We start from the raw sequence: 105,930 nt of genomic DNA on the forward strand, positions 1-105,930 counted from the left end.
AAAGCACTGCTTGATATCCCGTTTGCATTTAAAAGAGTTGATGCTATGCTTTATATTGTCAATTTCGAGACAGAATTTGAGTACCTTAAGAGGTCTTTCGAAACTTTAGAGGTACGAAACTTCATTTTGTCTATGTTCATTTGATATACAGACTGCCGGGAAGGTCCAGAATTAAGTGCCAATTTGTGCAATGTTTTTGATCGTCACGATTCTTCCTTGTTCACAGGCTGCCTGCAAAGAACTAAAGAGCAGCAAGATGTTCCTGAAGCTTCTAGAAGCTGTCCTTAAAACAGGAAACAGAATGAATGTAGGGACTAACAGAGGCGATGCTCATGCTTTCAAGCTCGACACACTCCTCAAGCTCGTGGACGTTAAGGGCACCGATGGGAAAACCACCTTACTGCACTTTGTTGTGCAGGAGATTGTAAGATCCGAAGGTTCAAGATTACATGGAGGCAACGAGGCAAATGAGCAGTTTGCCCTCCAAAATGAGGTTGAATTGAAGAAACTCGGCCTTCAGGTTGTCTCTGGACTCAGTGGGGAGCTGACAAACGTGAAGAAGGCCGCCACCATGGACTCTACCGTGTTGAGCAACGAGGTTGCAAAACTCACACAAGGGGTCGTAAAAGTTAAGGATGTCTTGGAGCAAAACAGCAACGATATGAACAGGAAATTTCTGGAGTCAATGAATGGATTCTTGGTAAAGGCGGAGATAGATATCAAGAAAATTCAGGAGCAGGAGAAGGGGACTTTCGCGATGGTGAAGGAGATAACAGAGTATTTCCACGGGGACTCAGCGAAGGAGGAGGCCCACCCACTGCGAATATTCATGGTGGTGAGGGACTTCCTCTCAACTCTTGATCGGGTGTGCAGGGAGGTGGGGAAGGTGAATGAGAGGACTATCTATGGCTCGGCCCGGCCGGTTTCAATGCCCGTGAATCTACATCCAACAACGGTGCCCATCTTTCCTGCGTTTTACGTGAAGAGACAAGAGGGTTCTCCATCGGACGATGAAGGTGGACGTTCCACTTCAGGCTTTGATTAGCTTATGTGTCTGACTCCGCATTGTTGTCTTTCCTTTTTGGTTGAATCAATGGCTGTTCTTATGAGGAAGCCTGTGACATGTGTGGCAGTAAATATATAGTTGGATCTATTTTGTAAATGTTACTTGTGAGGTCTACTAAATTAGAGAGGGAAGCTTGATTTTTGATAGGGGGTACTTTGGATAACATATTAAATCAATCTATTACAAACTAACTGAAAAATAATTATCCGATTAAATAGTGTACACTACGAGTGAGGCGTCCGCGCAAGTGCAGAAAGAGGTTCGTTTTTCTTGACCTAAAATCGATTAGGAGTACTCAGCCTTTCTTAAGTTACAAATTAGGAAGCCTGTAATTCCCATTTGCACTGAGATTCACCGGCGAGAATCGAATATTGAAATTTCTTCAGTTTTTACGTGAGAGAGTTATGTCACTGTACTGCGCACCTTTTATCAGAGTAACTGGATTCGATTTTGATTTCTTGTATCCTTTTTGTCGCCGATGAACCTTCCTTAACCCAAAAAAAGAAGGCATCTATATATATGCGAACTTGCGAAGGCAGCATCATCACATTCATAAAAAATAAAAATAAATAATCATCCGAAAAAAGGCAGTCTCATCACTGGCCACCAAAGCGCCCACTGAGGCCATTGATTTGATTTGTCTGCCATCTCCAATTCCGGCAATCGGTTCAATGGGCACCTCTCTAGAAGTCGGTTGGCCATTTTGGTCTCATTAAATCTCTTTTCCCCCCTTTTTCGTTAAAAAAAGAACAAGGACTGAAATTTAGTTTCATAAATCTAGTCATTTACATCAGTGTATTACGGTAATATCAAGTTTCGCGTAGTACTACGGAAGAAAAAACCCTTAAATCTGTGCGAGTATTCCTTATGGTGTTATCCTTTTTTTCCCCTTCATTTTACTCTCACTTAATTAATAATATTATGCTTTTGTTCCTATACATAACTAGCTGCTTTAACTGCGTGTTGCGTGAAATTATTATTTAACTATATATTTTATATTATTTTCTATATAGTTCATTAGACAATAATTCTATTATATTGTGTATCAAATAAATTAATATTATGGATTGATTAATGTTATATTATTTTTTTTCCAATTTTCATTGTTTAATAAATGTCAACGATGTAATAAATGAAAGTGATTAATTAATGTGATAGGGTATGTGAAGAGTGCCATAAGAATCTGAGAGTTTGAAGATTGGAGCGGTAATGTTAATTTTCCCTTTTCGTTTTGCCATTATATATTATATATAGATTAACACAACCAAATTCGTTCTTTTTTCTTTTATAAGTGACCAAACTAATTCTTGAAATGATCATATTCTTTGGTTGATGTCTCTTCACTCAAATGACACAAACGGTACAACTTTTTAAGAGGTTTTGCACCCTTTTCGCTAAATAAAATTCATTCATCACTTATATTTTATTTTGTTAGAAAATTATGACTTTTTAAGTATAAATGATAATTATAAGGAGAATAATAATTTTATTAGAAGGGCCAATCTAATATTAAAATTAGTATTTAATCAACATAGATGACAAAATAATAGGAAAATATATTTATTATTTTATAATTAAAATGTGATTAATTAGTGAAACTATGTTATTATGTCCTAAAAGGTATGACTATTCAAAGAGTTGTATTTTCTTCATATTCTATATAAATTCCAATTTTGCAAGAAATGTGATAAACCATTCAAACTTCCCCACCCTCTGAAATATCTCTCCTAATAGTTCATTGAGAAGTTTTAGCAGATCTTTGATCTTAATGCTTGAAAGGTATCTCATCTCGAATGAAATATCAATTTTATTCTAATTTATTAACTTTCACCGTGTCATTAATAGAGAATATTTGGGTATATCCACGGGTAATTGTTCACATGTTATCCTTCATAAGTTCTACTCTTTTTTTTTTTTTTTTCCAAATGATATCATAGGTTTGTCTTAATATTCGAAGATATCATTTGATTATGTCGTCTTTTTCCTTCTAACTGTTCTCCATATTCTCAATCCTTTTTTTTTTCTTAGGAGAAGTGATGGGACGTTCTCATTGATAAAAAAATCCAAATGTAAACGAACACTTATCCAAGATTAACCCTTAATGACACTATATATCAGAGCTCAAAAACTATACAACAGATAGCTCGAAAGCATGTGAGAAAAAAGAAAATTTTAATTGTGCCTCTAGACTGAATGGAAACAACTCTCATCCGCACCATGGTCAAAATTTGCTATAGCAACGAAGAGGCAGAATTGGACTTCTTCTAAAATATTTCGTGGTTTCTTTCATGCCAAATATGATATATATAACAAGTCAAAGCAGTTACAGGATGATGGAATCAAGCTTCCTACCTTTAAGCAAATAAACCCGATTAAACTCCGAACTCCAATTTGAACCTCTTTGTGAACCCCCACTCTTTTTAATATGCTCAATCAATAGCATGAGTGTTATGTACAAGAGAAAAATAAGTGATCCCAGTATTCTATTTCCGTTCCACAAAATTCACACTCCGGTGCATTAATGGGAGCACCCCAGCTCATCAACCTACTCTTCGTGTCGAGCATGTCTTTGATAGCCAATAAACAAACAAATGAAACTCGAGGAATATGTCAACCAAACCAGATCGTTTTCCACCATTGCACTCTAAACTCCTTAAGTTCCAAAGCATTTGAAGTAGAGAGTTTGCCAGTATCAGCAGCAAACCAGATAGCAACGTCTTGATGACGTAATTGCAAAGCAGCTGCAAGCTCCTTGACCTCAATTATATTTGGTTAAGCATGGGTAGTAAATTTGCTAAAACTTTGATGGAGCCTGAGCCCCGAGATGGCGGAGATGGTGGCGGTCGTGGTGGCTGGTGCGGTAGGAGAGAAACTTTCCGATGAACGCAGACAGAGAGCGAGAGAGAGAGAGCTTAATGCGGGAAAATGGGAACATACCCTTTCCAAATGGGGAAAGGCTCCTTATATGGCAAGCCGAGTCTGGTCATGTCCTCAGATCTTGGGCCTTTTTACCCCTATGGGTCGGTCCTCAATTTATTTATTTCTGGGCTTAGATCCAACTTACACACTCTTTGGGTCGCATCTGGATCATGCTTTTCGGCAGAATTGATTACAAGGTTCGTTCTAGCATGGTCGGGCTTCTTTTTTGTATCTTTGGAGGGCTCACCCTTTTTCTCTGTTACCTTTCTTGGAGCCTCTTCTCTTTGGGGTCAAAACAATTTCAATTAATTTGTGTGTTCTCATGTTAAAATGATCACGTTAAAACCTTCGCCAACAATCCCTTATACACTCGGGTCACTCGCGAAGCAAAACCTCCTATGGCTTCAGGAAAGATCGCACTTTTTACGTAAAAATATATACATAATGGCATCTTGATAAATAAGTTGTATGCTACTATTATATTCCTTCCTACTGCCACGCTTAACCCAAAAAAAACAATTAGTTTTCTTTCAATACCATTACATTCATTTTCATTTTTTTTCGATTTTCACATACCAACATAACTGAAGAAAATAAATCCTATTAGCATTTTATTAAAATATTGTGCGACGCATGCAATGCATCCGCATACCTACTAGCATATAAAAAAGGCAGCCAGATAAGTAAAACCATGATTACAATAAACAAACATGTACTCTAGACATATAAAGCGAATCAATATACTTTTAGAGAAACCATAATCTTATAATATGTATATGAAAAAGGCAGCCACATAAGTAAAACCATGGTTACAATAAACAAACATGTACTCTAGACATATAAAGCGAATCAATATACTTTTAGAGAAACCATAATCTTATAATATGTATAAGTACTTAGAAAAAAACATAGCGAATAGAAAGACGATGGATAAAATGAATTTGTTTGGTATTTATAGAGAATTTAGCACATTAAACTTGAAGCATATCACGCATTTCGGTTATCAAGGAATTTTTCAAAAACAATTTATTTTATTTTATTACATTCAAATAATCTAATATGGACAAATTTTTAACACTCGTTGAATATAACATAGGTAAAATATAGTATAAGTTCATTTAACTAAAAATGAAAGGTCAATTCACGTGGAGCTGAGGATTATTAAATGGAGTGATTCAAGCAATCCAAAACATCTTATCAAGAGCCGAAAATTCTCAAATGGAGATACCACAATTCCGCTCTTTCGCTTTTATATATTATATATAGATTAGTATATAGCATAATGTCTTTTATACATACATATATATATATATATATATCTATGTATGCGTATCCCTCCAATGTATAATATGTAACTTTTAACCTTTTTTAGCTAAATATATATTCTGAAGGGCATATAATCAGATTTCTCCATGCATTTATTTGGAAGATGCAAAAATATAAATTAATTTTCATATTGACCCCATAAAATAAATTTTATTTAATCAACCCGTGTAAAGCATGGGCAAACAGCTGGTAATAATGTAGACTAAAACATTCTTGATGCTATCTTTTAACTTTCAAATTTTCATTCTTGCCCATGTAATTCTGAAAGAGTTGATATCTTTTATGCTACCTTTCCTTTTGTCTTTCTTTTCCCCCCTCCGTTTGGGTTAGGGCTTCACCAAAGTTCCAGCAACCTCGCCCACGTGGTTGTTGGTGTTAACTTTACGGGTCGCAACAAAGATATTCTAGTGAGTCAAGTATTGTCCGTCAGAGATTATTCCTATACATTCTATTAGCGAGCAATATTATGTTAATCTAGTAGAAGTTAACCAATCGGCAAATAGATGCTAGATTTAAGAAAATTAAAGGCTAACTTGAATGTAAAATCGAAAATTTAATCAGTGACGACTTCCTTAACTAGAATTTTCCGTAGTACTTCATTGTTTTAATTACATCTCGGTATTCCTAATCTATTTGAGACCCAGGCTCTTCTTAAGGTTCTCTAAAATCACTAAATATATATATATATATATATTTGTACTAACTGATCCCCTATAATTCTATGGTTACCAAATTAATGTTAGTTCATTAAGTACCAGCGTTAATATCCACCTTTGGTCAAAACTTATGTCTATCTTACCCACAAATCAATCAATGGACACGAATCTTTCCCTGAAACAATCTACTTAGGCCAATCTTAAGCTATCCTTACCTCGAAAATTCTCCTCTTGAATTCATCTAGGTTATTAAATCAAACCAAATAGTAGCCAAGTAATTGAAAGTATTAAGCGTAGCCAAGTATAGAGGCAAATTGAAATAAAAATCAAATTAGATCAAGAGATAACAAATAAATCAATTACGTAAGTTCAATTGCAAGCATAGAGTAAGAGCATAGCTCATACGGGCTAAAGAATATATAGAAAAATTCATTATAAACATTGAGAACTAAGGGCGTTCACAAAGCATCGGCGAAATCTGCCGCAGAACCCTAAATTACCGAGTCTGATTTCTGCCCTTTTGGTTCTCCAATAAGCTCAGCCGCTCACTTCTGCTTGTACATCGTCAAGTCACGCCCCTTCAAATAGGTAAACAAAGCAGGGGCTCCTGTCCCCAGATCAAAAAACTGGAAATATATCGTTGTGTATTTTCTTTTTTCGGCGTGTACCTTGATATCCGGAAGTCCAACGGGCCCTGACAAATCTAATTCAAACCAAATCGGCCCATTAGGGGGTAAAATTCTCCCAATCATCGTTCTGCATTTTCAATTCCTAGAATCAAATAATGCTAGATATTTCAGATAATCTTTTTTTTTTCAAAATTGAATCTTTGAAATATTCCACCAATATATCCAGTTGATTCAAGTGAACACACCCAGATACTTCTAAAAGTAATTTAGGCGCCAAATCGATCGAGATAAATATTGCTCTTGATGAATAGACTAAAGCCCGACCCATCTTATAAGTAACCCTTATGCTCCCTCTGCACTCGACGATCTCAAACTATCGAGTACTCCCTTAACCGCAAGCATCAATCATGTTCATAGGAGTATTTGAACAATCACTTAGAACTTAGAAGAGCGATCAAAATACTTGACAACTTAGAAAGTAAAAGTACAACTAACAACAACCTAAACGGGAAAAAGACATTTTTGATTTTATAAATTTGACATTCAGTCACTTTTGGTCTTATAAGTTGTAAATGTGCCAAATTAGTCATATACATTTGCTCCATGAGACAAATTTGGTATATTATGTAACCGGATGGTAACGGATGTTGATGTGAACACTAACACTATTAAATGAGGCCACATGATAATTTCTTATTGGTTCGAATTCTAAAATTTAAAAGAAATAAAAAATTAAAAAATTAAAAAAATAAATTAAAAAACAGAAAATTAAGAAAAAAGCACCCCAGCCGCGAGAAGGGGCTGGGTCACTATTATTATTATTATTATTATTATTATTATTATTATTATTATTATTTTAAATTTTTGTTTTAAAATTAAATATTTTATTAATTTTTCATTATTATATTCTTGTGTTTTGAATTTTCTTTTAAATTTTAAAATTCAGGCCAATGAGAAATTTCCGCGTGGCTTTATTTGACGGTGTTAGTGTCAACATCAGAATTCGTTACCGTTCGGTTACGAAATGAACAAAAATTGCCTTACAGAGCAAATATATATGACTAATTCGGCACTTTTAAAATTTATAGGACCAAAAGTGATTGAATGTCAAACTTATACGACTAAAAATGTCTTTCCCCATAACCTAAACACTGTCAACACTTGATTATCTAAAGGCGCTAGCGTTAATTTACAGCACAAAAAGTACCAAGATTAAGTCAACTCTATGGAGTTAATAGCAGTGCTGGCTGGCGAAGGACCTCTACTAGGCGCTAAAAGCCTAGCTCTCTCTTTATTTTTTTCGAGTAAATAGGCAATTTCATCCATGACTTTCGCAGTTTACATCATTTAGTCCCTCACATTTTGGTTGCATCAATTTGATTCTCGACTTTTGAACTACTACATTAATTTGGTCATCGTTATATCAATTTAATCTCTGACTGGTGCAATTACATCAATTAGTGCGATTGTTGCATCAATTTGGTCCTTATGTGGTGTAGCTACATCGATCAGGTCCCAATACGATATCAGTTTGGTCCTCTGCCAAATCAATAAGGTCATGTCATTAAGTATGAATGCTGACGGTGATAAATGCTAGAAATTGTAACATCAATTTGGTTCTCTAAAGGAGTGCTGAGAAGAGGATGTGGAGAGTTTCCCTCTCTCAACTTGGAGCCAAGACTGTGGATTGAGGGCATTGAGCTGTGTCTCTTTATAGGATTCAAAGGGAAAGAATGTCCTCGTGTGGCATAAGAGGCGGAACAACTCCTATATCTCCACAATAAACACAGTGGGGTTTCTCTTAATACAAGCAATCAATCAAAACAACCCCCGAAATGGAGAAAAATTCCCCTCCCTCCACACCAAATTAGAAAAAAAAAATCTATTGAAATTTACACTCTTAGCTGCTTCTATCCGATGAAATGATCCAACCCCAGATAATTAGGGCTTAACTATCCTCCCTAACCTTACAAAAATCGAACTTTACGCAGAAATATGCAGCAATTCCAAGCGATTGAGGGGTGCACGAACGAAATTGAACCTACAGGGAGCTGAAGGATTAGCAACAGAGCAAGAAATGGCCCAATACGCACCAACAGTTTGCGCGAGATCTCTACCAAACCCACATTATACCTCCTGAATCTACTCAAGATAGTTCAAAAATGAGAACACAGAAAGAGAGAGTGACAAATACGGCGAAGAGAGGAGTTGAGTTGAAACCCAGTTTACTTTGAGGATGCAGAGAACAAATCGGAGAGGGGAGCTGAGGATTCTGTGCTTGCACAGAGGCGTGGCGAGATCAGAGTGCACGACACAGATGCAGAGAGAGAGAGAGAAAGAGGGAAGGCCGAGGAAGAAGATGAAACGTCTTGAAACGAGTAGGAAAAAAGAGAGGGAAAGGATGATATTAGCGACATTAGGATGTAACTGATGTAATGAACATAATTTAATTTTGGGTTACATCAATTTGCCCATACATTACATCAGTTCAGTTCCTGAACTATTTAATGGGACAGTAATGCCGTCTGTCCCTTTACCCCAAGGATCAGATTGATGTAACTTAGGATTGATCTGATGTCACACCAAAACTCAGGGACTTGTGGTGCACCAGTCATGGATTAAATTGATGTAACGAGGACTAAATTGATATAGCAGTTCAAAAGTCGAGGAACAAATTGATATAACCAAAACCTGAGAGACGAAATTGATGTAAATCTAGAAAGTCAGGGACAAAATTGCTTATTTATTCTTATTATGTTAAGAAGCGATGGGCCTCACGTTGGCCACCAACCACATGTTCAATGTCGATGGAGGCCTCCAAGATCTCCGCCGACTTAGATTAAAAGGTGGTAAGAACACGGCCTCCCCGGAATGGCAAAATTGGAGGAAAAAGGAAAATCGAAGAGGCATCATCAGATCCAAGGCATTGGAGGCATAGCCAACAAACCATCTTATGGTCATAGTCGTTGGAGATCCTTGAGGTAAATGGCGATCTTAGCCAACTTTATAACTTATAAAATCACATACTTCCCAACTTTTTTCCAAATTTAGCACGTGTTTTAAAAATTTTCTATAAAATCACAACGTTTCATATTTGATCCAAATTTGGCATGCCGTCCGCCTTCATTAAAGTTTTCTATTAAATGATGACGTCGCACGCCCAAATCAACGCAACATCATCACAGTTGCCAAGAAATTTCAAAAAACTAAAAGCAATTATAAAAATAAAATAAAAATAAGCAAACCCCATGGTCGGTGGTTGGGGCTTTTTTTTTTGTTGAATAAAAGGCTAGGTCGGGTTATTAGCCCGCTGTGGCTGCCCCAACTAAGGGAACCTGATCGCCATGGAATATTCCTTTCGCCATAACTCGCTGAGACTTAGCCCAACTTGGTCACCGCAACCTCACAAACATACTAGTGAGTTAAGTTCAAGGCCCACTAGATCAAGCATTATGAGCCGACCACCGCCATTCCATAATACACTCACATAGTGGCGAGCTCTACGTCCTCAGTGAGGTTCGAACTCATGATGTTCAAGTGGAACGTTTGGGGCTTAACTACTAGACTATCGTGCTGGTGGTGGTGGTTGGGGCATGTTGGCCAACCGTCAAAGCCACCGAGCAGGGGTTGCCACTCCCCAAAGACGGAAGTTAGGTAGGTGACAAACCCATTGTCGTTGGCTAAGGTTCGGAGATCGGGGCTGAGGAAGCCTTTAATTGAAGCCAGATCCAGCGGGGCCACAATCTAGTCTTAATTGGAGGCTTTCCCAGCCTCGATTGCCACCTTGTCCATCGGTTTTCGAGTCTCCCGGCCAAGGCGTCAATGTGCATGGTTGTAGGCAACTCCATTGCCATTTGCTAGGTGCTTAATCGGGCTTGGGAAAGCCTCCAATAAAGGCTTGATAGCAGCCTCGCGAGATTTGGCCTTAATTAGAGGCTTTTTGGCCCCAATCGGGACCCTAGCCAGCGGAGTCGTAGGCCACCCTGTTGCCGTCGCTCGGGAACGACATCCCTAGCTGGGTGGCTATGGTGGGTGCCCAACCACTAGATTATAGTTTCTTACCTTTTCTCTCTCTGTTTTTTTTAATTATTATTTTTATTTTATTTTCAATTTTTTAAAGAACTGTGATGATATGGCGTTGATTTGGATAAGCCATGTCATCGTTTAATGGAAACCCTTAACGGAGGCAAATAGCGTGCTAAATTTAGAGCAAATATGAAATGTTGTGATTTTACATAAAATTTTGAAAGTACGTACTAAATTTGATAAAAGTTGGAAAGTTCTTAATCTTGTGAGTTATTTACCCCTTAGTATATTTCTTTTTATTAATATTATTAGAGAAGAAGCCGCTAAATCATCAATAATGATGGTGGGTTGTATGTTCCTAGCTAGATATATAAAATTAACTTGCAAGTTATATTAAGTTGGACGACGTGTGACCGAAGGTATCATTTTTTTTAAAGAGATCGAGTAGATAACAAAATCAAGAGAAGTTGATAGGTTATTGCTCTCGTTAATATGAGTTTTGGATCGTCGATTACCTCTTAGGGTTCAGTTGATCTCGACCAGGACGGTGATAGTAGGTTGAAGTGAAGTGAGACCTCCTACAACCCCGAGCGAGATTGACCATACTCACTTTTTTTTTCCTTCTCTCGTTTACAGAAGTTGCTGGAGTCTGCGAATTTCACTTTAATCTCATTTGCAACGAATTGCCGCCTCCACGTTCACCTCCAACTAGATAAGTACTTTCAATTTTTGTGGTGAAAGTGCATATAAAAGAAACTCTTGAGGACTAAATGTGAAGTTTATATAAAATTATTTTTGATTTGGTAAACCAAAAGAAAAAAAAGAATGGATCAGATTTAACTTTAGTGATCCAACGTTATTAAAATTTGTACTTCTATTATATTATTCTTTTTTTTTTCGGTATGTATCCTGTATCAAGAAGTCTAATAGGCACAGCTAATTCAATTCAAATCAGGTCCACTAGGAATAAAGCTATTCTAGCGCGGATTTTCTCCATTCACAAGATTTGAACTAGAGACCTTATATATAATATATAAGAAGAACAAATGCCAAACCGTTTGAATCAACTGATACATGTTTATTCTATTATATTGTTTTCAAGGTATAAATTATTGTAAAATTCGCCTAGACGTAATTCAAATGAGATAGAAAATCTGTACCAATGTGGAGTTGAGAGATTTTGGATAAAGGATGTTAGAAGCAATATGTGACATTTGTAAATGAATTCCTTCGTCCGCACTATAATATATACACATATATGCATATATATTATATGCATGACTATAAGAAACTGCTATGTTTTTTTCTTTTTCTTTTTTCCTTCTTTCAGTGTGTATCAGCCCGTTGTGATATCTAGAAGCCAGATAGACCTTCAACACTCCATAGTTAAGTTGAGTCGACTCATTAATTGGTAAAACTCTTTTGATTGTGAATTTTTCTTTCAATTAATAAGATTCAAGTTTTCAGATGAAAGACTTGAAGGGAACTTCATTCAATCGATGTTATTTTTTGTCAGTTTCCCTTTCCTAGGGTTGAATGTTGACCTGGCTTTATGAATTCTACCAGTCTATGCGTGAACATGACCGAAACTTCGTAGTTACTTCTGGGAAAACATGAACGCATTACAGAATGCCATTCTTTCCGTGGGATAAGCTAAAATAATCAAACAATGAATCTATTTTTAATTGAGTTTGGAGTGCTGATTCTGAATTTTTAGGCACAATTTCTCGTGCTTAATGGGATTTATGTAACTAGTCAATAGGTACACGTGACAATGCATATATAGTGGAACCAAATGATAATTTCAAAATAGTCAAGTCGATTATAAGATTTGAAAGATGATAATGACTTTTAGAATTTCTCATACTTTATGGGATTTATGTAACTAGATCAATAGGCACACGTGACAATGCATAGTAGAATCAAATGATAGTTTCAAAATAGTCAAGTCGATTATAAGATTTGAAAGATCATAATGACGTTTACAATTTCCAGATGGTATCTATGAAAATGAAATGATCGATGGAGGAATCCATCAACCAAGAATATGAAAGACATTTCTCCACTCGTATCAATCTTTGAATATGCGATTAAAGCTTTGGTTTCGAGAGAAGATCATGAAATAATAGTCAAACGGGAAAAGGAAGTACCCGATAGAGAAAAAAAACAAAAGAAATTATGAAATCGACGAAACATGTGTTTCAGAAATAGGTTGGTCCGAGAAATCCAAGAAGGAGAATTCTATGGTGCCTGTAAGTAATACTTAACTTCAAATAACTAATTATTTGCTTTTTGCATATTTTACTTGAATTAAAATAATTTAAGTAAAAATTTATATTGCATGGTACATTTATATATCATAGTATTTTCAGAATAATGCACGAATAGCCTCTAAAAAAAAAGTATATACTACCCGATGGATTTCATGGAAAGAGAGTTCTCCAATTATAAATATACATACATATATATATATATATGTGCAAATATATATGCTTACAAGTAAGAGTACAACGTCTCGTTACCATTAGTAACCAAATGATTTCCAGTTATTAGGATTAAACTTATGTTCGGAGGCTCCCAAAATTGAGTCCTTTCCGGAATCCAATAAAATCGTGATACACAGCAAATTATCAGATAATTGTATACAAAATGCTTACAATATGTAACAAGAAACGTTTTCTAACTAGAGACAGTTATTTTCCAATGGAAAAAGACGCCTACCAAGTAGCAAGAATCTTGATTTTAAATAAGATGGTGCATTTTAATCAGGAAAAAAAAGGATGGTGCATTATATTATAATTAAAATGTTATAAACGACCAACGTGGATGGTTCAAGTGATTCGAAAATTATTCTCCTTAAATAAGGTCTTGGGTTCGAGTCGTGTGAATAGAGAAAATTCATGATGGGATAAATTTATTTTTTAGTGGGCCGACTTAGATCAAACTCGATTAGTTAAGATCTGTTGAGCTTCTGAATATCAATGTGTATACTGAAAAATCTGGTACAATGAAAGAGAAATTCTAAATAACTAATAAAGAGGTACAGCTAGTCCTACTAAGTTTCGAACATGTGATCTTTAAGTCAATAGGCGAGGGCGTGCGCCACTACGCTACACCATTTTTTTTATATAAATTTATTATTTTTTAAATTTAAAAGTCATATTTTAGGGGTGCTCTTGATGTTAGCAATACCCTTTCAGTTATTTACTGCAGTGAAAAGTCAATCATCATGGGAGTTGAAGATTAGCCAAAAAATTAAGGGAGTCGAAGAAGCTTAGGTAACAACGACTACTAAAAAACTAGTAATTAGCGAGGGCCAAATCCCTCACTAATCCCCGCTAATAAGGTTTAGCGAAGTATTTTCATCCCTCACTAATTATGGCCTCGCTAAACCCTGTGAGGGATTAGCAAGGAAAATTCCCTTTGCTAGCGAGGTCTGTTTCCCTCGTTAATCCCTCGCTATTAGCAAGGGAATCGCGAGGTCCGTTCCCTCGCTAAAAATGATATAAAATAAAATAAAATAAAATGCCTCTTTTGCTCTGCGAGGGATTAGCGAAGGATTATCCGTCGCTAAAGCCGGAATGCGAAAGTATTAGTGAGATATTTAACCTTGCTAATCCCTCTCTGATTCCAATAAGAAAACCAAAACAATTCGACCGCCTTCGTTCCCTGCCTTTTCTTTGTCATTTGGGGGTTTTGAACCCGATACCTCTCCAACCCGTTCCCCCATTACCGCCTCTCATCCTGTTTATGTCAATCTCCTTAACCGTTGAAGTATATCGAACATCACTTATCATGTTTCTATACTTAATTATATTTATATTACGTATAGTATTTTACAGAAATATTAATATGATGTATTTTTTATTCCCTAAATATCGAAATTTGCTCCTGTTACAATCCAAACATACAAACATCAACATTAACACAATATCCACTCACAAACCACCCGCACAAATATGCGACTTACTATTATCCACATACATAACCAACTCTACCGTTCGATAAACAAACCAAACATACAAAACAACCACATATAGAAACTATTATCCACTTAACACATATTGAAAAGAAACCGACTACTCATCATCATCTGAATAATCCTCGTCCTGCCCCTCGCCATGGGCACTATTGCTGCAAGGTTGCTTACCCCCAGAACTATCAGGAATGGATTTTCCCGTCTATTGATGCTCCACTATTGCTGCAAGGTTGCTTACCCCCATGCAACAGGTAATCAATTTCAGAAGCTTTTGATGCTCCTCAAATTTTGAATCCAAAGTGCTCAATTTAGTGGTCACTTCTTGGTAATGTTTGTTGCTCATCCCTGTCATGCCAGATAGTACACAATCAGTAAGTAGTAAGCTACTTGAATCGCGACGATACCAGTTAATATCATGTGCACGACCCTTCTTACTTGTCCCGACGATCTCTACCCAAAGCTTGGAAGCGTCCTCATTAGAAAGTTTAGGGCCTACAGATTGGGGCGCCTGAGTGAACTTCTCTAGTTAAGATAATGAAAAAAAAAAAAGATATCCACATATGATTAAGTATTAAAAGGCAAGTGCTTTCAATCTTTATTAGAACTTACCACATTCTCTTATGCATAAGGGCTAACCAAAGTTCCATCCTTCTATTGATGGTTTTTCTCATTGACCTTCAATAGAGTGACCTATCTTCCTACTTTCTTCCACTGCAAAAAAAGAAGAAGATGAATTCATGAACAATGCTTGATTAAACCATATATTGAATTATTAAAAATGTTAATAACTACAAGTCAAGTTCCATAAAAAAGATCATTTCAATGATGATGACAAGCATCGTGACTTACCATTCTATAAGCAAGGTATCCATCGAGTTTGATCCTTCGGTATGGAGAGATGCTCCAGCATTCGAATTTCTATTCGCCTTAGAAATCTTCGAAAAGTCTTGCTTCTCCCAATGTGCATGGAGCTCTGCCAAATGAGCATCCTCGAGGAAATCAAGTGGCTTACCTTGCGCCCGATGCTTGTAATATATATCCAATAATCTCTCACTCGCCTTTGACTTGAAGGCTGTCCTCATATAATTCTCCCATCCCGGATTTCAAAAACACAATTTCTGCATAATGAAATAGTTAGTACAATAGTATATATATATTTGTCAATGAAATGCAAACGATATATGTATATAAAGTCATCACTATCACCTTTCACTCTTGGAATAGCATCAAACGGCCTGCCTTAAGGATTTGACCGAATGAATAGATCGGACGGTCGGGCTGATAGAATTGGTTGACATGACCATGTAAAACGGTCACAACCTGTTCCGCACCATTGTGCGAATCAATAAACCTGCATGGATAAAATTAGTAATTACCTTAATGACATTTATAATAACCAATGCATATAATTCACATTTATATTTACTGAACGTATAAAGGAAATCTACCACGTACCCGTCCGCATAATCGAGCATGAGATAGAGCCATCCATTATACTCCCCTGGCTCTTCTAGCAACTGGTTTGTCGGGAAGGAAGGGACCTGCTGATTTGGCCATGGAGTACCACCCTTACTATATGCCTTGAGCGTCTGCTCTCGTGGAGAACTATGTACAGGTGACTTCGTTCAAGGCCGGCCTTGCCCTGGTGAAGGAAATGTATTCTGATGCATTTCGGGAACATACAAAATAAAATTCAAGCAAATTAGTACATTAATGTTATTAAAAAGCTTGTATCAAGCAGATATTGCTGCAAGAAAGGTTTATAGAAACGTCAAATCACCTGTGAATCATCATAGTAGGCCTGAGACTGACGACCTTCATGATGTGGGATGGAATCAAGGGGCATCATGTGGCGTGAATAAGGTTGCATCCATGCCTCTAACTCAGTATGTTGAATTAGACCCATCGGAGATGTATCTCCATGTCAGAGTTGCTCCGACTGCGTTTAACTGTGTGGCCTACGGAAAATATGCTCAAGTTCTAGTACGTTCATGGGGCCATCCTGCCGATGGTTCCCACTCGGAACTCGAGTCGTGCCCTTCTTCTTACCTCGACCACATTGTTCAGACATCTGCATTGCAACAAATTCAAACAAATGATTAGTCATATTCGACTAAAACAAGAGTATAATTGATAATATTGCATAAAATAAAATAATACGAAAAATCATTCAATTACCGAATATATTTGTAGAAATTATGATATCAAAAAGCACTCATCAATTTCAATGAGAACGAGTTCAATCATCATCATCATCATCAGCATCATCATATTGGGCAGTATCATCATTATCAGCATCATTACCCCAATCGAAACCATCCAATCTATCTTCATCATCCGCATCACTACAAACATACTCATCACGATTATTGATATCAACCAATGTATGATCAATATCATCTGAAGTTATTGGACAAACGTGCAGATGGTCTTCGTTCTGATAAGCAACTTCTAACGTCTTGAGAATTTCTACTTTGACACCAAGTTTCATTTTAATAACAATTTGCCATTGAGATCTATTTCTATCTTGAGTCGGGTACGACACATAATAATCTTGTCTTACATGCTGGGCGCTAACGAAGGGATCATCTCCCCCAATCCTATCACCATGCTTTACTTCCACAATCCTTGTGTCATCATCTTTACGAGTCCTAATACCTGATGTAGGGTTGAATCATTGTCCTTAAAAACGAACGTCCGTCTAGCTAGGTAATCCAATATAGTCAAGTACTACGATCTCCTTTAAAATACCATAATAATCAATTGTAACTCCATCACCACTATCTCCTGTAACCCAAATACCACTATTCCACATCGCATTTCCCTGGCAATATCCATCTATCTGGAACTTGTACCCATTCACGAAGTACGTGGTATATTTTCTTACGTGCAATCCATGGCCAAGTAAGATTCTGTAGTACTTGATCCTTAATCCCATTATTAGGATTATGCATCTATCATGACAAAATTATCATAAAATTTCTTCCCACATAACCATGCGTATAATATCCCACTATAGGAAGTTGTACTTATGAATGTCTTGAACCATTTGTCAAAATAATCCTTAATCACAGATGTCAGCACCCAATTTTGGTTCACCGGCTCCAGAGAGGCAAAATTGTCATTTTGCCACCCGTGAGGAAAGTATTTCTGATTAATTACTTGAGTATTCACGACTTTTTGGAAATAGCAAATTTTCTTAATTTAACTCCAATTTTATGATTTTTTCAAAAAGAATACCATTTGGGACGTTTTCGAATTTCGTGTACATCGACGTCAATTTTCAAAATCCGGAACAAAATTCGAGATTGAAAATAATTTTATCACGTAAAATCGATCGACGAATTTTTCTAAGCACGATGGCGGTCTCGAATTATTTTTCCGACGCCAAATCAAGAAAACGGAATTTTTAATTTGTACTCGCGTCGAATTCGAAAAAAACAATTCGGTCAGGGCTGCTGACCGCTGCCCGACTTCCGGCCCGGCTGCACTGTTCTTCTTCCTCCAAGCTCCTAGGGCAGCAAAAAAAAAAAAAACCAGAAAAGGGAAAATAGGAAAAAAACCGAATGGATGGGGGGGAACGAAAAACCCTAGCCGCAATTCGGAAAGGGATGGAACGAAAAACCCTAGACTCTCTCGCTCGCTTTCACTCTGGGACGCTCCCGAAAAATCCAAAAAAAAAAGGCAGCGATTTCGCGGCGATTTCCGGAAACTCTCGGACGCCGGCTTGCAACAAAAAGGCCCGGAACTCTCAGCTCTCCCGAACCCCCAGCTCACTCGCAACCCTCGGCTCCCACACCGAAATTTCCCTTAGCTCTTTCTCGCCCATCTCCCGATCCCGCAGCTCCCATTCCCCCTCAGCTCCCACGAACCGAGACTCCTCAGCTCACGACTCTCTCGGAGCTCGCAATTTTCGCCAAAAAAAAGCAGCTCGAACTCTAAAAAAAATCGGAGCTCGCCCATCTCCCACAGCTCAGCCGACTCTCTCTCCGGACGATCCCCGTACCCTCCAGCTGCACTCCGTGATCTTTCGGGGTCGGCTGCAACCGCACCGCCACCGGGACCACGCCTCTTCTCCTTGGTTCCTCTTTCGACTCTAATCGGGTCGGTTTCCACTTTTGGGTCGTGCAGGGAACGCCCGGGAACGGCCTGGGCCATCCGCGCCGTCCAGCGGCCCAGCTCGCATTCAGCAGCGGCCCGGCCCAGTCCACCGACGGCCCAATCCAGCAGTGGCCCATTTGGCCCAGCAGCCATCCGGCCCAGTTCAAACTCTAGCGGCCCATTCGGCCCAGTCCGAATTCCAGCGGCCCAATCCAGCTCAGACCGGCCTGGTCCAACTCGCCCAGCAGATTTTTGACTTTTTTTTTATTTTTTTTATTTACAGAATCACCCCTCAACTTCCCGAACTAGGTAAATCCTCTACTTAGTGGCATGTTTAGGGCTCCATTTCTGAATGTTTGCTTGGATGAATATAATGCGAAATGAGTGTTATTGGGCTGTGTAGGTGATCGGATTTGTGTCGAACTCGATTTTACGAACTTTTCATTTTGTTTCATTTCAGTATAGAGGATGCATTTTTATTTTTTTCAGATCTGCCCCGGATTTTAAAATTATTTTGAGTTAAGTCTCGGCCATTTTTAATATTTCTTAGTCAGTCCTTGAATTTTTCAGAATTTTCCAAACATCCCAAGGAACTTTTCAAGTTGTTTCAGTTTAGTCCCAGAACCATTTTTCCCCCTTTTTCATATCTGCCCCAAATTTTAAAATTCCTTTCAGTCAAGTCCCAGTCATTTTAATATTTTCCAATCAGTCCTTGGATTTTCCAGAATTTTCTAACCGTTCCTAGGAACTTTTCAAGTCGTTTCAGTTGAGTCCCGGGACTGTTTTTGCCTTTTTCAGATCTGTCCCGAATTTTAAAATTATTTTCAGTCAAGTCCCGATCATTTTAATATCTCCAGATCAGTCCTCGAAATTTTCAGAATTTTCTAAATCAGTTCCGGAACTTTTCGCGTAAGATGAGCGGAACTTAATTAAGCGGTAATTAAATAAAATGGCAAGCCTAGACAAGCTAGAACACCGATAGGGCATGCGAGATATAGGCTCGCATGTAACAGAACCCCCGAATTCGGAATCTTGGGTTTCGCAGACCATATGCCTTAGCAATTAGGTGTACTCCGTACCCCTAGACCTGGGTAACATGCCGGCCCTCGACCTTCGGGTCATAAAATGGCAAGTGGCGACTCCTTCTCACGTGCGTCCGTCGCGCGTCCCCGGGAAGGTGGATACTCCCAAGCCGCGTTGCATTTAGGCGCGCGCATGCGTGCCCCGACGAGATGAAAATTCGGGTGCGCACAGCTTGGCGACTCCACTGGGGACACTTAGAGGGTTCGGACTCGTTCCCGCTTGCTTTGTTTGCTTGTTTATTTATCGCTTTCCGCAATTTTTCGCTTATTTACTTTACGCATTTTTATTTCCCGTGCACGCATTGCATATCATACTAGCTTATAGGTACCTATGGGTCGCGTCCCACGACCGGTAATAGGAGCATAGGTTAGATAGGGGTTCGAAGTAGGGGTACGGCGCGCAGTTCGACTGCCGCTTAGGCTTTGAAAAGAATCCCGCTCGGTTTCAAGGAATTGACACCCTTGAGTCGGGAGCCCCCATCCTTACATAGCACGGTCCCTGTAGCACTAAAACCATGCATTCTGCAGGAGCTCCATGCCATCCTCCAACCCGGTTTCGACGAACAGTCCATCGAGTTGGCCTGTGTGCCACTTGAGTCTTTTCTGTTTTAAGAGCGATGTACCTTGTAATTTTGTACTAAGCCGTGGGCATTTACTTTTTTCGCATACATGCATCATCTGTTTTACAAAATTAGGGTGTCATTCATATGGACGAGTGCTAAGTCGATCTTCCTTTCGTCTTGGTAAGAGACGCCTCACTCGGCCTCTTGCTTGCACCTCGATAAAGCCCGCTAATCTACGAGGACCTCACCGACTCGCCACAGGATGCATGCCACACATCTCCCAGGACACCCTTTCCTTCGAGCACAGCCACTATGATCGACCTCACCAATACTAGGACCGATCATTGAGAGATTGCTGAGAAATGAGGAATTCGTTGACCAACCACAAATTCAGAAGGAGCCCGCACGAGCGAACGCCGTCCTGGAGAGGTCTAGGAAGAGGGCTCGTAAAGACCAACACGCGCGCTCTATGATAAATGTCTCCGCAAGGCCCTCGCTTAGAACCGGTGCTTTCTAATGCCGCGGTTGCTCAAACTTCAAGTGTGGTGGAAGATCGGCTTAGGGCTTTATGTTACAAAATTTACATTGTACTTTGAACTTTTTGGGTCAATGTGAATGACAGCATTAGTTTTGGAAAACTCACGCATCGCATGCATCCTACTCATTTACTGTTTTGCATAACAACTAACATCTCACCATACAAAGTGGGTAAAAACCTCCTTCGCAGGTAGACTAACCGCGACCTTCACCCTCCTTCCACGGCAAGGCTAGCTTCTCTCTAAACCCATGCAACCAAGCGTCATCGCGTGATCGCACACGTCTCTTCGCGCAACTGAGCACATCCACCAGTACAACCGAGTGTGTCCTTCCGCGTCGTGCGAGCATGCCTCCACCTTATCTAGGCACACACCCCCGGCACGCTTGCACGACGCCTACCAGGCTAGTTCGACCCCCTATGCCCTTGCGTGAAAGTTGCGAACATAGTTTGCTCCTTCATCTTTCCCCTTTTCCCATTGCAGGAAATAACCGACAAGAAGGCAACCTGAATCCCAAACGACCACAATTGAGATAAGAAACACTTCTCTGCTACCTCCTTGGACTCCAAACACCGAAGACCGACCCTCCCTCCATGAAAGATCACAGGCGACAGCTCCAACGAATATAGCATGTCTCAGCCCACCCACCACCGGGCTTCCAGCACGATCACGCTGCCGATCGAAGAATGGGCCCAACCCACCCTCCGCTATGGCCAACGACTTGCTACCGGGGCAACACACACTCTCATTCAAATGCTCTTTTACATTTATTCGCATTTCCAAACAAGCTCTCGGCATGAATAAACTATTCAAGGGGCACTTGAACAGTCTCAAAGATGCCCTATTGGTTCTATCGGACCTGTCCGACTCGCATGTCCCAATAGGACTCGGCTCCTCGAGCTCTCCCTAGGACGGCCGCACAGACCAACCCGCAATCGGGGAAAGTACGACAATGCGGTTCCCAGTCACAGTCTAACCACTTCAGCGTGGCGATGACCGGACTCCCGAAATTGAGTGTCCCCCACGCACGGCCCCCCATGGGTCGCGCACTGGATGAGGGAACTTCCCATGGGTCCACATTACATTTCTTACCACATATTTCACCGTATAATCACCTAACACATCATCTTCTTTGTCATCCTTCACAGGGGCACGCCGACTACAGGCGAAAAGTGATACGCGGGTTCACACCTCCACGAGAACTCTTATCGGGTCTCTCTCCCTATACTTCAACAGGAAAGAGGCTTGATGTGGAAGTACCCCCTTTGTAACGAAGCCGAAGACAAAAATGACTGAGTGAGCCACATGCTGTCAACCCAACCATCTCAACCGATAGCAAGCATGGCCTCGAAGCAAAGCACGTCCGTCGACTTCAAGAGCACCTATCCTCCTAGGGGCACCCTCCACGGGAGCGACAAGACACGGTCAGGAACGGCGTCCAACGTTGACCCCCCGCATTCAATTTTCATGTCGAGGCAACCTCGGTCACCTGCACCCCAGGACAAATCTTGTTTTCTTTTTAGACAATAGGGGAAATCATTTGTAAAGTTTGCAAGGACGAGCAGCGCGAAGTTCGGCTTCTGAATATTTTGAAGCCAAATCTCCATGAAGGGCCGACCCTCACGAAATAGGGCAAGGCACACCAAAGCGACCACGCAATGCAAAGTCGAGGAGTTTCCAATAAATACACGGGGGACAAAACAAACCCCAGCTGCAAGAAAAAGACAAAAAAAAAACAAAAAACAGAGCGAAAAGAAGCGGGGAAAACCCGCCAATGAAGAGAGAGAGAAAAGACGCGGAAAAAATCCGCCAATTAACAAAACAAAGCACCGCCGAGATATAAAACTCCAGCACCGCCAATTCAAAGAAGAAATCAACAAACCCCGACAAAAAGGGGAGCAGCAGACGCAACTCCTCGACGGAGACAGAAAACAATGCACTCGGAGGTCGAATCCTTCGAACCCTTCGCCCTTGCAAACTCGAGAGACAAAATAATCGAGCCCGCTAGGTCGAAAACCCTCGGGGCGACCTAGGCAAAAGCTAGGGCAAGGAGAGGCGCGACTGAAAATCCCGAGGCGGGCAGTCGTGGCAAAAGGAGAGCTAATCCCCTTTAGGTTGAGAGGTACGGTCCCGAGGTGGGTAACCGTAGTAAAAGGAGAGTAAAAAGAGAGATAAACAAAACAATCACCCTAGGCTCTCGCACACTGCGCAGACCAAGGATACCCAAGGGAAATAGCCAGGTTATCTACTCTAACACGATTCCCGATCGGTTCTCTTGCACGACTCAACTGTCCAAGGAGGATTCTTCCTCAAGCACAGCAGGCGACCAAGCACGCAATTCAATCAGTTCATGACAACCAACACCAACCGGAGGATGGAAGAGAAAGGGGGGTACATCTCACTGATGGCGTGAATCCGTGTATCCTTTTAGCTTGGGGCAACGTGCTCCCCATGCTTTCTTTTTTCTCTCGGCTCATAAATGACTCTAAGTGGGTCATAGCCACCCTACAATCGACTACCACAAAGCCAAAATCCAAGACACTCATCTCCAGGAGTCAAGTCATAACACTTTGGAAATGAATAGACTGAGGTCTAACCAAATTTGCACAGAAATCCCCACGCGGGTCACAAGCGCAGCCGCCCTACGGTACCTTGACGAGAAGGGTCCCAAGCCGACGGGCGCGTCGAATAATCGACAGAGCCGCTAGGGCAATATTAAGAATGTCTCGATATGCTCGTACATGGCCAATAGGAGCCTTGGAGGCCTCGCATTGAGGCCTTCGAAAATGGGATCTCATTCGTATCCCCAAAGCAAAAACTCTCCACAGGTCGCCCAAGCGACCCGAAACTGAGGAACATGCGTCGCGAACACATCCTTTTACCTGTGCTTATAAATTGCTAGTAATCCCATGACTTACTAATGATGCCAGAATCACAGGTACAACAAACGCAAGAACTACGGCAGACTCTGATCCCCGGTCCAAGAGGGTACGTAGGCGCTCTCAGAGCTCGAGTCCCGCATCGCTAGATGCCGGTCCCTAGCAAATGAACAACCGCCCAACCAGCAACGAGCAACCGCCTCGCAAGCAAAAATCCCATAGGCGAGACCAGGACATTCCCAGCAAGCAATCGCTTCAGCGGCGAGACCAGCTGCCAGCAAGAGTAACAAACAATCGATCCAACAACAGGGTCGGCTTTTGGCGGATCAGACGCACAACCGCCCAAGGGGCAAAGCGGGCCTCCAACAAAGCACAACCACCTCGGCGGCAATGCAAGCCATGCCTACCATTACACTATCCTAACAAAGCCACGACCCAATGCCAAGCGCCCCTCTTCGGCGCCCCGCGCCATTCCCTAACACTAGTCGCTGCTTCTACATTCCCTGCATTTTCGCAACATGCCCACCTTTACTGCTTTCTGGACTTCGTGTCCATCTTTACTGCTTTTCGGACTTCGCGTCCATCTTTACTGCTTTTGGGACTTCGCGTCTAGGATTTCGTGTCCATTTTACTGCTTTTCGGACTTCGCGTCCAGGACTTCGTGTCCATCTTTACCGCTTTTCGGGACTACGCGTCCAGGACTTCGTGTCCGTCTTTACCGCTTTTCGGGACTACGCGTCCAGGACTTCGTGTCCCTCTTTACCGCTTTTCGGACTTCGCGTCCATTTTTACTGCTTTTCGGACTTCGCGTCCAGGACTTCGTGTCCATCTTTATCGCTTTTCGGACTTCGTGTCCAGGACTTCGTGTCCATCTTTACCGCTTTTCGGACTTCGCGTCCAGGACTTCGTGTCCATCTTTACCGCTTTTCGGACTTCGCGTCCAGGACTTCGTGTCCGCATCTTTACTGCATTTTGGACTTCGTGTCCACATTCATTGAATTCCGGACTTCGTGTTCGTGTCTACTGCATTCCGGACTTCGTGTCCTCATTTACTACTTTCTGGACTTCGTGTCTGCATTCACTGTATGCCGGACTTCGCGTCCGCATCTACTACATTTTGGACTTCGTGTCCACATTCATTGCATTCCGGACTTCGTGTCCGTGTCTACTGCATTCCGGACTTCGTGTCCTCATTTACTGCTTTCCGGACTTCGTGTCCGCATTCACTGCATTTTGGACTTCGTGTCCGCATATACTGCATTTCGGACTTCGTGTCCGCATTTACAACATTTCGGACTTCGTGTCCGCATTCATTGTTTTTTGGACTTCGTGTCCGCACTCACTGTTTTTCTGACTTCGTGTCTGTATCTACTGCATTTCGGACTTCGTGTTTTCATTTACTACTTTCCAGACTTCGTGTCTGCATTCACTGCATTCCGAACTTCGTGTCCGCATCTACTACATTTCGGACTCCGTGTCCGCATTCACTGCTTTTCGGACTTCGTGTCCTCATTTACTGCTTTTCAGACTTCGTGTCTGCATTCACTGCATTCCGGACTTCGTGTCCGCATCTACTGCATTTCGGACTTCGTGTCCGCATTCACTGTTCTTCGGACTTCGTGTCCTCATTTACTGCTTTCCAGACTTCGTGTCTGCATTTACTGCATTCCAGATTTCGTGTCCGTATCTACTGCTTTTCGGACTTCGTGTCCGCATATACTGCATTTCGGACTTCGTGTCCGCATTTACAACATTTCGGACTTCGTGTCCGCATTCATTGTTTTTTGGACTTCGTGTCCGCACTCACTGTTTTTCTGACTTCGTATCTGTATCTACTGCATTTCGGACTTCGCGTCTTCATTTACTACTTTCCAGACTTCGTGTCTGCATTCACTGCATTCCGAAGTTCGTGTCCGCATCTACTACATTTCGGACTCCGTGTTCGCATTCACTGCTTTTCGGACTTCGTGTCCTCATTTACTGCTTTCCAGACTTCGTGTCTTCATTCACTGCATTCCGGACTTCGTGTCCGCATCTACTGCATTTCGGACTTCGTGTCCGCATTCACTGTTCTTCGGACTTCGTGTCCTCATTTACTGCTTTCCAGACTTCGTGTCTGCATTTACTGCATTCCAGACTTCGTGTCCGTATCTACTGCTTTTCGGACTTCGTATCCTCATTTACTGCTTTCCAGACTTCGTGTCTACATTCACTACATTCTGGACTTCGTGTCCGCATTTACTGCATTTTGGACTTCGTATCCACATTCATTGCATTCCGGACTTCGTGTGCGTGTCTACTGCATTCCGGACTTCGTGTCCTCATTTACTGCTTTCTGGACTTCGTGTCCGCATTCACTACATTCCGAACTTCGCGTCCGCATCTACTACATTTTGGACTTCGTGTCCACATTCATTGCATTCCAGACTTCGTGTCCGTGTCTACTGCATTCCGGACTTCGTGTCCGTGCCTACTGCATTCCGGACTTCGTGTCCTCATTTACTGCTTTTCGGATTTCGTGTCCGCATTCACTGCATTTTGGACTTCGTGTCCGCACTTACTGCATTTCGGACTTCGTGTCCGCATTCATTGTTTTTTGGACTTCGTGTCCGCACTCACTGTTTTTCTGACTTCGTGTCTGTATCTACTGCATTTCGGACTTCGTGTCTTCATTTACTACTTTCTAGACTTCGTGTCTACATTCACTGCATTTCGAACTTCGTGTCAGCATCTACTACATTTCGGACTCCGTGTGCGCATTCATTGCTTTTCGGACTTCGTGTCCTCATTTACTGCTTTCCAGACTTCGTGTCTGCATTCACTGCATTCCAAACTTCGTGTCCGCATTCACTGTTTTTCGGACTTCGTGTCCTCATTTACTGCTTTCCAGACTTCGTGTCTGCATTTACTGCATTCCAGACTTCGTGTCCGTATCTACTGCTTTTCGGACTTCGTGTCCTCATTTACTGCTTTCCAGACTTCGTGTCTGCATTCACTGCATTCTGGACTTCGTGTCCGCATCTACTGCATTTCGGTCTTCGTGTCCGCTTTCACTGTTCTTTGAACTTCGTGTCCTCATTTACTGCTTCCCGGACTTCGTGTCCGCATTTACTGCATTTCGGACTTCGTGTCCGCATTCACTGTTCTTTGGACTTCGTGTCCACATCATCTGCATTTCGGACTTCGTGTCCGCATTCACTGTTCTTCGGACTTCGTGTCCTCATTTATTGCATTCCGGATCTCGTGTCCACATCTACTGCTTTCCGGACTTCGTGTCCGCATTTACTATTTTTGGACTTCGTGTCATCACTTACTACATTCCGGACTTTGTGTCCGCATCCTCTACATTTTGGACTTCGTGTCCTCATCTACCACTTTCGGATTTCGTGTCTTCGTTTACTACTTTCTGGACTTCATATCCGCGTCTACTCCGTTTCGGACTTCGTGTCCTCATTTACTGCTTTTAGGACTACGTGTCCACACCTACTTCGTTTCGGGCTTCATATCTTCATTTACTACGTTTCAGATTTCGTTCCCGCATTTACTGCATTTTGGACTTCGTGTCTACTTTTACTGCTTTTCGGACTTCGTGTCCATATCGCTTTCTGGACTTCTTGTCCACATTTAATGTCTTTCAAGTATGCGTCCACATTTACTAACTTATGGTCTTTACTATTTTGCAACCGGCCAGATGATCGCCAGGACCAAACGATGTGCTTTTCATAGTCTTTGGCTGCATCCTCTATCCGAGCACGCAACCAAAGAGGGGCAAGCTGTCAGCACCCAATTTTGGTTCACCGGCTCCAGAGAGACAAAATTGTCATTTTGCCACCCGTGAGGGAAGTATTTCTGATTAATTACTTGAGTATTCACGACTTTTTGGAAATAGCAAATTTTCTTAATTTAACTCCAATTTTATGATTTTTTCAAAAAGAATACCATTTGGGACGTTTTCGAATTTCGTGTACATCGACGTCAATTTTCAAAATCCGGGACAAAATTCGAGATTGAAAATAATTTTATCACGTAAAATCGATCGACGAATTTTTCTAAGCACGATGGCGGTCTCGAATTATTTTTCCGACGTCCAATCAAGAAAACGGAATTTTTAATTTGTACGCGCCTCGAATTCGAAAAAAAAAAAATTCGGTCAGGGCTGCTGACCGCTGCCCGACTTCCTGCCCGGCTGCACTGTTCTTCTTCCTCCAAGCTCCTAGGGCAGCCAAAAAAAAACCAGAAAAGGGAAAATCGGAAAAAAACCGAATGGATGGGGGGGAACGAAAAACCCTAGCCGCAATTCGGAAAGGGATGGAACGAAAAACCCTAGACTCTCTCGCTCGCTTTCACTCTGGGACGCTCCCGAAAAGTCCAAAAAAAAAAGGTAGCGATTTCGCGGCGATTCCCGGAAACTCTCGGACGCCGGCTCGCAACAAAAAGGCCCGGAACTCTCAGCTCTCCCGAACCCCCAGCTCACCCGCAACCCTCGGCTCCCACACCGAAATTTCCCTCAGCTCTTTCTCGCCCATCTCCCGATCCCGCAGCTCCCATTCCCCCTCAGCTCCCACGAACCGAGACTCCTCAGCTCACGACTCTCTCGGAGCTCGCAATTTTCTCCAAAAAAAACGCAGCTCGAACTCTAAAAAAAATCGGAGCTCGCCCATCTCCCACAGCTCAGCCGACTCTCTCTCCGGACGATCCCCGTACCCTCCAACTGCACTCCGTGATCTTTCGGGGTCGGCTGCAACCGCATCGCCACCGGGACCACGCCTCTTCTCCTTGGTTCCTCTTTCGACTCTAATCGGGTCGGTTTCCACTTTTGGGTCGTGCAGGGAACGCCCGGGAACGGCCTGGGCCATCCGCGCCGTCCAGCGGCCCAGCTCGCATTCAGTAGCGGCCCGGCCCAGTCCACCGACGGCCCAATCCAGCAGTGGCCCATTCGGCTCAGCAGCCATCCGGCCCAGTTCAAACTCTAGCGGCCCATTCGGCCCAGTCCGAATTCCAGCGGCCCAATCCAGCTCAGACCGGCCCGGTCCAACTCGCCCAGCAGATCTTTGACTTTTTTATTTTTTTTTTACAGAATCACCCCTCAACTTCCCGAACTAGGTAAATCCTCTACTTAGTGGCATGTTTAGGGCTCCATTTCTGAATGTTTGCTTGGATGAATATGATGCGAAATGAGTGTTATTGGGCTGTGTAGGTGATCGGATTTGTGTCGAACTCGATTTTACGAACTTTTCATTTTGTTTCATTTCAGTATAGAGGATGCATTTTTATTTTTTTCAGATCTGCCCGAATTTTAAAATTATTTTCAGTTAAGTCTCGGCCATTTTTGATATTTCTTAGTCAGTCCTTGAATTTTTCAGAATTTTCCAAACATCCCAAGGAACTTTTCAAGTTGTTTCAGTTTAGTCCCAGAACCATTTTTCCCCCTTTTTTCATATCTGCCCCAAATTTTAAAATTCCTTTCAGTCAAGTCCCAGTCATTTTAATATTTTCCAATCAGTCCTTGGATTTTCCAGAATTTTCTAACCGTTCCTAGGAACTTTTCAAGTCGTTTCAGTTGAGTCCCGGGGCTGTTTTTGCCTTTTTCAGATCTGTCCCAAATTTTAAAATTATTTTCAGTCAAGTCCCGATCATTTTAATATCCCCAGATCAGTCCTCGAAATTTTTAGAATTTTCTAAATCAGTTCCGGAACTTTTTTGTCGTTTCAGTTCAGTCCTTGGGGAATTTTTTTTTTCACTTTTCGGATCAGCCTGAACTTTCAAATTCGTTCCAAAGGAGTCCTGGGTCATTTTCAGTAATTTTTACAAAGTCTTGAATTTTTCCAAAATTTTTAAATCAGTTCCTGAACTTTTCGAAATTTTCAAATCAGTCCCTATTCTTTTAAAATTATTCAAATCAGTCTCTGGAGCATTTATTAATTTTTTAAAATCAGCCCTAAATTTCAAAATTCATTTCAAACATACTCTGGGCTATTTCATTATTTCTAGCACATCCTCCGAATTTTTCAGAATTTAAAATCACCCCGGTAAACTTTTCAATTTGTTTCAATTTTGTCCCTGCAACATTTATTCATTTTAAAACCAGCTCTGAATTTCAAAAAATTAATTTTAAATAAACCCCAGCCCATTTTATACTTTCCCGAACATTCTCCAAATTTTATAGAATTTAGAAAAATCATTCTCCAAAATATTTGATTTGTTTCAGTTTAGTCCTTGAGACATTTTTCCGTTACTTTATCAGTCTTTATTATTCTACATTATGTTGTTCGATCTTTATGCAAATTTTTCGAGATGACTGGAAATTAGAGTTTATCGGGCGATCTATTATTGATCGTTTCGACGGCTTGAAACCCAAAAAAATAAAATAAAGCATTCAGCAGTTTTTAATTAAACTTAATGATTTCACCAATCGGGTAAACGGGACGTTCATTTGACTAATTAATTCACTCGACCTTAATAATTTTGCACGAATTGGTAATTAATCTGAAATACGCGTCGATAAATTGCAAATACGTGTTGACGCCTTCTTTTCAAAATTCGCAAATTTCATACTAAAATCTGAGACTCGTGATCCGATGTGACATGGACGTCTGGGAAGAACTTGCATGTTTTGACTCGAGGCCTCATAATTTTAGGTAACTCAAGTCGGGGAGTGGAAGTTCTTTTTTAGATCACTTCCGGATAGATTGACCGTTTCTTTGACTTTTTGGGGTTCTCGCATAACCCTAGAAGAATCAGGGAATCAGTCAACGCCGGTCACAGGCCGAGGTGGCCCGCATTGCGCAGTCTCTCTCTTTTCAAAAATAAATTTTCTATACAAAGGCAAAAAAGGCGTATTTACAATTTATTGTTATCTATGCATGATCTTGGGTAGTTAGATCGGGAATAACGGTTTAAGATACCAACATTTGACTTAATCGCATACTCGGCCTAATAGAAAACAGAATGGGGATAGCGGGCTAGGCACTAGGCTGTAGGATTCTCGTGTCAAAATCCACATTCTATAATAACCTATCATAATCAAAGTATCACGATACATAACATTTTAAAATCAACCCACACATTCGAGACTTGATCACGGACACACACAGTCTGTCAGGTCCGGTAAATGATGCTGAATGCTACATGCCATTCCCTTCTTGCTTTTTGCTTGTTTTAGGGTAGGATTTATATGCCAAGATACCTCGGTTAATAATCAATTAATCCACGTAAATTTGGTGATAACAAAACCCCATTGATTGTTTATTTGAGCTTGCTTGTTACATCTTTTGCACTTGATTGTTATGCGGATCGAGCCCGATCCTTTAGGACTTGATTCACATTGGGTCCAACGCCCATAACCGTCGATCACGGGGTCTAATGCCCTTATACACCGAGTGCACACTTTAATTTCAATTTCAGTCTTTTCAAACCACACGGTGAGCACGAGTGGAATAATAACCGAATGCGAACCAACCGGGATTCAATTGTTATAATTTGTATTTCATTTATTTGAGAGAACAATGTGAGGATTTATGTTGTATGTTTATTCATGTAAGAATCCCAGTCGGAGAGCAGACGGTCGGAGTGTTTCTTCGAATTTACGGTGTCAAAACGCGTAAGATGAGCGGAACTTAATTAAGCGGTAATTAAATAAAATGGCAAGCCTAGACAAGCTAGAGTACCGATAGGGCATGCGAGATATAGGCTCGCATGTAACAGAACCCCCGAATTCGGAACCTTGGGTTTCGCAGACCATATGCCTTAGCAATTAGGTGTACTCCGTACCCCTAGACCTGGGTAACTTGCCGGCCCTCGACCTTCGGGTCATAAAATGGCAAGTGGCGACTCCTTCTCACGTGCGTCCGTCGCACGTCCCCGGGAAGGTAGATACTCCCAAGCCACGTTGCATTTAGGCGCGCGCATGCGTGCCCCGACGAGATGAAAATTCGGGTGCGCACAACAGAGTAGCCATCATTTGGAGCAACGTTGAAAAAATTAATGAAGTAACTACATTTTCAATATCAACCTTTAAGAGATTAGACATGATCGTAGTGTGATAAAGTAAAAAGGTTCTACTCGTCTGATAGTTTAGTTTTTCTTACTCAATGAAGGGCTTCAATTCAGGGTAATTCATCAGCAGAGTATGTTATGCGGCATTTTAGTCCGCATCATTCAAGTATTCCTCACCAATATAACCTAAAGACTGACCGGGTTGGTTGAAGACACCATACAGTGGTTGCGCGTTACTTGATGAACCTCCATCATCGTTGCGTGGCAAACGTGTTCTCCATGTTCGAACATCGTCTTCAAAGTAGTATGAGCAAAAATTGCTTGTCTCAATGCCCAAATAAGCCACGCATATTGAGCTTTCAACCCGATATTTCTGCTTAATGGTACATTTTAGTTTCCTAAGGTACTTGTGAGCATGCTCATCACCATAACTAATTATAACATAGCTAAATTAGAATTGGATGTTGAAGGAAATCCTTTAAAATGGCGGTTACCTCTCGAAGGGATACATCCACCTATACTGTACGGGGCTCGCATATCATGCCTCCTCTATCAAATGCATCGGCAAGAGTTCCATAACTTTGAAGAAGGTAGGGGGGAAAATCTCTCGAGTTTGCATAGGATAATAGGGATGTTCCGCTCCATAACGTCCAAGTCTTTATGCCTTAAGGTCGTGAAACATGAATCTCGAAAGAACTTGCTGAGCTTCGCCAAAGGCTTCCATATGTAGTCCGAAAGATCTATAAAGGTGATGGACATCAGCTGTTCCATGAACACATGATAGCCATGGCACTTCCATCCTTGGAAAGTGCAATGCTCGACGTTAACTGATTTGGCCAAGTTCGAGGAGTATCCATCTGGCATCCGGAGATTCATAACCCATTCATATATGGCTCTTCATTGATTTCGTGAGAACATATATTGGGCCTTCAGCTTCTTGATCTGTCCATCCGGCATCTATACCGAATTTAGTTCAGCGCGTCTACAAATTTCCTCCATATCCATACGGGCCATAACGTTGTCCTTCGTTTTATCCTTGATGTCCATGACGTTTTGTAGATATTGTCGAACACATTCTTCTCAATATACATGACATCTAAATTATGACGAATGCAATGATCTTTCCAATACGGTAACTCCCAAAATATACTATGCTTTACCGAATTGTGATTTCTCCCTTAATCATTTGGATTGACTTGTGCCCCCTCTTCGGTAACCTTCTTCACATTTTCGTTAAGCCAGTATAAGATTTCTTCATCCCTAGGCTTAGGAGGCGGTGGGTCTTTCTCCTTATGCCCAGCCCAGTAGTTCCCACTGTTTCTTCGGTATGAATGCGATTCAGGCAAAAAAATTATGTCACAATCGAACCAACAGTACTTACGACCATTCCTGAGGTAGAAGGCTTTGCTATGACTCATACAGTGAGGGCAAGTCAATTTTCCCTGGGTTACCCAACCAGAAAACATTCCGTAAGTCGAGAAATCATTTACGGTCCACATCAAAGCTGTTGTCGTGATGAAATTTTGCTTTGTGGAAGCATCATAAGTAAGCACCATAATTTTGCTTCAACTCATCGATCAATGGCTACAAGTAAACATCTATCATTATCTTTGGATTTTTTAGATCGGGGATGATACATGTCAATAGCATATATTCTACTGTCATACACATCTTTGGGGGCAAGTTGTACGGAGTCAAAATAATAGGCCAACAGGAGTACGACTCTTTCTCTCTAGTAAATGGAGAGAACCCGTCCACGCACCAACCCAGACGGACGTTATGAGGCTCACACGCCTAATCTTTGTGCACTCCATCGAAGTGCTTCCAAGCTTTTCCATCGGACGGATGACACATAACATTTTCTGGTCGATGATTCTGGTAGTGCCATCTCATTTTCGAAGCTGACCTCGTTGAAGCGTACAGCCTTTTCAATCTCGAGATGAAAGGAAAACAATGCATTTCCGGAGCCGGCTCATTTCGTAGTAAGCTGAGAAGGTCATCCACGCAGGCCTACGAGATATTATAGTCACATTTCGCGCTAAGATATCTCGCAGCAATTGAAAGGGTAGAATTGCCGCTTGCAATCATGCCATATAGGGTAGTTATAATTCTCTAAAACTTGGTAAAATTTCATAGCCTCCAGATTAGGATCTTCACCATGCGTGTGATGGCCATAATCCTCTCCCGTCGCATCATAGATCATGTCTCTATACCTATTTAATGGATTGTGAAGATCCTTAGGTGCAGGAGGATTTGGTACGAATTCGACAGAAGATGACTCCGTAACATTAGGCCACTCTTCCCCATGATTAGTTTGGTACCAATAATTTGGCTTGAAACCGTTCTTACACAGATCAAGCTGAACTTCGTGTGGATACATGAAACGTCCTTTATTTTGGCACTTTAAACATGGCAAACAATTTTTCTTAGATTGTTCTCCACAACAAACTGCTCGATGCGCCTAATAAATTCTCTCACCCTATCCATGAAGGTTTTCTTATTACCTCCTCTATTAGGACTAGTCCTATCATACATCCACACATGATCTATTGGAATATTCATTTATAAATATAAAAAAGTAGGAACATATATAATTTGAGAATATATATGGTTGTAAAGCAAAAACAAAAAAAGTGCATCAATTCAAGAATGATAGTGTCTTTATTAGTCCGTAGCAATCAACAAGGCATAACCAAATCCACAATGGGAAGGCTATAACCCTTCCCCAAAGCCCATCCTCCTTCTCCACAATTATTTAATTCATAAAGGTGACTAACCTAGGGTCATCAACAATCAGTTCGCTTTGCATTTTAAATATATATCGAAATTTGAGCATACCTCTACCACCTCGCGAGCTCAATATCGAAGAACGCTGGTAAGCTTAATATTGGAGAACGCTCCAAAATGCAATCCACGAACCTACAATATTACAAGTTTAATTTGTTAAGTAATTATGAAATATTTGTAAATAAAATTGTCGTCAGAAAATTTAAAAGTAAAATAATGATATTTTTTTGTGTCCACAAATAAAATTATACAATTATTTCATAAATTTGCTTTTAGTAAAATACGTCAAAATCCATTAATTATTTTAATAAGTATACATCATTATTATATATATATGAAATTACTATTTAATGAAAATACATTATAATATACAAATTATATTATAAAATTCCATCTAATATTGTAAGCTTATAATAATTGCATTACAATTTGGGTATAATATCAATATAATTAATATAAAAGAAAAATTAGTTAAAAATTATATTTTGGTTTTTCATACATATTTTAACTAATAAATTTTGAAAGTATACATAAAAAAAAAAGAAAAAAAAATACAAACAGAGTATCTGTATAAATATATATACATATATATGGATGTACCCTGTGATTTATATCCGGTTATATATATCACTAGAGCAATCGAGATCGGGGAGGTCTACTCTAGGAAGTAGCTCGGGGAGAACGGCCAAATCAGATCTAGTCCTAAGTGGACAATCGCCGGTGCCTTGCGGTGCCGGAGCTGTACGGGGTCAACTCTGCCTTCTAGAGGCCAGTGTCTCTGTCATGCATGCGGGGGCAGAGGGCAGTAGCTAGAGCTTAGGAGAGTCACGGTTTGTGGAAGGGGGCAAGGGGCAGTAGCTAAGGGATCGGGAGACGGTCACGGCGGCGACATGTGCAACTGGGGCAGGGGTAGCAGCTCGCGGCAGTAGGGCAGGCGGTGGTCCAGATGGCGTCTGTGCAGCGGGGCCGCAGGGGCAGCTAGGGGCAAAGCTGCTAGACAGCAGCTCGCTGGGCAGCTGAGCTAGGGACGCGCGTCTAGAAGGCAGCAATAGGGAAATGACAGCACACAGCTCGCGCATTGTGGCTAGATCGGGAGCGGCTGCATAGTGCACTCCGTGGAGAAGCTACAAAGCTCTCCGAGCTCGGACAAGAAGTACGGATCGAGAAGCTAGCTTAGAGAGAGAGAAGGACGACAGCAGGGGAAGAACACCGGCGTCGATCGTAGCTACTACATGCACGGTGGATCGAAGGATCGGAGACAGAGAGAGAGAGCTAGGGGATCGATCGACAAGTTTAGAGAGAGAGAGAGAGAGAGAGCTGAGGATCGGGGAAGAAGGGACATGTCTTGGGGGGGCTGTTGTTGCGCAGCTAGCTAACGGTCAATGGTGGACCGCTCAACCTTTTTATTTTAAGTTAGCGAGGGATTAGTCCTTGCTAATCCTCGCTAACGTTAAACTATTTTTTTTTAAATATTAGGGGTTTAGCGAGGAATTAGCCCTATGGTAAACATTTTTTTTAAATATCAGGGGATTAGCAAGGGATCCTATCCTTCACTGAGGATCCCTCGCTAATCCCCCACTAATCCGCCGGAACTTTCACTATCAATCTTCGCTAAACACTGATTTTTTTAGTAGTGAACTTATCAACCTTAAATTTTTCGGTCCAATTATAATTTTATATAGGGTGCATGAAACACTTAATTTCTTCCAAAGAAAGAATTTTATTTGTCCTTGACAATAGGACAAGCACTGTATGAGAAGATTAACCTCTCTTGGTCAAACTGATTAGCTAGCAAATTCAAATGGAAATATCATAAAATAAAAATCCATTTAGATCAATAAAGTTGAGGTCCGCCGAGTTTGACACTTTTCCGTGAAGACCGGAACTATTATATACTAAAAAATGAGGTTAAAATATTCCGTACGGAAACACTGCACTCCAAGGAGTCTCTCTGGCTTGCTTGTCCCCTGCATACATATATTAATTAAAGCCAGATTAAGCATCAAGACAGAGTAAAACAGCTTCTTCACGGAGGGAGAGACCAAGAGATGTGTTCGGAGGATAAGGGAAGAGCATACAAAGGCCATGTGCTTGCCTTCCCTTATCCGAGCCAAGGTCACATCAATCCCATGCTCCAATTTTCGAAGCGCTTAGCCTCCAAAGGCCTCAGGGCAACCCTCGCCATAACCAAGTTCATCTCCACCTCCATGAACCCCCGTCCCTCTGCCTTGGTCCACCTTGACACAATCTCCGACGGACATGACGAGGGTGGCTTCTCTCAAGCTGAGAGCATCCACTCCTACCTCTCCCGACTAGAATCGGCAGGCTCAGAGACCCTCTCTGACCTTATTCTCAAGTACAAAGAAACGGACCACCCGGTCGACTGCATCATCTATGACTCCTTCCTCCCGTGGGCCCTTGATGTGGCCAAAAAGTTTGATCTCTTGGGAGCGGTCTTCTTCACTCAGAGTTGCACAGTGGATTATATATACTACCTTATTCATCATGGGCTCTTGAAGCTTCCCATTCCAAGTTTTCCTGTTACAATTCCAGGATTGCCCTCGCTCGAGTTAAGGGACATGCCCTCCTTCATTTATGTGGCAGGTTCATACCCAGCTTACTTCGAGATGGTGCTGCATCAGTTCTTGAATGCAGATAAGGCCGACCAGGTTCTTGTCAATACTTTCTACAAGTTGGAAGCGGAGGTAAGCTAACCTTATAGAATGATTTTGGCATATAACATATATATATATATATGTGTGTGTGTGTGTGTGTATATATCTATATGCATACTATACACATCATATCTGGATTATAACTATAACCCCCTGTATATATTTTGTCCGCACTATACGAGACTTTATATGGACCATTAATTATTGAGTTTCATGCATCATATACCAACTTTTTTTAATTATTGGAGAAAAAGGTGAATTAAAACATTGCATAATAAGAGAACATATTCGAGTATATGAGTTCTCGAAGGGAGAATTAAGGACATACATGTGGTGCCCATAGGAAATGTGAAACTGACTGTAAGTGGTGGCTAAAGAAGAGATGAATTGATAAAACCTGATCACAACTGCTCTCTTTATATATATATATATTATTTCTTTTTTTTTTTGTGGTATCACAACTTCTTTTTGATTTAATGGTTTAAAATTCTTAGAAATTACTTATAATGAAAAAATTGAATGTGAGACGAATTATTCATCTTTCTTTAGATACACATATACTTTCATGCGTACACCTGTTTCCCGTGTGAGATATTTCTTACCCGCCAAGTTGGAATATTAGATTTTGACTTTTCAATATTTGAATCCAGAAACCATTTTGACCAAAATATCCGAGTTAAATTTTAGTGGCTATTTAAATGAAGATTACGGGTAGTTATTGTGATTGTGGCCCCCGTGGGTAGTTATTGAGATTGTAAGGTTAATAGTAGTCGGCTTGACTGGATTCGTTGAGGCTCATGGGGCTTCGTATACCTGGATTCATACCGAAAAAAAGTTATTAGTAGTCTTTACGAGAATTTTACCCCTTAAGAAGTTTACTCAGCTCGAATTGAATTAATTGGAGTTTATTGAGATTCTGAATAGCAGAATGCACACCTGAAGATTAATGGTGCATTTGGTTTTAGAGTTAAATTAATTTTGATTTTGATTGTGGAAAATGACAAATGAAATGAGATTATAAATTTGACTTGGGAAACGTGTGTTTTTGTTGTGTACTGTGTTGAATTAAAGTTAAAGTTAAAGTTAAAATTTTTTACTTGGAAAATATGTATTTTTGTTGTGTAGTGTGTTGAGTTAAATTTAAAATTAAAATTTTTGTGATTTTAACTGGAAAAATAAACAGGCCTTAAGAGTCTTTAATATTTGTGAGAAGCATAAGGCCTTTTTTTTTAAAAAAAAATTCATACTTGGACTTGTCAGGTGGCTTTGGTAATTCTTTTTTATTTTTTTATTTTTCCAAAAAGCCTAAGATATGGGTAATTCCTCTGGCAAGTAAAATACGAGGATAATAGATATATTAAATTGGGATTTTTAACCGTTTTTTCAAATTTATCGTATTTTTTAAAAATTGTCTAATATATCCCATGATTTACATTTTTCTCCAAATTTATCCTATCGTTATATCTCCTTCAACGTTTAACGGTCTTTCTACTATACAAATTTTATTCGGGATAGATTTGAGGAAAAAAATTAAAATCATATAATAGATTTGAGAAAAAAATTAAAATCATGGGATAGATTTGAAACCTCCTAACGTTTCATTAACGAAATATATAACGCCGGATAGATTTGAAGCAAAATGCAAACCATGTGATATGTTTGACAATTTTAAAAGTATAAGATACATTTGACAAAACGTATAAACCATAGGCTCTATGAGGTAAAAATCCTATTAAATATTGTAAAGCTCATCGTCTTTCCTCACAATATTATAGCCTATGAGTTCGATATGGATGGAACAAAGTAGGCAAATTGAAGTCTTTGGGGCTTCGATCGTTATCCCTGGTGACCAGGCGTGGGATGCCAAAGCCAAGCCACCAATGCAGCGGCCTAATCCGATGGCTGCTGGAGCCTTTTCGTCACATTTCATGGATTATTTTAAAACAATTAAAGATTGTTGCAGAAATACGTGTCACAAGTTTGATGGATCGACTTATTGGCATGGAGTCAAAAGTGAGTCACATGTGTTACTATGTTTGGTCATATTTCAATATGCAGTCTCTTTCCTAATCTCCCGGACGTTGTCTTTTTCTCATATGCAACCAATATGGAATCTTCTGTATGTGTGTATTTGTACTTATTTACCTCTAATAGATACGTACCTGTGTGGTTACGGACCTCAGGTGGTGGATACGATGTCGAAAGCTTGCCCACTGATGACGATTGGACCTACAATCCCATCAATTTACTTGGACAAACGGGTGGAAGATGACAGCGATTACGGGCTCCACCTCTTCGACCTCGACTCGTCAGATATCACCACGTGGCTCGAGACTCAACCTCCAAGGTCCGTTGTCTATGTGTCCTTCGGCAGCATGGCGACCCTCAGCAATGAACAGATGGAGGAGCTCGCGTGGGGGCTCCATGGCAGTGGCCAACCCTTCCTCTGGGTCGTTAAGGCTTCCGAGGATTCCAAGGTTTTCCATTACTTTTCTTCTATGTATGTTGATTATATTATGGTTTTTACCAATTCTTCGACTTCATGCTGGAATAATCAATGATATTAAGGGTACATACGTGACATGTCAAGACAAGATTTTGGAATCACTATTAAAATTAAGACGAATACGTAGAACACTCCGAACTTAATTTTTGTTTGAACAGAAAGCAGTAAATCGTAATCATAGTCGTAAAGAGTTGGCTTCAGCGGGCATCAAAGTAGATGCACATAGACGAAATGGTAAACTCATACTTTGGTTTGAACGATTCATACTGGTTATGGGCTTGTACCCTTGCACATATTGAACATACGAGTAACTTTTCAAAGTGGTAATAATATTACCGCTGGTCCTCTCACTCATTTTAATCTCATGACTTTGCACTAGATCCCTGAGAAATTCAAGCGAGAGATCACAGCAGAGAGAGCGTTGTTGGTCCGGTGGAGCCGCCAGCTTGAAGTTTTGTCAAGTGACAGGATAGGGTGCTTCTTCAGCCACTGCGGGTGGAACTCAACGATTGAGGCACTGAGCATTGGGCTTCCGATGGTGGCAATGCCACAATGGACAGACCAGACCACGGATGCAAAGTTGGTGGAGGACGTCTGGGAGGTTGGAGTTAGGGTTAGGGTTGGAGAAGACGGGATCGTGAAGAGGGAGGAGATTGAACGTTGCGTAAGGGAAGTGATGGAGAGTGAGAGAGGGAAGGTGATGGCTGAGAATGCTACAAAGTGGAAGGAGTTGGCCGTGGAAGCCGTGAGTGAAGGGGGGACTACAGATAACAACATTAACGCTTTCGTTACCGAGATCGTCCTCAAAAGAAGTTAGCTATATGTAATTGCCATATGTTGCGTGGTGAAATAAGGAGTAACGAAGGAAATAAGTCAAATATATACAGATATATAAACATATATGTGTGTGGTTACCTATTCTGAATCTTATGTATCTTTCTCAGTTTTTTTTTTTTGGTAGGCTAATCGGAGCGGCAGCTCAGCAAATGCGAAACAGCAAAACTAAAAGGAAATAACATCCCTAACCAAAAAAAAAAAAAGGAAATAACATCAAGCAAAAGCGGGGTAATGTAGCCCCAATAGTGTCGCCGAAGAGCAACGAAGTGATTCCGGTCGGAGGTTCGGTAAAAAAGTGAGACCCAAGCGGCAATTGCATTGCCATATGAGCCATCCAATCAGGGTAGACATTCCCCTCCCTGTAGGTATGATGGACCTCGACACTCCAATTCTGGTTATGTAAAATACGAATGGCATGAACAAGACGAGCCACATGTGGAGCCCTATTGTTGTCCGACGTATGAAGTCCATGGACTGTTTTTGAATCCACCTCTAAAATGATCTTCTTGTAACCCAACTCCCAAATATGGCTTAAACCAATAAAAACCCCCATAATTCAGCAACTATAGCCGACGTGAATGCGATCTCTATATTGTGAGACTACTTCATAAATGGATTCATCTTCAAAATTTAGTTTAAGTCCCACTAGTAAAGATCTAACCCTAGATCTTTTTGTTCAGAGCCGACGCCCTGTGCCGCTACGCTATTTTAAACTTTTGACCCTCAAATCCAGTAGTATAAATGTGTGCTCCTTTGTACATTTTGGTTCTCTCCCATGCTTTTTTTTCTTGAAAGCTTCAATGTGATTTTTGTTCCACAAATTTTTCTTTCCTTACCTTACCGGTTTATTAGGCTTAAAAGATCTATACACTTTAGCCACCTAAAAAAAAAGATCTATATGCTTTTGGTTGAAATATTTCCCTCTTTTTGTAACTGATGAATTTCTTTTTCTTTTTTATGAGAAGTTACTCGTTCTCCTAGTTTGTTATGAGAATCACATCTATAACGCACTTGGAACAACTCTTGTTTAAGTGAGGGAGCTTTTTGGTGGCTTTTTCACCCGAAGTTTACTGCAGGCCTTTCGAAAAGCATACTCCACTGCTTGGATTCTTCCCCAAGACCATTAACGATCTTCAACTCATTGAGTAATAGGCTTTTTTTGCTACTTGGCTTAGGGATCTAGCAGCTTAGCAAAAAATAACTCCAATATGAACATATATAATGCCACGTTCAAATTATAATTATCAGCTTGAAATTCACAAGAATAGTTACCAGAACTGCATATATCAAATTTGTGGTTTTATCATAAGGATTGCATTGCTTCCAGATTCATCAGACTCATAATCTTCTGACTCAAAGAACATCAGAAACTTCTTTCTTTTCTAGACTCAAGCAAACACACGTGTATATGCTTGATAACCATTATACGTATTTACAGAGTCATAATTAATTGATTAAGCCGCATGATTTTCTTATTATCGTCATATCGAGAACCAAGAAAATTATGATAGGTATATTCTTTTTGGAAGCCGTGATATTATGTGATACTCAAATATGAGATATCCTGACTGGCCTATATTTATATATATAAGATATCCTATAATGTCTCTAGCCACTTTATTTGGGATTGTTAGATCTAAATAATAGTGAAGTGGATGATTCATGAATTAACAAATCCAATGTTTAAAACGTAATTAGTTTCTGAGAAGGACTAAAATTAAACAAGGAAAAAAGTCCAGGTCTTAAAAGATATTTTTGAATAGTTTAAGGGCTGGACGGGTGGTACAGCATGCGGTTTGGTAGAATTGTCCACGTTGAGCACATTCCCTCACGCAAGATAGACAATTTGGTGATTAGGTCTTACTTGCATGAATGGGTGAGCCGCAAAAGTGTGCAATAAGTTTAAAATCATGAAAATCAGAAGATCATAAATGTAATTATAGAGACAAAAACTGAAACTCGTTCATTGAGTAAAATTAATGTGTTAATATAGTTGCTTTAATTTTGCATGATGTAGGCTCCCACATATTGATGAGTGAAAATAAATATGCAATCTTATTCATCACAAAAGCAAATGCATAAATTTTACTTAGAAAATTGAGAAAGGAGTGCATTAACGTGGCAATTCTCATGGGATCAAGAGATTTCAACTCCTATTCTTGTTAGTGAAATTGCATGAGTTATTAGTCTTTTATACCCGATTAATTCATTTAATATGCTAACATACTTTATTCATAAACTTCATTCTTTTTGGAGTAAACTGTCATTTTAGTACATGAAGTTGCTCGTTGCCATCATTATGATACACCAAGAAAATTTTCCACCAAAATGGTACACGAAGTTCAATTTTGTCTATCAAAATGGCCCCGCGTCGAGTTACCGTGATAGAAATCCTACATGGACTGCTACGTGGCTTAATGGCGTCAAACAATTAATAAAAAAATTCATCGAACCAAAACGACACATTTTTTTTTTAAAAACAATTATTTAAAAATATGAAAGACAGAGCTTTGGTGTGGGGGAGCTCCGGTGGGACTCCCTCGCCGGCGACCTCCACCCTCGGTGAAGTCGCCGGAGGTCTCGATCCCTCCAGTGACCTCGCCTGAGGGGAGGTCCTGGCTAGGGCTAGCTCTCCCCCTCTTCCTCTCCTTTTTATAAAAAATAAAATAAAATAATTTTTTTTAAAAATGTGATACGCTGTTATTTTGGCTCAATGGGATTATTTTATTAATTTTCTTGACACCGTTAAGCCATATAGCAGTCCACGTAGGAATTCCCTCACAGAAATTTGACTGCGGGGCATTTGGATAGATAGAATTAAATTTCATGTACCGTTTTGGTGGAAAATTATTTTGGTGTACCAAAATGACGGCAACAAACAACTTCATTTACCAAAATGATACTCTTCTTTTTATCTTATATGCTATCTGCGTAAAATTTAAAATTTTTCCTAGCTCTAATAGTCCATTGTTTACTTTTCATTTAAAGGATATAGAATTTTCCATTTAGTATTTCATTATTTTCATATCATATTGTTTTTTTTTTATAAGTTTGAAATTCAATATTATTGATTTTTCTATATTTTTTCAATCGTATTAATTAAAGCATAGTTTTATTTCTTGGAAGTCAATTCCATTATATATAGATATAAATTATATAATTAATAATTAAATTATTAATTACATTTTTTGAAGACATTTATTGCAAAGTGTAGTTAGTTTTACTATTTATAAATATCATTGGTACTAGAACCGGACTTGACCGGCCGATTCGACCGGTTGAACCAAGAATTGACACCATGTCCGGTCCGATCTGCCTAAAGACCCAAGTTGTAGAGTTGAGCCGTCACACCCATTGACCGGCCGGTTCTATGTGTTTTATTGGTTTCCAATTTAGTTCTTCTAATGTAAAAATTGCTAAGTTGTGTAAGGATTTGAACCCATGACCCATTGTTTCTCATACCAGCATGCTGCCAACCAAGCCACCACTACCTTCTTGTTATTTTAACTCTTCTTTTAAGTACTTATTAAAATTCAATATTTATTTTGGAATAAGAAATATTAAATATAGACATTCTCTTACACTATCCTTATATTTATTTAAAATGATCATACTTCTATCTTAATTATCATAATTTTTTTAATAATATTAATACTTATTTCATTTTAATTAAATGTGCGGTCCAACGCATCGAACTCCCGGTTGAAACCATAAACCCATGAACCAATACCCCTTCCAGTTCATCATCTAGTCCGGTTCTGATAACACTAATAAATATAGATATAGATATAAATACATTTATTTAATTAAACATGGGATACTTAATGGAACATTTAATAACATTTATTGAACTTAAGTGAGTTTTATCAAAAGATTGTGTAATGTAGTAGCGCGCGCCCTCGCTTTCGATACTACTGGAACTACTCGTTTTTTATTAGTTATCTAGAATTTTTCTTTCATTCTATTAGGCCTTGGCACCTTGGGTCTCCTTTGTAACCAGAAAAAAAGAAAAGAAAAGAAAGAAATTTGAGTTCTACTAGATATAGAGAATACATACATTGTCTATGCAAAATGGCCAAGTTTCGCCCATAAGAATTGATTATGAAATAATATTGGAAAAGCAATTTAATATTGTCAAAGAAGTTAAGCAAATCTATATGTAATAGATTGTGCTATCTTTGTATTCACTATCCTAGAAAATATTAAAACAACATCTTAACTTACTATCGAAGATCCGGCGAGTATCGTTTTAAGTTTTGGAGCCACTACCCAAACTGCATCTAACAATACCCCAGCAATTATTTTGGGTTCTTAAATTTATATAAACAACTCAATAATAACGAAAACTAAAGGAAGCATTAATATTTGACTAATCGATGCTCAGCTCCTTAATTATCTGAAAACTAAAATAGCTCATTACTACCAACGCAAAGAAGGAAATGAAACTAATATTTGGCATTAGGCCCTTTTCTTCTTATTCCCCGATCCACCTTCCTCCGCTACATCCATTACCGAACTGAAGTGTAGAAATAGTTTCCTAAATTATGGGTTAGTCATTGACACCCTGACTATAAATAGAGTCCAATTTATAGAAGATTACTAATTTTTTTGGGGTAAGTTAATGTAATTTTTCGGTTAGTAGATTACTATTTTTTAATCATGTGCATTACATGGGTTATTATTTACATATAGTAATTATTCATAATTTTTAAAGATGAATTTATTTCTTATGAACGGTAAGAATTTTCAACAATTAATTTCTAATTTTGAAGAATAATTTTTAATATCTTAGACTTTGGATTGATTTTAAACGGTTTAATAACGATTTTTATAATAGTCTTTTTGCGAGTTTCTCATTTAAAATACATAACTTAAATCTTTTGATAATTTTTTGACTAAAAATACTTTTAGCAACTTATACTTTAATTCAATATGAGGAATTGTATATATGATATGAAAATTTTGTTGTATTGATATAATTATTTATATTTTATTAATTGTAATATTTATTTTTTAGTATATTTATAGCTTTTATTAAACGGGTTTATTACTTAGTGTAGTTTATTTTACTATGTATAGTCGAAGGGGAGATGGAGCAAAGAGAGACGAGAGAAATGGGAAGAGGGAGAAGATTTTTATTTCTTTCTAAAAATAAAAGTAGTGGCCACAACTTAATAGACTAACAGGCCCCGCATTTAAGTTGGCAATTTGCTATTGGCATTTTCTCACCAAATGAGTTTTTGTGCTGGTGAGGTAGGACCATATAAGATTTTATTAACAATAGAAGAAAAACCATTTAATAGTCTTATATATTGATTCAACAAGTAATTCTACTATATAATAGTCTTTTTTTACCTACGCGTTGCAGCAGTTCTTTATATATATATATATATATATCTATGTATGTTCTTATTATAATTGTTGCATTTTGAAACATCAATCTTCCTTTTAAAAATATTTTCAATTCACAATTATAATTTTTAAATGGAAATCTTCAATATTTTTTCTTGAAAATAAGGGTAAGTTAATTATTATAACAATGCGGTCAAATAAGTTTTTATAAAAATACTTTTTAAATTAATTATTTATATAAATTTATCACTTACATTAATTAAGTTTAGTAATTAGAATAAAATTGTGTTTTGTCATCTTTCTAAGATACTGTTTTGGCATCCTTTATTTTTAGTTTTATTTTTATTTTATTTATGAGATTAAACTTATAGTGATATGTTATAAATTTTCTTTTATAGGATTGCAATTGTTTTAAAAATTCTATATATGATCAATCAATTTTTTTCATGATGTTTATATTATTGTGTTGTATATGTTTGTTTTAGCACATTTATATCAAAAAACTTTTTATAATTATTATTTTGGCTCATTTGTAGCAGAATAAAATATTTTAAATGATTAATTTCAAGTTTTATAAAATAATCAATTGATAAAATTAGACTAATTTTGAATGTTTCAATAAATACAACTAACATCTTCCAATTAGTGTGCAATTGTATATTTATTTAACCGCTTGCATATTAGATAGGTTTACTCTATCTATATATATATATAGGAACTAGATTATAGATTTTTTAAATATAGAATTATTTGACATATTTATTTTCAAATATATAATTTTTTTTATAATCATAAATTTCTATATTATGATGATTTTAATCTTATAATAGAATTAAGGTTAATAGTTTTATCTTTTTAAAATTAATTTAATAAGTTTCATTAATGATGAATAATTTATAATAAGAGGAGTCAATTTTACTTATATAATATATGGACTATATTTATATATCTTATGCGTTGCACGGGTATGTTTCAAATTTTGAACTTGTTATGGATTGGGCCCCAAGAAGTCCATCGCAAGCCTAGGTGACTTAAGCGCTACACTGCACGGTGTGTATAGCCTAAAGGTAAATAATGCTTAGGAAAGAAGTATATTGGATACACTTCCCTGAATTATCAATTTATAAGATATGCATGGTATATCGAATATTTCTCAAATAGATAAGTCAATATATCTTTTTCGGTGAACTAACCCAATATATCCTTAGTTTGTTAAAAAAATCCAGGTATGTGTTATTATTTTTCCGGTTACGCACATAGACTCTCATACAAGGCTCTTGTTGACTTGAGCGCTGGAGAGGGAGATTGAGACACCACCCATGGTCTCCCCCTATGCAAGTGTATGTGGTTCGTGGAAGGTGAATTCGTCATCAACGAGAAGGAAATGGATAGCTCGTGATCTACTATGTACGGATTTTTGAGGTCCATAACAGTAACTAATTGCTTATAATAACTTGAAATCTTTCACTGATTTTACCTTATTAAAATAGATTAATGAATAACATCAAATAAAAGAATAATCATAAGATTATCATATTTTCAAATTTGTATACGTTACTATGATTAGCAATATCTAGAAAGAAATGAAAAACACATATAGCATTAAGAAATAAAATATTTTCATGAATTTTGAGTCTTTCAAAGTCATCTATTTTGTATTTTCGAAGTTGATTCTCTCAATTTTGCAATTTTTTTGTTACATGTTGTCATTTCGTAAAATTTTCAATACAAAAGCAACGAATTCTGCAAACCCAATTTTATTGAGTTTTGCTCTAGAGGATTTTGGTTATTCTCTATCATCCGATTTGAGGAGAGACTCAATTGTGTACTCAAGTTTGGAGAGTGAGTTTGGGCTTTGGAAGTTTAAAGGCTTTGCTCCCAATTTTATTGAAATTTTATGTGCTCAAATTTGGTTGAAAGCTGGATTCATTCTCCTTAGGTGCTGTTTGGGGTCTGGAAAGTCAGTTTAGAGAGGTGTTGCTGGTAATATTTGTTTGAAGTGCAATTTTGTTTCAGATTAGTGTTATATTTCGTGGCATCCTTGTACCTGAAATTTCATATCGGTTTGGATATTGATCTATATATATATGTACGTATATATAAAGAAATGAAATTGTCCAAAACAAAATAAATTAATTCCTCGTATTACCAACCTTTGGATATTTTTCCTCGGTAATTGTTGTGTTTATTAGTTTCTCGCAACTAAATTTTTAAAGTACTAAATATTATTAGCTCATGATATTGAGGTTTTCAGGTAGTGGGAGAAAATATACAGGATATTAGAAGCTCATGGATTGGAAGTCATTATAAAGGAAGTGATCAATATTTTAGTAGTGATTTCCAGAAGCAATTGTGTTTACTTTAGATTATTAGAAGGAATTGAAGTCTCTATAATTATTTAGAAGAATCTGAGGTCTCCATTATTATTATCGGGATTGCAGATTATGAGTGGTTATGGAGGGCGAATTATGGAGAGTTGTCATATAAGTTTTTATAATAATCCTCCTTAACCCACCTCGCCATAACGACCCATAACTTGTAAAGTTTGTGTTTTTCAGAACTATCTAATATGCAACTATTTTGATGATTTTTCGGATCATAAACAAAGCAAAAGACGAATGGAGAAAATTTTTTGGATTACACAATAATAATGTTCAGGTTGTGTAAATAGTAAACATAAAAGGAAGAGTTGTTACGTGCTTCTGTTAAGGACCCAATTTGACATATTTACCATTGTGTGTCCTTTTTTCTTTTCTTTTTTCAAAATTTTCAATTATGCATCTTTGTGATATGTCTTATTCCAAAAAAAAAAAGAAGCCCTTTTATTATTATCCATTGCCAATAAAGTTAATAAACGGATTTTTTTAATCTTTTCCCCATAGAGAAATTGAATAGAAAGAGCTGCTTTTTTTACCACTATAATTTGTAGCTAATTTTAGCTTTTATTATGAAAAGATTGTAAATCTATTTAAATTAGTCGACATAACGCATGCCAAAATTGCAGCATTTTTATATATTAATAATAAATGAAATTTGGGATTTATTTCTTCACGGTCATATTCGCCTTTTTTACACGATAGAATAAGTCATGTACTCCTCTCGTGATTGTTGGTATCCTCAATTTCATGTGTCTATATTTTATGTATATATCTCAACCTCCTGATACCACATGATTATTATTGCCAAATACCCAATTATGCATGTCACAACATGTACATGCTTTGCATATATGAATTCTGTAAACTACATGTTAAAATAAAACGTAAATGTTTATAGAGGAAATGGGGTTTATTGCATGGGATTCATCGTCGGTTAGGAACCAGAGGCTCCTAGGGTCATTTCTTGCGGGATGCTAGGCTCATGGGTATATCATCTTAACTATGTGCAAGTTGCACGTGCGAAATAACTAGTTTTTAAGTATATTTTACCGTCATTCTTCTTGGTGATTTTTCCTTTTCATATTCATTCCAATTTTAATTTGAAAATTCATTTGTGAATATTTGATTATAACCGTTACTAATATTGGGTATCAATTGATATTTATTAGATCCTGTTAAATATTTTATCTATCCTTTTGTTGTTTTAATTTTATTTTACTTATAATAATTAAGGAACTTAGCTTTATTTAATTAGATTTATTGCACTCAAGTTTATTTCACTATATAATATATAGTACTAATGTTTTGACCTGCTTGTGTTGCACGAGTTTGTTTCAATTGAATTATTTGTGATTATTAAAAACAAATTTACATTTTAAGTATAACAAAAAAATTGAACTATAACTAAATTTTTTGAATTAAAAACCTAATATATTACACTAATTTTAAATAATTTAATGCAAGTTTTCCACTAATTCTTCCATTTAATTGAATTGTATATTTATTTAATCATTAAGATTATTCAGATTCACTACAAATATGAAGTGTAAAGATACAAATTTGATTTTGTAAATATTTTTTTACAAATAATATATTGTCAAATCCTTGCTTTTATTAATTAAATTTTTACCTTTTATGTGATCCTCATTCGTAGAATTAGAATCTTGTGTTAATTTTTTTTGGAAGTCCTATGTACAGGTAACTAAATATTTTATTCAACACAGGTTGAATATTTTCAATATAATACAAATATATATTGAAATGGCCATGTTTAGATATATATAAATTTTATTTTGCACAGTTTTTGAAATATTGCAATAAAAATTTCTTATTTTCACATGATAAATTTTATTTTTTTAATGTGCTAGTAAATTTATAATATTAGTGTCCTTTTGATAATTTATACATATAATTAAGTAATTATATTCGAATAAAATATATTTTATATCTATTTTAATATTTACTTATTAAATTATTTATTGTTTAAAAAATTAAATATAATTGTTACATTTATAGGTAGTGTTTATTGCAAAAGTTAGTCAACTTTACACGTCTGAAATATATTTAGTTAGAATTTTAACTTTCGAAATTAAAAAATATTTTTTCTATTTAACAATTGCATTAATTCAAGGATATTTATTGAGTAGCATTTATTGCTACTCAAGTAATTTTTACTTATACATAGATAGATATTAGATAAACTAGGTGATAGTCCCGTGTTGGGCGGTAAATTTTTTTGTTGAATATTTAACATATATGATGTACAAATAGATACAGATATATAAAAAAGAAACTATATCATAAAAATCATATATTTTTATCAAGGAAACATAATAAATAGTACAAATTGTGAAAGAACTAACTATCATGATGGCAAATAAATATGTAATCAAGCCATATGATTATATGTAAAGATCATATGTATAGAGAGTCAATAATCCTATAATGTTAACCCAAGGGTTGGTAATTGTAGCTAGAGGACTTATCTCATACATTTTCTAAGAATTCATTGTGTAGTTGTAAGAATTAATCAGGTGAAACTCAAATTCTCCTTGTTATAGAAAAATATATTATAAATTTATAATTTACATTGGTGTAATAGAAAATGAGGAATCTAGAGCATAGGAAAAATCGTCGTGTAATAAAGATGATGTAGAAAGAAGAATTCTCATTTTGTATTTATAGGGTATTTGGTACATTAAATTTGAAAAAAAATATCACTTATATCAAGGAGTCCTTTCAAAATATCAAGAAATTTTTTAATTTTATGGATAGATAATTATATATATTATTACATATAAATAATATGTATGAATAATCAAAATATGTCGAATATGATGCAAAAAATCGTAAAATTAATTGAATTGAAGTTGAAAGGTCAACTCAACATAGAGCTGATGTTTATTAAATAGATTGATTCGAGAAAGTGATGATAATTTACCAGGAGTTAAGGGTTTTCAAATGAATGTCCACATGCCGCGATTCGGCTTTCATATATTATATATTGATGTTCGTGCTACGCACTGATTTAATGAAATCCCTTTCCTATTAATTGTTGAAAATATTTTTCTTATTAAATATTTTTAATTATTACTCTTTGTTTTTAATTTCTTTTTAATTGTATGTATTAAGAGATATAGCTGCATTTAATTGCATTTATTGAATTCAAGTTAATTTTCCCACATACTACTCTTTTTCTACCCATGCATTGCACGGGTTCCAATTTTTATGCATCTTAATTGTTACATTTTGAAACATCAATCTTGTTATTAAAAATATTTTTAATACCAATTTGTAACTTTTAAAAAGTAATCTTCAATTTTTTTATTAAAATTAGATTAAATTTAATTATTACAATAATGTGGTCAAATAAGCTTTTATAATAATAATAAGGAGTTTTTATCTAAAATAACCCATGGTTTACCCGTTTTATCAAATCTATCATATGTTTTTTTTTGTCAAATTTATCCTATGGTTTACTTTTTGCATCAAATCTATCCCGGCGTTATCTTTTCTATCAACATTTAACGGTCGTGCTGACGTGGCACGTGGAGAGATAGTGGGCTACACTTGCCACGTGGGCGCCACGCCAGCACGGAAGTTAGATGTCGACGGAAAAGATAACGCCGTGATAGATTTGATGCAAAAAGTAAACCATGGAATAGATTTGACAAAAAAAACATATGATAGATTTGACAAAACGAGTAAATCATGGGCCATTTTTGGTAAATTTCCATAATAATAATAATATGAAAGTTAATTATTAATATAGATTTTTCACTTACACTAATTAAGTTTAGTAATTGCAATAAAAATTTATTTTGTCCTCTTTCTAAGATAGTGTTTTATCATCTTTATTTTTAAGTTTTATTTTTATTTTATTTATGAGATCATGTTCATAACGATATGTTATAAATTTTTCTTTTGTAGGACCACAACTGTTTTAAAAATTCTATATATGATCAATTAAATTTTTTTGTGGTGTTTATATTATTTTGTATTGTATATGTTTGTTTTAGCACATTTATGTAATTATCTTCTTATTAAAAATATTTTCAATTAGCAATTGTAATTTTTAAATAGCAATCTTCAATATTTTTTGTTAAAAATTAGAGTAAGTTAATTATTATAATAATGTGGTCAAATAAATTTTATTTTTACATATTCGTAAATTTTTATACTATAATGATTTTAATCTTATAATAGAAATTAAGTTAATAGGTTATCTTTTTAAACAATTAATTTAATAATGTTGTTTCATTAATGTTGGACTATTTATTACAACAACAGTCAATTTTACTTATATAGTATATGGAGAATAATATAGATATAGACTAGTTTAATACTTGTCTGTTGCACTGGTATATTCTCACACACTTACATATTACATACAAAAGAAAATATTGAGTTTTGAAATCAGTGGCATTTCACTAGACAAAAGTGAAATGATTTAATATTTTGATATTTTGCCAAGAGATTTAATCTTTTATTTATCCTACCATAAGTAATTTGATTTTTCTCCAAAAATATTAAGGAAAAAACTTAAAAGGAATACTTACATCTAATTCTTTTCCTTTTCGCCCAAAATTATTGAATTAGATTTATAAAATATTTTTTTTTTCATGAGAGATTTTGTTAAGTTTTATATGTATCATTCTTTTAAAAGAATACAAAACCACAAATTTTTATATTTATTTGGAATTAACTTATTTTTTGTAATTTCATTTTATACAAATGAAATCATGGATTTTTTCGCACTATCTTGAAATTTGAATGGGATCTATCAAATGTCTCGATAAATTTACCAGCTATTCGATTTATATTTGGTTTTCCTTTGTTTCCCCGTACTTCATCTATGAGAAAACTTTATGAATATTAATTTTTTGCTTATTTTGTCAACATATTATTTTGTTTCTTTTGGATATATTATTTACATAATATTAATTATCTTATCTTATAATATTTATATAGATTATAATTATGAAATTAAATATGTATTATCATACTCATGAAGTCTCAAAAGCAATCAAATGTGTTGACATGTTCCATACTCTGTTTTTTTACATAATTCACCCAAAGACAATTATTTTATTATGTATTACTAAATGTATTTATTAATTATGAAGTGCTTTACTTTTATGCTTTTTTTATACACTTTATTTTTATGCTTTGATTAATTACTAAGTACTTTATTATTGTTACAATAACTAGGCTGCATTAATTAACTCTCAAGATAGTTTTCACACACACATATATATAGCTTTTACTTTCAAGAACGAGCTTTTTGTATTTCGTAATATTTAATATTAATATAGCTTTTACTTTCAAGAGCGAGCTTTTTGTATTTCGTAATACTTAATATTAATATAGCTTTTTACCCAAAAAACTATTAATATAGCGACTGCAAAAACTTTAAATTTTTCTAAAAATTTCTCTATATTTTTGACAAACTAATGATTTATTTGTACAATAAAAAATTCTGTCGAAAATTTTAAAAATATTTTTAGAAAATATATGCTCATGACTAATAAATGTTCAGGCATATGAAGCGTCGTTGAAGGGTGATTGCTGGGGATTTATAATTTTAATTCTGTGAATTTCTCTTACTCATATACATATGAATTTAGTACGGGAGAATGGAATGAAAGGGAAAGAAGAAGAAAAAAGTTCGATAGTATAGATTGTAGTATTGAGAGAAAAACTATAGTATCGATCAAGTTGTTCGAGGCATTGCTCTCATAATTTTGTGAAATTGAGCAGTTAAAGCCGTTAAGATTACTTCCCTCAGCAAAAGGAGGTTCATATGCCCAATACATGAAAATAAAGATCTAAATAAACGAGTACAAGTATTCTCACTGGTGATAATCAAATCTTAAACTTCTTGGTTGCTAGGCAAAGGGGAATGCCACCCCACAATGCCCTTTTCTTGAATTTTATTTTTACTAATGAAATGGCAATCAGTGATTGATTCATATATTAATTACTTGTGACAGTAATCAACAAATTCACTTATAAAATAGTTAATATATATACACAAGTACTCAACTACGTACACTCTGAGAACTCCCTCTGGCTTGCTTGCAACCAGCACAGATATGTATATATATATATATATATACACACACACACACACACACACACACAATATATTAAGGCCGACCTGAGCATCAAAGATAGAGTAAAACTGATCGGTTGAGAGAACAGAGGGAGAGATGGGTTTGGAGATTGAAAAGGGAAGACCATACAAAGGCCATGTCGTGTTGGTTCCTTATCCCAGACAAGGCCACATCAATCCCATGCTCCAATTCTCCAAGCGCTTAGCCTCCAAAGGCCTCAGGGCCACCCTTGCCATCACCAAGTTCGTCTCATCCACCTCCATTAACCGCCATCCATCTGCCTCCATCCACCTCGATACCATCTCCGATGGACGCGATGAGGGCCGCCAAGCTGAGAGCATCAAATCCTACCTCTCCCAACTCGAATCATCTGGTTCAGAAACCCTCTCCAACCTCATCCTCAAGTACAAAGAAACCGACCACCCGGTTGATTGCATTGTCTATGACTCCTTCCTACCGTGGGCCCTCAATGTGGCCAGGAAGTTCGGTCTCCTGGGAGCAGTCTTTTTCTCTCAATCTTGCACTGTGGACTACATATACTGCCTTGTTCATCATGGGATCTTGAAGCTCCCAATACCAACTTTGCTTGTTTCGATTCCGGGATTGCCCTCACTCGAGTTAAGGGACATGCCATCCTTCATTTATGTGGCGGGATCAGACCCAGAATACTTCGAGATGATGCTGCATCAGTTCTTGAATGTGGATAAGGCTGATTGGGTTCTCATTAATACTTTCTACAAGTTGGAAGCTGAGGTGAGCAAAGCCAACCTCTTAACAGGATAAATTTGGCCTCTACTTCATGCCCAATGGAGTGTGCATAATATTTGGAACCTATTGTATAATACAGATCCTAATTCTTAGTAACTCAATTACATTTGAACTAAATCATATGGATCTTAATGAGTTTTTACTTGCATTAGTATTAGTAAATTGCAAGAATTTTGTGAATTTTATTTAGATTTTTAGTAAATTACTTGAGTGCATCGTGTCAATATACTATAGAATTTTCCAAAAGATAAATGTTAATGGTTAGATGTAAAATGTTAATGGTTAGATGTTAGATGAATGTTTTTCTTTTTTTTATTTTTTTCCTTCTTTTTGTAGTTTTGTACAGGCCTACACTTCCTACGTCCGATTTTTCTTCGGGCCATGTACCATTTTCACCAAAATTTGGGAGTTTGATCTTTTCTTAATTTAATGTTTTTTGAGTGACCATTCACAGCGATCATTGGTAGCTATTGTGATTCTGGGTAGTTATTTTCGGAATTATAGGGGTTAATAGTTGTCAATAGTTGTAAGAAACTTGAGGATCACTTTTATTATTATTATTATTATTATTATTATTATTAAGATATAACTCGGATCTTAGGGAAGTTGATTATTGAATTTTTGCAATAAGTTTGAGTCCAGATATTACTCTAGCGAGTAAAAAAGAGGATTTACCTTATATTAGTAATAAATCATTATATGTAGCTCTTCTTCTTTTTGGGGTTTGAACATTATCTCTGGTGGCCGGGAAGTTTGATGCCAAAACCAAGCCACCAGTGACCTGGTCATCAGAGGCCGTCCGCAGTGGCCTAATCCTATGGCTGTTGTGGCTTTTTTTTTTAATCACAGTTTGATTTGTAAATTAATATATATATAATAGGATTTCCTAATAGTTTTAAAAGTATCAGTTTATTAATCAAACTGTGTGATATATACATGCTTGAAAATTTTTACTAATCTAATTTACACAATATATAACTATATGTTTCACTTTTATTACATTTCATTTGATTTTCATAACTTTACACAATCTTGGGCATGTTAGACAGAACCACATGCTGGTAGAACTGCTAGAATTAAGGAGGGATGTTCATATTGTATTTTATGAACATGAAATTACTGCATAAACATTAGCGTGTTAATATATCATAATACAACAAAGAAAAAATTATATATCTTTTTTTATAGGTTAAAAAATTATATATCTTAATTTAACATAAGTTGGATTTATCTACTAAACAAAAATTACGTTATCGCTTGATGTCACATTTTTTAGTACGTAGCAATATAATTAGGACGATATACATTGAAAGCATAGATAAAACAACTTCAAGAGTATGATCCAATAAATAATAAAGATGAAAAGGATATGAATGAACGTATCGTGCAAGATTACGGGAAAATTTTCCAAGAAAAAGTGGAAGGATCGAAAGAAAAGAATGGACACATGTCAAGCTCTTCCTAGTATGAACCATCTTTCATTTAATCTAATAAGATTTTGAAACAATTAACAATTTGTTTAAGAAATACATGTCATCAGAAGTTTGTTGGATCGATTTATTGGCATGGAGTAAAAATTGAGTCACACGTTACTATTTCTGGTCATATTTCAATTCAGTCACTTTCATTTGCTTCCGGACGTTTTCTTATTTTGTTAACAAAGCCATGAAAGACCAGCCATTTTCACCTAGAATAAAAAAAGAGGGAGAGAGAATAGCCTTTGAATGGAGTACATCCAACATATGATAGCAGTAATGAATGATGTTTAAATTATATACGTATATATTGGATTTTCTTGTCATTATGACGACATATGTATGACCTAAATTTATATGAAACATAATGACAGTTAATCTATTTAATATATGCTGCAAATTATATGATTCTTTGTGACGAAAAAACAAACATATGATTTTTTTTTGTAAGGATATTGATCATGGGCCAGGAAAAGGAATAGAAGATTAGGAAATAAAAAGGCATGTAAAGTCTCATTAGTGAGAATTGAACATGAATTTTTTTAATTTTAGGTGAGAGTGTCTATCACTATATTCTCTTTCTAAATTAATTTGACATATGTTTCAAATGGAGACAGGAATTATCGCTTTTTTTTAATTGCAATTCTCCTTTATTTGCACAAATTGTTGAACGATTTATTGGCTACACACCATATAAGAAATTTGGGATTTATCTTTTAGAAACATTGGAAACAGTTTTATCAAACGTGCAAGGATGTTGCGCAGTAGAAATATGTATGGCAAAGTAGACATTAAAAAGAAGAAGAAAAAGAAAAAAGCGAATGCTGGGTCGAATTTTTTTCGGTGACTGGGTTTAATTCTTTTTTTGGTAAATAAAAGTGTACGGAAAAGCTCACAAATCAAGGGATGGATTGTCTCTTCTTTCAACAAATGCACTTAATATGTATGACTAACCAGACATTCATTGAAATAAAATGGATATTGTGTGTAATTTTTTTTCTTTTTGGAGAACAAATTTGTGGAAACATTACTTTCGTAATTTTAGGAATTAGAAAATTTAATATTACTCTCCCTTTCAATAAGTGTGTTATATTCTCACTTTTATGGGGTTGACGCTTCTCAAAAATCAACTAATTACAGTTTGTTGGTGATATTTATTGTAATTAAAAAAAAAAGATAGGAAAAGACATCAACGGGTTGCCCTCAGTTGAGTTTCATGCTAGCTTATGTACTTAGTTTCCTTTAATGGATTCCTGTCTTACTCAATAAGATCAACTGTATAATGCGTGGTTATGGACCTTAGGTGGTGGATACGATGTCGAAAGTGTACCCATTGATGACGGTTGGACCCACAATCCCATCAATTTACTTGGACAAACGGGTGGAAAATGACAGCAATTACGGGCTCGACCTATTTGATCTCGACTCATCAAATATCACCTCATGGCTTGAGACTCACTCTCCAAGGTCCGTCGTCTTTGTGTCCTTTGGTAGCATGGCGACACTCAGCACTGAACAGACGGAGGAGCTTGCGTGGGGTCTCCACGACAGTGGCCACCCCTTCCTCTGGGTTGTTAGGGCTTCCGAGAACTCCAAGGTTTTCTACATATCTTTGCTTATATGCTGATTATCATTGAAATTATGTGGATTCATTCATGCGGGAATGTTAACATCAACCACGTTAATGATACAATATTATCCATGCATACATGTTACATGTCTAGACAAGATTTTGGAATAACAAAGTACATTAGAATGAGCATATGGAGGATACTGAACTTAAATTTCATTAAATCAAAAGCGACCATTCATCATCATAAACATATAAGTTTGGCTTTAGCGAGCATCAAAGGAGATGCACATCATTTTAATGGTTCATTCTCTTTTAATGGATCTCTATCCTTAGATATATTTCTGCTGAGAGAGAACAATAGCACACAATGATATGATCGCCTCACTCATTTTAATCTCATGACTTATCTTAGATCTCTGAGAAATTCAAGCTAGCGATCACAGCAGAGCGAGCATTGTTGGTGCAGTGGAGCCACCAGCTGGAAGTTTTGTCAAGTGACCGGATAGGGTGCTTCTTCAGTCACTGCGGGTGGAACTCGACAATTGAGGCACTGAGCATGGGGATCCCAATGGTGGCGATGCCGCAGTGGACCGACCAACCCACAGATGCAAAGTTGGTGGAGGACGTATGGGTGGTCGGAGTTAGGGTTAGGGTTGGAGAAGACGGGATCGTGAAGAGGGAGGAGATTGAGCATTGCGTAAGGGAAGTGATGGAGAGCGAGAGAGGGAAGGTGATGGCTGTGAATGCTACAAAGTGGAAGGACTTGGCTGTGGAAGCTGTGAGTGAAGAGGGGACTTCAGATAACAACATTAACGATTTCGTTTCCAAGATCCTTCTCAAAAGAAAATCCATATAAATTTGGGGTGCAATAAGGAGAGACAAGGGAAATAAATCACATATAGGTATATATATATATATATATATATATATATATTATATATAGTGTGTGATTCAATATTATATCTGCAGTACAATTTGTGGGTTGTATTAGACCATTAACACTATTTTAATAAGATTTATGAAATGAAATTTGATGGTACAGTACATCAGAAGAGTCATTAAAGAGTGTACCCCTTCCATTATTTAGCTTCCTATTTGCTTATACATACAAGGCCTATGGTTTTGGCCAAGAAAAAATTAGCATATGTGTCTCCCTCATATCTTTCCTTTTTTTTTTTTTCCATGGCCTCCCTCGTATTGGAAAAAAAGTGTATTGTTTAATTTTTCCATCGTGCATACTGATAGATAAACAAATAATGAACAAGAATTTGTGGCAGCTGATGGTTACAACATCAGACTTACAAATTATTTAATTGAGCCCGAGTTTTCATGTTCTTCTGTAATCCCACTTTTTGTCTTATGCTGTTAGTTAGACTTAATTAGTTTTCCACCAACTTTATTGGACATAATAATTCATGTTCAACGTACGTAAAGGAAATCTTACAATTTTGAATTGGGCTAACCGTCAGTGGGACCAGTCCAAACAGGTTATTGATACACACCGGACTCAGCATACTCAGAAAATTAATTCCTAAGCCTATATAATATGGACGTAAGCAACCTCGTATTGATTCCATTTCTTTTCTTCTATATAATAAAGGGAAAGTCTATGATGCAATTGGTTGCTGTACAATCAAAGTAAATAATAACCAACATGGGTTGGGTTGGTCAAGTAGTTCTACCTTGTTCCGCTTAAATAAAATATTAGTTCGAGTCCTTATAAATACAGAAAATTCACGCTGAGAAAGTTTTATCTCTTAGTGGGCTGACCTGGTTTGATTGGATTAGTTGGGACCCAATTGAACTCCCGAATATCAGGGTTCACGCTGAAAAAATAAATAAATTATATCAATCGGTAGTTTATTACTTAAATTTTTAGTAAATTACTAATAATGAATATAAAGTACACAAATTTATAAGTAATATACACCAATTTATAAATTATTTGCACAAATTTAAGAAAATTTACTCAACTTTTAGTAAAATACCTAATTTTTACTTAAATTTTTAATAATTTATTTAATTATACGGTGCAACATAACCATTTTTGTTGATTGCACCGTACAATCACTCTATAATAAGGGGTGGTGAAGGGCCTACAGCTAATGGCTTGGAATCACTAAAACAATGGGTTCTTGAAAATGAACTTGGATTAGCTTGTTGTCCTTCGGAGCGCTATGTTTGCAAGCTAATTAAGTTTTATATGCTTTGAGTTTTTTTTTATTATTATTATGATGAGGGGTTTCTTGGCTCTGCACGATTAGTCTCTACAGCCACATAAACGCCGTACAAGATTATGGGACGAGTCATTTCAGTCACAAAACCCATGTAGGTGGCCTAATAGATTGTATTGTCCTCTTGCATGATTTTATAGTGACTTGAACTTAGGTCTTGCTCAAGGAAGTCATGCTCTTAGTCTATTATAAAAAATAGGCCAACCTCTTTTCTCGGTTACCAGAGAAACCTATAGGCCTAATATAAGGAAATCGAACCTAATAAAAAATAGAGATAGATCAATCATGAGAATCGAGCTCGAAACTTCTAAACTATCAAGTGGGGATCTGAATAATACTAGTCGTGACCCAATTTGGTCTTTCTCATATATAGTCGTAGGTACTACAATAATGGTGTCTCAATACATTGTAAGCTATACAAGGCAAGAGTATCCTAGAGATACTGAAATATATTCTAATACACTCTCTCAATCTATTGGGGGCGCAGACACTAACAAATTGCGACAATGAGATAGGAAAAAGGACCCCGATAAATTCTTAGTTAGAATGCCGGTTAACTGATTTGCCGTTGGTACATATCGTACTAGAAGGACCCCACGTTGAAGCCGCTCCTGAACAAAGTGTTAGTCAACCGCTATATGCTTAGACCGTTGATGTTAAATCGGATTAGTCATGAGATACGTGGCATTTATGTTGTCACAGCAATTAATGATGGGGCTCAGAGAGTGACGATCAATGTCTTGAATTAATTGACGGAGCCAGAGCGTCTCTGCAACAACGTAAGCTAATGCACGATATTCCGCTTCGATATAACTCTTAGACACAATGGGCTATTTCTTAGAATGCCAGGAAATGAGATTAGGCTCGATGAACACCGCATATCCCGTTGTTGATCGCCTCTGTTCGAACAACCAACCCAATCAGCATCAGCGTAGGCTGTAATATGTAGATATGAGGACCGACATAGTGTTAGTCCATGTGATATAGTTCCTCAAAGATACCGCATAATTCTCTTGGTAGCCTGCAAATGAGTTGTCTTGGTGCATGCATAAACTGGCTAATTAGATTAATAGCAAAGCAAATGTTAGGTCAAGTGATTGTTATGTACTGTAAAGCACCAACCACACTCCTATATTCAGTAGAATCATATAATAACTCGTCATCGGTCAATGATAGATTACTATGTGATGGTAGTGGTGTTTTAATTGCAGCTGAGTTATCAAGGCCATATTTAGCCAGGACATTGGATATGTATTTTTTCTAGGACAAGAAAAGCGTATCAGAGAACGCTTGACCTAAACCCCAATGAAGAAATGTAGTGGTCCTAGATCTTTCATGGTAAACTTATCAGAAAGAATCTTGACAAAGCAATCTAGGAGTAAGGTTGAGCTGCCAGTGAAGATGATATCATCAACATAGAGTAATAATAGGATACTGTGTTGGCCATTTCTATGTATGAAAAGAGAAGAATCAATAGGATTGGAGATGAACCGAAGGGAACGAAGAAATAAGCAAAAGCGGGTGAACCATGCCCTAGGAGCCTCTTTTGAGCCATACAAAGACTTATGAAGGCGGCAAATGTGGTTAGGCAATAAAAGGTGAACGAATCCAAGAGGCTAACGCATGTAGACCTCCTTCTGCAAGTGGCCATGTAAAAACACATTTTTTACTTCGAGTTGACGAATATACTAAGAGGATGAATATGCAAGAGCAATGATTAAACAAATGGTAGATGGCTTTACCATATGACTAAAAGTCTCATGATAGTCAATACTTGTCTGTTGACGGGATCCTTGAGAAACTAGACAGACCTTATAATGATTGATACTACCTTTTGCCCGATACTTAAGTCGTAACTTCCAAGTGCTACCTACCACATTAGCCCTAGAAGGTGGAGGTACCAAACTCCATGTTCCATTTTGGATGAGAGTATTAAACTCTTCGGCCATTGCATTTCGGAATTTTTGGATCTTTGATTGCCTTCGAGTAACATGTAGATTCCGTGACAGTGGCAGGAAAGGCAAGAAAAGAATACTTTGGATTCGTTTTGACTATATCGGATTTTCCACCTATGATCACAAGATGTTGGTTTTGGACCATCTACGTTGTAGTGGGCAGATCAGGAGATTGGGCGGACTTAGATGGGAGATGGGAGGACGAGCTGGGCTGTGTGGAGGAGACTGATAGGCTAGACTGTGTGGAGGAGACTGATGGGCTAGATGGAGACTGAGGGGTTGGACTGTGTGGAGAAGGTAGAGGGGTTATACTGTGTTGGTCAGATCGGCCGGACTAGGCAAGGAAGCGACATAATACGAATTGGGTTGATGTGATGATGTTGGGCTGGACCCAAGGATGGGCAGAGGCTATAACCGAAAGAGGGCCTGATCTGGATCAGCGGCAGGAATAGGCATCGGGAAGGACTTGAACAGACCAGAAGAATTTTCTTGAGGCATAGAAACATTACCTTTTACCAAAGGAAAATGTGACTCATCAAATCGGACATGATGAGACATAAACACGTTGGTAGTCACATAAAGACACCAATAATCCTTGTGCTTGCTCACATAGCCAATAAAAACATAAGGTTTGGATCGAGGTGCAAGTTTATTCAAGGCATAAGGTGTGAGATTGGGATAACAAACACACCCAAACGTGCGTAGAAATCCACAATCCGGTGTTTTGACAAATAATTTTTCACATGGAGAAATGTTTTGTAAAATCGGAGGAAGTCTATTGATTGTAAAAACTGCTATGAGCGAAGCATCAACCCAAAACCTTTGTGGGAGATGACTATGAGCAAGAAAAGTGCGAATTGTATCAAGGACATGATGATGATTTCTTTTTGCTACACTATTTTGTTGCGGAGTACGAGGGCACGATATGGGAAAGGTAATTCCTGACTTGTTGAATAAATCCCGATATTTAGAATTATTAAATTCTAAACCACCATGACATTGAAAGATCTTGATTTTCTTATTTAGTAGATTTTCCATTTTGTTTTGAAAAATTTGGAAATTATCAAAAACTTTCCATTCGAATTTCATGGGAAGTAGCCGAGTGAATAGGGAAAAATCGTCAACAAATATAACATAATATTTAAATCCCAAATGAGATGCAGTTAGAGAATAACAAACATCCACATGAATTAACTCCAAAGGAAATTGTGCAACATAGTCCACAAAAGTAAAAGGTAATCCGGATGATTTACCTAACTTACATGAGACAGAAAAATCATTATTGAAGGAAATTGCAGGAATTAATTTCTAGGCTTCAAGACTTCGAAGACTAACTTATTAGTGTGCCCAAAACGCTGATGGATGTGTGGTGACATGGCGAGCCCGCGGCCAAGACAAGGGAACATGATAGAGAGACCCTTAGAGGGGCAGCTGAGAAGTGTCATTCCCGAGATATAACCTTTTTTAAAAAATGAGGGAACATTTTACTTTGAGGGGCTAAAGGAGTATTTATCAAAGGGGTATAGTGCAGTAGCGTTACTCTCTCCTGATAATCTGGAGATTGCAGGTTTGATACTTAGTGGAAATACCTATAACCCGTTTATTAAATATTGAGATTTTAATTTCATTGTACTAGTTGCATGGATCTCCCTTGTAATCGAAAAAAATGGAACATTTTGGGTACACACTGTAAAAAGAGGGAACATTTTTTTTTTGCCAACGCATAAGAGAGAAAAAAAGTACCAACAATATATTGGTTGAGTAATAAACAACATCAACTTGTATAAAAGAGATCTACAAGTTTAAATCTTGGAAATCGTACTATTGGGATGAAAGTAATCTTATATTCTCCGTTTCTTCGAAATTATGAGAAGGGGTAATATTTTCTATGATTTTTCACCAAGAAAAGAGGGGGAAAGTGTTTTTGAATAAAAAAGAGAAAAAGGTTTCAAATGAATCCTCGAACTAGCTAGCGATACTGACGAATATAATTTCGCTGCAGGTTCTTATTCAAATTCGATGGTATAGGTCCCGCTATTTTGTTTTAGGAACTAATAGTTTATAGAATAGGAGATCTAGCCGAGAAAGACTTCGTAGGAGAATTCTGCACATGGAAAAATGATTATATGGGCAGATAAAAATAAGCTAAAACAAAGAGCAAATTTCAAAAAAAAATACAAAACGAACTATGACCCATTTTCTATTTATTACAAATTTAGAGAAATTTCAGAAATTTATACACAAAATTTTAAAATCGTACTGTTTGTAGCTGAAAGCTTATTCCATTAATTTTCCATTATTTGTATGTATTTCTAATTATTGAAAACAATATTTTCAAAAAGTCAAAAGATTACAAAAAAATTAAACTATAAAACGGGATGGTGGGGCCAATGCGACGAGGAGATTGCCGGCGGTCTATGATACCCGGACACCTTGCCCGGCTGGTGGTGGACAAAGTTGGTAAAAAATGTCAAATTGTCAAATTGTCAAATCGGCATATTACGATTACTATAATTTATACAGATCATTTGTCTATATTATCAAGAAACATGGACGTGGAAGGAGAGGTTTTTCCTTCCCCGGCATCGCAATTCAAGAAAAGTCGGGCATTTATGTTTGGGAATATCGCAACCTATCTACCTTGCTGACCCCAATCAGGTCCCCCTTCTGAAAGTTACGTATAACTAATTTGAGGCGGAATCATCGTACACGGACACAAGAAAAATATGTCTTTCCTTTCTGGCTGAGTATGTTTACAAATCACAGATATAAGACTGTATTTCAAACATGAAAAATATAGAAAATAATCTATTTAATCCACCATATATATATATATATATATAATACAGTACACAGACGCATTCTTTATGTTTTTGTTCGAAAATAAAATAAATAACCTAATTACTTTTCATACGGTCTTTAATTATATATGCTGTGGAAGTAATTATTACTTGTTTAAAACATGACTTGGCATCTTGATTATAACAACTCATCCTTAAAATTTACAAAATTATGCACTTCATTTCGTAAGAACCAATTATTTCTTTAGCAGATGACTTACATTAAATTGAAAAGTACGAGCATATAGCTAGCAGGTCAGTGCCACTGCCATCTTCATATTTTCGAGACATATGGCAATCTTCTGCAGATGCTCCACAATAGAATACCAAGAAAAACCTTTTTAAATGTATAGCCTTTTAAACTGTTAGATTAGAATAGGGCTTTGTCGCACCAATATGTATCCATCCAATCCCAGTTTCAAAATTCTTTAGAGCCACCAGAGCACTTTTGGTATGATTACCCACTTCATGCGTTACCGGAGGTTTATGGAGCCCAGGGAATCAGTCGGGTGAAGCACGAGCACCCCAGGTTGAAAAAAAAAAAGAAGGTATATTGAACAATTAGTGTATACGTATACTTACGCATTGTCTTGAGATAAGTATATATTGATTTCTGAAGGAATAGATTTTCAGCTACTATTAACAGTCCAAATTTGATGAAAGGGACTTTTACTAATGGAACTTTTTTCAGTACCTTCAAATAGTCCATACCAACATTTTTTTAAAAATCTTTTTAACAAATTGTTTCTATCGGTATAGATATGTCTTATCTTTAAATGCTATATCGGGTTTGTGTATGTATATATGATTACCCAGAGAAATAAAGCATGTAAAAGTATATAAATTTACATACTTTGGAGTAATATGAGGGAGAATACGAAAGTCTTTCGTACTCAAAAAATTCATAAATTTTATATTATTTTAATATTTTATTTATTATATTATGTATTTTATTTAATTTTTAACGAATAAAATAAGAAAAACAAAAAAATTCACCAAAGCATACTAGTTTATTTTATTGGGCGATTTAATACAGTAACATTATTTTATTCACAGCATAAATATATTATTTGATTCGTAATACTGTTCCGTTACTTTTTCTTTTTTGCACCATCACCCATTACCTTCCCATCAAAAATAAAAAGATAAATAATACTAATAATAGATTATAAATCTGAGACAAGATCGAAAGTTTACGATTTTTCAGACCATTTACCATAGTATTTATTCGTCCTTTGTTATAACCCATAAAAATGAAATAATTTTAAAAGTTCTTGAATATTACAACGAGAAACTTCATTATTAAATTAGTAAGATTAAAAAAAGAAAATATAAAATGCATGATCTGCGACAAAGCACAGATAGTAATATACTAATATACTAGGGCATTCTATCCGCGCCGGGTCGTGGGTCGGAAAAAAATTTCATCAAACTTTTGACTTATCATAATAGTTCATGTAAAGACTAATGTAGAATATTACTTAAATTAATATATTTCACGATTGAAAAGTAAGCCAATCTTGTTTGAACCTAGATTATTAGATCTAGTAGACTTTTGAAAATCAAGTGATCCACATATAAAAAGTCACAAATAAAAAGAGGCTAATTAAATTGCTAACGACTTGATATGGGTTAAACGTGAGATGTTTTTAAGTGAGTCGACCTTTGTTATCCTTAGTAGGGCCTCATGTGTGAGTCTTTCGATTGAAAAGAATTTACAACCGGGAGAAGTTTATCCCTTAGTGGGTCAATGACCTCATTCGAGTCTAGATTAATCTGATCTAGTGGACATTCGAATATCAAGTGTGCACACGAAAAAAGATAGTTATATACCTAAATTTAATAAAAATCTCAAAATGTTGAAAAGATTTATGTGAGTCGGCACTTGTTAACCTAGGCAATGCCACAAGGACAAGTCTTGTTATTGGAAAGAATTTATGATTGAGAGGGGTTTATCTTTTTAGTGGGTGAACGACCTCGCTCGAGTCTAGATTGATTATACCTAGTGGATTTCCAAATATCAAATGTGCACAAAGGAAAAAAATATATATATACATAAAAATAGTAAAATTTAAAAATGTTGATTTTTATTTTTCATAAAGAGGGGTAGGTCTGTTATGAAAAAGAGGTTATTCTTATCGAAAAGAATTTACAATCGGGAGAGGTTAATTCCTTAGTGAGTGGACGATCTCGCTGGAGCCTCAATTAATCGGACCTAATGGATTTTTGAATATCAAGTGAGTATACTGACAAAAATATTTATAGACCTAAATTTAGTAAAAATAATAAAAAATATTGAATTATTTTTAAAACAGAAAGGGAGGGGGGAGGTGCCTGAGGGTTGGAAAACCCACCCGTTCGCCCCTCCTTAGTCCTACCAACACGATAATGATAAGGATAATGATATATATATATATATATATATATATATACACACACACATATATATGGCAGTCGTGGGCCAGTGGCATGGGTGTGCGCAGCATACACGTATATGTCCTATTAAATACACATGTAAAATTTAGACTAAGTACGCATAGGACAGAATGGATGATGATCGCTCAGGATCTCATTTTGCTGACATGTGCGCAAACGTCAAACATTTTGTATTTTCTAATTTGGCATTATCTGTTTTCTAATAGCATATACTTCAACCGCAAAATCCGCTTTTCTAAAGGGACAAGCAAGTTAGAGCTTGTTCAGATCAAACTCTTGTGTTTGGCTCCTTTCTCCCTTGTGAAGCTTTTCCGACACGCCATTACTACCTAGGTTTAAATTAATAACTAGTCGTACCGTCCACGTATTGCATGCACATTTGGATCAAAGTAAGGCATTCTGCAGGTTGAACGATAGTTAAGTAAGATGAATGTCAGCTCATAATGAGAATTTTGGACCATTTTTTATCTGAATTAGTAGACTACCTCATTTTAAGAATATATATATATTTTTTAATAAAGAGGATATCTGGACTTCATCCGACTAATCATACCATCTACGTGAACATTCTACAAGTCCACGGGTGCAGGTTGTCCAATTGAAGTATTTTTCTACATAATTTTCAGGGAGACTCGAATCTAAAATTTCTCCAAAAAAGAATAATTTTTATTTAAGTACTTTTTTATGTTGTTTATATATAATTGCTTGATTGCAATGGTCCATATTTTTATCCTTATTTTCTAGAATTAGATTTCATTAAATTAGTCAGTCTTTTTTTTTTTTTTGAACTAGAGGAAATTGCATGTCCGTATATTAAAAATGCGGACTATGAGGGCAAACATATTAAAGAGAGAGACTCGAAAAGTTATTAATTGATAAGGAACTGAGGAATGGCTCGAAATACTTACGAACCGAGTCCTGGTTGAGAGAAGTCCAAGTTATATTTATATACCCTCCATCCAATTCTTAATTACGGCTTGAGATAATTGAAATTAAGAAGAATATGACTTCTTCAAAAATTTTCCCATATTATCTATTTCCCTCTTCGTAGTTGCAAACTGCCAAGCGCGTGAGATTAGGAGTGGAGGCGGCTTCCCTAGATTTTCCAACTCATGAGAAAAAAATGGTATAATATCTTTGTTGAGAGTTGAAATAGAGAATCTCAATTCCAAAAAAATAAAGAAAAAGGTTTAGGTATATAAAACCGTTAAATCCTATCATTTATTGGCTTCAACTTTTAAGTAAAAAATATTTCCATCTATTTGTAACTTTAGTATAAAATTTAAGACAGTATGAGAGCATATTCTGAATGCTAGTTCACTCGTACGATTCCAAAACCATGATGAGCTGCAAAGTTTGCGCCTCATGTTAGACATAACTATATGTAAGGCCTGCACATATGCGCAGGCTTGAAGTGCTGAGATTAAGAAAAGATTATTGACTGGTATTAGAAATGAAATATAGCCAACAAAGAATATATTTCTTGGATCTCTACGGGCTAAAATAGAAAAGAGGAAGTAATAAATCACTAACCTCACAAATTATTACTTTCAAATGAAACTAACACGACAACTATGTCAATAAGTAAATCAACATTTGTACGAAAATTGTAAATCCTGTGTATGTGTTCACAATATCTAGTAATTAGGGAGGATGTGTCATAAAATTAATTTAAAATATAAACTTCCATATTGAAAAACTTTTATTTCAGTTCTTTGTGTTGTTGGTGTAAGATCTACATTCCCAGAATAACCAAACTATATTGTAAATACCTAGAAATTATAAGGTGTTGTAATAAAGTTTCTTAGATAGCTAAAAGACCCACAACCTTATTGTTCCTATCAGGCTCCATTGCTTGGAGTTCTAGTTCAAAACATTCTCAATTATCTTTGTAGTTTTACTGAATTCATTCTAAGCAAGCGGACATCTATATTGATAGTGATTAAAAAGGATACAAAGGTATAGCTTTAATTCCACAAACAAATAAATTTTCAGTATCTACCACATTTGGACAAATATTTCCAATTCTTGCATAACGGGAAGTACTGACGTGACTCCAAGATTTGAATTTTGTAGTTTCCCTTGATCATAATGAACGCTTCCTACTCAAAAGTTGAAATTCTAATGCGTTTCTATTGCGACAGATTCATATGCCGTAACCACTTCATTACATTGTGCCTTCATCAATGCCCACCAAATATGAAAATATCATCTTCAACCTCATTGTAGGCAAAAGAGAGTAGCCTGAGGATGAAAAAAAGTTCTCAATCTTGTGCTCACCCACACCAATCCTTGAGCCAACTTCCTATCCCTCTCCACAATACCCCATTATTTTCCTTTTGTGTGATATTTTGCTTTCTTATAATAAATACATATAATTGAGTATGGATGTAAGTATAAATATAGCCTTCCATCCTTTCAACTTCCATAGCGATGTGGCAGTATAATTTCGCACTATTTGTTCCATCTCTATTGATAATGACATGAATAGTCACGTAACAAATATCCTCCCATATCCTATGTGGTATAACTCTATATTTCGCTCCAGCTTTTATATATGTATAGATATCCAACACCTTAAAATGAATAATCCCAAATGATCACAGCATTAATGCGAAATGATTTAATTCCACGAGTTAAAGACAATGAGATATAGAGAAAGTGAATGTTGTATATTGACTCACCGTCGCCTAATAACTTATAGAGGCTTAAGGTTCGATTATCGTGGTGTGATTACGTGTGACCCTCTATTAGATTCTCTATTTCTTTTTACTAGACCCATGGATCTCTATTGTAATTTAAAAAAAAAAGACCTTAAGAATTTTTAGTCATAAGAGAAGCTATGCATATTCACTTAGTAAAAAGATGGAAGAATGAAAATGAAGGAGCACTGTGATTTTTTTTTATTCGGGAGGGGAGCTGAGATTTTTTCTTTTCGGTGTGGACTGAGTATTCGAAAATCTTATGGACTCTGAAGATTCACTTTGAGCGAGGTAAGCCCACTAAGGATCGAGGTAAATTATTGCTCTCTTAATGTAGATTTTCTTCATTCACAATATTTAAATTTAAGATCTTATTTAAAAGAAATAAATATTAAAGTATTTGAATCAATTCACGTCGGTAGATACTGAGAATTTACTAGTGAGAACCACACCCAAAGCCTCTAAGGTGCGGACAAGCCTGACATCTAGTAAAATATATTGAACTCATGTAACATGAACGGCACCAAGTCAAGCCATCTGAAATTTTCAACTGGCATTCTTGGCTCCATTCACCACTGTTTTTCGTCAGCAGCTTTTCATTTATATATATATATATATATATTACTGGAAAAAATAAATTCCAACAAACGTTCCCTCCCTAACGGTCATTCAGTTCTGTGTTTTCAGGACAATAATCTCTTCCCATTGGTATATATATATATATCATTACCAGTTCTCACTTATTGTCTGCACACAAACAAAAGAAAGAGAAGAGGAAAGGAAAGGAAAAGAGAGAGAAGAACATGGACAGAGATGGAACGTCACATATTAATGAGGAAAAGGCACACATTCTAGTAGTGACATATCCCATACAGGGCCACATCAACCCACTCCTCCAATTCTCTAAGCGCTTAGCTTCAAAAGGGCCAAAGGTCACTCTCATCATCCCTTCCACCACCATCAGATTCCCCGCGAATGCCAGCACGAGCTTGATCTCGGTTGCATACATCCCCGACGGGCACGAGGAGGGAGAGATCCTAAGTGTCGATGAAGAACTCAAGCAATTTCGAGCTGTCGTCTCTCGAACCTTAGGAGATTTTATTCAGGAACAGGTCGAGTCCAAATTCCCACCCACGGTCCTAGTATACGATGCGGTCATGGTATGGGCCTTGGACATAGCCCGTGAGCAAGGGTTGCATGGGGCCCCATTCTTCACCCAGTCATGTGTGGTTAACGCCATATACCATTTGGTGCATCATGGCCTGGTTAAGATTCCGGTGCTGGGACCATTCAGTTTGATCCCATCAGCACCCCTGCTTGAAGTGAGTGAACTCCCATCGTTGGTTACCAACACTGAATTATACCCGGTATTGATGTCGATGGTCATCGGCCAGTTCTCAAACTTGAAGGGAGCCAAGTGGATTCTGGTCAATACTTTCTTTGAGCTCGAAGAGCAGGTAAGCATCATTGTCAGACTGCGATAATAACTTTTTCTTCTACAAATTTAGGTAGCGTTTTATGACTTCAGTTAAATGCTGATCTTAAAAATTCAAAACGGAAATGAATTATGATTCATTGTTAAACACACACAAAAGAAAAAGACTTAATCTTATATTAACTAAATTGAAAACCCACGCATTGTGCGGGCGCTCTTGTTGATTAAATAAATAATTATTTTTAACTTTTATTTTGAAATATTGTTTATGTGAATATTGAATTAATTATGTCTATATATGGATTTGCATTATTTGTTCTTGTCAATATGAATTATTGTTGCTTTGGTTGTCACTCTTTTCTCCTTAAAAAAAATGATTTTGTCAAATTTAAAGATTTATAAATGTCACAAATCATATATGAGATTAGTTACTGTCTTACCTATCTAATTTCTTTAGACTTTATTAATGTTTTTCTATTGAATAATATGAGTAACAATTGATACTGAAGAAGATATATTAAAAATTGAATATAAATAAAAATTCTAATTGTATAAATGATAGAATGCAAAACATCATTAAAGTAATAAAAAATATTTAACTACGGCAAATCTAAGATATATAAGAACAATATTTAAGAGTTTAAGAAATTAAAGTCATATAAGAATATATAAATATACATCCAAACAAAATGTCATAATATGTAATGTGAGAGAAACTAATAAGGAATATATATTATTTACAAGATATATCCCTTTAAATAAATATATATTTGTTATATATAGATATTGTTATATTATTAGGCCACTTATTTTGATTTAGAATATTATATATTAGAAAATTTCTAATATATATGTTATGAATATATTATATGAAATTACGTAATTACGGAAAAGAAATCATAGAATATGCAGGAAGTGATAATATAAGATGCAATATGATATAGTCCTAATATAAATTCATTGCCCTGGAATTTTTCAAGTTATTTAGCCAATATATATGTATATGTCTAATGGACATATTACGTGAGAGGTATCATATATAGGACATACTAGTATCTTCATAATATTACTAATTACACCAAAGCAAAGAATTAATGAAAATAAATTGAAGAATAATTGGACAACAAATCCTAAATGATAAAAATCATTTGTTTCTATATAAGACATTACCTTTCCAATAGCTGTTCAGTTTCTGGAATTTGTAGATTGGTGTACACTTTGGTGCCCGTAAAAGTTGAAAGAGTGTATTGCCCTACATCTTTTCAATGAAGAGGTAACTTCAAAGAAAGAACACGAAGGATATAATAATTTATCTAAATTAGTTTGTTGAACATATTTTTACATCCCTAAAATATCAATTCTTAACATAAAATGTAGCATGAATATAAATCATTGATTAATTTTTAAAAAATTAAGTAAAAATAACACTCAAAGAGTAATAGCTCAATATTTATTTTGTAGGTAAGGCCAGCTGCAATTTTAACATTTTCATTGTCTCCAGTAGCGTAATGTTTTCTAATCATATATTTAGGAAAAATACATATATAAGATATAATGAAAATAAAGCAAATTCAACTGTAAAAATACCAGCAAAAGTGTTGATTTACCTTAGCCTTTAATGGGTGATACTTCAAGGCTGAACATAATTTTACATCCCTAAAATATCATTTTTTAACATGAAATTTTAAAAATTGTATCATGAATATAAATCACTGATAAATTTTAAAAAATTAAGTAAAAATAAAACTCAAAGAGTAATAGCTTAATATCTATTTTGTGGGTAAGACCAGCTGTAGTTTTAACTTTTTCATTGTCTTCAGTAGCGCAAAGTTTTCTAATCACATATGTAGGAAAAAGACATATGTAAGATATAATGAAAACAAAGCAAATTCAAACTGTAAAAACACCCACACTTAGCATTTATTGGATGATACTTCAAGGCTTTGTTGACGGCGTATAAACATAGAAGAGATCGGAGTTACCTTTGCTCACTCACGCTATGTTCCAGATTGTTGTTCTTCTATAAAAGATCCACGCACTATTATGTATGCATATATATAATGTAAACTGTATGCGTACATTACAATATATTTATCATAATCTATATACATGTAAACGGGATCTACATCTATATTATAAACTACATGTATATTTATCTATATTATAAGCCTTTGTTGGGTATATTCCATTATATATAATATATATTTAGCGATGTATATTTTATGTTAGGTTATATATGGATATAACCTTTATATTTTACTATATACTAGTCAACCGGCCACATGCACTGCACATGGTATGCATTTTCATGAGTAGTTCATATCTATATTTTTTTAAAAAATAATAATAATTTGAAAATATGATACATAGATAGATAAAAATAATCAATTTGATAAGAATTAAGTACAACTTAGTTTGAAGTAATTTTTTTTAAGTTCAACATTTATGAGAATGTGCAAATATATCTTTCTTGAATATTAAATGAATATGTACAAGGTATACAAATTCTTCAGAGTAAAGTTTTCCGAGAATCCTAGTCGGGAGAAACATAATGCAAGAAAACTTCAAAACTTACTGCAAGGTACAAGATAACTGAGCAATCCTAAATCTATCAACTAAGCATGTTCGCCAAGCCAAAAGAAAAAAAAAATGTTTTACATAATTATTCAGCACAGCAAAGAACCACATAATTTATAGAAAAAAAAATACCCAAAAAAAAAAAAAGAACCACATAGGAGGCTAAGACAAATGGAACATTTATCCACAAGCAGACATCTCTTCTTAATTTTGTCTTTCACTCAACAGTCCGTCCCTTTCCAAACAAAAATCAAAAAGCATTAAACAATCTTGAAAACAGTCACTGGGAAGATGGCAAATTAATAGATTTCCATAATCTCAAGTACTAAGGACGTATTATATAGTTGTAGCTGCAATCATGACTCGCAATACCTCTACCAATCACAACTAAGATACAAGTCCATAAACATGCTTAGTCTTTATTTTCTGCTAAAGAAAATGAAGTCCAAGAAACAATTTTTCTAAAAACTGTATATCATCCTTCAACATGTCAGAAATCCGGAAGAATGCTGCTAGTTATTTATTAACATAAACAATCAACAATCAAGGGCATTATTTGTTGAATTCCATTTCAAAGCCAGTGAGGAACCATTATTATGCCTTTGGTCTTCGGTACCCACTCAAAACATTCCTTTATCCTTCACTGTATCATATAACAAGCTAGAAATTATCAAAGATAATTCATTTAGAAGAAATTGGTGAGCGACAGAAGTCATGGCAACTGCGAAACTAACAAAAAAATGCTGCGGGCCAAGAACAATAGCCATCCCATCTATGCATTCAATGTTTCAGATCTTGAAGACGGAAAAGAAAATCTCTCTGTCACTAAATGTTCGAGATAAAAAACGCCAACCTCATCAACCTTGTGAAACCATCGTACCACAACCATCTTGCTGCCTCGTGAATCCTCACACATATCTTCTATGTAAGCAAAAAAGCGTTTATTGTCCTCAGATAGAACATACACAAAGTCATGAACCTGGAATCAAAATTTACAAAAAAATGAGAACCCTCAACAAATTAGAGATTTCAAGAAAGAAACCAGAAAATAGCCGGAAAATAACATATATTAACAAGTGGAGACTATTACAGCACAAATAATAGAGATGATGGCAGACAACTTACAGAGATTCTTTAGAATGATGCATAATGCGTACGCATTTTTCTGCATGTCCATGGTAAGCCTAACCAAACCCTTCAGATGAATTGCCCAGCTTCAATGACTGAGAATCTCACAAAGTTAACTGAAAATGATGAAAAGGTAGAAACAATTTAAGGAAAAAGAGAATAGGGATGACCAACAACTATCTTAATAATATCAAGAGATGCAGATAACAAACAGTCAAACAGAGATTCAGACATACCATGCAGCTGTTGGCATTCAAATTGGACTGCAATCTACCATCTACACAGCGATCTTGAGATTGACGGCATAACAAAAGGCGCAAACAGTGTCAAATTTTTCCCAACCAAAACTACCACATACTTTCAGACAACATCATGCATTCCAAAACACAAGCATTGAACAAGAATAGCATACCTAAGAATGTCCACACTTGGCAGGTAAAAAGGCTTGAAATTAACGTTTAAAAGGAACAGAGAAGTATAATTAAGATATCAATGGAGGATCATCCATAAAGAGATAATTATAAATCTGGCCATGAAAGGTCATAACCTAGAGTTTTGAGGGCATTACGCTCCGATGCCCTCAATCAGCTCTTCATAATTGGAATAGAATTTCTGCAGGCCAAATCACTGTTAGTTTTTAATAAAATGACCAACAGAAATATTTAAAGAGGCTTAATGGTCTCTCACGATCAGAGCTGGGCAGCGTGCACGAGGAAAAATGTGCAACAGCTGCCCTTTGAACATTGGCTTACCACTTTTCAGGGTGCAAAAAGTACGTGAAGGTTGGAATTAGGTGAAGGGCCTGCATATATACAAGGCAAGAGAATCAAGCCAGTATTATTGCAGTTACAATAGTGCCCAAAGGCATTGGGGTGGGGGAGGGGAGGTGGGTGGCGCAAAAGGAAGAGCGGAACACAGCAGGCAAATAATTCTACTTTTCCAAAGGGAATTACTCACTTAAACATGTTAAGAAGAAGGAACATTCCTTTCATGGAATCACCACAAAGCTATTGCTACAGTTTCTGTGCTAGAATGTAGGCACTGGAACTATGAAGGGGAATTATGTAGGTACACTATGGAGCAAATAAAAAAATGCCATGTGAACAGCAAGATTAATCTAAATAGAAAGAAGAAAAAAAAAAAGAGAGAGAGAAAGTCTCCCTTGTCCGTATTTCATTGTGATTAAGTATATGCAGGGGTTAAGTATAGGAGTTGCATGGTGAGAGCCAACCAACACAAGTCACAAAATGAAGTGTTAACTACCTGGCAATTGCCATATGTAATAGAAAGATGGGAGATGGAGCGGTGGCAGTGAGTCAGAGTGATGGGCAACGACTATTGGAGAAATTAAGGATAGGGATTGATATGATTTAGAAGATTATAGAGAATTTTTTACCATAAATCGTTTACCTACCTCGGAATTACAAAAATCATTTCCATTTGAAAAACTCCTTGGAAAAATCCCGGATTATGACTTTCTTCATGTGTTCGAATGCTCATGCTTTCCTAATCTTATTGCCTATACGATACACAAATTGGAACCTCAGTCTAAACATGGTTTCCTCATTGGATATGCGAGTGAGTATAAGGGTATCGGTATCTTGAGCCACTGTCAAATCGACTCAACACCTCTTGCCATGTTCGCTTCCATGAGTCTTTGTTTTCTTATAAAACTATAATTCAATCATTCAACACACAAACCCACCACTCTCGAACCTTTCCAATTTTATCATTATTTCATCTTCCGTCTTCTCAAGCTGTCACCGTTTCTGGGCTGCCTTCAATTGTTGGGCCTTCCACTCTATGTCAAAATCCATCTCCCGACCCCGGGCTTGCACAATCACAGCCCCTCCTTCCTAGACCATCTACCAGACCAACTCAATTGCCTCCTGTGTCTATTCTCCCGTATGACCAGTCATCTTCCCAGACCAATCTTTCTCCAGTCGAGTCTGAAAATCACAGCTCGTCCACGTCTTCCTTGCCTTCCCCCTCTCTACATTCCAATTCCACTGATTCCTCTCACCATTGTTCTCCATTGGCTGAGACTAGTAACACTTCTTCCTCTAATGATGGATCATTGTATCCACCTGTTCCCCATCACCCTATGGTGACTATGTCAAAATTAGCAATTCACAAATCCATCCAAAAATTGTCGTTACTCGCTACTTCTCCGATGATCTTAACCGAACCCACATCCTACTCTCAGGTGGTGAAGGATCTGAAGTGGCATTAGGCCATGGCTGAAGAGTTTAACGCTCTTCTTTAGAACCACACATAGAGCTTAGTTCCTCGACATCCTAATATGAATGTGGTTGGAAGCACTTAGAAATACATAATTAAGTATCGAGCTGATGGTTCTATTGATCGTTATAAAGCTCATCTTGTTGCTCAAGGGTTTACTCAATAATCTGGCATAGATTTTCATGAAACTTTCAGTCCAGTTGTCAAACCCTCCACAATTCGACTTGTTCTATCCATTGCTAACTCCTCGTCATGGCCCATTCGTCAGTTAGACGTGAAGAATACATTTCTTCATGGTCACCTCCATGAGGAGGTCTACATACATCAACCCCCAGGGTTCGTCCATCCTTAGTTTCCTAGATCTTATCCATCCATATTCTTAATTCTCTCCAATAACAACGTTTGAGGCGATGAGGAGTGGCGAGATAGCGTAAGGCCATTGTGGGCATGCAATAAAAGACTAAAGGATCCCTAGGTGAAAAGGCATAAGTGATGCCCTTTTATTGTGAAAACACATAATGCAGTGTCTCTTCTTGTGAAAGCACCTAAACGAGGTGTCTCTTCTTGTGAAAACACTTAAACGAGGTTCACATTTTTTATTAGAGGTATAGATGTATGTATTCCGTGAGCTATATGTGGATATAATTTATATAATCTACTATATAATTAAATAAGAAAATATCATGAATATATTCAATCTGAATAATTTAAATGAGAATATTTTGTTGATAAAAGAATATAAAAATTTCTTAATACATAAATGATAGCGTGACAAAGCGAGAGAGCTCAATTTCTTAGTTTTGATTATGTAGCGGCGTGAAAATTGAGCTCGTGCTTTGTTTTCATATATATATATATATATATATTAAAATAAAACACTTTTTTCCCACAAAAAGAAAATTAAAGCTTTTAGATTAAAATTACAGATCATTAAGTAGGCTCTCAGGACAGCGCACACACACAGAGAGAGAGAGAGAGAGAGAGGCTATGGTGTTTCATTGCTGGCCACCACATGAAGCTGTCATCTATTAGTTATCTCACTTTAGAGAGAAAAGAAAATTTTAGTATTATGGCTCATCAAAAGAAAAGAAAGAAAAAAATTCTTATCGAAAATAAAAATCTTTATTTCACCGAAAAAGAAAAAAGAAAGTTGTTCTCGATAGATTTTAGATTAATGATCAATTAACTGGTTCTTGATGAATCTTATAGGCGGTAAAGTGGATGAGGACCCAATATCCAATCATGACTATTGGGCCAACAATCCCATCAATCTACTTGGATCAGAGACTGGAAGATGACAAAGATTATGGGCTCAGCCTCTTCAAGCCCGAAGTGGAAGCATCCATGAAGTGGCTTGACTCCAAGGAAGCAGCTTCAGTCATCTATGTATCTTTTGGGAGCTTAGCTTCTCTGGGAGAAGAGCAAATGGAGGAGCTAGCCTGGGGACTCAAAAACAGCAAAATCCATTTCCTATGGGTGGTCAGGGAATCGGAGAAGAAGAAACTCCCGGCTGGCTTCCTAGATGAAATTGCGCCATCGGACATGGGTTTGGTCGTGGGCTGGTGCTCACAACTTGAAGTACTAGCCCATAAAGCGGTAGGGTGCTTCGTGACTCACTGCGGGTGGAACTCGACACTGGAAGCCTTGTGCTTGGGAGTGCCATTGGTGGCAATGGCTCAGTGGACGGACCAGCCCACGAATGCGAAGTTCATCGAGGACGTGTGGAAGGTTGGGCTCAGGGTCAAGACCGGTGAGAAGGGCACTGCAAGTAGGGAAGCAATTGAGGCCTGTGTTAGGGAGATGATGGAAGGGGAGAAAGGCAAAGAGATCAGGAGGAATTCTTTGAAGTGGAGAGAGTTGGCCAAACGAGCAGTCGGTGAAGGAGGGAGTTCGGATAAGAACATCGCTGAGCTTGTTGCTGAACTTGTATGACATTGACATGTCCATGGCACAAAACACAAGGATTGCATGGATCAATGGATCTTGTATGTGACACACATGACAATTATTCATGGGTTCTGTTCTAAATTAGTACTCATTCCGAACCCATTAGGTGCTCTGATAGGCCCTAGATGTACTATCCGCCGAATAAGAAATTTCATTTGAAGCTGAATTCCGAGTTTTAGGCATCAAAGTACTCAGCACACAGCAAAAGAACTTTCTCTCCTCATTATGTGTGTATCAGTTATGAAACATACCTTGATGCTGTCCCTCTTTTGTTTTTTGGATGAATTTGAAGCTGTTCCTCTGTTTTACCTTTCTCCATGTTTGTACCTGTTGTAGCGATAAATCGATTTGTTAAGTCTTCTTTCAAATAAATCGGTCTGTTATTTAACTTGGCCTAATTGTTTTACCTTTGGTTATCTTGAATACATGATGAACGAATAAAACTTTGAATGGGACTCTATTCATAGGAGAAATAATTGGGCTTTAATTCTATAGTGAAATTTTACATTAGTTACTTTCTTCTATGATGAACATGACAAAGAATGATGAAAATGGCTGATGATGTTTTAAGGCTTGCTTAGGATAGTCAGTTTGGGTATGATGCCGCAATGCCGCAAAGAACATGTAACGGACCAGTATGCTTGGTGACCAAGCCGTGATGATCTCTTGTACGTCCATGTACGTGTGCGTATGTGATGTTTATTTACTCTAGGATAGATGTGTGTTGATACGATGTGATTGACTCTTAGCCGGGGGGATTAGGAGGTCCATGTGTCAAGGCTAGGTGATAAATCTTGATAAATTCGGCCGAAACACCGATGCTTTGTCTTGGTCATAATGGATTTAGGCCCACAAGTGATTAATTTGAGGTTCATTGCTCTCGGGTCTTTGGGATTATGGGTGAAAATTAATTGATTGGTACCTGTGCTCGTGGGTTTAACTTTTTTCAGTGTGAGTCCCGATATTCGGAAAGCCTAATTGGGCATCAACTAATTCAGTCGAATCGGATCAGTCCACTAAGGGGTAAAACTCTCCCACCGTTGATTTTTTCCATTCACAAGACTCGAACTCGAGATCTCACTTGAGGGGATAAGTGTCGAATCACTTGAATCAACCCAGGATGGTTAATTTGTTGCCTTAATCTCATGAATGGAGTCAAAAGACTAGGGAAGGTCTCGGAACAATGTGTTAATAAATGCAGTTTTTTTTCTTTTTTAATTTCCCTCACAAGTTTCTTTACTTTCAAAAAATTCTTCAAGCTTATATAATCTTTCACTTTTATCCCTTTAATCTTTTTCAATATATTTGATTACCGTCGTCATATATTTTTCTCTTCCCTTTCCAAGCACATGCATCCTAAAAATTAATTTCGACAAAGAGCATATGTTGTAAAAAAGTTAAATTATAATTGTTTTCAATATTAATTTCAAAAAAAGAGCACATCTTAGAATTTCAAGGTTCATATGAACAAATATTTAAAAAAAAAAAAGTTGCACGTGAAAATATTAAGGAATGGTTATCCTTAAGAGTAACTGGGTAGGATATAATTTGGCAAAATCTAACAAACTGAAACTGTTGTTGATATGTAAAACCCATAGAGCCCATCTAGTAAGGAACATCAATTAATGCAGTCTATCTTAGGTACGCTCTTGAATCTATTCCCGACTTCATAATGAGCAACTCTTCGTTTATATCATTTTTTGGGTAGAATCGTTTATATCATTTATAAGCTTAAGGAAAATCAATCCCAACAACCGGTCTGTCTCAACAGCCTTTCCAAGGACAATTATTACTTCATGATTTCATGAAGATCAGTAATCCCTTCCCATCGGATATATAACAATCAACGCTTCTAATCTCCACACACAAATGTTCAACTCGAAAGAAAAGAGAGGAGAAAAGGAAAGGAAGAGGGAAAGAACATATGGATAGAAGAGAAGGAACATCACATAATGATAAGGGAAAGGCTCATGTTCTAGTGGTAACATATCCCTTACAAGGACACATCAACCCACTCCTCCAATTCTCCAAGCGCTTAGCTTCAAAGGGCCCCAAGGTTACTCTCATCCTCCCTTCCTCCACCATTAAATTCCCCCCGGGTGCCACCCCAAGTTCGATCTCCGTCGCACACATCCCTGATGGGTACAAGGAGGGCGAGACCTTGACCGTCGATGAACACCTACAACGGTTCCAAACAGTCGTCTCCCGAAACTTATCAGAGTTCATTCGTGAACAGGTCGAGTCTGACTTCCCGCCCAAGGTCCTAGTGTATGACTCGATCCTGGTTTGGGCCTTGGACATAGCCCGTGAACATGGGCTGCTTGGGGTTCCATTCTTCACCCAGTCATGTGTGGTTAATGCCATATACTACCTAGTGAATCATGGCCAGCTCGAGATTCCGCCGCGGGGCCCATTCAATTCGATGCCTTCAGCACCTCCCCTCGAAGTTAGTGATCTGCCTTCAATGATTACTGACATCGAATCATATCCGATATTGTTATCGCTGGTCATTAACCAATTCTCAAATTTGGAGAGAGCCAAGTGGATTCTAGTCAATACTTTCTTTGAGCTCGAAGAAGAGGTATGTATCAATGCCGAACTATGATAATAATAACCTCCCTTTTTATAAATATTTAGCGAGTGTTTGATAATCTCAATTAAGTGTTGAGATAAAATTCTAAAAGTCTAAATCAATTAAGTTTGTATGAGATAACTTATTAAGTTAAGTACAAATAAGCACTTTTTTAAGTGAGTAAATAAACATTTAATCATTCGGTATGTACACACCTACTTCTTTTGGGGGGTTAGCTCACCTAGTGTGTGTTTTTTGCTTATTTGCATTGTTACCCCTCAATTTCATATAATGCATAAGGGTCCCATGATGCACAGAGAGGGTGATAGAGAGGGGAGACTGCGAGGACAACTGAGAGTGAGGGGAGACAGGAAGGGACCCAAGTTTTGAAACGGGGGGCCGAGCTCCTTGCAGGGCAAATGGGATGGTAATATTTTGGAGTTAGGGAAGAGTATGAATTTAAAGAATTTCAACAAAAATTAAACAATAATATCAAAATCTCTGTAATATCAAAATTTTAGGAGGGTAACTGTTTCATCAACCCCCTCAATCGACCCCCTGGGCTTATCACCAGCCACTGCAACCCATGCGAGGTGGCTGACAATGACAGTTGTCAATGAGTTTCATGCTTCGTGACGTATCCCTTTGAAAATTCAACAATACGTGCTATTGAAAAAGAAAATTCATAGGTGCATGCACCCAAAATGCATGTATGGTACATACAAGTATTAACTTGAAAAATTTTAAGGAAAATACTTATAACTCAAGTAAATTATGTACAAAGTAACCAAATTACTTGAGATCTAGTAATTCATTTGAAGAAATACAAGTATTGTACTGGCATATGTTGCATGCATATATTATCAACCAAGTGCATCATAGACCAACCCACTGCTTTTAGCTATTTCGCTTCTTTAAAGAGATAATAACAGAGATAAAATTTACTCTTACAGAAGATGAAAGCTCATTATTTTACAGAAAAATGGGAAAAAAATGAAAACCTTAGCTGCTTTAGTTACTATGGAAATCATCCCATACCAATGATCAATCAATTGGTTCTTGACAATTTTTACAGGTAGTAAAGTGGATGAGGACCCAATGTCCAATCATGACTATTGGGCCAAGCATCCCATCAATCTACTTGGATCGCAGACTGGAAGATGACAAAGAGTATGGGCTCAGCCTCTTCAAGTCCGAAATGGAATCTTGCATGAAGTGGCTTGACACCAAGGAGGCCAATTCTGTCATCTACATATCCTTTGGGAGCTTAGCTTCTCTTGGAGAAGAGCAAATGGAGGAACTAGCCTGGGGCCTCAAGAACAGCAACATCTATTTCCTATGGGTGGTCAGAGAGTCGGAGAAGAAGAATCTCCCGGCTGGCTTCCTAGATGACATCGCAACGTCAGAGATGGGCTTGGTCGTGGCTTGGTGCTCACAGCTCGAAGTACTAGCACATAAAGCAATCGGGTGCTTTGTCACGCACTGTGGGTGGAACTCGACGCTGGAGGCCTTGTGCCTCGGAATGCCGTTGGTGGGGATGCCTCAGTGGACGGACCAGCCCACGAATGCTAAGTTCATCGAGGACGTGTGGAAGGTTGGGCTTAGGGTCAGGACTGGTGAGAAGGGCATTGCAGGTAGGGAAGCGATTGAGGCATGTGTTAGGGAGATGATAGAAGGGGAGAAGGGCAAAGAGGTCAGGAGGAATTCTTTGATGTGGAGAGAGTTGGCCAAACGGGCAGTCGATGAAGGAGGGAGTTCGGATAAGAACATCGACGAATTTGTTGCTGAACTCATATGACTTTGATCACACGATCATAACACGGAATACAACTGTCAAACCAGTGCATGTATGAAGTAATCGTGTGATATAACATTAAATTAAGGGGTACCCACTATATGTATGAAGTATTCATGTGACGTAACATTAAATTAAGGGGCTCCATTTTTAGAATTCTTCTTGAAATTACGACATGCCTATCATTCGGAATTGATCAGGTGTTGTAACAGGCCAAGATGCATATCAGCAGAAGAAGGAATTTTACTAGAAACTGAATTCCCGAAAAGGCATCGAAGCCCGCGGTACATGTATGTACCTACTACATTGTTTTCAGAGTAATGAGTGTTCTCTCACCATACATATTACTAAAGAACTGCTGTTTGCAACCTGCTTTTCTCATTGATGGAACATAAATTGATTCTCCCCTCCATGTACCTCTCTCCATATATAACTCCTTCGGAGATTGATAGAGATTTCCGACACAGACAATGGCCCCTTTCTTGGTCTCGTCTTGTAGAAGCTCTGCAACTAGTAGTTCCGTTTTTACGGATTCTAACCCCTTTTTAGGACAAGGAACTCTGGAAACCTCTCGAACCTCCATAGAGAAGATGGCTTCCTTTTGAACTCGCAGCTTGGTTCGAAGATCCGATCCTAAAAAACCGAAAAGACTACAAACGGCAGATGAGCAATATGTACCTTCCAGTCCCCCTTCCTTTTACATGGGAATCCCTTTCAATTATCTTGTTAATTCTCTCAAACTCTCACTCTCTTAGGGTGTGTTTGTTTTCACAACAAAGTTTAACTCAACTCAACTCAACTCAACTCCACTTATCTTCAATTCAACACCACAATCATTACTTTTTTTATTTTTTAAATATTTTTAACCATTTAATTCAATTTTTAATATTAAATTCTCTCAACTATTCATTACTTTTTCACAATTCAACAACACAATCATTACTTAATCATTATTTTCTCTTAATTATTTATTACTTTTTCACACTTTTTCTCATAATTCAACGATACAATCATTACAAACCAATTAAAACCAAAACTCAACTCAACTCAACTCTCAATCCAAAAGTGTTTCTCTCAATCACTCACACACATGTCTGCAGCACAAAGAATCTGTAGTTCAAAAAACTGAACAGAGGGAGAGGAGAAAGAAATTAGTTCATTCAAACCTCTATAGAACAAAGTCTGTGGAGTACAAGAACAAAATGACACAAACTCTCTAACAAACTGATAAAACGTGCAAATATATATGCAGAAAACTATCCCATATCCCATGAAATAAACAAACAAAGTAATTGTAAAGATAACTGCACCCTAAGGACTGAATTGCAAATTAACACAACATAACAAACAAAGACTAAATGACACAAATAACAACAGCTCTGAGACAATATCCAACACACCCCTCCTATGATCAGATGTTGTTGCAAATTTTAATCTTCTCCCTTAACAGCTCAAACATTCCAATCTGAAAGGACTTGGTGAAGATATCTGCAAACTGGTCTTCTGTTCTGCAATGCACCAGCTTCATTTCTCCACTTTGCTTGATTGTTCACGAACACATCAATGCTTTCTTCTTCCACAATATGAATAACATTGCATGCTCTAGGAGTCTCCTTCAGTCCATAGACCTTTTTCTCCTATTTGTTCACACAGCCATCAAGAACGAGTTTTGTCTTGGGATCTATAATGGTCAACTCCTCCTTCATTTTATCTATCCTTCTTAGATCGGCTTTGGCTTCTTCACATCCTGCAGATTCTAAAACAGCAACTTTGCAACTCTAACATTTGTCTACAAGGGACCTTCTCCCTTTAACAGATTAATCATCATCCACCTTAGACTTCATCTTCAATGGATCCAAAGAAAAAAACTTATTCTTCATTGGAATCTCAAGTAACTTCTGACCCTTTGAATCAGAAATCAAACACTTTTTCTCCTCAAACATCACCTTGTATCCTTTCTCTACAAGTTAACCAACACTCGACAAACTTTGGGTAATCTTAGGAACATATAAAACCTCAGATATCAATTTTGTACCAACACAATTCTCTATTTGGACAGTTCCTTTACCCTTCACTGCCAAGTACTCTCTATTCCCAATTCTTACTCTTGCTGTTACTGATCTATCAAGCTCCCTAAAGAGCTTCTCATCACTTTTCATGTGGTTAATACAATCACTATCAACAAGCCAACAATCATCTAAAACACGTGAGCTAAAACAAGAAGCAACAAAGAATTGTTCTACCACTTCTTCAACTGCAGTTTGTGCCTCACCTTGCTGCCAAGTCTCCTCCTCCTTGCAGATGATCTCAGCATGCCCTAACTTTTGACACTTCCTGCATCTCATGTCAGGCTTCCTCCAACACTTATAGTGTGGATGATTTCTCTTTCCACAATGCTGACAACGAGGATGATTTCCCCCTTTGTTGTTGTTCGATCTTCCTACTGCAACAATCTCAAAAACACGACCATATTCTTTCAACTTCTTTCCTTTTCCACCAAAACTTTGCTGCTTGCAAAGCTCCTTCAACCACTCCTTGTTTAGCAATTCCTTTTCTTCTCATAATACTTCTATGCTCTTGAGCATGCAAAGCACTAAGTACTTCAGTAAGTTTGATGTCTGAAAGTTCCTTAGAGTTCTCCAATGAAGCAATAGTTGCCTCGAACCTTTCTGGTACAGAAACCAGAATCTTTTGCACCAGCCTATCATCCTTGATATCAGTTCCTAACACTCTAATCTTGTTAGCAATCTCCACAAGCCTATCAGCAAACTCCTTCACAGTCTCTCTCTCTTCCATCTAAAGCCTTTCAAATTCTCTCAACAAATTTAACACTTCATACCTCGAATCTTCTCATCTTCTTCATATTCTTCCTTCAAGCAATCCCAAAGCCTCATGATTCTGGTGAAGATGGTGGGTGACACAGCAGCATAAAGACACGATTTTGCCTTTGCCTTCGTGGTCTTCTTCTCCTTGTGTAGCTTGATCTAAACCATGGTTGAATTGTTAGGACGGTGAGCCACCTCATAGTCTTCTTCCACTGCTTCCCACAAATCACAACCTTCCATAAAAGCTGTTATCTTCACAGCCCATGCTTGATAATTCTCCCCAACGAACACAGGTGGCAAATAATCCACTCGAACTTGCCTCCATCTTGCCTTGAACTTTTATGGATGCAGTCAAAACACTCGATCAACCTCACAAGTCTCTCACCCACAGAGGTCCCTTAAGATCAAGGGTGCTCTGATACCACTGTTAATTCTCTCAAACTCTCACTCTTTTAGTGTTTCTCTCAATTACTCACACACGTCTGCAGCACAAAGAATCTACAGAATCTGCAGTTCAAAAAACTGAACAAAGGGAGAGGAGAAAGAAATTAGTTCATTCAAACCTCTGTAGAACAGAGTCTATGGAGTACAAGAACAAAATGACTCAAACTCACTAACAAACTGCACAAACATGCAAATATATATGCAAAAAACTACCTCTACACAACTGACCCATATCCCTTGAAATAAGCTAACAAAGTAACTTTAAAGATAACTGCACTCTAAGGACTAAATTGCAAATTAACACAACACAACATAACAAACAAAGACTAAGGGCATGTTTGGTTAGCAGGACTAGAATAGACAGGGAATAGAATAGACAGGGATTAGAATAGATAGGGAATTGAATGAAAATTCTGATGAAATTCACTTTGTTTGGTTGGACGGAATAGAAAAATAGTGAAAATCGGGAATAGATCATAAATAAAATAAAAAGACATATATACCCCCAACTATAAAATCGATCACTGTTCATCTTCTTCGTTGAAGAAGATGAACAGTGCCCATCGGTCTCGATCGCTACAGGGAACCTCAAGCCGTCTCAGGAAGGCCTCGACAGCTCCATCGGAGCCTCTTTTGAATCGGCCGATGAAGCTTCCTTCATCGAGATGGACCCGAGGTTACCTCCATCCAAAAGATTCTACCAGAGATCAAGCTCCCATGATTTCAAGTTCGATTACCCAACATCACAGGCTCCTCTTACGCTCGTTCATGCAGATGAGCTCTTTTCAGGCGGTTATGTCTTGCCCATTTTTGCAGATCCATTGAAAATCGCTACGGGGAGTTGGCTCTGGAAACTCGGGTCTCGATCTCAGCAATGGAAGGGTTTGAAGGGCTGGGGCTGCGAGCCATGGGTTCGTGCTTTGATTCGTCGAGACCCCTGGCTTGCGAGCCATGGGTTCGTGCAGTTGCTCGTGCGAAGGTTCGTCAAGGACGGGCGGCGGTGCGTCGTCGAGGACGGGCGGCAGTTCGTCGGGGGTTTCTGAGGAAGAAAAGCTCGATGCATTTCGTTGTAATAACTCAAGAAAGTTGAGGGCATTTTTGGTTTTTCACGCTAATTCCGGATGCTGAATGCCCAATCCGGACATCCTTGGGAGGCACACGAATTCCGTATATAAGCCGGATAGATCTCCCGATCCGGAATAGCTATTCCGCACTCCCGTGAACCAAACGTCGGATTACCTATTCCGTGCGGAATAGTTAATCCGTTCCTGATCGATTCCCGCGAACCAAACATGCCCTAAATGACACAAATAACAACAGCTCTGAGACAACATACAACACTTCTCCAACAGTACAACTTTCGTCCTCTTATTTCCTGCAAGGGTGATCGCAAATACATTGTTTCATGAAATATACGCCCTGCATTTGGTATTCACTTCTGAAGCACAAAATAATTTTATTGTTAAGATGACGATAAAACTTCTTCTTTTTTTCCTTTTCTTTTCTTAAATTTGAATCATCTACGAATCATATAAATAGCTAGCAGAATATGGTCTGCCTCTATGCAAGAAACTTAGAAAAACAACCAAGCAGCCAATGAAAATCGGCATTCCGAACAAGAGGAACTGGAAAAGCATAATACTTTTGGCTCAGAAAGCATCGAAATCAGAAAGTTTAAATTGGGAATGGTTTATCACAGGCTCAAAAAAGAAACGCATATCAAGGAAGATTGGAGGTATCTTTCCACCAACCCTGCTTCGAACATGGATACCAAAAACTCATGACATGAATGTATGAGTGAAGAGAACAAACAATCCGACGTTGGCTCATTGGTTTGTTGCATTCAGATGGGCATTGGGTAGTCGTGTGGGTGGGTTAACCATGTATAACACATGGCAAAGTTTGGGTTTCACGGTTCTTCCACGTGTGCCACATCATCACTTTCGTTAGTTTTTAACAGTTTTGTCATGACGTACAACATTTGATAGAGGTTCAAATGTTGTGCCATATTGTAAAATTTATAAGGTTGTGTCAGATTTGACAAAACCGCCAGAGATTATGCCACACAAAGTACTTTTCCCCTTTAAGTTAAACTAGGTTGCGCAGATTGAAATTAACCTTTTTTAATTTACTAATATTACAACATGTGAAAGATCATGCCTTGAAGTAGCTGCTGTATCCATTTTTCTTCGATTACTGGAGAGGTCCGTGCTCCACTAGGTAATATGTGAAATAGGAACACAAGAGAACGGAGTCCCTTTAGTGAAGATTGAGCAGAAACCTTTTTGTTCCAAGTCGATGACTTGTATCATTACCTTAAGCTCCCTTCTTCGAGCTGACACATCTTGATTTAATTCTCATATGGTGTATAGATCTAACAAAAGTTACATTGAAAAGAAAAAATGGCTAGATCAGACTGGGACAAACATAATATAAAATTAAAAAAAAAATGCAGTTCAATCTTTTGAAGTTTTTGAACGTGCATCTTGGATATTCACCACTTTACCTGCAACTTGTCATTTTAAGGACATTATATTATTACTTATGCTCTTGGGAACAATAATATTCTGTTCCCCAAAGCGGAAGTAATAATATATACCCAGTGGGAATATCAAATTATCAGCTCTCAGTTGATATTCTCTGCACACAAATATTCAAGTTCAATCAATAGGAAGAGAAGAGGTAAAGAAAGAAAAGGAAAGGAGAAGGGAAGAACATATGGATAGAGAAGGAACATCACAAAATGATCAGGAAAAGGCTCACATTCTAGTGGTAACATATCCGGTGCAGGGTCACATCAACCCGCTCCTCCAATTCTCAAAGCACTTAGCTTCGAAGGGCCTCAAGGTCACTCTCATCATCCCTTCCTCCACCACCAGATTCTCCGCCGAAGCCACGCCAAGCTCGATCTCAGTGGCGTACATCCCTGACCGGTATGAGGAGGATGACCCTACACTGAGCGTCGATGAAAAACTGAAGCGGTTTGATGCTGTTGTCCCCCAAACCTTAGCAGAGTTCATCAGGGAACAGATAGACTCCAAGTTCCCACCAAAGGTCCTGGTGTACGATTCAGCCATGGTTTGGGCCTTGGATGTAGCCCGCGAGCATGGGCTGCACGGGGCCCCATTCTTCACCCACTCATGCATGGTTAGTGCCATATACTACCTGGTGCATCATGGCCGGCTTGCAACTCCGGTGCAGGGCCCATTCAGCTTGATTCCATCGGCACCTCCACTAGAAGCAAGTGATCTCCCTTCAGGGGTTACTACTGAATACGAACCATCCCCGAAATTGATGTCAATGGTCATTAACCAGTTCTTGAACTTGGACAGAGCCAAGTGGATCCTGGTCAATACTTTCTTCGAGCTCGAAGAAGAGGTAAGCACATCAATATCTGACTACGATAATAGCCTTCCATCTATAAATCTAGACTTTTGAAAAAACCACATTCCTCCTGTGTTTTGGACTTTAGGAGTGCTCGGCTCTCATAAGGAATTCTCCTTGGGGCCAGCCTATTTTGAATGGGACGTTTTGGTATATTTCAGATTCACGCATGGGCTATGCTTTTGGATGAAAATATGAGCTGTCAGATCTTAGCGATGTTGTCTCTTTGAAGAGACAGAAGATTAAAAGCAAAAATTACTGCTATCAAGAATAAAGCTTTGTGATTACTAGGAAAATTAGTCATGCCATATGATATGATCAATTGTTTTATGGATATATTGTTTTTTTTTTTTGGGTAAAAGGTAGTAAAGTGGATGAGGATTCAATGTCCAATCATGACTATTGGGCCAACCATCCCATCATCCTACTTGGATGGGAGACTGGAAGATGACAAAGAGTATGGACTCAGCATCTTCCAGCCCGAAATGGAATCTTGCATGGAGTGGCTTGACTCCAAGGAGACCAATTCAGTCATCTACGTATCCTTTGGGAGCTTAGCTTCTCTTGGAGAAGAGCAAATGGAGGAACTATCATGGGGGCTCAAGAACAGCAACATTCGTTTCCTGTGGGTGGTGAGAGAATCGGAGAAAATGAAGCTCCCTCCTGGCTTCTTAGATGAGATCACAACATCGGACATGGGATTGGTCGTGGCTTGGTGCTCACAGCCTCAAGTGCTATCCCATAGAGCAGTCAGTTGCTTCTTGACGCACTGCGGGTGGAACTCGACACTGGAGGGCCTGAGCCTGGGGCTGCCATTGGTGGCGATGTCTCAGAGGATGGACCAGCCAACAAATGCCAAATTCATCGAGGACGTGTGGAAGGTCGGGCTTCGGGTCAGGACCAGCGAGAAGGGCATTGCAAGTAGGGAAGCGATTAAGGCCTGTGTTAGGGAGGTGATGGTAGGGAAAAAAGGCAAAGAGATCAGGAAGAATTGTTTGAGGTGGAAAGAGTTGGCCAAACAGGCAGTGGGCGATGGAGGAAGTTCGGATAAGAACATCAATGAGCTTGTTACTCAACTCATTGACACAGTCACTGGTGCAGAGTATGTCAAACCGGTGCAGAGTATCAAATGATAATGGGACATAAACATGATATCAAGGGGCTCCATTATAATAAATCCTCTCTAGATAACTTCATGATGCTCATTCGGATCCAATCAGTTGCTCTAATAGGCCAAGATGCATATCAGCAGAAGAAGTAATTTTATTTGAAACTGAATCCCAAGTATTAGGCATCGGAGCACACCATACATGTATGATGTATGTACGTACTACATTGTTGTTGAAGTAATAAGTGTTCTCTCGCTCTATGTATAACAAAGAACTGCTCTTTGCGGTGTATTTTTCTCGCTAATAGAACATTACTTGATTCTGTCCCTCTGAGGACCTTTCTCCATATATAGTTCCCTTGGGGACCGATAGAGATTTCCGAGATGGACAGCGGCCCCTCTCTTGGTCTCGTCTTCAGATGGTTGTATAGAAGATCTGCAGCAGCAAATTCTGTTTTTACGGATTCTGACCCGTTTTTAGAACAAGGAACTCTGGAATCCCCTTGAACCTCCACAATGGCTTTCTTTTGAACTCGCAGCTTGGTTCAAAGATCCGATGTTTAAAAAACGAAAAGACCTGCAAACAATTAATAAGCGATAAGTACCTCCTCCTCCTTTCTTTTTCTACATGATCCCTTTCAAGTGTCTTCCTTCTCCAGCAATACAACTTCCGTCCTCTTATTTCCTGCAAATAATTGCAAATACTTCGTTACATGGAAGATACATGCTCTGCATTGATATTCAGTTTTTGAGCATGAAATTCAGAAAGCGTCGTACTTTTGGCCACAGAACCATAGGTTCCACGAGAAAGCTTTGAAATCAGAAAGTTTAAATCGGGATAGTTTATTTGAGGCTCGGAAAAGAAACACGTACCAGGGAAGCTTAAATGTATCTTTCCACCAGCCCTGCTTTGAACAGTTAGAGACTATCTTGTCCAATCGAACTATAATTTCTGAAAAGGTAGGCCTCACCACCGGCTCTGCATCCCAACATTCCTCGATCAACCTACATAGTTAGGTTCATAGCGAACAATTATACTGATATTAAACGGCAAACCAATCTAATGAATTTCTAATTGATCTTCATCTTAAGTCCCCACTTGAAAAACAAAGCGAGGACTAACAAACAAAAGGAATAATGCAGTGGATATCTTACTCTTTTAAATCGGGAGGGTAACCTTTCGATTTGACCTTGAGTGGCGGCCTTTTTCCGTCTAGACATATCAGTCGGGCAGCCTCTTCAGGAGACTTGGGATGGAAAGGCTGAACTCCTTCAAACATCTGCTTTTATTGCAAAATATTCATCAACATCCATGAGCTTTCTTTCGTAAACTCTGCTTCTCTGGAAACAACTTTCACAAAAAAAAACTACCCAAAGAACTTTGTGATAACTAATCCTTTATTGACTGTGCCATCATAGATTAAAATTCAATAATTGACACAAACCTCATACAGAATGAGACCGAAAGAGAATGCATCTACGCTTCTATCAAAAATTTCATCCCTGAAAATCTCGGGTGCGACGTATAAACCTGCAGTTAAAAATGATGCCAGCATTAGTATCTCATACAACCGTATCCAAGTGCCTATAACACCATAGCAAATATTCGAACTTACTTTGGAGTTCAGTATGAGCCTCGGGATGTGCTAGCTTAGCTTTATCAGGTGAGATCTTCGACAATCGTATCAAACCAAACCCAGATACTTTTAGTTGACCACCACTATCCAGCAAAATATTTCTGGCACCTTACCAAAATTTCAGATATTAAAGGAATCTGTTGATCCTTATAATACAAAACCAGAGGTTCAAAACTCTCTTTGCTTTGATAGAAACTCTCGTATTGTAAGTTGTCTTACTTTGGCTTTAAGTCACAGTGGATGATTGGGTCGGGCTTGCATTCGTGAAGATAGTTCATTCCCCTGCAACCAAATAGACAAACTAAAAACTCAGTGGAAGCTCGTGTATGAATCGAACATCAAAGGAGCAGAGAGAATTCTAAATGTAAAAAAAAGTTTACGAGATAAAAGAAACGAGTATTAGGTGTACCGTGCGATATCAAGAGCAAATCTTAGAGCTTTAGATGGAGAGAGACGCCCTTTCTTTTGAATGTACGTTCCCAGGTCTCCCTAAAATATAATACATTGCGGATTTAGGTCCTTTGTCATTGACTACAAGAGCAAATTATACATGAGAATGATAAGGATAATATTAATCAACTTATTATTACTTTCGGGTGATACTCTGCAACTATCATCATAGGAATGTTCTGCGTGACAGCTCCAACGAACTGAACCACGTTGGGATGCCGAACCTTCTCCAGTAGCTCTAACTCATGTTTGAATGCAATTCTGATCACAAAAATATGCCGATTATTTCTGATGTGAACACAACAAACTTAGTTTGAGATCGTAGAAGCGTAGTCTGAACTTTTAAAGGGCCATCCTCATCGTTTTATCTTTGAAATTGGGAGGATTATATTCAGGCTTACATGCTCTCAGGATCTGAATAACTTTCTTTGTCGAGTATCTTAACAGCAACCTTTGTACCGTTCCATTTAGCCACTTGATAGTTCCCCTGCCAAAAGGCTCATTAAAAATTGAGAACGAAGTCAATTAATAATCACAATATTATCGCAATAATCTTCTCCGGAAGTTTTGGAAAACAAGCAATCAGAGAAGTAGCTCAAAAGTATCGGTTCTCGTAGCTGGAGAAGCTCTTACCCTTGAAATGCCATCAGCCTTTCGAACTGCTATTTCCAGTGGATTAAGCTCATACTCCGGAACTTCTCGAGGATTTGCAACCGTCATTGGTGTTCTCCTTGTTTTCTAGAATCATAACAACTCTCAGAATAGGTTGTGCTTTTGTTTTCGAAAGAATATCATCATAAATGAATTTCATCCACGTCCTACCGGAACTTTGGCGCCACGAGCTTTCAAGATGTTATATACTTCCATGTTTCCATAGTACTTTGCGTCAGCAGCTGCCTGTCACAGAGTGAACTCTTACTTAACACAGAAACGAGCCGACAACAATTGAAAAGGTTTCCTTCAAAAGATGAGGAAAGTTTACCGTGCTTCCCCACCGGTCACGGGCGTCGATATTAGCCCTTCGAGTCAACAAGAGCTTGACTACCTCAATGTGGCCTTCACAGGCTGCAATGTGCAATGCGGTTCTCCCATCCAAGTCGATGCTGTTGACGTCAATTCCCTCATTCAGCAAGTCCTCCACTCCCCTGACATCCCCTCTGCAAGCCATGAACAGCAGCTGCATCGTTGAGTCAAGGTTCTCGGGCACTGTGAGCTCATCATCCCTGTCGAGGCTCCTCCTTATCGGGTCGAGGGACGACTGCCTTCCGAAGCTGAACCTCAGATTGTTGCGCCTCGGGTCTAGAGATGATTGTCGTGTAAATTGCCTGCAAAAGTGTCTTTTGAGAAAGAAGAAATTTGAAAATCAAGCTCCTAACATGTCATGCAAAAATAATAGCACGAGGAAATCGGATGGAATAGAATTGTCTTGTCGGGCAGCTCCATCCAAGCACAGCAGACAGGCTCATGACACGAAGAATCAGAACAAACCCAGAACAACATTAGCATTTCAATGGACAATGAACAAGTATGCAAGACAAACCTACTGAGGCTCCTCCGGAGGGAGCCGGTGGAGAACTGACGGGATATGCCTCGCTTCAACTGTGAAGCAATTTCCATCCTTGGCATAGGCTTGGGTCAGAATCTCTGAGGCCAAAGGAGGAACAGTCTGATATCAATCGAAATGTCTCGGATCGGTCAGGCTCCAGAAAACAGAGGAGGCATCAAAGTTTACATCTGTGAGGCAACGGATTAACACCCGGAATTCAGCGCAGAATTGCAGCAAATGAGCTTGAGTTTGGTGGAATCACAGCTCAACGAATCGAGAGCTTCTCGGGGGAAAGGCTCTCGACGACGAGGAGCTGCCGAGAAAGGGAGAAGAAGAAGAGGAACAAGATTGTCTGATAGATAGCTAAATGGGGCAAGAGGAAATGAATTTGAAGGGAGGAGAGAGAGAGGGAGAGAGAGCGAGAAGTAAGGAAGGACAGAGAGGAGGGAGAGACAGAGAGACAGGGAGGGACTGTAAATAGAATTTGGCAAAGGTGAGGGTCGCCTCCCACTTGCCTCCCGAGAATACCGTTCATTTGATAATATCATGTTAGAGTGGAAAAACGCGGCAAACTTTTCATTTTTCCGTTAGTTTTTACAGTTGGCTCCCATTTTTTTTATTAAAATAAAGAAAAGCCGATAATTCGATTTACGACTGAGCCCTGAGCTTTACTAGGTGACAAACTGCTCCATGTAGTTTTCGGCCTTTGCGTCCTGATTAGCACTGTGACCTACTAAGTTAGCGTCATGTTTGTGGACCCAATCGTTGCCACCATCTTGCCTCTGCACGCGCTCGACTCAAGTTGATTGAGCCAAATGTCTTCCTTGCCCAACTTATAAGTACCATCACTCGTCTTCTTCCTCAGCCCCAATATCCTTTTTGATGTACGAATTTGACGATAATATTGCCCTAAAGAAGAGCCGTCGGCAAGGATGGACCGAGAGAGGTGGGATTGTTGAGGGGGGCAGTCGCTCTCCCTAACTCTTCGATACTCAAAGGAAATTTACGTATTATTGTTCAATTTTTGATGAAATTTCTTCTATTTGCCCCCCTAATCAAAGAAACTATCATCCCATTTGTCATCTCAGGGAGTTCGCCCTCCAAATCCAAACCCTAGGTCCGTCCCTAGATGTCGGTGTCCTCTCTAGACTTCATGGAAACTGAAGTAGTGCTTTTTCATAAAAGTTCAAGGACGTAATGGGGCCCGACGAAGGGTCGAGGAAGAAATCGATAAAACAATAAAATATCAAGGACCAAACATGTAATTATATATAATATAATGTGTGTGTGTGTGTGCGCGCGCGTGATTATCCTGGGGAGATACGGTGCTTGATTGTTTGCCTGTTTTAATATAATTTTTGTCCTTTTATTGATGGATTTTCATTGAAGATAAATATAAGGACCAGAGGAGTTGACCCGTTGACCTTTCCCAAGCAGTCTGGTGTGAAATACAAGCTAATTAGGAGCCTGTTCTATTCACTTAAAAAAAAAAAAAAGAAGAAGAAAGAAGAAAAAATTAGGAGCTTGTTCAACCCCTTTTAAGGAACCATCTCGACGATAAAGAACTTATCTCGACCATGTACAAGCTGTTGGATTAATATTTTATGGTAGGATTAGTATCGAAAAAAATTGATACAAAAAAATTTTTGACTTTAAGCAACTATGTCGATTCTATACAAGCGGTTAAATTTATATTTTATGGTTAGATTAGTATTAAAAAATTGATCTGACAAATATAGACAAAATAGATGATCCTCAAAAAGAGCTGGATAATTTTATAAATTCTTTATTTTGCTTATGAAACAAGTTTCTTCCAAATAGAAAATGCCGACATCCCTTCAACGTAACCAATGCTACAAATTCAGAGACATTTCTTCCCACCAAAACTTCCATTGCTACAAAATTTTCAGGTGCATAACTTTGCACTGAAACCTTATCGAACGGACTGTAAAATATCAACCGTTAAGTCCATAACCCAATCCGCATTCTATAAATTCCACCTCAAGCTTCAATTTTCTTCAACATATCAAAAGAGACCATACCCGTCTCAATCGGCCACCCAAATTGTCCAACATCTCACTAATGGGCGAAACCGACTCCGTGATCCCGCAGAGCCTGTTCATCGGGCGGTATACCCTGGACTAGGTCATATAGTCTGCAATTGAATTCAAATGCCTAATATAGACAGAGATACCATATGACTAAAGACGTGCTGGACTTGCCTCATTATGGTTTCTCGGGCGGCCTTCACTCCATACTTTATAAGCATCGCATGAATGTCCTTGGAGTAGAAGTACCGGGTCTCCAGCACGTCTTGGAGTTGCCAAATTGCAGCAAGGTCGATCCCGTTCGTCTGGATAGCTGGGGTCGGTTCCTCATCCTGGGGCTTGAGTTCCTCTCGGTTCTTGGGGTCATCTCCATAGCAAATCATAATCACTTGGCAGCTCTCGATCATTCAGCAGCTCCTGATGTATTCTCTTGGCCACTTTCTGAGCAATCTATATCAAAGAGAAAACGTCGTGATTAGGCAGAGATCCTACCAATGGAACCTCCATCTAGAAGTCCAATCCCTCACCTTTCACATAGATCGCTCTATCAGTCTCCTCCTTCAAGAATCCCTGAATCTTCTTTCTATATTTTGATTTCGCCGTCTTATCACCTTTCATTTGTTTTGAAGCTCCCTCCAATACGAAGGTTTTCATGCAGAGCATCATCCTCTATCGTGACCTCATCATCTTCCCCGTTCCTCTCCTGTTCATTCTCATTGCGATCACCTTCGCTCTTGAGTCCTCTGCTGCCCCTCTACAGCCCCATCTTCATAGTCCATGTCGTCCTTCCCTTACTGGTGATCGCTCGAGTCCTCTGCTGCCCCTCTACAGCCCCATCTTCATAGTCCATGTCGTCCTTCCCTTTCTGTTTCCGCTTTTGCCCGTCACACCCAAGGCCCTACTTGTCATCCCCCTCATCTCCATCAACGTATCTCCATTACTCGCATATGCTAAAACATCTCCTGGAGCACCTTCTTCCGACTCAGTCGGCGCCTTTGATCCCGACTCAGGTGCAAAGTTCTTCGTGCCGCTGGTTTTTTCTTATCTCTTAGATTTTGCTTGCCGCTCCCTACTTCATCCACTCTCTTTTTAGCCCAACTGCTACTACGACCAGCGTAAAAGGCTGAATCTACTAAACTAATCTATCTTTAGTAACACATCCCCCTACGATAAGACATATAGAAGGACATCATTTAACAATAGAGACAGAAACTTTTGAGTTTGAACTCCCCTTCCTTATGGAACAAATCATAATCGGGGACTTCATCTCGGCAGAAACACCCATCAGTCTCTGTTGCAGGCGCAGATATAACTCGCATACCACGTTAATACTTCGGCCGGTTGTGACAGCTAATTACACAGTGACCAACTTAAACTTCACGGGACTGAACGACAAAAGCAGTACATGAGCATCAAACCACACTCAAACTACAGGGGCAAATCAAACTTACCCTGAAATTCCAACAAGACATACACAGGTACACAGTCCATCAATTTTCATACATTCGAAAGATGCGTTTCATTTCAGCTTTAGTTGTCTTATGTGAGGCCTCCGAAAAATGAGGCACATGGCGGACACTCCCCAAAAATCAAGCTCTCGATACAATCACACATAAGGAGAAACTGTGAAGGGGTCAAGTCAACAGGGTTTTCTTCATTCATTTGGAGCATCTCACTCCTTAGCAACACAGACGACCTGCTTCCCAACATTGCGTCCTGTGAACAAACCGACGAGGGCCGCAGGCCCGCTCTCAATGCCTTCGGCGATATCTTCCACATATACGATCTTGTTTTCTTTGATGTACGGCAATACTGTCATCAGATACTTGGGGTAGAGGTGAAGAAAATCACCAGCAAGAAAGCCTTGCATGCGGACACGCTTCCCGATGATACTCATAAGATTGTGGATGCCTTCAGGCTGCTCAAGGTTGTATTGCGAGATCATCCCGCATACAGCGATGCGGCCATGGACCCTCATGTTGGCTAGCACTGCATCGAGCATTTTCCCCCCGACATTTTCAAAGTATATGTCAATGCCTTCCGGGAAATGCCTAGCCAAAAATTTCATAATGAGATCACCAAATTTTAGAGTTTCATTTTATTTATTCCGTTGACAAGAGATTCCTGTCGTAGTTAACTGAGGTTCCTGAACATGATGCAAGGTTATTGCTCCATGTAATTTAGAACAGTTACATGTCTTCTAAGTAGGGTATGTATAAACTGATTGTTTTAGAAATCCCCATTCTGGAAATGTAAAAACTAGCAACGACCAACCTTTTCAGAGCAGCGTCCAAATCAGGCTCCTCCTTATAGTTGAAAGCCGCGTCAAACCCGAACTTATTCTTCAGAAGATCAACCTTGCGTAAAATCAACAGCTCAGAAAAATCAGAACCTGACCAGTGCAATGTAAACACTGGCTAAATGAAGTATACATATATAAAGCAGTCATTAGCAACATTGCTTGAAAAGGATATTAAGTATGATCTGAAGGCTGTAGACTTAGAAATGTACAACAGCGTCCGCATGAGGGGAAAATGTTACTAAGACTGATCTAAATGACTAGATAGCAGGGGAGGAGAGAAGAGAACCAAACAATGAGGAAAATGACGCAATAGATCCAGAAGTAGAAACAAGGACCAAATTCTTCCAGCTATCATTGAGTCATAACAAAATGTAGAAGCTGGTCTTCTATCTCTGATATACCTTTTGTTCGCTTCCAGCACTTCCCACAACATAGCAATCCGAGAGTTTGGCAAATTGACCTACAAGCTGACCAACTGCCCCAGAGGCAGCCGATACAAACACTCTCTCTCCTTTTTGGGGAGTGCAAACCTCATAAAATCCGGCATAAGCAGTCATTCCCGGCATTCCTAGGGGCACAAAACACAATGTTGTTAGTTGCGATCCTGCTGGCTTTGTTAGGTTAACTTCCTCAAACAATAGCCAGTATACTCGAGGACAAGAATTTCATATATGAATGTACAATCCTTGTACTAGTATTTCACAGCGGATATATAAAAGGACTGCCCAAAAAGAATTTTCTTCTTGTTTTTTTTTTTTTTTGACATAATATACTTGGGTCGGTTTATTGCATTGCTAAAAATCAGTTATAAATTAGTTATGAAGAAGAATCATCAGGATGTGAAAAGGAGGAAGAGGATCAGGAGAGCTCTAAACGGACCATTAAAGACAAATACCACTTTACTAAGTATATCGGAAATGACTCAACAAATAACTGATTTTTAATTTAATCCTCTAAAATCTCTTAAATCAATTCCCACCCTCATTTCTCACGTCTCCCATCCATTCTATTCCACACCATACTCCGAACAGATTTCCCACCAGTTTCTAGAGTAGTTAAAAAGTTAAGCTCCAAAAACAGATCAATTTTACCTGTAACTATTGTATGATGCATATGATCTATCTTCGTAGGATCTAAATAAAGATGCAGTATTACTGTTAATACTTCATCACTGAGGTACTCTGTAGATACGAGCTTCCAATAATCTAAGATGTTCAAAAATTCTAGCAGGACACGAGATGAGTTTTGTTCAATGCTATGAACAGGAAGAGGATAAACCAAAATACAAAGCAATCGCAACAGGAGTAATTAAATTGTGGGTCGCGTATGAGCCAAAAGCAATTCCATGATATTTTATACAAAGGTCCGCTTTGATCAAGCACTTCTAGTATTTGAAGAAAAACATGGGCCCAAGGGCTGGACTTTTCAAAAAAATATGTGGGAGTATTGACATATTTAGACAACAGCATCCGACTCTTCACTAGGGGAAAGCAGGGTTTAAGGTAATAAAGCTTACCGAGGATCCCCGTATAGTATGAGAGGGGCACGTCCGTGTGCTGTATCTTGAGGAGCGTTTCGGGTGCAGTGATAAGGCTATACTGTTCCCACCCAGTCGTCCCCCAAGCCAAAACCAGATCGCCTTCCTTTAGATTCGGATATCCCGAAGACACGACTTTCGCCACTCCATATCCACTTAAGGGCTGCAAATGTATACAATAACATTGAAAAAGAAAAACCGAATGATTTTCTGAAAGAACCAATGGGCATGAAATACAGCACAGTCTAGAGTAGGGTTGTGTGAAGACAAATGCAGGCATGTCCGGCTCTCTAGAGCTCGGCTCGAAAAACCTTCGCACCTAAATCTACTTGTCATCAAGTAATGAATTAAAACCACTGTTCCATCATAAGATGTCAACCCGAAGCTATGATCAGGGATCACGGGGAAATCGTCATTAGAACAAGAAATGAACCACTAAAAACCATAAATCGCGAAAATTCCCGTACGCCCCGATTTGTAAGAAAAATTCTTTCAATTTAACCTCCTTTCAGAGATCCCACTTCAGTTCAACAGTATTCCCTGTTCCAAATTGTCAACAATTGGCCACCCGAAACAGAGCACAATGAAGAAGCAACTTAAAAGACAAGAAGGGTCGGTTTTACGTACAGAGCCGGGCTTGAAGGAATCGACGAAGGAAGGGGAATCGAGCTTCCTCATGCGACTGCGCATGTAGGGGTCGCAGGACAGGTACAGGTTCTTGACGACGACAGCATTGTCGGGGGCCTTAAGCTTGATCTTCGATTCCGTGTTTATGCACATGTCGGACTCCTTCGGCATGCCGGAGACGTAGTCCTTCAGTACCACCTGCTTGTTCCTCACTTCCTCCCCGTCGCCCGCCATTCCCGAATATCAGACCCACAAGGCAAAACCACAGCTTTTCGATTCTCTCACCGTCTCCGTGCTCTCTGCGTTGTGAAACAGGGCAGAGGTGCGCGTGTCGCGATTGTGATAAGGTGGGAAGAAGGTGGGGGGTAGCAGCGTGGGAATGTTTGTGAAAGTGCAGCTGAAGATGGATTTTTGGGGGTCTTTTGGTCGGTGCAGGAGAAGGACAGAGGAGATTTCTGGAACTCGAAGATTGCCATGTGTGTCAGTGTGTGGCTATGGAGGTCTCTGCTGAACTATCCTTTCGTCTCTTTTACACTTTGCAGCCGGAAAGCTCAGCCGTCATCCGCTCCTGTTCGTAAACGTTGTTTTATTTGATAGGTTCTTCGTAAAATTTGAAGCATTCGCATTCTCATTTTCACATCATGTCCGCATTTTGATTTTTGCGCGTGCTGGATTTTCTTTTTATTATTCTTTTGATATAATTATCCGGGATTCACCGACAAATTATACTGTTCAAGCGAACACGTGGAAATTTACGTGATAGATCAGTCCGTGACAAGCCGTGCAGATGACCTCAATAGAATGTACTCTCTTCCATGATTTCCGAGTGATTTCAACTTAGGCTTCACCGATGAAGTCGCACCCTTTAACTATTAAACCAATCATGTTGGGTTCGTCCGTGCTTATGCTTTTCGTACTTCTGCAAAATTCAAATATTTGATTAATTGATCTAATTTTAGCGTACTTTTAGTGTCACTTTGGTGTTTTCCTTGCGCAATGCTGCGTGTTAGAAAATTTTTTTGATTTGTCATGGTAATTTATGTAATAATTAAAAGGAATTTCTACCTCGTATATATCATGGTTTCACATTTTTTTTCAAAATTACCATATATTTTTAAAATTATCAAAAATATCCCATAATTTATTTTTATTTTCAAATCTATCACAGCGTTATATTTTCCATTAATGAAACATAAGTAGACTCTAAATTTATCGCATTGTTTTAATTTTTTTCTGAAATCTATCCTATAAAATTAATTTTTTTCTCAAATCTATCACATGATTTTAATTTTTTTTCTCAAATCTATCCCGGGTAAAGGGTTACAGTGGCAAGACCGTTAAATGTTAATGGAAGATGTAACGGTGGGATAGATTTAGAAAAAAAAAATATAAATCATAGGATATTTTTTATAATTTTAAAAGCATATAATATATTTGAAAAAAATATGAAATCATGGGATATACTGCGTAATTTAACTTAATTAAAATACAATATAACTTAGAACTAATGTAGTCACAATTAAAGAAAAACCCTAACTTGATCTAGGGTATAAGAAGAGAAATTTGGAGAGGGTGAGAGATCTAGGAAAGTCGGGGATTTGGGACCTGGGAAGACAATGGGTGGGAAGTAATGTTGAGTATACATGGGGGGCCCACAAATAAATCCACGTAAGAGCTGTTAACTATTAAACGAAGCTACATCAGCAACTCCGTTAACTTTTGACGGGAACAGTCACGGGATGATATATCTAGAACATAATGCAAAGATTGAGATATCTCATTTTAAAACATGCAATAGAATTGATAAAAGCATAAAAGATTGGGATGTACGACAATATTTTCTCTATTTAAAACTAGAGGTACCATGATCGCAATATAATCAGTCTTAAGTGGTTCACTAATATTTTAAGTAGGCGAATTTTCTTGCAATAGGTTTAATATTCATTAAAAGCATATCGCGGCCGAGGCCAAGTTAATACCCAAATAAGAAATAGTCTCAAGTCAATATATTAGTCTAATATTGCGTTTCAACGTTACTACTTAAAGTGGAGCCTAACGAAATGTCTTTATCAAAGTGGATAGTTGTTAGGTGAGTCGGTGCTTATTATCATATATGGGGCCTCAGGTGCGAATCTTATGACTAGAGAGAATTCATAACTGGGAGAATTGTAGCATTTAAGGAGTCAACTCTGCTCAAACTTAGATTAATTGAACTCATTGAACAAGTGATACACATTGAAAATGTAAATTATTATACTTAAATTAAATAAAAATTTTAAGACATATTGAGAAATTAATTGGGAAAAAAAAAAGAAAAAAAAAGTTGAAGCATCGGTGGTTGAGGGTGAAAAAAACCACCCTACTCTTATATATATGTTTATGTTTATGTTTATGTTTATACATATTAAATAAATAAATAAGATTATTAATAACTATTATAATTATAATTATAATTATATCTTCTTCTTTTTTGCTTGAATATAATCATATCATCTTAACAATCAACTCTTAAAATCCTCGTAATTACAAAATTTTGCTCAGAATAATATAAGTTGCAATTTAAGGATTAAATTTCCACGGGGAGGCTACACTGGAGAAAGCTGATCCCGAGCTCGCTTTACCTTCGTTGATCAACCTTCTCCTGGATGATTTGGCTTTATCGGAATTTAAGTTCTATGCGAAGCTCTCCTTCTTGGCCGATGATCTTGGAGAAATAAGGACAACCTCGTCTCGGGTTTTACACGTCCTCATGGGGAGTACATAGTTATCATGAGTGATCGAAAGCTTTCAGCTGGCAGCGTAGTCCTCAGCTCGGGTGCTCCCTAAACCTGCTAGGCAATAGCAATGGACTCGGAGGACTATAAGCCTCCTGGGGTATGGGTTAAGCTATATAAGGACTGTGCCTTCTGAGGTAATTCCGGCCTGGCTTGTCCAAGTGATTTAATTAGAGATGAAGATGGATGACTCCAAGTGCATGTTTGACGGACTGGATTAGAGGGAGGATTGGATTTCTAAGATCCTAATTCGATGTTTGGTGGCGATCGGATTGAGATTGGGTTTGGGATATACTTGGATAAAAGTATTATAGAGCTAATCCCAAAGAGGCGGGAGTTAAGAGTGGATTGGGATATGATTATTTATAAGAAGACGAAAACATCCCTAACTTTCTACCAAATTTCCAAATGACACCATACTTTGTTTTTTTTTTTTTTGGTTATGTAGAAAAGGCAAGAATGGCAATGGTTGCCCGACGCTACTGACCACTGCTCCATCGAGGTTGCCTACTCGCCCAAGGGTCGCCGGCAATCTCGCCTGGAGCGGTGATGGCCAGCATTGTGCCTCCACCGCCCCAAATCATCGCTTTCTCTTCAAATCAAAGAGAGAGTGGGGCAGTTGATTGGGATCTTGGTGCCACAGCCCCGATCGAGATCACCGGTCATCATAGAGACTATCGACGACCTCAATCAGGGCTATGGTGGCTGGAATTGATTGAAGAGAGAGATAGTGATGATTTCGGGAGGTGAGAGCCCGACACCGACCACCATTGTCCCAGGCGAGGTTGTTCGCAACCCCTGGGTGGGCCAGTGACCTCACCGGGGCGGTTGTCACTGGCGTCAAGCAACTACCGCCCCTTCCCCTTTGGCCCTGTGTTACTCGGTGGGTGTTTTTTTTTTTTAATTTTGAAAATTATTTTTATTTAAAAAATCAAAAAAATTAAATATAGGACATATAGGTCTTTTTCTTTTTCTGGGTACATTCAAGTCATTTCTTTTCTTATCCTAAACTCAAATCTTGGCATGCTCTAAATACTAGATTGCGACATTAAAACTTTATCATAATCCTTAATCCGAGGATCAAACGTGACCTAAGAGGTTTGGTCTAATGGTTACGAAGGAATTCATGTACCTGAGTTCAAAACCCCTAGGAGTCACCGAA

At 37.9% G+C, this 105,930-nt stretch overlaps 9 protein-coding genes and 2 long non-coding RNA genes across 13 annotated transcripts in view; 6 read left to right on the forward strand and 5 right to left on the reverse strand.

The window, feature by feature from the left end:
* LOC116196075 (formin-like protein 2) overlaps positions 1 to 1,210 on the forward strand; it is a 4,296-nt gene extending 3,086 nt beyond the window's left edge. Inside the window, exons 4-5 of the mRNA XM_031525604.1 lie at positions 1 to 111; positions 227 to 1,210. The exon at positions 1 to 111 is cut by the window's left edge and continues 134 nt beyond it. Coding sequence (XP_031381464.1) covers positions 1 to 111; positions 227 to 1,045 — 930 coding nt within the window. The 3' untranslated portion in view covers positions 1,046 to 1,210. The remainder of the gene's footprint in view (positions 112 to 226) is intronic.
* Positions 1,211 to 34,399: 33,189 nt separating this feature from the next.
* On the reverse strand, positions 34,400 to 35,902 carry LOC116197730. The gene is made up of 2 exons (XR_004155093.1): positions 35,145 to 35,902; positions 34,400 to 34,676 (listed from the first exon to the last, which is right to left on the reverse strand). It is a non-coding gene; the product is annotated as an uncharacterized LOC116197730 (long non-coding RNA).
* A 566-nt stretch (positions 35,903 to 36,468) lies between these two features.
* On the forward strand, positions 36,469 to 40,677 carry LOC116197729 (UDP-glycosyltransferase 74F2). Its single transcript, XM_031527959.1, has 3 exons — positions 36,469 to 37,249; positions 39,403 to 39,696; positions 40,105 to 40,677. The coding sequence occupies exons 1-3, from the start codon at positions 36,593 to 36,595 to the stop codon at positions 40,540 to 40,542; spliced, it is 1,389 nt and encodes a 462-aa protein (XP_031383819.1). The 5' UTR covers positions 36,469 to 36,592; the 3' UTR covers positions 40,543 to 40,677.
* Positions 40,678 to 54,451: 13,774 nt separating this feature from the next.
* On the forward strand, positions 54,452 to 59,311 carry LOC116195120 (UDP-glycosyltransferase 74F2-like). Its single transcript, XM_031524095.1, has 3 exons — positions 54,452 to 55,161; positions 57,955 to 58,248; positions 58,637 to 59,311. The coding sequence occupies exons 1-3, from the start codon at positions 54,505 to 54,507 to the stop codon at positions 59,078 to 59,080; spliced, it is 1,395 nt and encodes a 464-aa protein (XP_031379955.1). The 5' UTR covers positions 54,452 to 54,504; the 3' UTR covers positions 59,081 to 59,311.
* Positions 59,312 to 71,128: 11,817 nt separating this feature from the next.
* Positions 71,129 to 80,035, forward strand: LOC116198063 (UDP-glycosyltransferase 74E2-like). Its single transcript, XM_031528380.1, has 2 exons — positions 71,129 to 71,848; positions 78,982 to 80,035. The coding sequence occupies exons 1-2, from the start codon at positions 71,195 to 71,197 to the stop codon at positions 79,702 to 79,704; spliced, it is 1,377 nt and encodes a 458-aa protein (XP_031384240.1). The 5' UTR covers positions 71,129 to 71,194; the 3' UTR covers positions 79,705 to 80,035.
* On the reverse strand, positions 74,956 to 76,921 carry LOC116198064. The gene is made up of 2 exons (XR_004155139.1): positions 75,529 to 76,921; positions 74,956 to 75,382 (listed from the first exon to the last, which is right to left on the reverse strand). It is a non-coding gene; the product is annotated as an uncharacterized LOC116198064 (long non-coding RNA).
* Positions 80,036 to 81,577: 1,542 nt separating the features above from the next.
* Positions 81,578 to 84,242, forward strand: LOC116194244 (UDP-glycosyltransferase 74E2-like). The gene is made up of 2 exons (XM_031523005.1): positions 81,578 to 82,300; positions 83,367 to 84,242. The coding sequence occupies exons 1-2, from the start codon at positions 81,644 to 81,646 to the stop codon at positions 84,087 to 84,089; spliced, it is 1,380 nt and encodes a 459-aa protein (XP_031378865.1). The 5' UTR covers positions 81,578 to 81,643; the 3' UTR covers positions 84,090 to 84,242.
* Positions 84,243 to 85,537: 1,295 nt separating this feature from the next.
* LOC116193832 lies at positions 85,538 to 86,882 on the reverse strand. Its single transcript, XM_031522584.1, has 4 exons — positions 86,688 to 86,882; positions 86,155 to 86,593; positions 85,919 to 86,046; positions 85,538 to 85,723 (listed from the first exon to the last, which is right to left on the reverse strand). The coding sequence occupies exons 1-4, from the start codon at positions 86,880 to 86,882 to the stop codon at positions 85,538 to 85,540; spliced, it is 948 nt and encodes a 315-aa protein (XP_031378444.1).
* Positions 86,883 to 90,001: 3,119 nt separating this feature from the next.
* LOC116194585 (UDP-glycosyltransferase 74E2-like) lies at positions 90,002 to 91,909 on the forward strand. The gene is made up of 2 exons (XM_031523436.1): positions 90,002 to 90,733; positions 91,102 to 91,909. Exons 1-2 carry the CDS (start codon positions 90,074 to 90,076, stop codon positions 91,870 to 91,872), a joined length of 1,431 nt encoding a protein of 476 aa, XP_031379296.1. The 5' UTR covers positions 90,002 to 90,073; the 3' UTR covers positions 91,873 to 91,909.
* A 75-nt stretch (positions 91,910 to 91,984) lies between these two features.
* LOC116194584 (integrin-linked protein kinase 1-like) lies at positions 91,985 to 95,972 on the reverse strand. Of its 3 annotated transcripts, XR_004154461.1 has the most exons (14): positions 95,475 to 95,972; positions 94,917 to 95,271; positions 94,757 to 94,831; positions 94,568 to 94,672; positions 94,336 to 94,421; positions 94,075 to 94,195; positions 93,894 to 93,973; positions 93,704 to 93,766; positions 93,464 to 93,585; positions 93,293 to 93,378; positions 93,003 to 93,127; positions 92,721 to 92,852; positions 92,453 to 92,532; positions 91,985 to 92,283 (listed from the first exon to the last, which is right to left on the reverse strand). XR_004154461.1 is itself a non-coding variant. In XM_031523435.1 (13 exons), exons 1-13 carry the CDS (start codon positions 95,558 to 95,560, stop codon positions 92,526 to 92,528), a joined length of 1,431 nt encoding a protein of 476 aa, XP_031379295.1. In that variant the 5' UTR covers positions 95,561 to 95,972; the 3' UTR covers positions 91,985 to 92,525. The 3 variants fall into 3 exon arrangements, 2 of the variants coding, with proteins under 2 accessions (XP_031379295.1, XP_031379293.1); XM_031523435.1 differs by having other exon boundaries at positions 91,985 to 92,532; positions 94,917 to 95,259; XM_031523433.1 differs by having other exon boundaries at positions 91,985 to 92,532.
* Positions 95,973 to 98,936: 2,964 nt separating this feature from the next.
* On the reverse strand, positions 98,937 to 102,538 carry LOC116197615 (2-alkenal reductase (NADP(+)-dependent)-like). Its single transcript, XM_031527794.1, has 5 exons — positions 101,995 to 102,538; positions 101,347 to 101,530; positions 100,232 to 100,398; positions 99,803 to 99,885; positions 98,937 to 99,579 (listed from the first exon to the last, which is right to left on the reverse strand). The coding sequence occupies exons 1-5, from the start codon at positions 102,226 to 102,228 to the stop codon at positions 99,201 to 99,203; spliced, it is 1,047 nt and encodes a 348-aa protein (XP_031383654.1). The 5' UTR covers positions 102,229 to 102,538; the 3' UTR covers positions 98,937 to 99,200.
* Positions 102,539 to 105,930: the final 3,392 nt, after the last annotated feature.

Source organism: Punica granatum, chromosome 2 (assembly GCF_007655135.1).
Source record: "Punica granatum isolate Tunisia-2019 chromosome 2, ASM765513v2, whole genome shotgun sequence".
NCBI lineage: Eukaryota > Viridiplantae > Streptophyta > Magnoliopsida > Myrtales > Lythraceae > Punica > Punica granatum.

Bases quoted from the DNA above. Each gene is read 5' to 3' on its own strand.
- LOC116198063 (XM_031528380.1), top strand. From the start codon at position 71,195: ATGGACAGAGATGGAACGTCACATATTAATGAGGAAAAGGCACACATT. The intron at 71,849-78,981 runs GTAAGCATCATT...TGAATCTTATAG, and splicing joins TCTTTGAGCTCGAAGAGCAG to GCGGTAAAGTGGATGAGGAC.
- LOC116194584 (XM_031523433.1), bottom strand. From the start codon at position 95,560: ATGCCAAGGATGGAAATTGCTTCACAGTTGAAGCGAGGCATATCCCGT. The intron at 94,673-94,756 runs GTAGGACGTGGA...TTATGATTCTAG, and splicing joins CTCGTGGCGCCAAAGTTCCG to AAAACAAGGAGAACACCAAT. The intron at 93,767-93,893 runs GTACACCTAATA...ATTTGGTTGCAG, and splicing joins TTTGCTCTTGATATCGCACG to GGGAATGAACTATCTTCACG.
- LOC116197729 (XM_031527959.1), top strand. From the start codon at position 36,593: ATGTGTTCGGAGGATAAGGGAAGAGCATACAAAGGCCATGTGCTTGCC. The intron at 37,250-39,402 runs GTAAGCTAACCT...TACGGACCTCAG, and splicing joins TCTACAAGTTGGAAGCGGAG to GTGGTGGATACGATGTCGAA. The intron at 39,697-40,104 runs GTTTTCCATTAC...ACTTTGCACTAG, and splicing joins AGGCTTCCGAGGATTCCAAG to ATCCCTGAGAAATTCAAGCG.
- LOC116195120 (XM_031524095.1), top strand. From the start codon at position 54,505: ATGGGTTTGGAGATTGAAAAGGGAAGACCATACAAAGGCCATGTCGTG. The intron at 55,162-57,954 runs GTGAGCAAAGCC...TATGGACCTTAG, and splicing joins TCTACAAGTTGGAAGCTGAG to GTGGTGGATACGATGTCGAA. The intron at 58,249-58,636 runs GTTTTCTACATA...GACTTATCTTAG, and splicing joins GGGCTTCCGAGAACTCCAAG to ATCTCTGAGAAATTCAAGCT.
- LOC116193832 (XM_031522584.1), bottom strand. From the start codon at position 86,882: ATGGAAGAGAGAGAGACTGTGAAGGAGTTTGCTGATAGGCTTGTGGAG. The intron at 86,594-86,687 runs GTACTTAGTGCT...CTTTGCAAGCAG, and splicing joins CAGACATCAAACTTACTGAA to CAAAGTTTTGGTGGAAAAGG. The intron at 86,047-86,154 runs GTAAAGGAACTG...GTTAACTTGTAG, and splicing joins AGAGTACTTGGCAGTGAAGG to AGAAAGGATACAAGGTGATG.
- LOC116194244 (XM_031523005.1), top strand. From the start codon at position 81,644: ATGGATAGAAGAGAAGGAACATCACATAATGATAAGGGAAAGGCTCAT. The intron at 82,301-83,366 runs GTATGTATCAAT...CAATTTTTACAG, and splicing joins TCTTTGAGCTCGAAGAAGAG to GTAGTAAAGTGGATGAGGAC.
- LOC116197615 (XM_031527794.1), bottom strand. From the start codon at position 102,228: ATGGCGGGCGACGGGGAGGAAGTGAGGAACAAGCAGGTGGTACTGAAG. The intron at 101,531-101,994 runs GTACGTAAAACC...ATACATTTGCAG, and splicing joins ATTCCTTCAAGCCCGGCTCT to CCCTTAAGTGGATATGGAGT. The intron at 99,580-99,802 runs GTTGGTCGTTGC...ATTTTTGGCTAG, and splicing joins TTGGACGCTGCTCTGAAAAG to GCATTTCCCGGAAGGCATTG.
- LOC116194585 (XM_031523436.1), top strand. From the start codon at position 90,074: ATGGATAGAGAAGGAACATCACAAAATGATCAGGAAAAGGCTCACATT. The intron at 90,734-91,101 runs GTAAGCACATCA...TTTGGGTAAAAG, and splicing joins TCTTCGAGCTCGAAGAAGAG to GTAGTAAAGTGGATGAGGAT.